Raw genomic sequence first — 144,179 nt, 5'->3', positions numbered from 1 at the left:
TATTAAAAAGGCGAGGTTTCCATTAACTTTTGATTAGAGTCGAAAATATTTTGCACAGCATAGTTTTGTTATTAAAAGAACAAAATGAAAGGGTAAGACCAGTAAAAGTAGAACATAGATTTTTATGGACCACCCTAATGTAGCTACATATAAAAGAAATACACTCATTCCTCAAAATGTAATCATGGATTACAATGAATATTGTTTCAAATTTATATGTATATTAAAATTTGACCAAGCAATTTATGTGACACCATAAATATTTATTGAAGTTGTTCTATATTTGTATAATTGCATATTTCAAAAAATTTTAAGCAAATAATTGCCCTTACTTAATGGGAATGTTGTCATGGTCTAAAACAGTAAATCTAAGCAAAATTAGGCTTCATAAATAATGGTTTATGGTTTGATTTTTATTTGCAGCTGATTTAATGAATAACATATGAAGGTAAAGTCATTACATTAAATGAGGTTGTGCTCAGCCAAAATGAGTATTTGATTTGAGTATTACCTAAACTTAAAAAACCTCCAGTTTACTAAAGTCGACCATTTTCTGAAAATGACTCAAACTCCCCAGAAATATTTGACTTGACTTGAAATCGAATGATCATCAAAACTTAAATTTTTAATATCACTCATATGGACAGTAAAAACTACAGATTCTCATTTTATATTTAAAGAAGAATTGATAATGTATTAAAAAGGTATTACATTACAAATTCTAAAAAAATCGAACTCAACCGACTTAAAAATTGCGTCAAATCAAAGAGAAAACATAAAGGATGGGTTCTGGAATCGATTTTTATAGTAAACAAAAATTGAAGTTTTTATTTTATTTGAAAAAATTGTCAAAAGACGGTTCAAAATTTAAAAAACTAGAGAAAACTAAAAAAATCAAAAGTGAAACAGTTTAATCTAGTGCGGTTTTTAGAGGAATAAACTTGCCCTAGATCATGAAATTAAATGTAAAAACTAGAGGTCATGACTGAATTTATTTTCTTTTAGAAAAACAAAATGCTAAATTTATTGTTATTTCGAATATCAAAAATCGAAACTTCTCTTTTAAAATACAAAATTCGAAATTTAATTCAAATTAAAAAAAAAAAAAGAATAGTGGCTTACACATTTATTCTTTCCGTAGGCCCTACTTAGGATAAATCCGTCCCTTGGTTCATCATTCTTTCAAATACATTCACTGTTAGGTATAAAGGTTAAAGAATGCATTTGTTTCATTTTTATATATGTAACTAATTGTCTTGAGACTCAGTCCAAGGCCCATTCAGTCTTAAATGTGTTTTTAGAACATTTTAGTTCTGTATTTTGGTCCAAACCGCAATCCCATACCGTAGACCAGAATTAAACGATTTTTTCCATCTCAATCTATGGGCCGATTTTCTCCTGATTTATGAGTTGTACAAATATGATTTATGCAACACATTTAACTATATATAATGTTATTACGGAGTTTTTTTACAATTTATAAATATGCATGAGGTAATGAGCTTTTCATCTATAGAGTTGGTCTAAACCAAATTTTAATAGAGCCTGATTTTGACCGAATTTCTTTGTAATCGGTCCACACCAAACTTCTTTAAAGGACCTATTAATTGGGTCACTAAAAATTATAACCGAAACCGAACACTAGTTACTACGAGCTATATGTAAATGTGATTAAGTGGCTGCAATAATTATGAACGTTTGCTCATTATTGCACACGTAGTCTTTGTAATTTTTGTAATAACGGATAGTGATTAAAGTTTCTTTTATATTTTATTTTTAATACCAATAATAATTACCTCAAATTACGCTAGAATTTGGTATAACCATGGTACATATATATATATATAATTATTATTTTACCTTAAATCATAAAAATAATTTTTTCTTTTCAAAAAATATAGACATGTTAAATTAAGTTTTACTCACTGCAAGTAAAGTTTTTCTAAACAGGATGAACAAATACCCTGTACCTTTGTATATAAGTATTAGTGATGGGATTTGGTCTGAAATCTTTTTCAGTTTGAACCAGTCTCAGAGAAAAACTTGGTCTTGAGCAATCCCAAAAAAAAATTAGGTCTGGGTCTGTCTAACAGAAAAAAAGTCCTTTTTTAGGATCAGAAAATTTCTCATATTATTTAAAAATGCTCTGTTTTTAATTTCCTTTATCCTATTTTTTATCATCAAGGGCGAACCGGAGAAAGTATCCCTAATGCATCCTTTAAGACAAGTTTTGATTATATCAAAAGTATGATAAATTAAGTCTAAAATGTAATTAAAGACTCATACTGAACTTGGTACTCTAGCTCAAAGACTCAAAAAAAGACTCTTGAACACCCCAGAAGTATGTACATTATGTGGTGTAAATAACTATTCTAGGTATTTTTCCTGAAAACATTTTTACCACTTGGAAATTTTGCTCCATGATATATTCACCAAGCTTTTTATGTTTTACATTATAGGTTCTAACTTTACCTCTAGTTTTTACTGTTGAAATAATATTTTTTTTCTATTTTTGGAGTTTCTTACATTTTTTCAAGCATCAACTAAGATCTTGACTATGATTCATTAAAGTACTTTTGAAATAGACTCATGATCTCACCCCTGTGACTCCTTCGTCTTTGTAAAGACTATTCCTTCCTTATTTCCTTTTCTTCTTCTAATCTATAGCTGAAATTATAGTATAAGTTGGTAATTAGAATTACCCATGTTGTAATAAAATAAGGAATTTTAAGACGAAGAAATTGCTACTTTTACCATTTGCTTCAACAAGTTGAAACTTGTACAGACACCACCACAACTTGTGCACAACATATATATACAACGAGGGATCAATAAGAAATTACATTCCTGTCCTTTTGGAAACGAAGTATGAGTATAATTAGTTATGAAAATTATGTGTACAGGTATGTTAAAAGAAATCAACATGTTAACCCTGAACATTTAAAGAATGTTTTGGAGGAGAGAAAGAATAAAATTGATCACTTTTCATTAGAACAGCTAAAATCAGCTATGAAAAGGGAAAATGGAGATAATGAAATAAACAAAGGAATTTGCTAGATTTACTCCGATGTCGATCTCCAAGTTGGACTATAAGTCCAATAAGGACTCACAATTATAACTCTGCAACAAATCCTCAGGGATCACACACGAATGTTCAATCAGGTTTTGAATATATGTAGTTGAATCTATTTAGCAAAGGATATTCACTACTCAGGAATTAAATAATAATGACAACTGCTAAGGGGAAAAAAATCATTCTTCAGATCACAAATTCCAAAAAACAGGCCAACTATAAAATTTACCAGATTTACATCCCTGACTGTAATACAACCTATTATTTTGTTTATTTATGAAAAAGAATATATTATGAAATATGAAGTGTGGAGGTTATGTTCGAAGGTATAGTATAAAAATATAAAAAGCTGTCGAAGATGTCATACGACAAAATCTTGAAGAGGCCACAAGCAAAAAATGTTGACTTTAAATGACACTCATAGGAATCATAGGAATATTGAAGTCCACAAAATATACTTATTAATGAATGAAGTAGAACTGAGGACGAAGAGCATAAGATATGCGAATACAGCATTATTTCCTAAATATCAAGTTACAATACTTTTTATTATGTATTAGTTGGGCAAATTTTTCTTTCGCATAGATACTATATATAATAATAAATAGAAAACGCTTAATCAAATAGATATCTGATATTTTTCACTAGCAAAAATTTGTAGTGGGTCAACATAAAAACAATCTTGAACCAAAAGAACACCCAATTTTTTTTAAAATTCATATATATAAACAGGTGCAAGGTAATTTTACATTAAATTCAACTTTTTCCAAGGATATTTCGCCTTAATATATAAATAAATCAGATTTATATGTCGTTTTTGTTATTTTTTGGTTGAAATTGATACTGCATTAAATGGGTGTTTTCCTTTGAACAAATGATAGAACCATGCCCCAAAATTTTAATGCATTCACCAGTTGATGTATTGTGATGATTAATTTTGGCTACGTTAAGTGCAATTTGTGACTATTTCAATGTGTGAACAAAAATAATTTGTTGATAGAAGTTGAGAATAATTTGTATACGAATACAAATGTAATCCACACTCACTTTTGAGAATAATCATTTTATCTTTCTTTTGTGTTAACGGGCCATATTTATTTCATATGCAGATTCAAATTATATGTACATATAATTACAAGAAATTAACTTTTGCAAAGTCTTTTTTATTTTTTGCCTTATCCTGTATCTGGGATTAATGAATGAACCATATATATACTGCAACAAATATTACAATGGAAATAGTTTATTGAAATAACTTTTTTTACCTATAAATAAAAGAAAATTTAATAAGTATCGATAAAATGTTCAAATGATATGATAACATCATTGAAGTATAATAAAGAAATAACTATTATATTCTATGGATTTTTCTTATTTTAAAAAATTGCTTTAATATGAACTATATGCTTTTCAAATAAAAAAAAATATTTTATAGAGTACTTCGTAATAAATATTTAATTAATTTTAAATGCGCAATTAAACAAACTAGTAAGTAGACAACACCTTGGAGATGGGCACGCTAGGAGAAATTTGATTTAAAGGTTTTGATAGCAAGGTGACTAAATATAAAGGTGAGGCAGCAAGGAAATTCTACGCTTGTGTTTTGTTTTTTTTTCATTATCAAGTGAAGAAGGACAATTTAATAACGTCTCTTTGATACACATAGCACTCTATCCTATATAATTGTAAAGTGATAATTTTAAAATCAGACTTAATCCATTGTAAGGCAACACAAATTATGTGAATAAATTATATAAATATTATTAAAATTAATTTATAGTACACAATAGTAAACTTGGGACCATGCAAAAAGTATAAAAAGCAAAAATATTTAACTTATATTGATACCTATAAAAGTAAATCCTCTCCAATACTTATTTCAATTATTATGAAGCTTGAAGATATCCTAACCTGATACTTTATAAAATAATAAAATCAATTTTCTTTCTAAAATCCGAAGTCATATGTATTTTCCCTTAGATTTAGATAAAGGTCTTTAAAAAAAATTTCCAATAAATTCCTGCAATATAAGCCATACCCTTATCTGAAAAATCATTGGAAAAATAAGATGATTATTTTGTAACTGCTGTAATTACTTTTTCGGCTTCAATAAGTCCAAATCTTTTAAAGTTTCCTATAATTTATCCTCATTATGCTCATTTTCTTGTATATTTGACGAAAGAAGTGACTCGTTATTGATTTTGTAACTATTTCGCAATCATCCTTAGAATTTAACTCCTCTTCAACACCTGGATTTCTTAAGACAAGTTCATTATTTTTTTCAAAATAAAAAAATAACTTTTTGAGGGTTCTTCTGAGGGTTTCCACTGGGGATTAGGGTTACAATAAAATCAACTTTTTTGGAAAAGTAAATGGCATAGGTTAAAAAAAGGGTTCCTAATTTTACAAAAAATGCTTAAGAAAAGTTTGAACAGTTTTGAAAAATATTTAGAGGTAGCTCAACGGCCCTAAAAAATTTTAAATTTTTAAAGAAAAAATTGTGTATTTACTTTTATACTGTCCATATTAATCAAATTAAACCTTTTTTGTAAATACGATAATTTGAGCTTATTAAATTTAAGATAAAATATACTATATAGTTTTCCAAAAAAATAGTGTATATATTTTCAAAATAACGGCAATTGAAGTTGATTGAAATTTAGCTCATTACCTTTTTTTTAAACTTCTTTAGCATATTGCAACCCAACTATCCTACTGATGAATATAAATTATTGTTATTACAAAAAGCTATAATTTGAGGTATATGGAGAGTATTCAAGCAAATACACAGTTTTTTCTTTAAAATGTAAATTTTCAAAACTTTAGGACCGTTGAGTTACCTCTAAATAATATTGAATACTGTTCTAACTTTTCTTGCATATTTTTTGTACAATTAGGAACCATTTTTTGACCTATACCATTCACTTTAAAAAAATTATTTTATTGTCACTCTACTGTGGATAGATGAGTATTGTTTCCTGTAATGGCACTAATTCGTGAGAATACATTCTCAAGACAATCTTGCTTTAAATGAGCATTTAAAATTAATTTAATTCCATCATCTTTTATACTTTGAAATAATGATTTTGTCGAACGAATTGAGATTAAAATTCCCTTTTGAAATGGAAGCTGAATATTTTTCCTCATCACTTTCATGGAGAAAACGAACCGCCTCATTGCATTGAAGGCATACATCTGTCATTCTAAATGTATACCAACCCCACAAAAAGTTTTTTTAGTATGATCTACTAGCATTCATACCAATCATTAACGATTTTGAATGATTCTCGACTGAGATTCTTTATTGTGCCCATCGATGAATAAAAATTCTTTGGTCATTGTGTTAGATAAAAGCTGCGCCACGGTTCTAACTCGTTGCCTTGCATTTCCATTACAGTCAAGATGGGACTCTTTAGTGCCTTTGAAAGTTATCTTCAGCTCACCAAAATCTTGTTCAAGAAGGTCTTGGAAGTCATCTTTAGTCAAACTTGCAGAATTACCATCCAAATCTTTGAAAATGTATCCATGATCTAATAAAATATTTCGAAATAATTTGAACAAATGAGGGCCGTCATGAAAAGCATAAATTTGGCGTTTTGTATTCGCAGGTTTTCAAATGAAAAGTTGTCGAGAAATAGTTGTAACTGGGAGATTAATGATTTGTTACCTAAATCAAAAGTAATGACTTTGATTCAAATTCTAGCTTATTCAAGCCTCTCAATAATAAAGAACAACAGTTTATGTTTCAGATGTGAGTCAAAACTTGCACTTGGTTTTGTACCGACACAATTCCCTTTTCGTCAAGGAAAGTTCTTTTTGCAATTTTTGGCATTTGCGCTCTCAAAACAACGGCCCATTTGCTCCTTCGCACTGGAATCCTTTTTTTAATTTGAAAACGTGAATTTGAGTGCTTTGCGTCTTGGTCAAAAGTTCTTCTTGGGACTCAGTGATCCCACTACAAATTTCCATGAGCCCTTCATTATCAGTCTCTGTTTCTGGATCCATACTGGTTTCCTGTATCTTACTTGCTTCCAAGGCTTGTTTTACATGTTCTGTCCTTTCGCAAGTTTCCTTACGAATATTTCCGGAGGATTTGGGTTTATCTTAACTGAGAGAAGCAATGGGAATATGGATTGAGGGGACTGCATCACTTTTTAATTTCTTCAATTCCTTTAAGTCAAGAAGGTGAACATTCCGTTCAAAACCATTGGATGTAAAATGCCTATCACAAATCTTGCCATTCTTAATATTAATTGTGTCTTTTCTACTGCATACTTAGATCCAAAAACGCTGGAGTATCAAATTTTTCTTAAGAAATGCAAAATACTGCCATCCCGTGGATTGAGAGAGCAGGCCATGGCACAAACATAGTTTGAACTTCGAGATAATTCACTTCAATTAATTTTTCTGAACTCCCGCAACAGTGACGTCACTGTGTTAGCTGAGTCAGTTAACGCCAACCAGACTGGCTTATTGCCTTGTTGCCTCACTTTTATATATAGTCACCTTGCTTGAAAGGATCTGGAAAATAGATTTTTAATAATTCAATTTTTTTGCTTATTATCTTGATGTTTTATCGCCTTGGGTTCAATACAAGGTAGTTTGTATTTCAAACATGGACCGCACTCAAACTATTGGAAAATTATATCATAGCGTGACTATATTTTGATATTGTCTACCTATTAGAGGCCTTTGGCCTCTAACATAGATTGAATTTGCTACTTCTTATAAACGAACAAGAATTCATAAAATAGAACGGAAGAAATATAATGTAGTTTCAGAAGGACCACTCAACTCTTGATTATATTCGTTTCCCATGAATTTATCTACCTGTAAATCAACAAAATATTAATATGGTTCGTTATTCCCTCTTGTTGTTTCCAACCTTTTTTTCCTTCTTAAAATGTTGGTGACATGATTGACAGAACTTCCAAAATGGAAGGGATTCCATGTGAAAAACTCCGGACATAATTGGATTGGATTTGTGTTTCTCTCTTCCTTACTCTCCCTCTCATATGTCCCCGTCAACACAAAAGCAAGCTAGAATGATTTTTCTCAAAATTGACGGGTCACATATATGAATGAATTGTATTGTAGAGTAGAAAGAAAGGATATCCTCGTGTCGATCAATTATAATGGGAAAAAATGTATTTTTTTTTATATGATATATGTATTTTTGTTAGCATGATATAAAGTCATTTCGTTTTTCATTCTATGCTATTAAGTTCTATGTATTTTGTTGGAAATAATTTGTTATTATTATTATTAGTATTTTTTTTTTTTTGCTGTATAAGTATTTGGTATATTTTTGATGAAATTATTACTCTACATACTTTTTCTTTCAAAAAATATAAAAATTGTAGAAAATTGAATCTAATTATAAATACAAAGTAAATAGCATTATTTGCAAAAAGAAACAAAGTTGTATTTCTTTTGTTAATCTTGCTCTTATCTTAATTACTTATATGCAATACATATATTAAAAAATAAATGAAGGTGGCTTGGTTATACCTACTTAATATTGTATATACCGGGAGGGTCGTTAAACACTTTTTAAATCTTAAGTTATTGCTTTATAGGAGGTTGAAAGGTTATATGTCATTAATATAAACTATTTTGATATATTTTGACTGTATTTTTTTTGTAAATAAAGTCATCTCAGAAAATAAACAGTAAAGCCATAAATTTAAAATGGCGGAACTACAAAAAAAAAGTTATTGGACTTATTTTACATGAAAATCAACTTTAGTCATTGCCAGCTACTTCTGGATCAAGAAGATGTATAAAGAGTGTGGCAGCGTGAAGGGGATTCCAATCTTGAGAAACTTCAATCTGTTTGATCTAAGGGCCCTCTTACGTCTATCAAGTCTAACATTTCGCACAACTCCCTTTTTACAATATGATAACTATAAATGTAAAGTAAAAGTAATGTAGAAAAAATGACGATACATGCAACCAAAGAGTTACAAGTGAAATATCAGCTGAATTATAGATGTTAAACAATTTAAAATTTTAAAAATATCCTACTTATATCAATATATATATATTTTTCCATTTTGAAAATTAAAAAAAATATTTTGGGGCAATAAACTTTCTCTAACAACAAGTATTTCTTGCATATGATTCATTTTCTTAACGAAGTCCAAAGGGTTCAACGACTAATAACTCACCCAGTGTATACATATTTAATAAAATTATGTGTTTGTTTATTGATCACATGTACATTGCAGCTCCAAAATTGTATTTTGTTCTTTAAATCTTTATATATTTTCACTGCAGCTATTTGGATTATTGCATTCAATCAAAGTACGCCTTGAAATAAATCTAATTAATCCCTTTCTGCAATTATATGTAACTATTGACTATATATTTGTTTTGTTATTTGAGAAAGGTATAAGGATTTTATGACAGTATATTGTATGGAATTTCAAGGTTTGGAAATATTTTTTTGTATAAAAGGGCTTCATATTTGGAATATGCAAAAAAATAAAAATCCTTAATCTTAATGAAAAAAGGTTGTTTTTTTTTTTTTTATATTAGTATAAAACCCCTTTTATAATAAAGATTAAGGAAAATTCTAAATTACTTACTACCATGTATTTAGATGGATCCATACATCCAGATAAAACACTAAGGAGGGCAACAAGGGCCACCAACTAATGTGAGGTAAATAAATTTATAGAGTTAGGAACAACTTTGGTCATTCCAAACCAATGGCAACTATATGACAATGTACAATTGAATTTCTTTTGATATTTTTTTTTAACAAAATTGGAGTTAATTTTTTAAAACTCCGAAGTCCTTTTCTCAAATTAAGAAAGGAATAAAAAAAGAAAGAGCTTTTTTGATATCTAGAAACATTTTAATTTTAATTTTTGTATTCTATTTGTTTTGTTTTTTATACGTAGAAAAAACTCAGAATGACTTTTAATTATAAATATTGGTATTTTAGTAAAAGTTGTTATTTTTTTACAGTGATATTGCCAGTGATACGTGAAACATGTCCTTCCGGTATGTCAAAATAATAGACACCAAAACCGAATGACGAATCCTGAAAAGTTGAAAAAGGCTTGGGATGAGAGCATTTTAGTTAATTTATGTACTACTATTAGCTTTTTTTTTTGCCGTTAAAAATACAAATTGCAAAGAAGTGACCCTTCCCCATGCCCCCACTTGTGACGTAAATCCTGTAGTACAAATTACTTATTGATTCATATAGTATATAAAAGTTATCCTTCACAATAAAAATACTTGATAAATAATAAATTTGATACAAAATTTAATTTTCTTGTGTGTTTAGAATATTCTTTTGTATTCGAAAATTAGGACTAAAATCAGAGCATTATAAAACAGTTTAACTATTTAAAGACCCATATTTTATTTCCTGAATTCAACTATAAATCCTAAAATCAATTAATATGAATTGAAACAGAATCTGGTGTTGATGTTTACTGTTGTGTCGTAATTATGCACCTTTACCTCTATATTTGATCATTTCACCTAAAACATGGGTTTTCTTATTTGCATTTTAAGTAAAGGAGTCTATTTTCTCCTAGATAACAAAAAAAAACATTACACTTGTAAGGATAAGATATTTGTGTATCAGTACCTTACTTTTCTTTAACCTAATCGATCTAAAACAAAATTAATTATTGTAATCTAGGTATGTAATAGGATTTTTTAGTACTAGAACATCTATTTTTTTTTTATCATTTTTGAACCATGGCATCAATTTTGTATTAAATACAAATGTCAAGGGTTATATTTTTAAAGACATTTAATGCAGTTTTTTTAATATTTGTTTTTTGAAAATTTAGGGGAAAAGGAAGTTCACTTCTCAAGAATTTAATAATAATGATAACAGCTTAGTAAGAGAAAAAATTTTCTTCATCTTCCCAACTCCAAAAAAATGGGTGAGCTAAAAAATGGAAGCAATTCGCATCACTACAAATATGACTCAATTAAAAGAGGAGAAACAATGAAGTGCTGACGGTATTAAACTTTTTCTCGTTAGTAAAATGACACTTTTTATATGGAACTTCTTATTCAATTTAATTTATATATTTAAAAATGTGACCTTTGCAGATCACAAATGCTGTTTTTGTTAGATATATTATTATAAAAGATAATATCTCTTTGTAATGCCATTCCTGGAATAGGAAAAAAATCTAATTGCAATTCGAATAAATAATGCTTAATTAATTGACAAGGTTATTATTTTCTTTTATATCTGATGATAATATAAATATGCTCCTTATCTGATGTCCCCTCACTCAAGGATCTTTTAAAACATCATGAATATTTTATAGAATATTATCTCCTTTTTGGGATCTTTATCTTTGATAATCTTATTTGTGTCTATTATAAGCAAATACGAAAATGGTTCAAAGGAAGGGAAGAAAGAGGGGAGGGGGGTTATAGCCCCATTCTATCCTTTTATGCACCATTGAGTTGAGAAAAAGGAGTGAAATTTTATTATGAAACTGGATCATTAAAGGATCTTATATTATATTATTTTGTAAAGTAAATTTACAAATTGAACTTCTGTTCCTATGTATGTTCAATATATATAAAGAGTATAATGTAGGGGAGATTGGGGAAAGTTACTACACTTTATCTCTAGAATTAAAAAAAGCTACAGTTTCAAAATTAACATCACAATTGTATAATATAATCAAAAGCATTGTAAGAACGAATGATTTTAGTTTATTTTTTTCAAGATTTAAAAAAAAAAAAAAGATTTTGAGAGGTGAAGTAAAAGTTTTGTATGTATGTTGTCAGTTTTTTATTGTTTTTACTGCAACTTATATCCTCATATCAATTTACTTGATTTTATCCAAATTTATAACTCACTCATTGAGGATAAATTTGTAATGCTTTAACACTCAGTACAAAGAGGTCAGTTGCAAAAGTTCGTATTGTTTATAATTTGTTATTATTAGCTCTGCCAACGAAGTTGAACATATTTTCCTTATGATTTTGCCTAGGTTTGTTTGTTTGTAAGCCTAACCTAGGAAAAAGTTAGAAACAAATTTGGGTAAAAGTTTTCGGGAAGATTATATAGTTTAACAGTAAGTGGCTATTTCATTTTGAGATGTCAAGATCAAAGTAACCGCTTAATACACATAATCTAGCATAACTATGGATAAAATTAAGATATATAACTCAAATTAATGTCATTTTGTAGGTATAATAAAGGCATTAAATATCTATTTGACTAAAATAAAGGTCAAGGTCACGGAAAGGTAAAAATAAAGTTGCAACAGTGTCCCGTCTCCCCTACATATTATGAACGTTTTTTTTGGGAGATTTCATTTGTATGTAAATCATTTATTTGTCAAATTACAATTTCAAAGTGAATCATCTATGTAAATGTATTTACTACGACTACTCGTAATAACACTAAAAAGAATGAAAATGTTTCCAAGGAAAAAAAACTCTTTACTGCTTTATTAGACATAACCATTTCATAGGCTTCGATATAAATAATTATGGGTCTTTGCTTTAAACATGCAAAAGGGTTTATGTGGGACATGTAAAATATAGTGTATGTATACATTTATATTTTGCAAAAGGCAAGGCTATAATTAAATAGAAAAATTAATTTTGATATCTCTACAATAAATATATGTATGAATATTCTATTCTATAATAATATTTTTATAAATATAAAAGAGGAAACAGCGATTAATACAAGCAGTTTTTGGTGCCTCTAAATATCTTCTTTCACAAAGTTCAAAATCATGTATGTAGCAATAGCATAATATATTTACTTACACAGTCTGTATTAATATGAGCATGTAACAACTAAATATACTTGCAAATAAAAACGGTCCATAGAGTGAGACCAAATAAATCGGACCACCATTTCAACACAATGAAATCCAAGGTTACCAAGGTCTCAACTAACTAAATAAGTAAGTTATCTGCTCTGGTTCTGTTGTGATTTGAGATGCAAAGTAACTCATTAGTTTCAAACCTCTCCCAGCCCCATCATTGGTCACTTTTATGACTGTACAAACTTTTGTGCTTTCTAGTAGATATCATTATCATCAAAGGTGTCAGTAGGAGTAGTGAGCTGGTAGTGATCTCCCTCTAAGAGCATCAAACTAAAAGTGAGAATCTGTTAAAACCAGGTCTGTGAGAACCGTAGCTAAATTGATGACAAGAAACACTGGCTTGGCTCTTCTGTAACTTACAGTTCGCTATATCGCTGATAGCTTGACTTCGAGTTTCTCCTTTGCAGACTTGTCCATGCTGTCATGGGAACTAAAAAAGATGAATGGCACCACTTTCTTGGTCAGATACGAGTAGTGGTTGTTCCTTTTCTTGAGAACAGAGGTTGCCAATTCATAGTCATGTTGCGTGTATTGTACTATGTTCTCTATAAGATGGAGGTCATGCATAGGTTCTTCTAAACACATATAGTGCTTCCAAGGGGTCAGTGTAAATTATGGCCAGGAACTTGTTCATCGTCTTTAGCTTGAATATAGTTTCCTTGTTGTATTTAAATTTCTTGGGGGGATGGTCAGGATCATAATGCTGTTTAAATGTTCCTTGCTATCCAATGGTCTTGTTGAATATCCCCTGGCTTGGCTAATGGATACCTTGAGTATTTTTTTCAGCAACCAGGGTCATACACAGCTCTGTTTTCTCTCTATAATATGCCTATATAATTGTTCCTTCAATGAATTTGCTTACTTTACAATTGTCATCTTCTGTTTCAAGTCTTTTTCAAATGGACCGAAAACTTTTGAGTTGTCTTTATCCAATTTTTATCACATTTCATTCAAACTGTTTAACAAGGGATTGGCAGGACTATTAACTTTCCCCAAAACAGCCTCCCATGAACCTCCACTTATTGTCTCTGATATGTGATGACGACAATTTAAGTTTCGCTGCACTTATATTGATAGTATGTTGCTCACTCTGGTATAAAGAACTACGACTACAATGTTGTCTGTGAGAGCCTATGTTTCTATCATATTGCACTGTTAGATTCTAGTAGTAGATTATAAATCAAGCCATTTATGTAACTTTAGCACCATTTATGTGGAGTATTTATTTTGTCTTGTTGTGAATTTTGATATTATAAAGTCATCAAGATCTGTCCCTCCTGTTTTCAACACAAAAGACACCATGGTTGTAGTATCTCTCATATGAGAGCGATGGACATCTTCTAATAAGACGGTCTGCCCTTTTTGGTTCTTCCACGTAAATATTGCACATTGTACTTGTATTTTTCCATTTGTTCAGATGGGACAACATTGGTACATGAACTGTGTAGGGTTGACAAGTAAGTTCCTTTTTTTTCCAAGAAGAAGTCACCCACCACCTTTTTTATGTAGCTAGGAGGCGCTCCAACGCACAAACCATTTTGACTTTCAGTATCACTCTTTGCAAGATAGTCTGCAAATTCGTTTCCTGAAATATCCGAACGGCCTTTGCACCAATAAATGTATGTTTATTTCACATTTTCGGCTGTTTAATATTTATTTGCACTTATTAACTGTATCAATTTTTGTAAACTGATTTAGAATAGCTGCAATTGCCAAATGAGAATCCGATCAAATTATTACGTTTTTTGGATGGCTTGTCTTGGTTAGGAAAGGCTACCACTGATTGTGTGATTAATTGACATGTCACCTCGAGGGATCTTGCACTTGCCTTTCTAATCTTAACACCAGATAACACCAGGATGGTCTTCAAAACCAAGTACAATACGCTTACACTTTCAACGTTCAGTTTTTACCAGTAAAGAGATTTCTTTGCACTCCAAATTAATCGTCACTTGTTACTCTCTGATACTGCACCATAACCTCCCTGTTAAATAATGGAAAATATGTGTGTCCTCCTACAAAATCTGCAAGACATCATTTACATAACAGGCACTGGTACTTAAAGATGAGGATTTCGCTTTCGTATCCTGATATATCGAACAAGAGATGTCAAAATTTCGTAAAAAAATTGGGCTAACACGATAGGGAATTCTTTGTGTGGAATTGTCGAAGCAAAAAAACTGAAGTCTCAATTTCAGATTTCGACAGACTGCATTATTTATTACAATCCCTGTGAAGATTGTGAAAAGTTTATTTTACACTACATTGTACGCGTCGGTCGAGTGCCCCTTGGTGGTGTCCTTTTGAATTGAATTTGTTTCTCTAAATATGGAAGGGAAAAACATTAATATCTTAAAGGCAACAATTTTGTTCGGCTCGCCTACAAAGTAAAGACGAAAAAGTGCAGAAAATCGGGCAATGCATTTTGCTCTTTTGAGCGCCAAAGCTCTTATTGGCAATATATTGGAATGTGGAGAACCAATTCTTAGAGAACCCCTAAGAGCAATAGTCCTCTGCAACAAGATTTGGTGTTTTTTCATGGAAAATACCAAGGATAGGTTTCCTGGAACCACACTATCTACTTTGTCAAATATAAATTATCAGAGTCAACTAGATATATAACTACTTTTTAAAAAAATTGTCCGGATGTATGAACGCTTTCATCGAGGGAGACCAATGGATTGATTTTTATGTTCTATAATATTTCTTTTGAGATTGTTTTTTTATGATCAATTGATTGTTGTATTGTTTAATTGTTTTGGCTAAAAGTACTGATTTTAAGATAAAATTATTATTATTTGTTTTAATACAACGCAATTCCTCGTAGCAATGTAATACTATATTATTGTGTGTTTTCTACATATATATGGTATGAATAAAGATGCTAAAAAAATTGGCAAATTACAAAAAGTCAAATTTGAAGAGGTGTAATGTACACTGTAGATTTCAAAGCTTTAAAACGAAGACCATTTAATCAATATTTGTACTAAGTTGCGTTTGTAGAGTCACTATTTTTGTGCACAAGGAAAAAGTGTTCAATATTACTTCATAACTAGAGTTGACATTTGTTAAGTAAGAAAAGAGCACGCGGAGAACGTGGGAGCGAGACATATGGTATTACTGAATTAGGGGTCTTGTTAAAATCAGTTGATAGGCGATGATGTTTACGTAAGAGGTAAGCGTTAACACTGCAAAGACCTCTATTAAATAATAAACAAAAAGGAAAAAGAGCTCACACAACAACCGTTTTTTCCTTTTCGAAATTCTAAACTTAGTTTTTCCAAACAAAAATGTCCATTCTACCCATAGCTAACGATGCAGTCTCAATGAATTTACTCATTTAACGGAACTGACAGGCTAAATTCTGAGATGGACAGAAAAAATGGCATACGGCATAAGGGAAAATAGATGAAAAAAAGAAAGTGACTTCATGGGTTATAATAAAAAACCACATCTTGCTAGGGAAAAAGACCATATCAAGCTAACAGGCGCGTTTCTCTACTTTAATCCAAAGCTTTAGTACATACTACAAAAATTTGCTGATAAAAAAGCTCAAATTTGATTATGATCAAATGTAAACGTTTATTTCTACATATTCGTATCTACATAGGTATACAATTAATGAAGATTCAAATATTCACAAAGAATAATATGGTAATCAACGTACATCAGGGCTTTTGTTGGATATGGAAACAGGTTTGAATAAATATAATTTTAATGATAAAAATGAATACAGAATGAATTCGATCTAGTATATTATGTACATAAAAGTAATCAGATATGAATTGAAATGATAATAATTGAATTCCAAAACGGAGGAAAGGAGACTGAATACAAAATGATTTCTTGGAAGAGTATTGCTTTGGCCGTTTCTGCTAACAAATGGGATGAGCCTTATCTATTGGTTGAGAGTTGTAAGTACATGATTATATATGTATGACTGGCGTATCTCCATGACAAAATAAAATTAACAAGTTGAAATATATTAATCCCTTTGGATACGATTAATATTCGTGTCAAAGAAATACAAACAATTAGTAACTCAAAATTATCAAAAATCAAGATATTGTTTCTTAAAAATAATTACCATACGGTGGCAATTATCTACTTGTTTTAGGCATGATTGATTGGTCCTTAATGTGGGATTTCAAATCCCTGTTATTGGTAAATGAATAAGTCCCCTTTTAAAACGCCCTGAACATGCACAATTACCTTAATTTTTTAACTTATCTAAGTACATTAGTTTACCAATTGAACTCGTTCAGTAATTTTTAGGTACTTATATTTCATACAAGATATTTGTTTAGCATTATTTTAAATTAAGACTTAAGTATTTATCATTATTAAAATCATGAAATGTTAATAATTTCAATATAGCCGAGCCAGATTGATGATGACGTCATTGGTGCATATCAATGATTACGTCGTTAGCAAAGATTGGTACATCGATTAGGGCAACACGAATTAAGATTTAGATTAAAGTACAAATTAGGACAGATGGAATGTCAAAATTATGGAACTGATACATCCCTGCTTTTTTTAGTGATAAGCTGAAGGTAATTTCCATATTTTATATTTGGATAAGTTCGCATTTAGGTTTGACAAAACCAATAAAATTAACTATTTATAATTACCGAATCCCTCAGTATTCAAATTCAAAACAGATAAATCCTTCTATTTAAAGCTATTCACATGTGTCTTGCAAACCGAGGAATTAATAAGTATATCTATTTTATTTTGTATACTGAATAGCTTAATCAAGTATTTTCTTTCTTAGAACATCCAAACTGAGTCCAATACAAGTAAAACCTCACAGTGCATTTATGTTTAATCATTTTATCTTTATCTAGACCTTGTGTATTCTAAAATAGGCTCTGACAAAGACTTGAGGGCTCGTAGAGCAATTCAAGAGTGAGGGGTCGAAAACAAGCTAAAATTGAATAATAAATTTTGATCTTGTTTTTCTACCCTCCTTCAATAACATACATATTTGCTTTGACCTAACCAATACTTTGAAGGTCGATAACAAGACAAAAATGTGAGGGGTTGAATTCAAGACTTTTATGAATCGATTTATAAAGCTAACAACATCACTAGTCTCAGTTAATTCCGTTTTTGTTGAAGTGTTAATTGTATTATTAAAACAATATGAATTGAATGAAGCCCTTACATATTAAACATATGTAGGTATGGTTCAAAACTCCTTGTTCCTACTAATAAACTTATCCCTCCTCTCTACTCCCCCCTCTCCCCCCTCCCTATCTGATTACTCGCTTTTCTTGACATGAAATGTTCTTCTTAACTTTTTCCTTCTGTTTTTTACACCCTCTCTCCCACTTTGTTCAAACAGCTACTTTATCAAAAAAAAAAAAAAACCTCTTCACCTCCAAAGTACAAAAAAATAGTTTCATGACATAATATGGCAAAACAACACGTAATTACTTACTGTAAGGGGGTAGTAACACCACCATAAATCACTCAAACACAAAAGAACAGTATAAGTATTAGCCTAATCAGTCGTAAAAGATACCATGTTCGATGATGCCCTGTCGAATATATTCACTAGTGTTGGATTACTTTCTGAAAATTCTAGACTGGTTCGAAACTAGATTTAGATGGGCCCCAAAGAAAAAATACGTCTGGATGATCCTACAAAAATGATCTAGATCGTTCTCATTTTTTTTTTTTTTTTTTTTTTTATGTTCTTTAATATGTGAGATGGAGTGGCACTGATTGTGAATAAATAAACATTGTAGAACTACATTTATTCCATCTGACTTAGGAATTGTCTTTTGAAGTTATACACATCAAGTAAGTATAGTTCCTCCTCTAAGAACGATCCAGGATCGGTCTCATTACAAATGGGGTCCACACTGATACAATAGACGAATTGCTGATAAGATTATGTGTGTTATGAAATTGTGAACATGGGCACAATAACAACATATGAAATTAAATGTGTTGCATAAATCATATTTGAACAACTCATAAATCAAGATAGGGGAAAATATCGGTTCATAGATTGAGACAGAATAATTACTCCACAAAAAAAACGATGAAATTTCAGGCTAAAATCGCGGTATCGGTCCCAATTGATCTAACAAAATCACTTAATATCGAACTTTAAAAAAAATGGTCTCGGACCAAGTCCCAACACTAATATTTACATATATATATTATGTACAAATAACTAAATACATGTTAATACATCCTATACAATATACATTTATTAGCGTTGGATGTTATAAATATAAAAAAACTAATCTCTATTGTCATCCATAAAACGATTAGGGAAAAACCAACTCATTAATATCCTTATCAACAAGAGTTTATGATTTTAATGAATTTATTGCTCTTGTGTGTAGGAGTTTCATTTGAGGATATTCATTAATTAAAAAACCAACAAATTCTTCCATTTATGTTTTTAACATGAAAGAGAAGCACGCTAAAACCACAACCAAAGACTATTCGTAAATCAACTCATAAAATTTATTAATAAAGTAAATTTTGAAAGGATTTTTATGAGTACTTCATTAGAATGTACACTTTTTCGGATTTGGGAGAGCATTTACTTGGATGGAAGGTATTTCCATTCGATTCCTTTGCCCATGAAAAAGATAATTTAGTGACTTTTTATTCTTATCAATTGTTACAAGAGAGTACCTTTACATCTTTTCTAAACCAAGAGTCCTCTTTTTTTAAAAACCTTATATTCTCAACAGAATATATAGCTGGAAACAAATTTCGACGATGGTAATCGATGCGTCCCTTGAGAATATCAATATGCATTAATAGAGAGTGAATCACTGCGTAAGGCTTATATTATAGTAACTTTCCTTTGTACTTCAAAATCATCATCACAAGTTATGACAAGATGAATGATGAATATGATAGGGGAGGGGGATGGAGAAAAAGGAAGGAAAGCCTCTTTTGGGTCTTAAATGAATGCATTGTTCAAAATGCATCATGCAATGCAATTATGAATAAGATAAAAGAGGGAGAAACATTGTATATAAACCATTTGTAGAACAATCTATACATATACTTTAGTGTTAGATTCAGTTATAACTCGAATTCGAAAAAAAACTCTACTTTAATAAAGATTACAATTTTTTTTTAACTAATAGAACTCATCCAACAAAAATTCGATTTAATTCGAACTCAAATGATCAATACTTGTATTATTTCGTGAATTTATACAAAAGTTGGTAAATCCCTAGAGTCGTATAAAATATGACCTGTAGATATGTAAAAATAAAATAAATCGAAAAATAACGTGATAATCTGTGACAATTTGAAAAATGTTTTGGAAGAGAGCAGATAATTTGTCATGACGTTTTATTAGATCAGCTGCAAGGCCGAAAGAGGAAAGAAATAAACACAAATTGCACTCTGTATATTACAAGGACATATGGGCTGGAATAACTACGATGTCGATCTTCATTTCTAACAAGGACTTATACTTATAACGCCCAAGAAAACCATCATTTTTACTCTCTGTCTTTCATGAGCACATGCATTAGTGATTACTTTATACTTAGATGCTTTCTTTTCAATAATCAAATTATAACTAGAACAGCAAAGTAAATAAAAATAAAATATTGTGCATATTAAGGTCATATTTTATACAACTCTAGTTATGAATCGAATCCAACACTAATATATTTTTTAATCATAATAAAGAACGTTCCTTTCTTCATTTTGATACTTTTTGTTTATTTGTTCGATTAATCTAGAGTGTATAAATATGGGGCTGGTTGTTTAAAGGGGGTGAGTGAGGGAAACTAGTGTTGAGACACTGTATAATACCAATTTTCCCCCGTTCAGTCTGAAAATGATTTTCTGGACCGATTTGGTCCGATAGTTCCGTCCAGACCGAAGATCAAAATTTATTCGTTTTCTAATTCTGGACAGATTTTCTGTACTATCCATATATATGTGTTGTACAAATATAATTTATGGAACAAATTGATATGACGTCTTCAAAAAGCCATCTTTAGAATCTGTCTGTACCTAATTTTAAATGAGACCGATCCAGATAAATTTTTTTGTAAGACGGATCTAGACCGACTTTTTCTTTGAGACTGAACTTTTTTGAAGGACCGAATAAGTTACTTCCATTAATAAACATAATGGTCTCAGACCGAAGCACAACACATATATATATACATATAAATCCATACGTTTAGCAAGGAATTTAATTAAAAAGTATTTCCTTTTTTTTTAAATATTTTAATTTAATTTAAAAACTAAACCTACCCACCCCCCTTCGTTGGAGGAATGTTCATTTATCAAACTCAGAAATCCTTTTTGCAATCACATGAAATTTAATGATGTGGAACAAATGTTGTATTATTTATATATATATATATATATAGAGTATAAATGTATGTATTTACAAAAACAATTAATCTTGTGTCTGTCTATTTAATTGAATGACAAGTTGAAGAAGGCTATCCGCTGATTACAATTTGATAAAGATCCATTTGTGTCGGCCCCTTTAATTTAATTTGCATATATACATAAACGAAAAAAAGTCCAGTATAAATCCCATCTTCTTTTTTCATAGAACAGATTTTTGTAATTTTTTTTTTTTTTAATAAAACTGATTTTGAGGAGTAAAAGTATTTTTCCTTGAGGAGTAATATTTTACACTAAATTATTATATCTGATGTAATTTAAATCATTTGAATTATGGATTATTTTGCTATCAGTTGAATTAATAGTATCAAAAATCAAAACTCAATCTTTGATAATAAATTTTAGATACTATAACGTTCTTCATAAATGTGGTGAGTTGCAACAGGTGCTCCAATCTTCTTCGTATTTTTTATGATTTTTAATTATTTTATAAATACTTCACACCAATATTAGTTGTTAAACAATACAGAGTTCTGAGATTGATTGTGAGCTCGAATTTTAATTGCAGGAAAAAATTACTGAATGGTAAAATTAGAGATGTGGATATTGATTAAATTGCAGTGACCGTAAATTTAAAAAAAATTATACGTAGCCTGTCAACAAAAAAACAAGCTCGAAAGATTTTTATCCAAATTGAGTATAGATTTCATTTTTATTCATTGACGTATTATCTTTAATTTATATAGCAAATTATTCTTATGAGCCATTTGGAGGGCCCACAAATTACCCTGAAAGTAACTCAAACTGATTGTCACAATAAAAGAATGAGAAATCGTCAGATTTAAATTGAAACACGATATCGATACTAATATATGCTTCTTCCATCCAACAAAGGTTTAAAACCATAGATAAAATTATTAAGTATCTTAAGTCATCCCAGAAATTTGAATGCAAAACCTATAGTTAACTCAAATTTGTCTTTTGAAATATTGGCCTGTATGCAGTTATCAAGTAAAAAAATTAATTGGGATTTCCTCCTATTTTTGTTCAAGACTGTCTTCATGTTGACACATCACATATGTAAGTAAAAGCATATACTAATTATTCCCCCCAATTATGAAAGTTCCAACGTATTAGCGAGCAAGGAGCACTATAGTTTATAGTAATCGATCGCTTTCAGTAGATATGTAGTCTCTCAAAGGTATTACTCACTTCAATTTAGACAATATTTCAGATCCTAGGAGTAAAATCCAATGTCCAAATTGCAGATATATTTTCATATGCTGTTTTAAACTTTAGTGTTTATTATTCAAACCAGCTACAGGTATTTGGTCCAATAATAATGAATTATTGTTCCAAATGTATACAGTCTCCCCTACATATACACGTGTGTGTTCTGAAAAGTTTCCGACCTTACAAAGATGCAATACATTTTTCGGATTATTTTTCTTTATTTTTAACATAATTTCTTTGTAACCCTATTTACACTTCTCCAAGACATTCTCCCATCACTGTAACCTGTCTAAATTGTACTTGGCGTTTTACTCTGCAAAATAATTATTAACGATACGCATTTTGTTTTTGGCTAAATTACTCCGAGTTAGATTGACGTAAACACGTCAAATTTTAACACAAAAAGTCTTTTTATATCAGGTATTGTTTTAATATAATTAAAAGTTACACTTTCAAAAATAAATATTTAACAGCAGCTCGATACTCAATTTTTTCCATTTTTACAAAAACACTCACATCTAATCAATCAAACCATTGTTACATAACAACTGGACGAACAAAATGGCTGAAACTTTGGTGAGTAACTGTCAAGCGATGATAGATAGATGTGACTGAACTTTTATTTATGAGTGCTGCCTTCTTAACGTTAAGGTCGGAAACTTTTCAGACCCCCTTCGTAGATATATACACTAAAGATACACAAAACTATGTACACATTAAACTATTTCAATTCGGCGTTATCTCCGAAAAACACTGAGTCCCATCCCTCATTCTATTAATGTATTTAATATGATTATATTTTCATCATTCGGCAAAGGGTTATTTATTCAGAGTGTATACATATAGTTCTAGAGATGGAGCATAATGTAGGGATTATATTCTCTAGGAAAAAGGAGTCATGGTTCAAAACACTTTGTTTCCTTTCACACTGTGTAACTTTTTTCTCTCTCTTTCTATATATATATATATTTCTCAATCCTTAGTCCTAGAAATCAAAGAGCTATTCGCCCTGCCTATGGCGTAAAGGGTTGTAACAAATGAATGAAAGATGTGTAAGTTACATCATGTATGTAATACCTGTCATTTAAATGACACAATATAAATATTTAACTACCATTAACTCAAGCCAATTAAAGCGAATAATTTTATGACACACGATAGTTTATAACCCATTGCCTTTTACATTTGTATTTTATAGTAATTACCTTAAACATAACATGGATTTCCTCCTCCATATGCCCTAAAGCTACATACCTATTCCCCCTAACTCTATTTTTACAATTTGAATTTACAGATATATTCTTTCTTTTTCCCGTTTTATTTATGACTCAGGCTCATACTCATGATGGCCTCGTAGATTGCGAATAATAAAAAATTTAATGACTGATGTGCATATTTATCTCCCCCCCTCCTTTTTTTTTTCTTTTGCTTGTTCATATGATACATTTAATATTATAACTACTAATGTTATACATTTCAGTTTTAGTAATGGGAATACATATATGTGGCTTGTCAACATAGAGGCAAACTATAATGATTTTTTTGAAATTGAATATGAACTATATTTTTGTTCATTAATTCATTATTGTCCGCTTCCATGAATCAATTATACTGATTAATCTTTTGGGACCACACAAGGTAGCCAAAACTAATTCCCAGAATGAAAAATAATTTTATTTGAAAATCCATATCCGACCCAAATTAAGTCTCATAAATCAAATGAAGGTTCTAAACTATAGTTAACATTCTTGGTTATCTAAGCTTATCTAGTAAATGTAAATACAAAGCCAATTATTGATCGAAATATGTGTATACACTATAGGGATGTATATGGAACCTCTTCACTCACGTTAGGAGTTACATCATAATTGAAAGAAATGCCATCTTCAGGGTTCATAGTTGGTATTTTCACTATATAAAATGAACAAATTTTCAATAAATCTTTATTACACACTATCAAATGGCTTTAATAATAAAAACTTAACAATACTAGACGATGACGATGATTAACACTGATATTTGAGACAAATCAAAGTAATATCTACTGAAAATCTCTATGAAATATCTTCATTTCTAATTTTTTTTAGATGGATTTGGGCGAGAAATGTAAGATAATTAGAGAAAAATATCTTATCGATGGTAATTGTTTATTTATTGTCTACATTGTGTAAATTATACTGTTTACTGATGTAATAACATATTCTTAATACATTTTAGGGTCTGATATATAATAAAACTAGGTATTGGAGGGATATATTTTTTCCTCAATCGCAATGTTTAAATGTAAAAAAATAAAAATAAACACATAAAAAGAAATTTGAGTTTGTATAAAATACATCATTTAACATTATAGTTAGTTAAAAATTAATTTCCTCCCAAAAACAAAAAATCTCAAAACAATCAAATAATCATACTAATATATACGACGTTACACTAAACATAATCAGATACTTTTGCCTAATGTACTTAACAAAAAAAAACCAGCAAAACAACGCAAACAAATGACAGAGAAAAATAGAAATCCAACTCAATCCGTATTTTCTTTTATATATTTTTCATATCGCCAAATAATCATCCTAAGAGTACATTCATACCGAAATGATATCAAGGGAAAATATCTAATTAATTCGGTGGCATAATTTCACACTGAGTCTTGCAATTCGGGAATCCTCAGTGATAAAGCAGTGTATCTAGCTGCAGCCGAAATTAAGATAGTCCTTAAAATGGAGGATATCCACAATGCGAATGTCACATGAAAAATCTCTGTACATACATATATGGTGTAAGAGAATAAATTTGGCATCTCTCATTTTCTTGATTTTTGTTCCGGATCGTTTTTGCGCTTACTTGTGCTAACAGCCTTGTAAGATCCATAATATGAGAGTCCTTGTATACATACAGTTTTTTACTATAAACACAGGTATTTTGTAATGAATTCTTTGAGTAAATGTTACAATAATAAAGATGTCATCGTGTGTACTTGAATGTATTTTTCTTTTTTTTTTCCTGAGTGTGAAAAAGTAATAAAAAGTATTAGATAATTGTGAAAATAACAAGCGATTATCCTACCTTAAAAACACGGATCAAATTTCCAACTCTTAAGAGATTATCAAAAGTCGCTTCCTTTTTAGCTTATTGTCATTGTACTATTAACATCAACATAAATGGATAAGTAATTTATTGATATGGGTATTAGATGATGCTTATGTGACATAAATTGATCTTGTGTCGTCTGCTGAATGTAAGTAGAGGTTATAATTCATGGTATGAAAAGTATATAATCATTTTATTTTTCAATACAAGTCATAATTTCGTTTACACTATTGGATTGTTAAACCATGTGATGGGAGATTCAATGCACAATTTTCATACTTGCCTATTTGTGCAAATTATAAAATTTGTATGGCAATGTCTATTAAAGGAAGGAAGGATAAACATTTACTACTCCATTGGCAGTAGTATTAATATACCACTAACTGGCAAAATTGCTGGTATACCGGTGAGCTTAATTTCTGTTATAAAGTAAATGATGGTAAGCCTGCAAAAATATTTTTAGTACTTTGTAAATATTCATCGCTACTTTAAAGAATTAAACGCCATCAGTAGAGAAGGAGCACTATTATGGAGAAGATTTATCTATATATGTAAAGCCAAGTTTGTCTGTTTGTCTTTTTATTTTGTAGTGTGCACTTAGAACTGAAAGACTACTTGACCTAAAAAATAACAATGTAGCAACGAGGGTGTGTGACGCTCAGTGCGTCTATGAGAAAATGACTAATGATAATATTAAAGAAAATATATACATATTAAAAAATAAAATCCGAAGCATATATTATACTATTTATACATTGGGTACTTGGCTGATAATAAGGAAGGTTTATATAACATATCAATGCAAGATAGAAAATTGTGTTTGCAATTTCTAATAATTTTATATTAAATATCTTTATAATTTTAATTTGTTTAAATATAGTTTTATATATACCATAGTTTAAACATGGGTAAATTATTCGTATATATATATATATAAGTGAAATTGTTTAAATTAAATATACAATGAAAGTGGCTAACAAAGGTGTTGAAAAAACTTTGTGATATAGCTTAAAAAATAACTTCAAGCAATGTAGGGAACAGTAATATGTAGTACATCATTCTTAGAGATGTGAAAATTGCTGGAGTCCGGACAAGCGTATATATATTTTTTGAATTGTATGATGGTAATCTGTAAAATATTTCTGATTTTATTATTTTTATTTCCTGTTTTGAAGGTTTATATGCCCCTAGGGAACAAAGAACACTACATATATCTATCACCAGATATTTCGTCTCTCAGAGTTAACATATTTACCTCATTCAACGCTCACCAGAATTACAAAAACTTTGGGGCTCTAGGCATTATGCTGAAATGTGTATTATGTACCTCCTAACTTGTTATCTTCAATAATTATATAACAAGGTTTGTTTGTTTATATGTATATTTATATATGTGGGGATACCGTATGACAAAAGTTGGGAATTCAGTATTGCCGGATATTTTTTTATTTTAAATTTTTTTTTTTACATTGATGATTATTTTCTTGTTTAAAGGAATAAAATGCAAACAAAAAATATCCAGCGATTTCAAATTCACAACTTTTGTCATTTCGGTAAAATCTAATATATATATATACAAATAAGTACATAATAAAGAAAATAATAGGGGAGTACATATATATTTGTTGGTAAATCTTAAGCATTTGTTAGTGTGCAAGTTTTTTTTTTTTTTTTTTTTTGTGGCAACCTGAACAATGTTTATTTTTATTTTTTCAAGCTGTTATAACTTTTATTATTGCGGAGGAAGCATTTTAGTACTGAGTAACTACGTGTGAGTGTGCACATTAAAAAATAATGAGTAAAACTGATTATTCCTTGGAGAATTATCGTTTATATTAATAAAGCAAGGTGTCTGTTTGTCTTCGCCTAATAGCTCCGGACTATGTCAGGTACTATCACTAGCTATAAGATGAGGTAAATCAAGACAAAAGCGTATTTTGTTTCAATAATTTAACATCAGGACTGGCAATAGGTTGGGGGAAGAAGGGTTATAAGTCTAATAACTTATATTAATAGCCTTCTAGATTGTCTATGTATTGAAAATTTTCAAAGAGACATTGATCAAGTTTAAACCTTGGTTGTTCTTAATATAGTATTACTCTTGTTTGTCATTTTAATAGAATCCAGCATGAAATGCAACAAAGATAAATTCATAGCACGAACAATATCAAACACTCCGTACTCAAAAAGTATATTATAGTGATAATACTGTTCAAGGCATTCTTCTTTATATATTCTTTTAAGAAAATATATTAACTAATACAATAGATCTTAAATGAGATGGAATTTATTTCCCCTTTCAAGTTCTCAGAAATTATTTATAAATAATACAAACAATTAAGAGGGATCAGCTTGACAAAATATATTTCCACGTCATTCAAACCAAGGTTAATAGAAATGCATGGTTAGATCCTCATGTAATCAATTTTACTAGAATTTTCAATTTGATGTATAGCACTGACAGTGGGACAAGACAGATTTTGAAAAAGATTTGACAAATCATGCAACCAATCATACACTATGACGTCACAACTACTAGAATTTTCAATTTGATGTATCGTACCGACTGTCGAGCAAGAAAGACAGATTTTGACAAAACATACAACCACTCATATACTATGACGTCATATTAAAAAGTGTGGTCGAAGTCAAAAATCCGTCGTACACACGTTATTTTATAATTTTCTATTAACCTTGATTCAAACAATAATCTCTTTCATTCAAATAAATTGAATTGAAAACATCCAGAGCGTACTACTTAGGAAAAATGGAAATTTTCCTGTTAAAAAAACAAAATATTTATGTACTATGGGCTTGCATCCACAAGAGCCCAAGTGTTGTTTCTTTTAAAACGATATATTTTTTTAACAGTTTCTGGAGTGAAAAAATCTGAAAAGACAGTTTACTCGTAAAATAACTTGCAGAATCTACATCTAAAAAAATACATACAACTATCCTTCTCATTATTTTGGTCAATTTTCTAAATTAATATGTTGAGGAACAACAACAATGGTGACAGAGAGAGAGGAAACGAGAGGGACTATGTTAATGATGATAATATCTTCTAAGGAAAAATAAATGGATATTGTTTAGTGCACACTAGACTGCCCCGTTTTTTTGTAATATTTTTTTTCTTTCAACCAAACCTTTTCTGATGGAGACAATAAAAAATTGAATCTGAAAAAGTTTGACGTCTTTCCAATCCATTTTTGCTCTGGTACAGATCATATTTCTTTGGATAAAATGTTATTTTTGGGTCAAAATGTCCATTTTTAGGCCTATCATACTCCCGTTCCAAATTTAATACTATGAGTAAAAAAATGTACTTTTATATTTTTAAGCATTCTGTTTATCAACTAAAACATAGACAACTCTATCTTTTTGATAAAATAAGAGGTGCTGCTCAATGTTTTGTAGTTTCTTTTTTTGTCAAACGTAACACTAGAGAAAATTCCTCTTTTTTTTTGTTGTACAGCATCACTTCCACTATGGTTAAATTTTAATATGTTATTTTATTTTTGATAAAAAAGGTAAATACAAATGATTGAGCTCATCTTAGAGGTTGTTTTTATTAATTTAAGAGTCTTTTACTGAAAAATACAATTTTTTCTAAACTAGAATGGGATGTACCAAGCCAAACCCGGCCTAAGGATCTTTAAACTTTGCCAAAGTCTGTTTTTTGATATTCCCCAGCAGAAAAGGTCTTTAGTTCAGGAGAAGGAAAGTATTCCCCGAAAAATGAATAGTTTAGAGTACTCATTGTACACAAAGTTCTTTACTAAGTGATAAAAATGCATTGAGCGCCAATGTGTATATACACCGTACAATGGTATTATGTCTCTCAGAAATAGGGAAACGTGAAGAAATGTATTTATGCTCTTTTAATCATAACAAAGAGCGAAGAACAAGAGAGAGAGAAAAAAAAATAGTTGTGTGTACAATATATAATATGTTTATGAAGGAGAAAAAATAAGTTAATGATTGTGTTTTCAGTTAGATTCTTATCAGATTGTCAAAATATATATAAAATAAATGTTCATACAACGTGACGTGAACTTGAACATTTCCTTCTCTTCCATAGAATCAAAAAGATCCTTCACTTTTATGTCAGGAATATAATTTCTTCCCATCTCTTCAAGACAGTAGCAAATCATTGATCATCACAAAAGTATGTATGTTGGATTCGAGTCAAATTTTTGAGAGTTACTACATAGAGGCTATCTACAAGGTAGGTACGCAGTTAGGAGGAACAGGGAATGTTTTGGAGAACAATGGTCCTAGGCTCCGCGCTGGATATATATATATATATATTAATTGATTTATAAAATAAGAAAGGATTTACCTTTTGCAAAAAAAGTCATACTAAAAATCAAAAAATGGTTTTTATAAATCAATGCCATAAGCTTCTTTATAAAAGTCATTCTAAAAATTTAATAAAATATTTTATAATTTTATTTTCTAAGAAAAGTTATTTCTTTATTAGAAACAAATTACAAACATGTATCCTTTTTATAAGGAGAGGTGATAAAAAAAATGTGTACAAAATGCAAAAAAAGGAGCAAGATCGTGTCTACGGGTGGCTATAGGGGGTATTACAGCTTTGAATATAATTTTGTTGCCAAATTTATGAAGAAATAAGATTATGTTGTCAAAATTCTGATAAATTTGTCACAATTTGAAAAAATATTCATATTTGTATTTTCTAAAATATGGCAATTGAATAATATGAGCATTTTGTCAAAGTTTTCAAGGTGTTGTCAAAAAATATATACAAATAAAAATTATATAATAAATTGTGAATACTATATAGCTCTTTACTTTTGTCAAGAATATAAGCAGTGCTGTGCTGAGTTTTGGTGCTAGGCCCATAACCCAAATGTGTGTAGATTGAAATTTAAATTATTCCAAAAAAATATATATAGTTTTATTGGGATTAATATAAATTATTTATATTCCTTAAAAAATCAAGACCAAGATTTTTAGAACTGATTTTAAATCATATATTGACGTCTGATACAACCGCACATCTGAGAACAAAGATTGGTTTATGAGTTTTTTTTACTTTAGAAAAATGCAATAAACCTATTAATAGTGTAAAAATACTTTCGACATTCATAGAAAAATCTTAGTAACGGTCCTGACAAGGGGATATGAGGAGAGCGTAAAAAATGTCAAAACTTGCTTACATACTTCGTACATGGCCAATATGCAATGCGGTTTCTCTTTTTTAATACATCTATTACTCTTCTTTTAATGAGAAAAAATATACAAACTGTATATAGAATTTTGCAGTCCTTTTAAATATTAATATAAATTTGGCAGAAGTGTCCCCAGGGGGTAGGCTGGAGGGGTTGTAACCTCCCCTTAAATTAAGGAATTTTCACTTTTTACTAGAAAATTTAAGGTTTAATTAAAATTTTTAAATATTTTTTCAAAAAAATTAATTTTCTGTTAATATTATGATTTTTTTCCACAAAATTTAATATTTATAATTTTTTTTCAATAAATGATATATTTGACATTTAATTTTTAAAATTTTTTTCAAAAATTTCAATTTTTTGTAAATAGCTCTTTATTTTTGAAATTTTGATAGAAAAATGTATTGTTTGTAAATTGCTGAAGATTTTTTAATTTTTGCATTTTTCGCGAAAAAAATTCCAAAAGCCAAGAAACCTCCCCAGCCCCCCAAAAATAGATATATTTATATATATATAATCCTGCAAATGCCCTTATTTGACTAAAAATCCTTGAATGTTTTAAGCTGTTTTGATTATAGTTCAAGCTTCATCAAAGTCGAATTTTCCAAAAATTACTCTTGTGAAGTCGAGGTTATCTTTCCGAGTTCAAGTATTATCCGAATCCAACACTAATATGTATGTAGCAGCTATCACAGTCTTCTATGAAGAGGGATAAAGAAGTAGAGGAGGAGATTTATATGAGACTTGTCAACGGCATGGATGGACATCTATGTATGAATGTAGTACATTTTTTATTCCCAAGAAATAAATGTATCATAAATCTTGTAAATCCTATGAATACTTATTGTTATTTACATATATATATATATGTAACTATGAGTCATGCTCATTCGCAATGCATATAAACAAAACACACGAAGGAGTCCATTATTTGTAACATACATTAATAAAAGTGTTTGGTTTCTAGACTGGTCAGAAACTGGTCTAATTTTAGAAGACCGAACTGGGCAAGTTTACTAAAGTCTACAATTGCCACTTTCTCTTTCTAATTATTCTTCCGTTTTTTCCTCTCTCTTTCTATACCAATAACTTTTTTCCCCTAGACTCAACTAGATATTAAATATACTGTAACATAGAAAAGTATAGATTAATTAATGAATTAGATACTAGAAATTTGTATTTTTCTAATTTCAATTTGAATGAGTATGAATCAATGAAGTAGCTAAGAATGAATGAATGATACTAATTTATATGTTTTCAATATTAACCTAAGATATTTTTTCACGACCACTTCCACCACCCTGATATAAATAAAATAACAATTTTTGATATATATATTAAAGTTTTATTTATGTCATAATATTTAAATTAAATTAGTAAATTAGGATAGACGTTTAAAATATATATCCATAATAACAAGGAGATTTTTTCTATAATATCCTTAAGTCAACTTCAGATAAACATACAATATACTTCACCTATTGAGATAAAAAAATATAGAATATTTGTAAACCAATAAAATAATCTATTCTTTCGTTTTAATTATCCAGTATTCAACTCCTTATTTTTTTTTGTATGATTATCAGATGTTCAGAGAAGCAATAGATACTAATTTGTGTTTTTTTTCTTCAGTCACTTCTCGTACAGGCATTTACTTATTGTGTATATAGCTCAATAATATGATCCAAAATGTGATCAAAAACTTTATCCTCTGAGAATTTCTTTCGCCGCATATACTCAAGGTGGGAAAGAAAACTCTTGAAGTGTTGAAGAAACCTAACTTACTCAATATGCCCTTGACTCGACTCCAGAAAGACGCAATACTCTGAGTATGGGCTCTAATCAAGGGGTTTCTCTTATACCCCACAGTAAAGTGTTGCATACCTAAGGAATGTACCCGCCTAAAGGACGCCCAATCGTCGCACATGACAGTAGTTCCGGGTTCGACGTACTTTGGTAACAGAGTAGCCGCTGTTCCGTCTTCAACAACCAAGAAACAATCCCCACTCTCTCTACTATCACCCCCCCCCCTGCAATAAACCCATTGCCCTACTTGGTGATGGCCTCTATGATCTCATCTTTCCGAACTTGGACTCGTCGATCTCAACAACATGCCCAGGCCATCCTAACCTTACAGGATAGTTTTCAAAATATGTTTTAAAAATTTCACGCAAAAAATTATAGCAATCTACAACTGTACGTTTAGAAAGGTTGGTTTGGTCTGCAGTAGTAGAAACCGGCGATAATTTCGACCAATGATAAATTATCATATGTGACTTCTTTTTTTTTTTAAGTGGTTTTTTAATTGAATATAAGATGCCCGAGAACAATTATTACCAGGGGATAACTGCACGCAATATTCCCTTACAATTCCTGCCGCAGGAACAAATTACGATAGATGGAAGGAGTCCTCGGGCTTGAAGCCACCCAATCGCAGCTTCTTCGGATGCAAGAGCATTGAATATATCTGCACGCATGTTTCCTCCACTAAATTCACGATTAGAATGCAACTATGGGGAATTATGAGTATAGTAATGACCGTTAGTGTACTTTGAACAATCCAGATTACTATGTTAATAATTATCATAGTGATGCTGTAGGATAAATATCTAGTTGAGTCTATGGGAAAAAAGTTCTTGGTAAAAAAGAGAGAGATAAAAAAAAGGAAAAATAATTAGAAAAAGAAAGTGGTGATAGTAAATTTTAGTAAATGTACCCACCGAACTAATTTGGTCCTTTAAAAAAGTTGGGACTGGACTTAAACATAAATTCAGTCTAGATCGTTCCTAAAGAAAATTTCGGCCTGGATCAGTTTTACAAAAAACAGGTCTCATTTATAATTCTGTTTCACGGATTCTACAAATACATTGTTAATCATATCAATTGTGTTTCAAAATTGTTAACATTGACGTACAATAACTCCATTCGAAGTTAGGTGAATTGCATAAATCATATTTGAACAATTCATAAATTAGGATAAGTGAGAAAATTAGCCTTGGACTATTTTTATAATAATACAAATACGGAGAGAGAAGTGGCAAATCGAGAGCTGATAAAATATACATAGAAGTTTTTGATGCTTGGAAGATACCATAGCAAGAATAAAGGAATGATTTTAGCTCCCCTAAAAATGATTGGTCAAAAGCTTGGGTTCCAGCATTAAGAACCTACTTTCACTTCCTTTATATTATTTTTTCTTAACTCTATGTAAAAAATATTTTACTTTCGACCCCTAATGAGTGTGATAATAGAGCATATCGTTTATAATGTATAAAGCAAATTAACAACACTTTAATATATAATTATTTTTTTAAAACTTAAATAGAAATGTTGACTGAGAGTATCAATAACATTATCAGGGAATGTAATCAGTCTTTTTATTGCACTATTAACGAAAAGAGGCGTTCTAATCCTGTATAAAATAATCTTATTCAAGATTTATAGTACTTATATTCAAAATAAATAATCTTTGTGATCTTTGAAGTAAATACATACATGCTGGATGGGGTTTCATAAGGATTGTCATATAATTCCAAAAAATGTGATCATATTATATAATATAAATATGTAAATACTCATATAATTTGTGAGCTGTGGCCATAATTCAGTTTATGTATGTACATTGTACAAGAAAAATAAATCAAGGACAGTAGCAAATTTATTGAATAGATAATATCTTAATTTGATTGTAATTTTATGATCCATGAAATCAGGAATTCAAACATGAGGATCTATGTACATCCTAGTATTACATAGTCTCAGAAGGATTATTCTATGATTATTCCACTTCCTATCTGAAATGGAACTCATATATTTTAAGGACTTACGAGTTTTGTTTCTTTTCTTTTTGTAAAAACTACAAACAATTTATTACCTTATTTGATACCTGCTATCAAAATCTCTTTGATGGTCCCAATTCATTCCAGCATGATATCTAGAGACACTCCAGGATTTAGGAATAAGATGTTTTATATTTAATAGTAGTACATATTATGTATAAATGTAATCCAGCGGTGTCCTATCATCCCCTTTCCATCTTTCAGCTCCCTATGAAACTACAAGATAGGTACATTAACAAGTTTATTGCTTCTATACGTCATTTAAAATAGTAGAAACATGCCTACAGGGTGTTGTACAAATTAACTTCTGATTTTTGAGTCAGACTAAATGAATCCACCTCATAAGTAAGGTTGCAAATCCCAAGCTGTTATTAGTGAGCGCTTATTTAAGTCTTGACAACTTAAATAGTGGTCTATTTTTATTTTCTAAATCTGTTATCATTATTATTTATTTCTTTAGGAGAGAACATATACGTATAAAGTGTAACCATGATTGTATATGTTCATGAATGACGGAGAGTAACGCTGATAAGTTACAGGAGTGCAAGTCCTTGTTAGATGTAGAGTAGATTGAAGATCGAAAACGGAGTAAGTCTAATTATTATTTTATTTTTTAGCCTATGAGTTTTGTTGTTATTGGTAATAGTAATACTAAACAGTGTTTTATTAATTTTTTTAGAGCTGTTATTATTATTGAGGAAATAAAGTCTAAGTATAAAGTGTAACCACGAGGATGTGCTCATAAATAACCGAGCGAAATAATGATGAGTTTTAATTAGTAGTCCTTGTTGGACTCAGAGTAGAATTGGGGATCAAAAACGGAGTAATTTCTGCCTATGTCCTTGCTCGATATAGAGTTTGACTACCGTTTATTTATTTTATCTCACAGCAACATGAAGTTAATTTAATGAAACTTCAAAACAGTTCAGCTGCTCTACTCTAAAACATTATTTAAATTGTAATGGTTACCAAGTCAATTTTCGGGGGTTTTTTTTTACCAAAAATACTTAGGATTTGCAGCCCTAAGTTTAAAACACTGTTAAGATTGTAACTACAAAAAGTCTTGAGCTCGTCTTATGTTATACTTTTTTATTACTCTAATCCTATTCATGGTCTTAACCAAACTTAATGATGTCCAAGATCCCATTTTTCCTAATGATATTCGGAAGTTCCTTTTTTGTTTATTATATTATATATATTATGAGCTTTTTATGCCTTGACATTCTTTTGCAGCATACTAATGATGATGTATTGTTAATCATACACATTCATATTCATTACAGTGGTATATATAATAATAATTATGATGACTCGCTTCTAATCATAGTATTAAGAAAGTGGAAGTTCATTCATATCCAATGTTCTAGGGAAAGAACATGACAAGACTTGTTTGCGTTCAAACTCTAAGTATCAATCCCGAAAAAGGCCAAAAATCAGTCGGTAAATAGCCGATTGATTTCCAAACAAACTGGAGAACCACAACTCAAATTCTTTTTAACTTTTAGAGATAAATATTTTAGTTATAATTTTGCGTTGTGCTCTACAGATTGCCCATTCCAGATACAAGTTTGTGATCAGGGCGTCAAGTACTACTAGCATTAGATATAATACTTAAAATATAAATGAAAAATACTTTTTTTTACTATGATGTGAAGATTAGTTTTATTAATAAAGAATGGGCAAACTACCAATTGATGTTAAGCTTGTTTTTTTTTTTGTAGGAAAAGTTGCGAGAGATAATTAAGATAACGTTTTGTAGTAAAAAACAGACATGAATAAACAATTCCAGGTAAAAACCATCTAACTCTTCCGGCTTATGGCATCTAAAGAATAATTTTAATGACTAAATCTGAAATTTGTGTTTTATTTAACAATATCCAGTACTTTTTGACAGAATGTACATTTTCTTTTTTTTTAAACCCGATTGGAAATACCTTTTAAAAAAAAGCAACAATCAAAATGTATTAATATTGTATTCTGAAATTTACAAATTCCAAATATCAATGTCCTCCATCCATAAAAATAGGACTGATCGGACCACATCTCCACTAATTTATAAAACAAAATAAGGCCACTAAAGTCATTATTTAGTAAAAGATATGTACTTGAACCTCTTTGACCTTTATTGGAGACTTCTTTCATTATCCCTATCCATATATATTCAAATTAATGTAACTTGAAGGATAATAATATCCTTTTAGATAAAGAAAGATCACTTTTAAATTAAAGCTAATCAATCTACACAAATGCATACATCTAATTATTATTACATTAAACTTTTTTTTTTAAATTTAACAACACCCCTCTATCATCAAATCTGAGAGGTGATTATCCTGAGATCTCTCCATTTGTCATTCAAAAAATAGTAACCTTTACTATAATTAGGGATGTAAATCCAAAGGATTTTTGGTATCTCAAACTAAAAGAAACCCAAACAATTTCAAGAAGGTTTGAAAGCAGCTGAGTTATTATGGTGTTTCATTAAATTAGCTACAAGGAGCTATGAGATGAAGGGGGGGGGGGGACAAAAGTCATAGTCTGTATCAAGCAAGGGCATAGGCAGAAATTACTCCGTTTTCGATCTTATATCTTACTCTGAGTCTAACAAGGGCTTACACTAAAACTCTACAGTATTACTCCCTGTTATTCATGAGTCCATCCTCGTGGTTACACATTATACTAAGATTTTATCTTCTCAATAGTGAAAAAAATATATAACAGCTTTAAAGTAAAAAATACTGTTCGTGTTGCTAATAATAACAAACTTCAACGAATCTATCTGGACATGTTTCATTCCCAAGTACTTTGCTGTATCCAGAAACATCATTGGGAAGGCTCTTGTTATCTTCAGCAGGACGGAGCACCTTCATATACTGCAAAGTCTGTGCAAAAACCACTTTCGATCACTTTTGCAGCAAGGACATGGGGCCCCTTCTTCCCAACTATGGGATTATTATTTATCAATTATTGGTAATTTTTCAAAGCTACCTAACAAAAGCTAACACATCACTCCATAATTATCGGGTCTAACTAAGCAAAACAATTTTTTAACTAGATATTGATCAATATGATTTCTTCCAAGAGTCGCCATAATTTTTTTAAGTCACTTTTTGGTTTCAACAATATTTTTCTTTATAAAAAAAAAATGTTCAATAAACCCCCAAAATTCCTTTATATCTATTATCATGAAAATTATAAAGCTGGGGTCAGTAAAACGCATGTAATCTCTAAACTAACAGTCAGAATGCAATGTGATCTTGAGATGTACTGTTTAAAGTTTAGTACAAATCGAAAATTACGTGAGTCTCTCAATAATGTTGTTGCATGTGTGTCAAGACCGGGAAATATTATGTTAGGTATGTTATATTTAAAACACCGAAAAGGAGTAAATTAGTAGAAAAATGACAATGTAACCAAAATACAGTTTAGATTATATGGTTTATATCGATTCAAATCCATTTTTCAAAAAAAGATCAGTCTTGGACTGAATCTCAACACTAAATTATTTTTCTTCCTATGTTATTTTTTTTTATACAAATAAACTTCTATATTATCCAGAGTTTTATATCCTACTACACTCTCAGATGATCCTATAAACCCTTTTAATTTAATGTATAAAATTATGTTTTCTCTGATTAGATTATTTTTTGACCCTTCCCTTCCTTCATATGTATACATGGAGATATAAATACATACACTGTACTTACTAGGGTTGGGTTTCGCTTTGAAATTCAAAGACCGTTATGATTTCTAGTAGACCGAACTAATCTGGTCGTCTAAAGAAAATACATTTAAAGTTTGGTCTGTAAACCATTCTATAAACGAATTCCGATGACGTCATGTATATTTCAAAATAGAGAAAATCAACCTACAATGACGTCATATAAAGTTAACTGTTTTGGATAAATTTTATTTGCACTGCTCAAAAACATGGGTATTATTGGCAAGAGAAATATTAGTGATTTGAAAACGATTATATTTAAATCTACGTTCTGAGATCGTGGTCTAGGCCGAAATATCGATCGAAATCGGTGAAGAAAAAATAACTTAGTACTGAACCGGGGGTAAAAAATTATCTCTTAGACTGAGTCTCAATACTATGCAATATAATCTTATGTACGTTGTTCAAACTTGATATGTTTAAATTTGACATTAAATCAAGTTGCAGATCAAATGACTGAAATAATACTTTGTATGTCTCTAGCAGCTACATTATATGACGTATATTGTATAATGTGAATATGAATAAAAGGCAACTTGTTTTGATATAAAATGTGTGTGTCATTTATTAAATACGTCACCGGAGTAGGAAGTATTATAAAGAAAATGAAGGGGGAGGATTGAAAATAAGATATTATGTAGTTGTTCAGAATACAAGCTTGTCTGTCAAATAAATTGACTTTTTGTATGATTTTTACCAAGGGTTAAGGAATTGTCATATAAATAATTGCCCTCCCTCTCTTCCACTAGGTATTTATTTATTTTTTCCTTCATATTTCTTTATATCATAAAAAAAGAACGATTTATGAGCCCGTAGAGATATTCAAGTACTCGTCTAATCATTTTCTTAATCAAGTATATTTTAATAGCCACCATAAAGAACAATGATTAATAATAACTTGAGGTCGACTGGTATCCATGTCAAGAGCGGGACTTCCATAGGAAAATTTGGTGTTATAATTTGTGACGTCATGTCAATTAGTAATATATGTAGCACCATTTTTAATAACAAATGAAAATAAATCACATTTTTTGTTGGTATGTCATTATAATTGTAAATTCCCAAAAACTGGAGAGGCCAAAGCCCGGGCAACGGTTCCTCGTCATAGATTGTATCATAAACTTTAACAAATCCATCTTAGAGACTCAGAGTTGATATATATTTGGCTCGTCAACAGTAAAGAAAAAAACTCAAAATTGAGTGGGAATTATATTGAATTATCATCAATTTCTATTTACAAGTTATCCTTATAAACCCTTTAAGTGCATCAATAAATTGATATATTTTATTTAAAAGGAGCCATATCAGGGCAATATAAGTATCTTAAATCAACAAAAATTATAAAATCTAATTAAGATTCTTGTGCATCTTAAGTCATTCAACTAACTAGAATACAAGGTTTATAATTGACTGAAATATTGGTCTGTAGGTATACACATGTGAAATAGAGATATTGTAAATTGGGATTATCCTCTTTTCTAGATTATTGTTCAACATTATTTCTATGTTGACTCACCACATATTTATAAAATTGACGCACTTTCAAAAAAAAATATATATATAAATAAGCTTAATCAAATGGCTTTAAAAAGTTAAAAGGACTTTTATTACATGTGTTGAATACTACTGTATGCCATATAAAAACAGTGCTACTTTATATGAAATAAAATATGTAGTATATAGGTACTGAAAAAGACAAGATTTGTATAATTAATTTTGTTTGGATCGATCGGGAAGAAGAAAGGTAAAATAATTGAAGAAAAATATATTATTTTTTCAAATTTAATCGTTGGAGTAAACAAAAAATGACTCTTAACTATCATAATACATTCAGCTAAAAATAGAATAGTTAAGGTGCTTGGTCAAAAGAAAGTTTTGTAGAAGTGAGATACACTCGAGTCTTGAACAATGATCAGGTATGGTTATTATGAAAGTTGATCTGTAAATAATTATCTGATTAATGTTTTTTTTTTTTTTTAAAAGGTTATAATTAATCTATAATTCTTGAGGAGAGAAAGTTAATTATTGAGTAATTACATGTGGTTGTGCTCATAAAAATAGACTATTCACACAGATAGTTTATTGAGTAGTAATTTTCTATATTAATACAGCAAAATTTGTTATTTTAATTTATCCAGATTAATTCCCTTGTTCATTTCATAACTATTCAACTAGTATAAAAAACGAAAAAATCACCCGTAGTTGGACAAATGAAAGGAAGGAGGGTAAAGAGTGCATGTTCTATAGACTATGTATGAAGTATTCCTTGGTTAGATCCCCAAATTGACCAATATCAAATATGCATACGTCGCATGAAAAAACTCCATAATGGGGACTTTTGACAAGTAAGTTTGTGTGGGTATTTTTCATTAAAGACTAGAATGCGAAATTTTGTGATAGAAAAGAGTAATACGAGTACTAAAGGAAGAAGAAGAGAAATAGTGGAAAACAATTGCATGTTGAGGTATAATTAATGATTTGTTTGATTTTTTTCCTTTTTTTGAGTTTGCATTATCTATGTATTGATTATTATTATTATTTGTATGTATGTACACTAACTATTAATAATATATTATTCTTTCTGTCTTCTTAGGATATATCTATTTCGATGTTTAGTCCTCTTTCTTAATGGAACTTTACCGAGAGTGAATATGACAAAATAACGTATATACTTAATTCAGTTTTGAGAAATGCTCTAATACATAATTTTGTCCGGTTTGGTCTTATGGGATTTTTCAATCCAGCTCGTGTTCTCAGACCGTAGGTCAAAAGTTAATACTTTTCAAATCATGAGCTGTTTCTTTGAGTCTCAATCAATAGACCAATTTTCCCCAATTCCTAATTTATAAGTTGTACATACAAATGTGATTTATACAATACCATTAACTTAATATAAAGTTACTGTAGATTCTTGTTCATAATTTTGATAGACAACTGGCGTAATCAACAAGTCATATATAGAATCGGTTTACACAAAATTTAAAATGAGACAAAAAAAATTAAAACAAATTCGGACCAAAATTTTCTTTAGAGCCGATCTAGACCAAATTTGTTTTTAAGATTGGAACATATTGATCTTCATTAAAGACCAAATTAGTTTGTTCCACTAAAAATTACAGCAGTGTTAGACCGGTCTAGGATTTTCAGATCAAACCCCAATACTAATTAATGTATATTACAAATAATGGACTCTTTCGAGTGTTTTGTTCATATGCATTAAGAATGAGCATAAATGGGTCATTCTATAGAAAATTTACACTTTTTCTTTATTCATACGATTTGGTATGTGAAATAACCTGTTACTGGGAAATTCAAGATATGTATCTCAATACATTTCTGAGTTATGAGCTCCTTTAGATAAAGTAGAACAATTTCATTACTTTTTTGGCTTTAATAATACCACCAATGGTTCAATTGAACCATTTTTGATTATTTATGCAATGACTTGAAAAAAAAATGGAATGAGAGCCTTTTGAAATATTAATAAACCTTTTTTTGTTTAAATGCCTTTTTAGAAATAGATAAAAATATTATTTTCTTTAAAAAAATGCTAGTAAACTAAATATTGACACAGGGTAGGAAATGGAAACCCCAAAAAAAATAAGACCTTTTCCAAAAAAAAGATTCATTCAATTAAAAATAAATCAAATAATATATTAAGGAAGACCCATAATAATTTTTGTAAAAAAATGATAGGCCCATATCTTAATCCTAATTTCCCAAAAAGAATCATCTTATATATAAGTCGACAAAAATGAGATATTAGTGGGAAAATTCTAAAAATATCCCCCCCAAGAAAATGCCAAATGGACTCTCTTTTTATTATCGAACCTTGTATTATGGAGAGTAGAAGTGGGTTGAATCATATGCTAAATATAATTATGCAACAATACATTTTTTGCCATTATATATCCATCACCATTGTAATTTGCTCTTATCGGGAATAAAACATCAGGGAAATAACAATAGGGGCAAAGAATGTTTGTTATTGAATGAGGAACCGACAATGATTGTATTCTTTGTTCTCTTCTGAATTCATCCGTCTCAGTATGTACATTTTTCCATGGATCTTCTCTCTCTAATGGAGTACCCCATGCATAAAATTGGACATGCTAATTGAAGCACTCATTATCATTAATCAATATTAATTAATATTGTCCGTCTGCATAGACTCCATAATTTCTTATTCAATTGAGTAGCAACATATACCTATACTGTAAATATACTTATTACTAGAAATTGAAAAAATTTGATCACATACTTATTGAAAAAAGTCATATTCTGGACACGGTATGTGGCCTTACACAAACCTACTGACACAAAAATATACTCTGCATTTTATTTTCTGCTGTCGATATTTCTGCTTCTTTTTTCTTAATCGGTATTCGGAACGTTAATTACTAGAATTATAATTAGTTATTCTTGAGATGCAAACAATTTTCAACATTAATTGAACAATAGTTTCATAGTTTGGAAGAATTACCAAACTACAAACTGATTTTTGAGCCTCTTTTTTTTTTTTTCTTTCGTATAAAAGGTTGCGGGATACAGGAAAGGTAATGAGGTTATTCTTTAAAAAAAAGTTCTATAAAAAATAGAACTCGAATTAACCTTCTTTGGTATTTGAGTATTTGGTCACATCAATAACGTTAACAGGTCATTATTGATGCAGATTTTATCTATAATTCATTCAGTGTCATGTTTTGTTTTTCTTTCAAAATATGGAATCTATCTTCATTTCTATCAATATTAGTAGATACTTTGGTCTCAAGTGAACGTTTCTTTTTAAAGTCAAAGTGTTAGTGCTTTTAACGTTGGTTAATTGAACTCGAATTAGCCACTGTGGCACTCCTATGTTGATAACTTTTTTGGTGACACCAATTGAGTTTACGTGTCATTTATGACCCAAATTTTATTTTTCCTCAACTTTTTATAAATTTCATTGCTTTTTTTATCATATTGAAGTTCTATATTTCTAACAATATTTGCAAATACTTTGTCTGGGGTAAACTTTTCCTTTGTAGAGCATGAGAGCTAACTAGTAATTCTCTAAAAAAGTTAATTATTTCGAAAAGAAACATAAACATTTCAATACTGAACGCTAGCATATAGCTAGCTAAAGTATGCAGAACTTTTGAAAAATAATTAATTGATATCTACCTGATAGCATTAAAACACTGAGCAAAAAGCAAATAAACTAATAAAAGGTTTCAAATGCTGAGAAGAAAACTACTTAACATATATGAAAAATTGAATTACGGAAAAAAAGGGTATAATTAAAAGTCACTAACGGCTAAATAACGCTGGCATATAGCTATGAAATCGTCGTACAATACTCTAGCTCATAGACTAGAATACGTCCCCCTACTTATATAAAGCTTGCTATATGTCAGGCAAATCATTTTCTGGGATGTTCCTCAAGACCATTAAACATTTTTTGAAGGTTTTCTATTGTATTTGTTCCCTAAATACAAGTTTACATTTTTCCACAAACTATTTTATAGTTATTATAACCATTTAGTATTTTTTATTAGAAGAGATCAGAAGATAAGGTTTTTTTTAGAGAAATAGATTTCATAAATATTTCATCCCAGTCCATCTAAATAAATTTAAGTATTACATTACATAAAAAGTTCATCTGATCCTAGTGTTGTTATGTAATTGTTTCTTTAAAATAAGATTTGAAAAAGTGCAAATTTTTAACATTTTCTCGTAACAATCATACATTAATTCGTCAAAAAAAAAAGGACACTTAAATGGATTGTAGTTGTGTTAACATCTCTGAATTATGATTTTCCGCCTACTTTGAGATAATTATTTTTTTTAAATGTATAATAAAATAATTAAAAAAAAAAGTTTGTCTGTTGGTCTATAGATGACTCATTCTGAATCTAAAAGTATAATATATCTATGTTACTAAAGCTGAGTTCATCTACGGCCCATCACTCTGATCAATGCCAGGTACTCTCGCTGGTACTTTATAACTATAAATTTACTTTTTATAATATTTTCCCAGCACTTATGTTATTTTAAATGTTGAAAGTTCTCTTCTTTACTGCAGTAATCAATTTTGAACACTAAAATTATATAACAGATAGTTGATGTTACTAAGGGTATTAATTGACTAGTACCATAAGTATCGCTCCCGCTTTTTTTCTCGCGCTCTACGAAATACTCATCCTTACCTATGTTATATACTTGTATCTCAGGTCTAACGATGATTAGACCTTGTATACTGATATTCGAAGTTATTATGAATATTAATATTTAATAATATTGGTATCATACAATAAATTATTTCTAATATTTAGACATTTTCTTGATAATATTATTTTGATTAAATTGCACCAAGTAAAGCTATATTTTGGTGAAGGGAAGCTTTTATATGTAGTAACCTTTCAGATAAGTTGTAATATTAAAAAAATCATAATTGATATATCGTTATAAGTAAGTTCGAAATTACTCATCGGCTATCAAGTAGGACTTATGATTTATGAATAAAGGTTTGTTTACGTCCAAAAGAAAACAGAAGAACCAGATAGTTGAAGTTGTATTTGCGAGCGCGCTTGCGAAAAACACGATTACCACAACCCTACCTATGTATTAATATTAAAGACTTAACATGGTTTTAATAACATCAAAAAATAAATATTTACAAAATATAAATGAAGGGTAAACTTTTGATTTTGCTGTTGTTCGTGCCTCCAAATTAACGGTAAAAACAAATAAATATATATAAATATAAAAATTGCCCATTTCTATAAGCCTGTTTTTTGAAATACTACATATAAAAAGCGCCAAAAAAGAAAGGAGTTGCAGGTGGTGATAGTGGTACTCATTATATAAAAATATTATTGTACCGGGAGCTTCTTCTCTTTGCAACATCCTCGGAGGAGAGGCATTCTTGATTATGTTTATAAAAAGAACTCTGACTTTATCAATGTGGGTTTTTTTTCTATAAGGAAGTTCTATTTAAAAAAATATTGTGGTATATATTAATTAATTATTTATCAGATGAAGGATTAATGTACATAAATTAAAAAATTATGATCCAAAAAGAAGAAATAACAAGAAGAAAAGAAGAAAAGAAGAAAAAGTAGAAAGAAAGAGAAGGGACTCCAAAGTTTAAAAGAAAAGAGAGCGCAAGTTAGGCGAGCCAAGCCACGCCCGCCCGTTATTTTACAAAATAAACCGCACGCTCCTTCTTCTCTTTTATTTTTCTTTAAAAAAAAAAACGAGTTCAGTTGATGTTGTACAGCGCCTTTTGGTTGCCACACCGAATTATGATTAAATTTATATTTATTAATACAAGAATACAATTAAAAATTTGTGAAATTATATTAACCACGACGTGAATTATTTATAGTGTATATTATATATATATATATTAATATTCCATTATTACCAAGGAAGGATGAGATTCACTATAGGTAAGGGATTATTTTAACTTGATTGTGGTGTTGTAAATTTGAGGATTTGAATGTTCACTTCTTAAACTCTGTTTTTTCTATATTATTAGTTCTACTGATAAATGTGGTGCGTCAACACAACAGCAAGCTTGGACGTTTTTTCTCAAATTTGAGTGTAAATTATGTTTCTATTCTTCAACGACGAATTATCGTCCATGTCTAGAACAAAATATTGTTATTAACCCTTTGGGTATGCTGCAAACTGTATTTGAAGGAGTCGAAATTGATATTTACACTAAAAGAATTTTAAAAAATGATGGATTTTATGTATGAAAGAACATATTAAGGTTTAATTCTCTGTTTCTTTATTAATCAAATAATTGCTTTAAACTATGGCTAACATTCTTAGGTATCTTAACTCATTCCATAATTTTGAATACAAAGCCTGGAATAATTGACTCAAATGTCCATGAAATATTGGGCTGTATGTATATATCAATGAGAAGAACAAATTGGGATTTTTTAATTTAGTGCAAGATTGTTTTTATGTTAACACACTACATATAAATATATAGCACAATAGGTTGTAGACAAATTTGAGTCAATTATAGACTTATTACTCGAATTTGTAGGATGAGTGAAGATACACAAGAATTATAGCTATAGCTTAGAACCTTATTGAAGAGATTTTGTTCATAGAAATTAAAGACATTTCGTCAAAGAATACAAATGTAATCCGCATTCAATTTTGAGAAAATCATTCCAACATGCTTTTGTCTAAATGGGCCACATATATGTGTGTTTTTAAGTGGAAGGTTTGTCTTAATTGGTGTGCTAGTATCCCTTTTCATAAATTTCCGTGTGGTTTTTCACTCTGCGTATGTGTTATATGTATTCATATAAACTTCATGGAAAAGATATGTTGGTAGAAGTAGTTCACATTCGAGGATTTCCTGTCTTTGTATGTTAATGTAACAAGTACCTAATTACTAATTCAAATAATTCGTCTTCATTTTAATCACTAATGCCGGAGTACATGGATTCTATCTCTTTATTCTTAAAAAATCTGACTTTTCTCTCTCTCTCATTGTTTTACCCTCATTTTTGTGTATGTTACAACACTATAATGTTGAGACTCAATATAAGACATACTTCTGTTCGGCATTTTATAATTTTTTCTATGCGAATTTGGACCGACATTTCGTAGAACGTAGATCGAAATTTATTCGTTATCTAATCGTTCTCCAATTTTTTTCTGTCACAATCAATGTACCGAATTTTGAATGAGGCCGATCAAGAACATTTTTTCTTTGGAATCATCTCACGGCGTTAACTCGCTGACAAAGAATATAGTTGCTTGTCGATGTATCTGATCTTATATCTTCATCGGCGTTCTAAACGTTGTTTGGTGAAATCAGAATAGTTTTTGTTCAGGTCCTGTAACAATTCCCATTATTTTTTTAATAATGATTCTGTAGAATTTACCAAGAATTGTTTGACCACCTACTGATTTTGTGCATATTTTGTTACTTTTCGGAAGAAAGGTTCCGTGATCCAATAAAGGCAATGCCGTGTATCTAGTCCAAATTTTCCTATGGAAATTATTCATACCGAACTTCTATTAAATACCAAATTAGTTTGGTCTACCAAATATCAAAACGGCCTCAAATCGTTTCAGGATTTTCAGACCGAACCACAACACTAGTTGCAACATACTTGATTACATTTTTATTATTTCAATTTCAATTCCAACGGAAATCTCATTTTTTAATGCTTTTATTATGCATATGTTATAAATGAATATATGTGTAAAATATTTCCCCCTTACTTACTCTATATCTCTGTATTTAATTACCTTATAATTATTGCACAAGAGAATATATATGTATGTGTTCCGTACCTAGAGACCACATTTTTATATGACTGAAGCTTTTTTGGTCTTGAATTTAACGACTTTTTTTTTTGAAGCCATGGCTCATTAAAAGTAATTATAATAGCTCTGTCTCAAAATTATCTTCAATTTTGGCTTACTTTGTTATTTTTTCAAAAGGGTTTTGTTATTTTGAATCCATAAGTAGACATTATAATCTGCAATATATAACTTTGAATTCCTTTTATTTTTTATAATGGCATCATTATAAAAAGTATTGTTCAACTTTGAGATATAAATAAAGTAATCATTAGTAGTTTTTTATAATATGTGTATTTTTATGCTATTTATATTTATTTATTCGCTTCAAGAGCATTTACTCTACCTATCAAAAAAATAATTTCCATCCGGACTATAAGTTGCAACAAATAGGGAATATACAAAGAGGGAATTTTTTCATCAACAAATATATTTATAATTTATATAAAGAAAGAACATTAAAATAATTAAATGTTTCAAAACCATTAAATTCTTCATCTTCAGAATAACTAAATATTAACTCCGCAAACTTAATCTGTTGCAAGCTTATTGCTTATTACAAATCTTCTTCTTGTTGGTTGATTAACATTTCGTAAGGCATACTTTATCACAATTAAGTTTGAATGCTGCAGTGTAAGCCTTTTTATTTGAATGTTGCATGGTGTAACGATTATAACTATTGCCTATTCGAAAATAGGAAACACAACAATTTGTTTTCAATTAAGAGTTGTTCGTATGTTCTAAAATGCGTTATACGGTTACCATAATTGATTAAACGGCTATAAAACCTTGTGAGAATGATGTACAGTAACCATTATAACTTCACATACAATTTAAAAATAAAAAAGCTACTTTAATTCCGGAAAAGACGATATGAGTTTTGTACAAGTTGTAACTTGTATAAACAGATTGTACAAATTACAAACAGAAAATGTAAATTTAAATGAAATAATTTTGATGATGAAAATGTGATAATTTATAATTTCATTGATAGCCAATATATTATAATGTAATTATTTTGTATGAAAATAACTTTTGATAAGAATTCTGTAGCGCATTAGATAATAACATGTAACTATATCATAAATAAGTAATTCCAATAGATCAAAATGAAAGGATAGTATCAACGGATTGTTGCTAATTAATATTTCTGATGCTCTAATTAAATTAGACAATATGGAAGTCTTAGTCAGTAAAAAATGCAAATGGTGCAAGCATATATAATATATAACTACATATATTATATTCTGCACAAGTTGTAACTTATAAAATCAGATTGTAAAAGTGACAAATCAATTACAAATATCGATTATTTTAATCACTAAATAATAATTGTTGATGCTATCGTTAAATTTTGATCAGTTAAATTTACTATGTATTTATTTTATATTTAGAAATAATATGAGTGTGGGTATTTGAACTTTATGTATAATCTACAACCAAAACTTGTCTATTAGTAATTTGCGTTCAAAAAGTATATTTTAAATCATTGATATTCTAACCATCTATAGATTATTATACAATTTGTTTAAATAAGTTAAAACTTGTACATAACATACACCTACGCTATCTGTAATGCGTCTACATAAAATCAAACTGGAATTGTTTTCGTGAAAATCCATAAGTAAGTTAAATCAGGGGTCACCAAATTTATTTTTACTGTGGGCCTGATAAATAAAAGAATGACGGGCTCGGGTCACATAATAATTATTCATTTTCAGCAAATTTTCTCGTGAATAAGTTTCTTAGAGTTTCTAAACTAAATTTCATGTACTCATAATTCTCATCGTGTAACGTTCCAGAAAACTTTTGGTAGATGTTTTGCTTCATTGTGTCGACGAAGATTGTACTTTTTCAAACCTGCTACACTTTTTCTATATATTACGCTACTAGCTTTCTAGTCCTTTGTTTCTACGTCCACTTTTCACTATTTTAGTAGCCATAATGAAGTGTGAAGGAAACGGGATCTGAAAATGAAAGAACGGTTAAGATACATAATTGGGAAATACCCAAACGGAGATGGAGAAGATGAATGAAGCTCATGTTGGTAGTACATGTGCTCCGAATATATATTTCTTGGAATGGATAGAACAAAAATGATATTCTATAGTTATTTCAAAGATAATACGCTTAAAATATACTATAACAATAGTAAATGTAAGGCGTTTAATAATGCATATTCAAGCACCGTCGGCGGGCCAGATGAACTGACGTGGAGGGGCAGATCTGTCCCGCGGGCCGTAGTTTGGTGACCCTGTGTTAAATAATACAATTTAAATTATACTTACATTTTCTTTTCGTTGGGTGGAAGCCGCGGATTTCAAATCTTTATTACATGTTACCAAAATTCAATATTCAATAAACATGGAAATTGATTCAAGGCCTACTTCTAAGGCTTAAATTTTAAATGAGAAGCATCATAAAGAAGCTCAAAGCCTTAGTTATAATAATCACATACTAACAAATAATATTTTGCTGATATAAGGCCTGTAAAAAATCATTTGATCCATTCTTATGAAGAAAAGTTCCTTGAAAAAGTACAATCCTTTGTTCTCAATTTTTCTTTTTTATGCCAGCCTGCTTTTATGTTGATGCGTCAGATTTATGTTATGAAGACTAATAATGACTAAGAAATATGTATGAGGATATATGTATATTAGCTGATTAATATGTGTATAGATTTATTTCATACTTTTATTAATGAGTGCAATATTTTTATTGTTCCTTTCATTTATAAATCAAATATGACTGATACTCTTATATATATCGGCGCTTTTCTATATATTGAGTATTTTTATTTTTTTTAAATATCATGAGCAATTAATTTCTCATGTGATTTACAAAATATGATATTAGCGGACACTTTTCATCTTAATGTATATGTATACAAACGCATGGAGAATTTGTCAATTTATCATAGTATTTACATATTATTCATGGCGAACCGTCTATTTTCCATATAAGGATCTTAGGGGAAGAAGGGGCAAAAATAGATGTATACGCTTTGCATATCATTTTCTAGTTACTACTAATACATGATATAAATATGATTATTTATTATTGTTCTTGCATAAGAGATGGCCTCCTCTTTGTGACTTTATAACCGGATTTGCAATCGATAATATTCCATGATGAATTTGTCGTCAATTTTGCATGTTATATACACATAACTATGGCCCGTCAACATGAAAACAAGATGGAATGATTTTTCTCAAATTAAGTGTAGATTACATGTATTCTTTGAGGAATTTTCATTAACTTTTATAATGTAAAATGGTTCTTATTAATCCTTTGAGTGTGTCACAAATTATACGTAAAGTAGCCAAAACTGATACTTATGTCAAAATAAAAGAATGATAAATTAATAGATTTCTTTGAAATGTCATATCGGGGTTATTATATGTCTCTTTAAACCAAATAAAGGTTCTTAACTATTGCTAAAATTCTTGGGTATCTGAACTCATCCCAGAAATTTGAATAATAAGCCTATAATTGACTCAGATATGTCTATGAAATATTCGATAGTATGCATTTATGAAGTTTAAAAAAAAAATAGGATTTTCTCCTTTTCTAGATTTTTCTTCAAGATTGTTTTTATGTTGACATATCACATATATATTAAATAGTTGCTTATATGAAAGTAGGGAAACCAATTCTATAACAATCAAATTATATATTATGTATCCAAATTCCTTTTTATTGTATGTATGTTAAATGATATTCCATTTATTGGTATGGTTGGTCTCTTGAGAAGGGAAAAAGTTGAGCTGTGCGAGTGGTAGTAGTACTACTACGAATAATAAAAATAATTTATGCTTCTCCAATAAAAATGGAATAAATAATCATATTTGTATTATTAGTGGTTGTATTTTGGGTAAATATCAAATATATATTATTATTATTGCTCTCAAAATGGTTTTTTTAAGGGATAAATACTTTTCCCCTCATAATATATATTTATATAGAAAAAAAAACCCATTGTTGAATAGGATATTTTCTTCATTTTGTTACAGAAAGGAGAGAGAAAAAAAAAAAAGATTTTGCATTTGATGGATGAGAGGATGGTTTGTTTTCTTTCTTTTTGGGAACCAACCTGCGTTGTTTTTTATGTTTTTTTTTTTTTTGCTTCTCCTGTTTAGTGTATCCGATGAAAGAAAAGTAAATAAATAATTATTATTCTCATTATGAATTGTGACTCTTGGTTGCCGTTGTTGTTGTTATTGAGTGAGTGAGTCTCCGAATCAATCTACAAGGTATAATAGGTATTTGTGAACAGATTGTCTATGTCAGTGATTCCCAACCTTTTCATCACTACGAATTGAGTATTTTTTTATTTCAAATAGGTCTTTGAAAAATGTGTCCAAACAAATGTTTTATTTATTATTTACTAGTGGGAGTAAAAGAGAGACACATTGCTCTATTAATATGGATAGGGTTGTAAATCGTAAAACAAAAATGAACATGGTAACAACGATAATTTCAAGAATGTTGGAGTGTCTTAGCTGTCATGACGTTTGATTAAAATATTACCAAGCAGCTCTGAGGTTATGGAAATAAGCACTAATTTTAATCTCTATATCAGGAAGGCAAGGTAGAAATTACTCCGTTTTGGATCCTCAATTCCACTCTGAGTCCAACAAGGACTTGCAATTATTACTCATCAGCGTTACTCTTCATCATTCAACAGTACACACACACGTAGATTTGTACTTAGAAGTTCTCCCCTCAAGAATGAAAGAAGAATGAGTTTGATAAAATATAAAAGACTGTTCAGGTTGCAAACAAGAAAATACTGTTACGCTCAAAAATGCTAAGGATTTATAACCATAAATATAGATATGTACTCCCCTTCTCTTTTCTTTTTTAATATTACGCACTGTTATTTCTTAGATCTAGTAGTTCTGCGATATTAAGTGCATACTCAAAAATGAGTACTCAACAGACATTGTGGCAAAATTTGATTTTTATATAAATATATTATCTCTCACAGGGTCCCGGTTGGGAATCATTGGTCAATGTATATATTTCAATTGCTCTTATTGTTTTTAAGTATTTTTAATATCTAATAAATAAATGAAAAGAAAATTGGCATTCTAAAAAAGAGGATGTAGGTATTTACTACTAAATGATGAGAATATTCATTTTTTTAAACTTATTCTTAAGTTTATGTATATAAGCGTATATATTTATACACGTATAAAAGAATCTCTTAATTAATTTCATTTATTTATATATATAAATGTAGAATAAGTTTTTTCATATTATACCTCTTTTTTTTGTTCCTTAACAAAATATTATTTTCTTCATCCTATTATTATTCACATTTTAATTTACAAAAATATATATATTTATGTTTATACATATTAAAGAGTAGGTACTAGGAGTATCCTTTGTTACTTAGTTAAAAAGTAGATACTTTATAACTACTGATATGGTCCGTCAAGACAAAAGCAAGCTAGAATGGCTCTAAAACTGAGTGTGGATTACATTTGTATTCTTCTACGAAAAATCGTTAATTTCTATGAGCAAATTGTTCTTATTAATCCATTGGATGTCCCCCTAAAAGTAGGCAAAATAGATTATCGCAATAAAAAAGTTATAAATTGATGCATTTTATTTGAAAGGCCATATTGGGACGAATACAAATATATTCTAATCAAATTATGGTTTTTAACTATCGCTAAAATTCTTGGTTCTTTTAACTCATCCCACAAATTTAAATAATAATCCTATAATTAACTCAAATGTATCAGAAAAATATTTTGTAAGGTGGTTATATGAGGTATTTTCTCCTTTTCTGGATTTTTGTTCGAGATTGTTTTTATGCTGACGTACCTCATATAATTTTTAACATGTAGTTAATCTAAGTATGTACGTTGAATTATTTTTATTGTATGTACTTATTTCTCATGCACTCCTCGTTGGTAGATAACATTGGATTATCAAATTAGTGGGAAATAATTATTTATTTGTCTGTAGGGTAGTGGCCCTTGTTAAAGTGGTGAACACTTTCCTGTAAACAAGTCCTCTGTTCATTATTTAAGAGGATACTACAATAACAGAAAATACATCAGAAATGATCATTATGTCTAATATACATAAATAAAATTTTATGGTTATGAACAAAAACAAAAGGTCAGATGCTGTAGTCTCGTTATTGTGTTTTCGTTTTTTCTTCCTTTCTTTTACTTACTTCATACATACATAGTTCATATTAAACAATAGCCGGCCAAATATTAGATTATATATCAGAAGCAGATGTAGATGCATCGAGGCAATTCCTAATAACCCCGTCTATGATAATCATTAGATACATTTATAGTTTGTTTAAACAGATGTCCAAATCAAAACAACAACTTCTAAATGTACATATATATATATATGTATACAATATCTTTTGCTACAGTCAGAGTGGCTATAGATGATGAAATAGAAGGGGGTGGGTGCTGCTGCTGCTGCTGTTACGACTCTCCCTCATCATGATTTAAAATAATCTTCTTGAGTTTTTTCCCCTGATGTGAAATGATGATTTTGGAGAGGGAAAGAAAAACGATAAAAATGTTATGTTGTGAAAAGCAACACTTGGAAAGGAAATAAATAGTATTACTATTATTATTGCCATACTTTTTACGGGTTATATATATATATATATATATTGAGGATGTAATAATATATATTATTCTTATTATTATAAGAATAATAAGACTAAATATTATGTCGTTGTCGTATTGGATCCAATAATATTCACTGATAAAAAATTAATCGTTTATTGAATATATATTAAATGAAACGAAGCAGGGGGATATAGATTAAGGGGGGGGGGTATCATTGTTATTAATGTAATGAAGGATATTTATTGATATAAAAATTAAGTATAAACTACTACTACTACTACTTACAACATTGAATTGAATAAGGACTGTTATTCAATTAGGAATTGGTCACTAGTCACCACCATTTCCCAATTTATCTCCTTTCATGATTATTATTATTATACTTATTATGGGTATGACGTGAATTGAGAGCCTTTGATATATTGATGGTTGATATCGGTGCATATTACATAAAGGAAATATCATGTTTTTATATATCTTTCTCTCTTTGAAAATGTTTCATCTGCTCAACCGTTTGAATGAAGAGAGGAAATAAGATATTTTGAATTAAATACATTTTTATTATATACATAGTTTATAAGTTATCATTTCTCCTTCCAATATTTATACTACATATGTGGTGGTCCGTCAACACAAGAGTATTTTCCAAAAATTGAGTCTATTTGTATTCTTGGACTAATCATTGTCAATTTCAATCAGCAAATATATTATTATTAATCATTTGGGTATGTCGCAAATTACACTTAAGGTAGTCAAAATCGATCCTCACAATTAAATGATAAATTTATATTTGAAAAGTGCCATATTGAGACCAAAATAAGTTTCTTTATTAATCAAATAACTATTGCTAAACTATAGCTAATTATTAGGATCCTTAATTCATCCCATAAAGTTGAATAATAATCCTTTATTCGTTGAAGAATACAAACGTAATAATCCACACTTAATTTTGAGAAAAATCATTCTAGTTTACTTTAGTGTTGACGTGCTACATATATTAATGAAATAATAACATTCATGGATATCTCGACCCATTCTGAGATTTGAATGGTATGTTCATAATTGATCGGAAGGTGCATAATCTCAATAAAAAATATTATATAGGGAGCAGATTTTTGTTCATATTGCTTTCATTTTGAATGCCACAGCACAATATAGAAGGAGTTTGTGTATGTAACTCTTCAAAAACCACATGTTTGAAATGGATGGTTATAAATATATATTCCACATTTACCTGTAGAAGTACTTATAATAATTCATATTAGAACTACGTTCTTGTATCTCAATACGAACTCCTCTAACAATATATAAATAGTTTTTGTTCTTTCAAAAAAGAAAAATAATGTGCTCTTTTTCCCGTAGGGTTTTCCTAAAATATCCTGGTCCGAAGGAAAGACGTCTTTTAAATAATAATAATAATTAGATCAGATAAAGAATATGGACCATAGAAAAACCTGCACCTGTTTTCATGTTAGGTGTATATGTATTAATATATTTTTATGTAAAATAAATAAAACTAAAAACACTCATTGGAATGAATAAATAAATATAAAATAAAGAAATAACCCGATACTTGTTGGTCTTATCACTATGTAGCAACAAAATTTCATTCATCCAAGTCTAATATTTATTAAGACAATACAGCTCTATATAATTTGTGCGCTAACACAAAAACAATCTAAAAAATCAAAATCCAGAAAATGAGCACCATTCTATATTGCGGTCAATTATGGACTTGACATTTACATTTCTGGGATGAGTTGAATGTTAGCTTTGTATTTAAAAGTCTTATATTTGATTTTTGAGACTTAATTTGGCTCTGACATGGCCTTTAATATATATGGAATCTAAAATAATCTATTCATTTACTTTTTCTTTAATTGTACCTGAAATTTTGTGCAACTTTTACGAGCTATTTGCGGCGCCTTCGAAGGATTAATCAGAATTATTTATAAAACATATATGTAAGGTAATTAGTTTGATAAAAAATATAAATATATTTAATCCAAAGTTGAGACAAATCATCTTTGTATAAGCCATTTTTTCAAGTTGCAACCCTAGAATAAGATGAATAATCTTAAATATAGAATTGACAATACTTGAGTTAAGATTATTGCAATAATTGAATATTCCTTGGATGGTCGCTTTATGATTTTTTTATTGACAATTACTAATTGAAAAGTAATTAGTTCAAAAAGTTCAAATTGTCACATTTATATTGCTCGTAAATACGTAATAAATAAATAGTTTTAATAGATCAATGTTAAATAATAGCATCAAGTACTATATGATGATGAAAATGGTTGGTATTTAATTAAATAAAACCTTTTAATACGAAGAAATTGCGATTTATAAAATGATATGCATGCATAAATTATGACTTGTTCTTTCATATGAGGTCTGTCAACACTTAAGAAAGCTAGAATTTTTTTTCTTAAAATTGAGTATGGATTACATTTGTATTCTGGCACGAATCATCGCCAATTTCAATAAACAAATTATTCTAATTAACCCTTCGGGCGTACCGCAAATTGTAATGAAAGTAGCCAATATTGATCGTCATAATAAAAGAATGAGAAATTGACGGATTTTATTTGAAAGGTCATATTGGGACAAATATAAGTTTCTTTATTAATCAAATAACAAAAGCTATATTTCTTGGGTATCTTAACTCATCCCTGAAACTTGAATATATAGTATATTATTGTCCCAAATATGTTAGGAAATAAAGTGTTTTATGTATAAGTATATGAATTTAATTATAAATAAGGATTTCTCATTCCTTGATTTTTGTTAAAGATTGTTTTTATGTTCACATACCATATATGTATGATATAGAAGGCAAAATATCAATTTATTATGCAAGTATAACCAACTTTCTTTCCACACTATCATCATTTATTTACTTTTATTTGTTATCTCACTCTGGAGTTGACATTTAAAAAAAATAATAATATGTTTTTCCACCTATTTAATGAATTATTATTATTTATGGAAAATATAAATGGTTTTATATATTATGTTAAATATTTAATATTTTAATCAGATTTATTTTTTCCCCTCCTGTCTCTTCTTATTGTTGAAAGAACGATGATAGTATTTAAATTTATACAAATGTATTTATTTCATACAATGATGGTTAATGGTTTCTTGTCTTTTCTTTTCTTGAAGGAAGTAACAAAAGAGGTGTTATGTATGTATGTGATTTTCTTCATCAAATTTATTTTTTGTGTATCAAATTATAGTTCCAAAATTTCACCACAATAGTAGGGTTGTACGTATGTATGTATGTATTTATTCATAGATCTACTTAATAACATTTGTACATACTACAACCATTTGTAATCACATCCCTCTACTTTCTAAAGTGTTTATAGAACCAGAGACCGTTCTATGTATTATGCATACAATGTACATTCAAATTCCTTTTGTGTCCTACTACTACATACATTGGGGAATAGTTGAAAAAAATAATACAAAAGTGGAAGGTGATGTTGACTCTTCTGAATTGCTGCTGGATCTTTGCATGTTGTTGATATTTTTTCCTTTTGATGCAAGTTTTGTTGATGGTGTAAATGACGTTTCATTGTTAGATATATGTTGGTTGTATCTCAAAGAAAAAAAGAGAAGAGAAAGAGAGTTTCATCTATTTATTCTGACCAAATCAAGTTTTCCTCTTTCTTTCTTTCTTTCTTTCCATCATTATATATACAATGTATGTACTATATACATTGAATTATAAGGAGACACAAATGAAGGAGTGAGGAAGATAAGTTTGTTTGTTTTTCACCCTTTTTCTGTTTCCTCTCCCTTATGTGAATATTAGGGTTGTATCGGTCCTTAATATGGCAATTGCAAGCAGTCATGTCCATTGTATCGGTGTTTTTTTCGTTGATGATAACTAAATAATAAATCCGCCCTTAATATGTAATTAACAGCTGACAATAAGAAAAATACAGAAAACTATCCACCAAATGTTTTTTTTCTTCAAAAACTTCCTTTCCTTTTTATCAGTCGAGGTTGCTAATGGACAAAAAGCTAAACGTGTATCTTATTTTAACATTGGAATTAATCTTGCTATTATTCTGTATTTGGGCCTAATTAAAGTCCAAATAAGACTTTTAAAAATGATAGATTATTTTCTGATGACCTTATTGGTAGATATACAGGGCCATAAATACGGATCTGAGGATGAAGTCATACTCCCTCTACAAAAGACATATCCTTAAATACAAAATGAAGGCCACCCGGGTGACCACGGAAGAAAATTGCTAAACGATCATCCTTCATTCGGATGGGAAACAATGGACTGTCGAAAGCTACCACAACCTCCAGAACGATAGATGATTGACCACAGTGAGACCTAATCTCCCTCAAGTCTTTAAAATCAAGTTTCATGCCAGCATCATTACCCTTGGGGTCATTGGGAGCAACGGCATTGTCATACTCCTCATCTTCCTTTGAGCCGAAGGAGAAGGTAGGTGCCAACAGTTACAGTGAACTCCTTTCTGACCAAGTGATACTTTGGTTGAAATTTGAGGCTAATGGTGTCGGGTTCCTGTTTCAATAAGACTATGCCCCCTCTCACAAGGCTCGCAAGACCTAAAACTTATTTCAATGCGAGGAGGTGTCATTTTGACAACCCCATTACCTGGCTCTCTAACTCTCCCTATATGAATACCATGGATTACTTTTTTATGAGTTTGAGAGGGAAGGTTCTACCAATTCACACAATAGCATCCTTAAAATTTAGGGTAGACTGTATGGGACGTCAAAATTTTTGGAACCGATATATCCCAAGTGAATATACTATTCGAATCCAGTCAATATATAGTATATATTTGACATAGACATATTTGGTTGTAAGAAACCCCAAAAAATTAAGTGCCATCAGGTCCGGTCCTAAATCGTGAAGATACGTTGGAGTCCGACGCAAAAAATTTCACTTTGAATAATCTCCATAAATGACATCATAACATAATATATGCACCCGTGACGTCATCATCAATTTACCTTATTAAAATCCAACGCTTATAACTTAGAATGATAATTACTTAAATTAATTATATTTGAATAGTCCATAAATTATTGTACATGATAATTCATTTTTGGTGCGTCAACGTAAAAACGATTTTGAACAAAAATCAAGAAAAGTAGAAAATCCTTTTTTTTTTTTACTTCATATATACATAAAACCAAATATCCCACTTACAAATTTGAATCAATTATTAGTCTTGTATTCTATTTTGTTGAATGATCTTTTTTCTTCAATTGAGAAACTGATACAAGCACTCATTTTGAAATATGGGATGAGGTTTTTTAAGGATCAAGAGACGGTACACATTTAAAGTATCATATTCTGGGCTGATTCAACCCTAGCGTTAGCCATGAAGAGGATAATCCAAATGCATCATTATCTTTATTCTGTAGAAGCACTAAAAGAAAAATATAGATATATATGTACAGTGTACATAGGTCAGGGTGAAAAGTGCTCTTCAGCATTATAAGTACATATTTTAATCCCTTCAGGTCAAGTTTTTTCGTAAATATTTTGATAATTGTATAGATTGAGAAAAAAAAAGACCTCTACTGCATATGTATATGTATGTATGTACTCGTATATTTAAAATAAAGAAAAAGGGAGAGAGTGGAATATCTCTAAAGACTTTTAGTTTATCTACATACATATATATGTATTTTATACATTTACAAATAACCTAGAAATCTCCAGGGAATCATCACTTTTTTTCGCACTGAATAAAATTTTTTTACTCTACTGATATTTTTTCTTATTTTGTCTTTTATTTTCTTTCTATATCATATAATATTGTCTACCTTTTTTAGAAATGTAAAGACAAGAGTGTTAAGTAGGAATGAATAATATACATATTATGTATTTGTAGATAATTTACTTTCCAATATTTATGAACCCATTCCTGATTATATTATACGTAGTAAATATACTAGTGTTAGGACTCGATCTTAAAATTCTAGACTGGTCAGAGACTGTTATAATTCAGTCCTTTAAAAAAGTTCGGACTCAATATACATCGCAGTTACTTTGCTAACACAAACAATTACACCATATTTTTTTTTGTCAACTCTCGATGTTTCTGCTTCTTTTTTGCTTATCAGTATTTGGAACGTTGATTAGTTGAATTCGAATGAGCCTTTTTTTAAGCTGTAACAGTTGCCAACAATTATTGAATAACACTTGTATAGTTGGGAAGAGTTGGCTTATTATTACGAATTGATTTTTGTCCTTTTTTTGGGCTTTATTGATGAATTGTTGATTACGTTATGTGTTTTTCCAAATTGTAAACATCGCTAAAATTATATCATAAATTTATTTCAAGTATTTCATGAATGGAGGAAAAAATTGGTCCTTAAGATTGTACACCAAAATAATTGGTCCACAATTTAAAAATAAATTTATTTCTGTGCACGTCTCGTCCAAAATATCAGTTTGATACACTACTAATACGTATTTACATAAAAAAAGTCGTCCGTAAAATAATTCCTATCGGTAGAATATAAACAGTAAACATAAACACCTATCTATGTATATTATTGTATATTCTTATTAATCTCCTGCTTTTCAAAAGTATGGCCCCGTGAAGAATGAAAAAAGGAAGATACGAATATTATCAAAAGTGACGAGAGGGAACCCCCCCTTCCCTAATTACATTGCTACAAGGTCCATGAGGCTACAGACTAGGTTTGTAGATATCTGATTTTATATGTTCATAATATTTAAGAAAAAGAATATACCTATGTATGTATTTATTTATATCCTTACAGATACTATGTGCATTAAAGTGATACGCTTCAACTAAAGTGTGATGGAAATATTTATGAGTCTTTCTAAAAAAATTATAGAAAATAATATTTAAAAAAAAAAAAAAATGCCAACTGTTGTTAAATAGAAAGCCTTGTTATTTTATGCGTACATACCCTAGTACTATTGTTGGGGTTTGGTCTGAAGATCTTAGACCAGTTTTAGGCAGTTACGATTTTTAGTGGACCCAACTAATTCGGTTCTTTAAAGAATTTTTGCCGGTTTCGGTCTCATTTAAAATTCGACCTACACCGACTCTTTAGATGAATTGTTGATTATGTCAGAAGTGTCTTAAAATTGTTAAATTTATTAATATGCCGTCATATGAAGTTAAATGTGTTGGATAAATCATATTTATACAACTCATAAATCATTATGGGGACCAAATCGTTTCAAGATTGCGACCCAAAATATCAGTCTATATCACATCGTTTCCTTTACTGTATTACACAACCTTTCCTTCAATAATAAACCAAAAAAAGGCCTAAAATGAGTATGTAGTTAGGCAATTCTTCCCAACTACTTTTGGTAATTTTTCAAAGCTTAAACGGGGCTAATTCTAATTCAAGCCATGAGAAAACTGAATATGAGAATCTCTGGAGATCGATGATCAAATTAGAAGTACCTTGCTTCGATTCCCAGAAAGGAAGCAGATACATCGACAGCTCACAAAAAAAGACATTATATATTTTTGTGTTAGTGAGGTAAACTTTCGATCGTGGATTGATTCTCAACACTAATACATACCTATAATGACGTCATATGAATAAATATTATGCATACATAGATATTATGTACATAAATTGTACTTACCTGTACAATATACATATAACCTTCATCTTTTTTTCTTCGTAATTTTTTTAAAACTCATTAAATCCTTAAAGATATTTTAGCACTTGTTATATCTATGCTTGTATAAGAGAAAGAGAGTTAAAGTATGTATTGTGTAAGCAGTAATGTTCCTCATAAATATAAGTAAGTGGCGTTCTTGTTACTTGGTGTTATATGCTCCTAGTACGAGTATGTAAGTATTATTCTCCTTACTTAACATGCTTTTTATATGTATACATGTTTATAAATGTTAATACAATTTAAGGATTATATATTATGTTGTATGTATGTATATTATACATACAACTTATAAATATATATATTTTTAGTATAAAGATAATAATAAAATTATTATTAGGATTATTATGTGTGAAAATGGGTAGAAATATGTTGTGTGTATATTTCTAGCCTAATTTGTAGTGTGTATTATGCATGTACTAATCAAGTACCTACTTTTATATTTATTTATTTATTGTTTCTTTTTTTATCACTTATAGGTAAGCTTCCTTCTTTCTAGACTACATATTATTGTAGTCCACCTATGTAAAGAGATTCTCAAGAAAGAGGGGACAAGACGCTTGAAATAATTATGAAACAAAAACACGAGTATCCAAAAAATATGTTCACTCAGTCACACCAAAACTATTAACCAAAGTGGCAAAATGAAGACCACGTTGATAAATATTTGTATAATGTAGTGGTCGTAACCACACTAGTTTTTGTCCGCTAGGAGCGTTGAATATTACTCCATAGACAATAACTAACTACACAGCCTTCATGAATTCAGGTTTTTTACTGAATTAGCAAGGTTAATTCTGAGAAGGGGAAAAAAACAAAAAAATGATAAAGTAACGTCATCTGTATGGGTATAATAAAAAGCAACATCTTCCTTTGGAAAAATATATCAATACGACTAGGGATGTACAAAATCTCAAAATCCTCTTGAGTATACATTAAAAAAAAGTATTTGTTTTAAAGCCTAGATCAAAAAAATGACTGGAGATGGACCTTTAGCTGTGAGGATATTATAACTGTAATATTTTCCTACAAAAATCCCATTCTTCATAATATTCATTAATATTATTGTCACCTCTTTCCTTAGAGTCTCTAAAAAATACGTTTCTACTTGCAAAAATAAAACTTTGGGAATGGTTACTTAAGATACATAGATGAAATAATCCCCCCATTGTTTCTTATTTTTATCTGATTTTTTTCTCATATATAATAATTATCTCTCAATCATGGTCTAAAACTATAGAATATGTAACAAAGAAGAGTACCTTCTCATCAGGGAGTACTACTACGTACATGTTGTATTAGGTAATGAACCACTCTACTTATGCTGCTACCATCAGGTACATACATAATATATCAAGAAATACTAATAAGATGTGTATGTACGTACTCCTTATGTATTTCTTATATCTTTTATTTTCTCTCCTCTCATATCTGTTCATTCGATCCTCTCACTCACTTCTAGCAACAAACAAGATAAAGGAAATCAGGAATTTCCTTAGGAGTACAATGTGTGTAGTGTATATACTTTGTATTATATGCGGTCCGTCAACACAAAAACAAGTTGGGATTACTTTTCTCAAATGTGAGCCTGGAATACATTTGTATTTTGAATATAATTACCTTAATAATACATTATTTTGATAAACCATTCAAAAACGTCACAAATTGTACTTAACGATTATACAAATTTTAGATCAGTTATAGAAAAAAGATCAAATCGATTCTATTTGAAAGGAAATGTCGGAAGTAAAACATATCAAATGAAGGTTTTAGACTATAGTAAATCCTCCTGGGTCTCTTATCCCATCCCACAAATTATAGTGTGAAGCGCATAAGTAGCGAACAAAATCAATTTAATAACAGGTCATTTAAGTTTATGAAGTAAGTTAATCAACTAGGAATTTCTCACATATTTACAAACAATACAGAATCATCAATTAAAGAACTACAGAAAAGACAAAGATGGACTAATTTGTCTTTGAGATTCTTTTAATCCAATCTGAATTACTTTTCTTCTTATTCAGTTTGTTTGAATTTGCATAGTGTTCACATGATCATACTCTATGTAAATATATGCTAGATATACATACATATGTAAAGGACTTTGTTTTTAAAACAAAGATGATAACATCATAAAAATAAAAAATGCGATGGATACAATATACACATATGAATAAAACTTTTCCAATTATTTTTTTCTCCCCTCTTTTAAATGCTAGAGATACTATGCATACTAGCGCAAACATACATTCTATGCAACAATTTGTAGGAGAGGCATACAAAACAACATTTCATAAGAATTATATTTTTATCTCATTATGTTCCAAATTATAGCTACGAGTATATTGCCTATATGTTGTGTACAGCTTATAATTTGTATAAATTACAAATTTACAAGATTCAGACAAAAAATGAAATGAAGCATTTTAAGTAGATAATTTACAATACTGCTGATGAAGATAATGCAATAATAGTGTTTAAATGCTCATTATATTAATGGTTTAGTATTTAACTTTTTAAATAAGAATTAATAATTGATAAGTAATATACATTGTACAGTTCAAATACACGTTTTTTCCGACTGACATCCCATTTTTTCCGGCTCTAACCTAAGATGACCTTTTTTAGAAAATAAAATAGGAGCCTTTTAATTTTTCCTGAAAGAATTGAAGGACCCTTCTTAAATTATTTTTTTATCGAATTGCGTAAGAAATTAGTTTCATTTTTTGAAAGGGGCCCTCAAAATTTGTATGAAAGTTTTTTAAGTTAGTCATAGCATATCCTGAAATATCACATTTTTGGATACTCCGATGTTCCATAAGCAGAGGATGGGAGGGGGGTTGTGGCACCGTAGTAATATGTTACACGTAATAAATAAGTAATTTTAATAGATAGAAATGAAATGATAGCATGAAATAATATTTGGTAATTAAAATAACTGATGTTGTAATTAAATATGGTGTTATATCACTTACATATTACAACTCGTACAGTTTGATTGTACAATTTACAACTCGAACAATTTGATAGTACAATTTACAACTTGTACAGGTCAGAGAGAATAGGAGAAACACATTGGAAGCTCTTGTAGGTGCACAATGGATTAATTACTCCTGCTGTGCACAATTTATAATTAACCCAAATATATGTACATTGTACTCGTATTTAATATTGTATGTATGTTCAATTAATGTCCAATCCAAAAAATAATCATTGGATACACTTTTTCAAAGAAAGACGCGAATCATTTGTCGTTTTTTAAAACATTTCTCTAATATGCTTCTATTAGCATCCCACTTGAGGCTAAGTGAAAAGTCTTTAGAGTATTTGAAAAGCAATTACATAATCTATATGTTAAGTTTAAGTATTTGAATTATTTTGCTTTATAAAGTATGGACATAAAATCCAAATAACACATTTTAGTCTGTCCTGCATAACCAATCTGTATTAACGTCTTCCTATACCTCATTTATGTATATCTATCAAAAAATGTTTAATTTATGATTATCAGCATAGTATGAGTTATTGTATATGTTTGAGAGAGCTTCTTCTTCTATTGTGATAATTTATAGGAGTTTTCATAATTGGATTTTACAAAATGTAAATACTTATAATATATATTATATGTATTTCATTTCTAATTCTAAATGTACCTATGTTTTATCATCATGTCAGTGTTAGCCTTAGAAGGGAGTGTTTTACTGACATATCATACATACATAATAGGGTGGCTCTTGCAGTGTACTTAAAAAATCTATGTAGTTATTTTCACTCTTTTACACTCTCAATCGGTTTATAGTTCAAAGTAAATTCATGTGCCGCAAGTTGTAACACTATAGCGACCTTCAGAAGTGGCCCGTGGCTCTTTTACTTTTGACTAAAATGGTAAATTTCCCAACATTTGCGTATGCTTTTATTTTTCAACACAATTGAAACGTATAATAAATTGAAATTTATCCACTACCGAGAGGAGAATAGTACATTAAATAATGGTTTGTTTTGTAGATAAAGTAATTTGATAGAAAATAAATAATCTAATTAATCTGTAAATAAGGATTGAATATTGAAACTACCAAAGCAGTTAAGGTATTGTAATTAAACTTATTTATGATTACAGATAAAGTTTGTCTTGTACATAACTTTGTTATTACAAAAATTGGAGATATTCAATTATTTTCCGGCTAACTTTTCAATATAGGAAAAATATTAATAATTGAGGCCATGATGCAGTGTTATTTAAGGTCAAAAATATTTTGCGCAATGAAGTTTTATTATTAAGGGAACAACATGGAAGGGTGAGATAAGTAAAAGTCAATCATTGATTTTTAAGGGTCACTCTAATACATATGTATATAAATCTGTAGGAACAAACACATTTATAATTAATTTTATTAGATGGAATAGGTTTGTATTTTTTTACTCCTCCTATTCCATCATAAGCATAACTGTTTGTAATGTACTTGACCTTTCCTTCGTTGGATGATATTTTAGCTGATATAAGCCATCACGCCCTATGTGTAAATACAATTCTCTCCTGTTAACATATCTCTATGTACAGTTAAAAATGTTAAAAATTATAAAATTAATTAAAATATTAATATATTTCTAATAATAGGAAAAATTATCTTAAATTATTTATAATTTTATTTCATGTACTAAATTCGACAAAAAAGTGTTTTGACATTAATTTTATCTCGCTTTGTTGTTCTTAAAAGAAAGAGAAAAAAGCCGAAACCCAGTTAGTAGTTAACCAACTGGTCCCAACTACAGATTGATTACCTAAAAAAGGTATAATTGTTACCAATGTAACAAAAATTAATTTGATTTGAGCCAATCAACTTTTAAAACACTGATAAGGGAGAAGAAGTATATAAATCGACAGCTGACAACAAAACACAGCGTGGATTTTAAAAGTGATATAACTATGAAATGGTCAAGTAAACAAAAAAGTTATTTTTCCGATTTGTTTAAAATGATATATCAAATACATTCAATGTTAATACTTTATGTTTTTGTTATTTAATTTTGTAAAAGGATGATTTGCTACAATATTCTCAAAATTCTTCTGAAATAAACAACTATAGTTTTTTATACATCAAAATGTACATATTATGTTCATGAGGTACGATTACTTCTCAAACTACCCCCCCCACATAATATGTCTTTCTCAATTATTTCTTTATATATGCACGAGGCACGTCTATCATTAAAACTCAATCCAAAACCATATCCATCATGCCCAATCAAAGGAAGACAATAAGATTATTATAATTACATACTAGCTATCAAAGAAACAAATATACAAAGTGTATGTTTATATTATGTATATACATGACACTGGTTCTTAAAATCTTTTTTCTTTCAAAATATTAGAGGAACATAGTCCAACAAGGAACTTTTTTGTAAAAAAATGACAAAATATAAAGTTTGAACCATATACATCAATGTTTGAACTTGTGCACAGTATTTGACGTTGTACATTTGACAACTTTATGAAATAAATATAACTCTTACCTGAAAAATAGGGAGTCTACACCAAAATAAAGAATTTTATGATAAACAACTTTATTAGATGGATAAATAATCTTCCAAAAGTGTAATTATAGTTTTATCTTAAAATCATTATTTGTTGTAAAACAAGGATGAATAAGATATCGATGTACCGCATATTTTTCGTCATTTATGTAAATTATAAGACCTAATTTTTTTTACATCGTTTTTCAAGTGGATCATAAAGTTATTGACGACATCTCTTATGAAATCTCCCTAGCATAGTACATACTAACCATATTGACACTTTTGAAAGAATATGTATTCATCCAATGGAATTATATAAATAAATTGTTCCTATTTTTACATAAGTTGATTATATTTTAGGAAATAATTCTGCTATATATATAATTGTAAAATTTACAGCTTCAAAGGCTATGTGGAAGTTTTAAACATTCATGAATATGGCTCAAACTTTATATTTCGTCATTTTTTTACCAAAATAAAACTTTCGACTATGTCCCTCGAATATTTTGAAAGAATAAAAACATTCTAAGAACCAGTATAATATACATAAGTATCGGTATACTTTTTGATACAAGGAGAATATATTGATATACCAACCTATACAAAATACATTTTATTATCAGGGTAGAAGCAGTTCAAGGTAACAATATGTACTTACAGTATAATAATATGTAATATCAGTACTAATATGAACTAAATAATATTGATAATAGTATTCTTATACATACATAAAAGTTTTTTACTTTAAAAAAAAAAAAAAAAACTTATTGTATAATCATACAAAAAAAAATGTTATGACGTTGACAGAAATATTACTAGTAACAATTGGTTAGTTTGTTAGATAAACATCATATCGAAAAAGTTCCTTCTTCTCTCTTTTCTTTTTAATCTTGAAAGTTTCTTGAACTATTTTCTTTAAATATTTTTTTCTCTCCCTTATGATAGTCTGTTTCATTCATTGAGTAGGATTTTACAAAAAAATAATTCCCTTTTTTGATATACATATATGTAATATGTATGTACATTTATGTTTAAGGATTATACGTAGGATAGATTAGATTAGCATGCAAAGTTTTTGCTTTTCGTGATGTCTTAAAAATTAAAGGGATTTTCCAATGTATGTATATAATATATATTAGACTGTCTTGTTTTCGAGTTAATATTTGTCCCCTCTCCACAAAGACCTTGTAATGCTAGGTACAATCAAAAGACTGACTTTGGCAAACTTACAGGCATCTCAAAGCCTTTTAGTTTGGAAAAAGTATATTTTTTGTTCTATTTTACCCTGTTCCAAAAATAATGCTATTAGTAAAAAATTATACTTGATATATTTTTTTGGTTTATCAGCTAAAAATATTGTGTACCTTGTTTTTTATCACTTAAGGGGTCTACTAAGATACGGTCAATGATTTGGTTTTTCCCTGTTTTATCATATATAACTTAGCAAAAAAGGTAGTTAAAATGATGGTTGTCGAACAAAAATGAAGAACATTATCTTGTGTTATGTTGGATAAAACAGGGAAACTACAAATCGTTGAACAGCTCGTCTTAGGCCCCTTAAATTATTAAAATACAAGGTGCAAAATATTTTCAACTGATAAAACGAATATAAAAAGTACAATGGTTTACGCATATCATCATGTTTGGAACGATGGTATGTATAAGAGCCCTAAAAATATCCACTTTTGACACAGAAAATAGCACTTTATCCAAAAATAAGGCTTGGACCACCCCAATAATGGCATAAGAGGACTTTAACTTTGCCAAAGTCAGTTATTTTATGGTCCCCAGCAGAAAAGGTGTTCACCTAACTCTTGTTCCCTGGCTGTTCACACGAAAACATTCTTCACATCGGTCCTCTAGAGTATCTTTGGAGTATATGCTACTACCACCAATATCTGCACCAGAGGCGGCTCCAGTCAAATGTACCCTTCGAATCTTTCGCACCAACTCTACAATCTTCTTACTCGTTGAAACATAATCGAAAAAAATCACTGTTCTATCGGATGGCTAAGAGGGAAACGTTTTAGTGCCATCCATTTTCAAGGCTAGTTGTTTATGCAGGTGAGTTGGCATACACTTCTTAACGGATTCTGACTTCCATGGCCACCGTCCTGCTGTCATTAGCAGCCAACAATTTTTATAGTATTTTGCAAGGGAAGAAAAATATCAACCCGAAAACGGGACAGTCTAATATACACGAAGACAAGGAGTAAGCACATCTGCTTGATTTTTCTTTTTTTCTCTCTTTTGTTGTGTTTATATAAAAAGATGTTCAATAATAACCATTATATTGATCAGATTTTTTATACTCATTTAAAATATGTTTATATCAACTTATATACGTTATATTTATATGTAGTACTTATATTCGCCCTCATCTCCACTAAAAATAACAACATTTTGAAGCTCATCCCCACTTTCTTCTGCTTTTTTTTTACTATTTTTGAGGTGAACATATTATATGTACATAGTTTTGAGCATAAATTATATTTATTTATGTAGAAATTGACTAAGACAGGGAGCAGGAGTTTTACTACTTCGTATTATTTAACGAGAAGAGGGAAAAAATGTAATTTTTTCTTTCTTTATGCCTTTCATATTTTGTTTTTTTAAAGCATAACTTTCGTTAATTTATGGCTGTCTTGAAATAATAATCATAATGTTACATAGGTATATATGTTGTGTGCAAGTTGTAGTTTGTACAAGTTGCAATATTAAAAAATAATATGAAACGCTTTCAAGGAAAAATTGAAGAACTTATAAGAAATAAGAAAAGAAAAGAAAAAATTAAAATCCATTTGATGTTTTGTTGGTATATTTTTTTTATACATGTACATATAATGTATAAATATATATGCAGAAGATCGAATCAAATAAGAACTTTTTATATATGAAACTCTGATTATCCAACAGTGTTTCTCATCCAGTTTTCCCCCATGTTTTATACCACCCTAAAATTTATTAAAAATTCAATAATTATTTCAGCAAATGAATGAATACGTGTCTCTTTCTTTATATAAATAGAACTGTCAGGGTTTGGTCTGAAAATCTACCTTTCCATTCACTGAATATCATAAAACAGAGAATTACATTTTATAAAAATTTGTCAGTAGAGGAAGATAAATACTATAAATCACAAATAAGTATTTTTTGTATATATCTTTAAAAAATAAAAAGTAAGTAATTAAAATTATTTTATGTCTTTGAAACGGTCTGTTTTTTTTTTTTTTTACTTACATCTTTTGAGTTATGACTAAGGAAAAAACAGAGCTTAAGACAAAATATGTGTCTACAAGGCTGTGTCCGCTTGTTACAAAGTCTATATATTATTCAAATTAATAAGCTTTTTGACATTTTTTACTTCATAAGTTAAAAAAATTTTATTGATAATTTGGCAAAGTAACCTATATTTTACAACTTTTCTATTTGATATGACCTCTCCCTGCTGTGATAACTGCCTCAATGCGAGGATGGAAATTACTGAAGGCTCTCTTGATACTTCCTCAGGAACCTTATCACAAGGACGAATAACGTCTTCTTTGAGAAAATCCAATTTAGGTGAAAAGTAGAATTCGACTCCCTCTCAGCGATGCTCTACCAGAAATAGTCAAACACGTTGAGATCAGGGGATAAGAACAGCAAAAATGTCAGCCCTCTTTCATTCATTTTCTTGCCCACTAATACTGTTATAAGGTGTCAAAGACTTTAACAAAGCTCTTGATGCCAATGTGACAACCTTCCCAATTGTCCTCTCACTGAATTTGAAGCAGTGCAGTGCACTGAGATTGTTGGGTGAGATTTTATTTTACTCTTTAAACTGGCACTCTTTCTGGATTTTCTATCAAAAAAACGGTTTATAGATGGACGTCTACAATCTTGGCAATAACTATTTTTACCATTCCCCGTAAAGGAGTTCTGAGATTATTCTTCGTTTAGCTTCCTCCTCTGTAATTATTCACAAGATAAATTAATGTATTTCAATAAATGAAAAGAAAACAATTCCTGCTTTACATTGAAGTACATTTTCGTTCATTATTACCAATAAAATTTAAAGAAAAAACCTCTTTAATATTTTGTAACGAGCGCTTACACACCCTGTATGTAAATGCAGAGTAGATGATCGTTTTTGGATCTTTTCTCGTGTCAAAGGTAGAGGGGAGGGGGTAGGTTTTTGAACAAAACAAAAATGACTGCTTCTGTAATTATCGTTTATGAACGCATGAGTTATTCTGAATTAAAATGTATACATATATATATATGTATTATGATATAGCAGTAGTAGCAGCCTTGTTATTATATATATTTATAGCATTAAATATAGCTACAAAGATGAAGAAAGAAAAATATAGATTTTTATATTTCTTCTTTCTTCTGTTTAAAAAAAGCGTTCTTCATAACAACACACAAAAGATTTTCTCCGCCGCTTAGCACACTGTTTTACGCTTTGATAAACCTTTGTTGAAAGAACTAAATACATAAATATATATGTAGCCCCTCCTGAAAAAAAATAAGACTTCCAGGGATTGATTCTACTTTGTACCTATTTATATTTAATATATATGTAGGGAAGACCGAGGACAGATGCAGCAAGTACTTGTTCAGAAACATAAAAAAAGCTACAATCACACAAAGGACATTGCAAAATATATAATATAAATGCAGATTATTGTGAAAAAAAATCAATAATTTTGATCTTCTTATCTTCGATATATTGGATTAAAACTGATTTCGAAAGGTGAAATTAATTTTTGGAGAAGCAAAATTTTTTGATAATGTAGTTTTTCATTGTGTTTGCTACTACATATTGATTATGTTTATGCCACTGAAGAAAAATTTGGAGTTATTGTAATACACAATACAATAGATCAGTTGCAATAAATGTTGCAATTGGACTTGTATTCTTCTATATCATTTATAATTTACAGCGAATATGTTCGTTAGGCAGGGCAGGGGCATGAAGAGGTTTGTGCTAGGAATTTCTCCAATCTATAATATTGATCAGTGATTTATCTATTTTTTATCTTATTATCTGTTACCTAAAATACATTGAATGTTAATAATTTAATATCTTGAAAAGTCTGGATAATTATTCCTAAAAAGTATTTAAATTATTTAGTCTAATTTTTTTAATTTATTATTCAAACTCTATTTGTTAACTGTAGCAATTGTCTTTAGGTATGCCATTTTGTCGCATACATTTTTGCCTCTAGTAATTTGGCATTTTGGAAATTTTGCCGCATAACATGTTCGCTACCTTTTTATGTTTTTTTTTAAATTATAAGTTCTAACTTTATCTTTATTCTTTACTGTTGAAAAATCAATTTCTTTCTATCGATAGAGTTTTTACATTTCTTCAAGTCTCAACAGAGATCATGACTATGAGTAGGGTGCCACTAGTCAATTAGTCCATTCCAAATATACCTATGATCCCAAATTCGTGACTTCTCTCTCCATCGTTCTTTTAAACACTATTTCTTCATTGTTTCCTAACCATTTTCCTTTTTTCTTCTGATCCATAGCTGAGTAACAACAGTAACAGTAAACACCAAAAGTAAAGTTCCAACCTATATTATAAAAAACATAAACAGGCTGCGAATGAGTCATGTGGTAACATCTTTACAAGGCGAATTTTGCGGCTGTTAAAATGTTCGTGGCGAAATTACCGGTCATGAGTTGCAACATTTGACGAGGATTGTATTGTGGCAAAACTACAACCAATTTTTTGCATGTTTTATGTAACTCAATTTCGTATAATTGATCCATAAACAAAGCGTTGTAACTATTCCTGGTCTCCCCTAAATAGGGAAGGAGACGTTCACTTCTTCTACTTTTAGTAATTGTGGTTAAATAATAAGAATAAGAATAGTAATATCATTATTATTGTTATATATATATATATATATAAAGAATTTTGGCTCTTATCCTCTATCCTTTGGGAACTATTAATCCACATAAGGGTCATCTAGATAAGGGATTTACGGGCATTAATGTTGTCTATCTGTGTATGTTTTGTTTCTTTCTTCTCCTCCTTCTTCGTTAAGAAAAGATATTGTTATTGCATTGGATAAATGCCTTTAAAATCCATTGTCTAGTAATATAATTCATTTTTAGTAACACTTATTTTTTTCCTATTTACGTGCCAACTACTTTTGTATATATGTGACGTATCAACATAAAACTAAGCTATGTAGCAATGATTTATTTTAAGAAGAACATACGATATTTGACTCAAACAAAGTCCATATTGTACTAATATGAAGAAATATCAAGGAATTGGATGTATTTTTTTAATGTAAAAAAATAAATTAGGATTTTTTCCTTTTTTGATTTTTGTTCAAGATCATTTTTATGTTGAGGTACCACATATAGTGAAAGTTCAAAAGCACTTTGATCTTACCAGAAAAGCAAATAAATGAATTATATTTCTGCTGTCTAAAAAAATCCTCTCTTTCATATTATACAAACTGTATATCATATCTTTTTTATTTCTTGTTGATTTTTTTTTTTTTTTTTTTTTTTTTTGAAGTGTGTTTTTTTTTCTCAAGGAAGAAGTTCTTTGATACCCTGGCTAATTTTATATATTTTTACAACTATAAAACGGGGTCACATAAAGTACCTTGATATTTATGTATTTCTTTATATAGTTACAATATGGACTTTCTTTGAGTCAAAGATCACATGTTCTCTAATTCATTATTACTCCCCATTTCTCTCTCTATATATATCTCTTGATATTTTATCTGTATATTAATAAAAACCATGTATATAAGTATCACAGTTTTGTTCTCCGGTGTAAACTAGGAAACGAGAAAACCAATCCGCCTGAAATATGGCATGACTGTGTCCTTAGTAACAAAGTCAGTTAAAATCGGCCATTGATTTTTACTAAATTACCATTATTGACTATGCTATGAAATTGGTACGAAAAGTGACATATTGTTTTGAGCTGTAGAAAGAAAAATATCACTCTTATATACAAGCTCATTAATATACCAAAAATTTAATTTTATATCAACTTTCCTCTTACATAGAGGATATTTTTAGACACCGTATATATTGAAAAAGGGAGAAAACCCCTTATTTGATAAATAATTCCTATCCATAAAGATAAGTTTTTTATGACTCAAAAACTTTTCCTTGTTATTTTTCATTAGTTAATTACATTTCATCAGGTTGTGCGTGCTATGTATATGTCATTGTTTAAGTATTGTAACAGAGGACATATCAAGGCTTAGTTTTTTTTATAAATGTCAATAAAACTTTAGAAAAGTCACAAAAAACATTTTTCAAGAAGAAAGATTTAACCGGATGACTATTTTATTTAGAAAAGAAGGATAAAAAAATATGGCAGTTACAAATTCTCGCAAAACTTTTCAATTTGAAGAAATACTTCTCTGAATATTTGACAATATAATTTGGAATAAATTAAGTTAGAAATTTTGAATTTTAAAATTGTGAAAAATAAGGTACTTTTTCTTTTTGACAAATTTGAGAACAACCTTATAATCAGGGGGAGGGGTGCCCCCTGTCACGGTCTGATTATTTATTTGTTTTTAGAAGATTCCCACCCATAGAAGGATATACTAAGGACATTTCCTTTCTTCATCATCATCAATTAAGGGTATAAAGCCACCTGTGTGAGTAGGAGGAAATGTTATATAATATGTAGTATATATTATATATTCTTTTTAACATCATCTACTATTTATGTATAAAAATAGAAGAGAAGGAGGGGGGAAGGATGGAGGAGGATAAATTTGCATAAATTCATTTCCTTTTTCTTTATATATTTATACATACGACAGAACAGATTGTTCTCTCTCGGAGTCTATTTATTTAAAATACTAAAATGTATGTACCTACATATCAAATACGTTTAGTCATACATAAATATGTTCATTAGACTGGTTTACGAAACACATCCTTGTAATAAAACTATGAGAAGAGGATAATAATTAGGCGTCAAATAGGTACTTTTTCTTTTATAGCTTTTTATTTTTATCAACATTTTATTCTTAAGTAATCCATTGGAGTCGCTGCAAATTTACCTTAAAGTAGCCAACATTGATCATCGCATCAAAAAATTAGAAATTCATATATTTTATTTGAAAGGGTCCCATCCGGGACTAATAAGTATCTTAAACAAATAAAGGTTCTAAACTATATCTAAAATCCTTTTTTATCTTCAATCATCTCATAAATTTGAATAAAAGCCTATAATTGGCTCAAATATGTCCTTGAAATATTGGGATGTATGTATATATAAACTAAAACAGTATATTAGGATTTTCTCCTTTTCTTGATTTTTGTTCACGATTGTTTTTATGTTGACGCACCATATATGTATTAGGTTTGTAATATGGGACTTAAAATCATCCTCGCCACTTTTATCGGTCGTTGAAAAATACGCCGTATTTTAAAACATTGCATCAGTATGACAAATGTAGTAAAGTTGTACCTAGGTCAATTTACCAATTGAATTCTTTGAGTAAAACATCATTGTGAATGACTCCAAGATAACCGAGATTTATTGAATTAAAACTACTTTGACGTCACTTAGCAAAGACTTTTTCATGGGACGCCTTGTGTTTAAGACGGGACGTCAAATTATTTTAAGGAAAGATGCAGCCCTAATTATGAGCAAAGGTCCAGTTGGACTAGCTCCAATGTATACATATGCTAGAACATTTTATGATATGAAGATGCAATGACTTAAGGTACAACTATAAAACTCAGAAGACAGTATTCGGACTGCAAGCCCCCAGTTGAATAGTCTTGTTCTACTTTATTGTTAATATATGAACGTTTCATTAAAATAAATAAATTAATGAGAAAATATCAACTAATCAATCAATAAGCCCATGAACGTATAAGACGGAATGAATCGCAGCCCACTAATTACTAACATGAATATATATTTATAAAGAAAATAATTAATACTCTAAAAATAATAATAACAATAATAACCCTGCTGTGATTTTCCAAAAAATAATAATCATCTCTCACTCATGGGATAGATAAACGGTTGCTCTCACTCACTCATTCTACAGATTCATACATATTTTTCTTATTATTTCCTTTATTTAGGGGGGGGGGGCACCCTGCTGTTCCCCACTCACATTAGCAGCAGCAAGAGAATGACTTTAAAAAATATGGGAAACTCATCAAGCACCAGGGTACATCATATAACAGAAGCAATCATAACAAACAAATGATAGAACAATAAGTAATAATGGCAAAGGCGTCTTTCTCCAACTTTTAACTCTTCACACATAGCAATCTTTATTGTATCTTTCAACCTTCCATTCTCCAAAGAGATCAATAAAAAATATCAGAAATGAACTTGTAGTTAGATAATGACTTCTTATTTGCTCCAACTGTTGGATTCTTGTCTACCTAATCAATCATAGGCACTAATAGCGATAAATAAAAATGGGATAACATTTGAGTGCACCTAAAAAAACATTCAGGATAATATAGGGGAGTTTCCACATCTATCGGACGTGTACGTACACGAATCGACATGTTTTGGAATAAAAAACTTGTTTCTAAGAACTCTACAGATATATTATATCTTCCAATCTCTACTAATTCTTCTTTTAAAAATGAAGAATTATGTGATTTAAAACGTTTCTTGTTTTTCAAGGAGAAAATGCCGCAAAACATTAAATTTGGTAACATGCACTATTGTGCAGCCAAAATTTAATTTATCATTGAGTTTTCACTCTTACAAAAAAGAAACGTTTTTAAATCACATTACTTGTTCATTTTGAAATGGATAGTTGTTTGAAAGATTTGAAGACTATAATATCCTAAGTTCTTAGATATATATTGAGCATTCGTCTGTTCCAAAATTTTACAAGTTGTTTATGTGTAGACGTCAGAAAAAAAATTAGAAAATCACCTTGAAGTATGAGATAAAGTCTATAAATTAACAGCCGATCTAAAAATATATAGAAATTGTTAATGCTGTGGGGATATTCTTGTGATATGTAGCTAGGTATAAATGGCAGAAATAAATCATTCATTAATACAAAATATTTCATGTATTGTATATGATCATTTTCATATAATGATGATATGAAGAATTATTCAATATTTGCTTTAATTTGTATTCTTATTTGTACTGTTGTTGATCATTCTTTTTTCTTTACCGCCACAAAAAAAATATAATCAATATTAAAATAAATAATAAAAACATATTTGCTGACTAATAATAATTACTTTAGGTAAAGATACCGAAAAAAGGTGTACGTATTCATAAATATATTAATGTCTATCTATTGCACTATACACTTTCATAAATGAGAATTGAAATCCGCACAAAACTAGCACTTTGCAACAACATAAATAGTAGTGATGAAACACGTTCCTAGACACATTTTTCCTCGGTTAGGTCCTACTTGAATTTTTCCAGAGTGATGGTTTGGTTCTCAAATCGTAGATTGACATTGAATCGTTTTAAAATCGTGGGACAATTTTTGTGGTTTCACACTTTGGATCTATTTCTCCCTTATCCAATTATACGAGTACTACACTTATGAAATACATCATATGACGGCATTAAAATAAATCTAGACTGCTTCATTTTTTTGTGGCTGACTTGTTCATATTAGTATTGGGTTTCAGTCAGGAAATCCTATACCGAATACAGAAATTGGGAAGGAGTGGGGTAAGGCAAAAATTATGCACGCAAGTCTTACAATTTTTGCCTTATCCTACTCCTTCCCAATTTCTGTATTCTGTACAAATAATGCACCTAATTCATTATAGCTTTTGTTCCCAATTTCAAAAACCCTCCTACCTGCGTACGTATTTCCCACATAGTTCTCTTTTAAGAAAGTTCGGCTTGGATGGATCAAAAAGAAAAAATCGGACTATACGTACACATTATATAAATATATATTTATGAATGACAGAAGGGTTATCAAACTAATTGATTTTTTCAAATAATAATTTAAAAAAAAGATTTTTTAATAGCTTTTAAACACGTGCTTTCATTTCAACATCATTTAGTATAGACACTTTATCATCTAAATATCACTTTAAATATAAAAGAAATTGCATTGCATTAGATATTTACTCATCTGAAAGAGAATTAAATATATAAATGATTATTTTACAGCAAATATTGAAGCAATGAATTATTGAGGCTTCATATATAATTGTAGGTACTGAAAGACGAAATAATAATAATATGTCAATAATATGTAGTGGTGTATTCGAGTCAATATTTTCGAGTTCAGTCGAGTTTGAATTTTCAAAGATTTACTCATATGAATGTATGGTTTCTCCTTTGTAATACATCAACTCTTCTTTTAATAAGTATGTTGTAGTTTTTTACCGTCCTTACATTGAGTGGTACATTAAATTTTGACTAATCCTTACTCAAATTTTAAAGAAGATGTACTTGACTCAACCAACACAATAAAAAATTGATGTTTAGAGGATTAGTAACATTTAATCGATTTCGTCTCGTCTCCATTGGCGACCTCTTCAGAAATAATAATATAACAATATTTTAAATTCTTAAGTTTTTATGAAAAAATATAAACATTAAAATTTAAAACTAGAAATATATAGAATAGTATATCAATAATATTAACTAGTACATTAATAATAACATATCATAATATTTTCTGTTTACTTTACCTTACAAAAATTCAAGATTATATTTTAAAAACTGTGATTTAAAATAAAAATAATCGAAACTGTTTTATAGTAAATTTAATGAACGTCCAATACAATGTCTATTCATTCCAGTGTTGTTGTTTTTTTGACTGAAATTAATTGATTCAACATTTTTCTCGAACCAAAAGCAACTGTATCATATCAACATTGGATTTTATAGACCAAACTTGTACTTTCATATTAAATTTTTTATGTCCTCTCGAATTGAAGTGTTTTCCTGTGGCTGCCAAAAGTTTATCAACATATCTCATATGCTCACTTATCCGATCTTTTGATCTTCTTTTGGCTTGGCCGACATATTGCTTTGAGCATTTCGTACACCCGATCAAATAAAACAAATGTGTAGAATTGCATGTAATCACATGAGACAGTTTCTGTGTTACACCCGATGCTGATGATTTGATAACCGAACCTATTTGAACATATGAATAGGTTCTACATCCGTTTTCTAAGCACTTCTTCAAACATACTTCATTGAAAATTACGTGATGACCTACTTGGAGTCTCTGGAAAAACTTTAGCACGATAAACTAGATCCTTGAGATGTTCTTTCCTTTTTACTTATAGGCAATCATAGGTGTCTTTGGAAACATTCTTTCCATTCTTGGATCCAGCGTTAATGTTCTCCAATAATGGTGAAGTGCAGTTGAAATTTGCCTGAGCTGCAGATAATAAGTTATGACAAACACATGGCGATCATTACATTTGGATTCAATTTTCTTGAGTGCTTCATTCCTCCCCATTTCCTTCTTAATTAAAGCATCTTGGTAGATAATCACGTGGCATCAATATTTCTTGAGTTGCTGCAAATTCTCATTTTTTTTTTAAATTGACAGTAGAGAATATACGTGGGATGGATGTGATGAAGAGAGGAGAAGATACTGAATTTGATTTTTTTTTTCTTTACAAATCTTTCCCATCTCTTATGTTAGCCGTGGTGTCCAAAAACTGGGTAGATTTTGTCGCTAGGTTGTATGATGCCGTAAGCTTTATTGTAGGATGAACTGAATTCAGTTGTAACATGAAATTTTCGAGTTCTTCTTCTGTTCCAGTCCAAATTGCAAACAAATCATCGATGAATCTACGTAGAAAATAAAGAAGATTAAAAATATTTTGATTTAAAGATTGTGCTGCCATCGGTTTGATAGCTTCATCTATTTTGCTCATGAAAATATGGGCCAGCGTGGTTGCCACTTTGGTTCCCATTGTGGTGCTCCACAACTGAATGAAGAGCTTCGAATCAAATTCAAATATGTGCAGACAGAGAACAAGTTTAAACAATGATCTCAGAAAAGAAGTTAGAATTGATTTGTTGGTTCGAGTTTCAAGCCTTACTCAAAAATGTTTCGAGTTTTGATGATTATTTGAGTTCAAATAAAGTATAAATTTTTAAAAAATAAGAGAAGAAGTTATTTTGAGGGAGTCTGCGTCATTTTTCAGAAAATTGTGGACTTTAATAAAGTCGAAGGTTTTGTCTGAGTTTGAGTAATAGGGAATTCAACACTATATTTTACGTAATTTTGTGTTCTTCTCTTCAAATTCTCCACCTATTAATTTATAATATAAATTGAAAAATAAAAGAGAAAGGACTTTATAAATTATAATAAAGAAATACATTTATAAGATCATATCATGTACAGTTGTAATCCCAAATGAGTTTGACATATTTTGTGACTTCTTTCAAATAATATTGTAAAGTACTTGACTAAAAAATGGAAAATAAATGAACATAATACCTACTACCTATCCATGTATGATGGGGGGGGCGCTTATCAGGAAAGTAAAAGAAAGATGGGTAGGGGGAAAAAGATTATTATTACAATTTGTCAAGAGAAACTTTCAAAATACATATATGATGCGGTGTAGTTCTTTTTCAAATATTGTATTTAAAAACAACAACCCTCCACCTCCCCCACTTGGGATTCCTTCCTTCCTTTTTCCTCTCCTGTCATTTTAATTCCTCCTTTCTAATTCTTACACACACTTGACTGACTCCTGCTTCTTTTTCTTTCTTTCATAAGGAAATCATAATTTTCATTAGAGGATGCTACTATGTATGTATATAGTAGATACCCGGGCCAATTATAACAGTCCCATATGCTAGAATATCAAAAACCTATTGTTGCAAAATTTATATTACAATAACTTTGTGGGTAAAAGTAATTTTTTGGAGAATCAAATTTTTAGTAATAACATTTTTCATTGTTTTTGCTCTAACTTATATAATTGATTATTTTACGACCAGTTGATCTAACTTAATACAAATTCCAAAGTCTCATTGATAATAAATTTGAGGTATTGTAACGCCCAGTACAATAGTTATTTTTTTTCTTTTCTACACAGCAGGCATAGTCCTTATACGGGTTGTGAGGTTGAGTTTATTCGGTATATAACAATGGTTTCAATCAATCTTAACCTGCTATAAAGTATTTAGCAGAACGTTAGTCCCTTCGACAAATCCAGAACGCGCTGCCGATCTTACTGAGTTACTAATTTTGTGAGCGTGCTCCCGCTCAATGAAAAATGAGCGGCGCTTATTTTTTTGCTCGTATATGAAATTCGAGTAAATGAATACCACGCTCTCCATACAATTAATGATAGTCATTGAAAAAAAAGGAGAGCTTAAAAATTAAGACAAAGTACTTTCATATTGCGCAGTAATAAAAATTGAAGTTGCTAATGTCGGATTAAAATTGATGTACGTCGCATAACCAGATTTTTTTGAAAACTTTACCGAATACTAGAAAAATAAATCTTTTAAAGTACATTTTAATTTTTATTTGATCCATCACACTTTATTTGTATTTTTGAAATCTATCTTGAAATGACTTAATGATTTATAAAAACCATATATCATTTGCAATACCTTATAATAATCAAAATGATAGGTTTAATTAAAATAGGTGTATCAAGAAATGTATATGTCTTTTAGTGTACATTGGGCACAAAAAGTTCGGTACCCACTGTCTTAGGGGATATGTAATTACGAGGTATCGTGTAATTTCCTGATAATTAGTTTGAGGTTAAACAAAGGGGTCTCAAATTTTTTTACATAGGTTTGTTTGAGATTTTGAGATCTTATGTCAATTTACAACATAAAAATATCAGAAAATCGTATTTATCTTCCAACATCATTCCCTCACACGAAGGGGATGGCAGTGTCTCTGAGGGAACTGATGTCTGAGTCTTCATAGAGTGACATGCTCCATGAGAGGCAAACTCGTCAACCGAAGACAGCAGAGAGCCATAAATACAGCGTTAACAAATATTCTAGCTTTTCTTGAGGCATAACTTTAACTGTCTTTTCTTGTAGTCTTTAAAATTATTCTTTAACTCTAAAATTTTTCAATGTTATCTCATAAGATGCAGAAAACTGAAAAAGTAATGCAAATTTATTTAAATGAGCGAAAATTCGAGCGATTTTTTCTTTCTTCTAAAATGGCAAGTGCACTCCCGTTGTTGCTCGTTATTCAAAACAATGAGCGCGCTTTCGCTCAATAATTTTGAGCGACGCTCTAAAGAGTGGCGCTAACTAATTATTTCTTAATTTCTAACGGGATTTGTGTTAGCAGTTCTGGGTAATTGAATAAAAAACAAAGACTACCCCCAGTTTCCTCTAGTATAGTTTATGTTTATCCATATGCACATTATATTGGCAAATCTACAAGAAATGATATGATGAAAAAAAAGTCATATTTAATAAAATATCATTTTGGTAAAAGTTATTTTACAGGGGGCATGAGGAGAGTGGAGGTGCAAAAACAATGAGTTATGAATGATGCTACCTTTCACTCCTATAAATACTTTAATGACAAATGAATACGATAACGACGTCTCTCCGCATTCCTTCATTTGCCCTATTTATATATGTATATTGTACATAGATATGTTAAAAAATTAAGAAGAAAAAAATTCAATCTTCAACTCAAATTCAAAAGGAAAATTTATTAATATAAATAATACAGAAGTAAATGTTGTCACTTCTAAGGATAAGAAAATGACCCCTTTTTTTCTACTTCCTTTTTCTTCATTTAATTTAGTGTAAATGAGATCCAAGTTAAAATGTAAGAAGGGAATCATCCCCTTTCCTCCAAAGTACTCCCCATTTGGAGATCATCCAAATAAGAGCCTATTTATTCTTTGATCTTTCCTTTCTTTTTTTCGTGATATGTAATGTCTATAAAGAACGACTCAGCCTTTTTTTAAATACTAATATTGTTAGTATTCCTCTGCATAAGCTACCACCAACTTATATAGAGAATATGAGCGAAAAATAATTGAATATATTGTATATATTACATAGCTATTTTTAATTTCAGAAATTTCAAATCACTACTTTTTCTGAATAGAAATTGCTCATTTTTCTCAAATGACCTTTCTTAAAAGTTGATTGGTTGTATTATAATTATCTTTTTTGAAGTTGTAAACAGTTCCCAAAAATTATTGAATAATAGTTCCATAGTTGGGAAGTATTAGATTGATATTTACTGATTTTGGGCTTTTTCTCTCTTTCTTTTCGAAGGAAAGGTTGCATGTTGCATTAAAGCTAACCACGTGTTTTATAGGAAAAATGAAGTTTAGAACAATTGACATGCACTAACAGAGGTGTTTGCATGATTATCGTTTGGGTAAGAAGGTTTTATTTAAAAATTTGATGACTCAACAAATTTCATTCCTTTTTTTATAATGGATAATTAATATAGTACTTCAAATCGTTTCTTAAAAAATGTATTATATTTTTAAACACCCTCAAAATACAAGGCATCATTATCACAAATATTAAATTAAAGCTGTACCTACGTCAGTTTACCAATTGAATGAATTTTGTAAAATCAGAAGTAGGTATCCTTCATTCACAATAATAGTTTACCACTATTTTTGATTATATACAAATTTAAGTATTTATCATTCTTATTGGGTTTAAATAACTCCAAAATAGCCGAGATATATTGATGAAAACGTGACTGGCTTATATACAGGGCCGGTTTTAGCGTGAGTCGGGCCTAGAGAAAATATAGATGTCAAGGGCCTTTTTTTACTATTTTTTCAAAATTGAGTATAATTTCGAACTTTCAAAGAAATATAATGTGGTTTTTTTTTTTTGAAAATCAGATTTGGACCTTTTTATTTTTTTTTAAAGATCAAGTAGTTTATGGTTCCCTTTTTTTAGATTGTGTAGATTTTTAGTTTATGGACATCTTTTTTAAGTAATAATTTTATCTATTTCAAATAAAGTCAAAAAGCCTTTTTTTTTTTTACTGTCACTTTTCAAATAGTCCAAAATTTCCGACTGATATACAATTTTCCTCAACTCTTCTACTACTTTTTAAATATTGTCAGTACCCCGGTATACCAAAAAATACTTATAGATGTAGGAAAAAGGAATTGGAAGTATAAACAAAATTGACAAGTATTATGTATACATTTAAAACAAGAGAAAAAGCAAAAAAAATAAAAAAATTGCGCAACTTTAAAGAAAGAAATCAAGAAGACAAATACTTCAATACAAAATACAAGAAAGGGTCTCTCTCTTCAAAACACATATTTTTATATATTATGTATAAGAAAAATAAAGCAGCACACACACAAAAAAAAACCTATAGAAAAGATCCGTGAGAAAAATAACAAGAAGAAGACTAAAAAATATTGAAGCTTTCTTGTGTGTACACCTCTTTTTCTTTTGACGAATTTTCATGTCAATTAAAAGAAAAATTCCTTCATGTTTTACATTGTTAACTATAGGCTCAGGAAATAACAACAAATACATGTATATATTATATATATACAACAAACATTTTATTTTATTTTTAAATAACAAGGAGAAAATGTATTATAGGAAATATGATTATTATTATTGTTATGACAAAGCAACGAATAGAAAGCAGTTGCAAAGACTCTTTTTTATGTACTTGTTATGTATGTATATACCTTTGAACATAATTCCTTAAAGTTCTTAAATACGTTTGCTCATCCATAAATATATTATTTCACGAAATACATAATTAAAATAACATTATAAGAGGAAGACACCATTTTAGATTGATTCAAATAAAAAAGTCTACATTTGTGGTGCGTCAATATAAAAACAATCTTGAATAAAAATAAAGCAAAGGAGAAAATCTCAATTTATTTTTTTACTTCATATGTAAATACAGCCCAATACTTTATTGCCATATTTGAACTAATAATATGTGTTGTATTCAAATTTCTTGGAAGAGTTAAGATACCAAAGAATTTCATCTTTAGTTTGCAACCTTTATTTGTTTTAAGAGATTTGTATTGATCCCTTTTAAATAAAATTGATCAATTTCTCATTTTTATTATTGTGACGATCAATTTTGGCTACTTTAAGACTGGAATTTTCGACACACCCATTGTAGTTAATAACGATAACTTGTTCATAGAAATTGATGGTAGTTTGTGGAAGAATACAAATGTAATCTACACTCAATATTGAGAAAAATCATTCTAGTTTGCTTTTGTGTTGATGGTCACATATGTAGGACTAAATCATAAAACAGTTCCCTGGATTACATTTTTACAAGTGTACAATTGTCAAAAAGTGAAGGGAAAAAAAATAACATAGTTCAATATAATATGTCATTATTATTATTATTTTTCAACTAATTATAAAATAAATAAATATGAAGAAAAATGTGAAACTTAGCATTGATATTCATGGACCAAACAAATAATAGACATCAAATGTATTAATAACGAAATCTTTAATTTTTTTTATAAAAATGAAATCAAAAATTAATTCAGTTGTTAAAAAAACAGTTACACTGTGGTAAATGAAATTTTAAAAACTCAATTTTAATATTTTAGATCAAGAATATTATAGGTGCATCCTTCTATTTTTCTTCTATTTTCCGCAGGTCAGTTTTTGTTGCAGATACAAAAGAACAATATATTTATAAAAAAGGGGAATTTCTTGATTATAGTTATTTGATTTCTTAAAAAAGGCCCCTATTAATGAGATGGCTACAACTTAGGGTATGTAGATAAAAGAACTAACGAGTATAATCAAACGAACAAAAGATTTCAAATATTTGAAAAAATATTGTTTTTTGTCACACCTGTTTTTAATTAAAAGGTATTTTAATTTGAGATTATAATGAACGGGATGTCCACCATATATTTGGCAAGAAATATGTACAAAACTATTGTTAATCTCATTTTGTCATTCTAACCTTTTTTGTAGGTTGTGTTTATTAGTTTTGAGTTTTGGCCTGAAAATCATAGACCGATTTGAGACCATTAGGATTTTTAGTGTAACGAAATAATTCAGTATATACTTATTCTATATATGAATTGTTGATGGCGTCAGTTGGGTTTCAAAATTGTGAACATCGGCGCAATATCATCATACGTAGTTAAATAGGTTGCATAAATCATTTTTGTGGAATTCATAAATCAGGCGGAATGGGGAGAAGATTGGTCCATATACCGATATATATATAATCGACGATTTGAAAACGGTTAAATTTCGGTTTTTGGTCTGAGATCGCAGTCTCATCCGAAATATCGGTTCAAATGGGTCTTTTAAAAAAACAGTTATACGAAAACATCGTAATGCAATATGTGTTTTCTCAATGACTTATTATTTTTTTCGTTTCTAATAATCCACCTTTTTGAAACACATATGACGTAATCAACAAAGCATCTAAAGAATCGGTCTAGATCGAATTTTAAATTAGACCTAACCATAGAGAACTCCTTTAAAGATCCAAATTAGTTCGATTCACTAAAATTCAGCAAGGTTTACGTCAGAAACCCAACACAAAATATACCAAACTATTATTAGCCTCATTTGGTTATCCTAGCCTTTTTTTAATGATATATATTGGATCTTATATCTATGTAGTAGAGAGGGTATCAATGTTACTGAAAAACAAAATGAAAGAGAAGGAAAATTTTAAGAAGCTTCATGTTTACGACACCTGCCCATTGTAATTGATGAATAGGGTGGGAGGTGACATTTTTTATTTTTTAAATACGCATAGTCATATGTATACACACAATTATATATATAAATATATAGGTATATATTTAAGTATCAGATGTCATATTATACAGAAAGCGCATAAATCAAAAAAATAAGAAAAAAAGCCGTACATACATATAATATGTGTACGTAGGAATAAAATTGATTGATCCATGAAATATAATACATAAGAGTGAATCTTTTTTTGTTGCTTCCTTCATTTTCCCTCTCTATAAAAATCCTTGTTCTATGTATAATGTGCTGGTTTCGTCATTTCAGTTCCAATAATAATACTTTAGATATTGGCAGAAATAAATTTGCCTTATTTAAAATCCATATTTATTAATTTTGTATATAACCGACCATAAATGTAATTTTTGAGAATTTTATCAATAAAAATATTTTTCTTCGATGTTACAAGGGATGTGGAAATTGTCAAAATCCTCGTGAACATACATTCAAAAAATGTATATGTTGGTAACTAAACTAAATTTTAGCTTTCATAGTATATTAGCAGTTGAATTCGACACACTAGATAGTTTTGGCAGATTCTGTACAATACAAAATAATAGATATAAAGCTAGGAAATCCGATAAACATACCTATACATGGTACGGTCAATGTGTGGTGGAAATTTAAAAAAGACTAATTTATTCAATTTTTGACCAATTTCAAAATTTGTTTAAACAAAAATGTTGTTGTTGTTTGTTGTACAGAGGCTCTGTTTGTTTTGTTTATACATACATTTATCCAAAAATTGATGACCCCCCCCCCCTTTATTTAAAAAAAAAAGCCATTGGAGACGTCTTGAAGATGTGATGGGTGCTTTTTTGCTAATAGTTTTGTGATTATTGTAACTTCTGAACATTTTAAAAGAAAATCATGCTACCTCAACTGAAGTGGGAAAATTCAAATAAAATTCCACCCCACATTTGTCACACCCAGTTATACATGATTTTTTGTGTGTGTGTTTAATAGAGTCAATCATGTACAATAATTTATTGTGAGGTCAAGGCAGCATTGAATAATCTTTTCACTTCCTATAGATATATATATATATGACACTTGTGGAGAACATGTCAAATCTATTTCAATTGCTCCCCTCTTTTAGAGAATAACAAGTGATATGTGTTATAATAATGATAATAAATAGGTACGTGTAACTAATATTTGGTTTCTTCATCATGATCCAACTCGATAAAAGTGCTATGATTTATTATTCCATAACTAATAGGGGTATATAGGTAGATGATATATATACGTAATACCTATAAAGGAACATTTCTCTCCACTTGAGCCTTTTTCTACATACTATAGGCAGGTACCAGGGTGGTCCACCTAAATAACAAAAATGACTTTTGAGCGATGAAGATTTATCATCATCATATGTACACCTTGTCTATATTATACATACATATCTTGGAACGAATTCCTCATAGAGTAAGTATTTCTTTATGAAGAAATAACTTATATACAGAGATAGGCAGTAGTGTTGAGACTCGGTCCAAGACCACATTTAGTAGACCGAAATTTAATCCTTTTCAAATATGTAGTAACCCGATTTTTATATACCCTTTCAAACCGAAGTTTTTGAAGCTCACTAAAAAAATCATAACGGTCTCAGACCGGCCTATGCTTTTCAGACCGAAACTCAACACTAATAGCTAAGTACGAAAAAAGCTTTTTGGTAGAGGGGATCATAGTATAATAATGAAGAAAAATGCCAATAGAGCAGGGCTTTCAATTTGATCCATGACAAATTGGTAATAATCAGTTCATATATATCTTATGTATATTGTTGTATCTATATACATCATCTCTCATTTCTATCTACCTTAATAACAGGTATATCCATAAATATATTATAAATTTTTAAATATATATATATGTTATATATCATAGCTATATTCATATCAGATAAGGGAATGAATATGAAATATAGTTATAAGTATATACATACATATATTAGATCAAAAGTTGCATTAGAAAAACCAATGGAGGATGAAATAAGAGCGAAATAGAGGGTGAAAAATCAGTTTCCCCCTCTCCTCTATCTCTTTCTTTCTCCTCTTCGGTAAATAAATTTTATTCAATTGATAATTCTTTTTATCTTTTTTCTTTCCTTATACATTGCTACATATATATATAGGTATATCTACCAAAGATATTACAATTGAATATTTCTTACCTATCTATTTGTGTTGAAGCTCGGTCTAAGACCTATTTTTTCCCTGTAAGTTATTTTTTTCGCAGACTGAAATTTAATAGTTTTTAAATCATGGACCGATTTTTTTTTCTTAGTCTATGGATCGATTTTCTCCCCATTCCTAATACATGAGTCTTACAAATATGATTTATGCAATACATTTAACTTCATTTGTCGTCATTTTAGGTCGATATTCACAATTTTGAAACACGACTGACGCCATCAACAATTCATCTAGACCGATTTAAAGGGAATTTTTCTTTGAAACCGATACAAATTGAACTTTTTTAGTAGATCAAACTAATTTTATCCCTCCAAACCATAACAGTTTTAGATCGGTCTAGGATTTTCAGACCAATATTCAACACTAATACTAAGTAAGTGATTTAATCATTTTTATCTGTGAAAGCTATTACAATTGAATATTTCTTAACCTATTATCTATCTACGTATGCACTACTTTTTACGGATATCACTCCCTCCCCTTTGCCTTAGGAAAACATATCTCCTAGTACAAAGTGTGATGGGATCCGTTAAAAATCCTTTAGGTTATAATAATAATATCTCAAGCACACATAAGGAGGAGAGATCCCCTATTCCTGATAAGAACACAGGTTAACCTTATTATAATAGTCCATGTACTTTAAACGAAAATAGTTTTGAACAATAAAAATAATAGATTATGTTAAAAAAAGAAGTTGAATATTCATAAGGGAGAAAGATTGAACTACGGATTCTTCTTCTTCTTATCTTTTCAAGAGAAGAATAAATAAATATAAAATTGGCAGTGCTTTTCTTGACTTTTTTTTTTTTTTTTTTTTAGATATCCATCACTGACTAATGAAATATATATGTATATATAAATATATTTGTATCTATATAGGTACAAATATACATTGACTCACTGAAGGAATCAAACATTGTTTTCTTATTCATAATTGTATTCTTTCATTTTCCCAGAAATACATTTACATTAATATCTTTTGTTACATATATTTATGTTATGTAGACTGAGATAAAAGGGAAATATCCCTGTGATTAATGATATTTTGATAAGAAGAGCATATCAATGGTGAGTGAGAGAAAGAAAGAACCAAAATAAAAATAAAATAAAAAAAACAAAATGGCAACAATGACACGCACAAATTAACATCCTGAATGAAAAAGAAAGAAAAGAACGGAAATACATATTCAATCATTCATTCATACGATCCCCCAGTATATATATATATATATTAATAACTGGTTCTGGAAAGAGATGTGTTATGTTAACATAAAAACAATCTTGAACAAAAATCAAGAAAATTAGAAAATCTCAATTTATTATTTTACTTCATATGTATATACATACAGCCAATATTTCATAGACATATTTTAAGTATGGCTTATTATTCAAATTTGTGAGATCAGTTAAGATACCCAAGAATTTTAGTTGTAGTCAAAGATCCTTATTTGATTTAACATACTTATATTGGTCCCGATATGGCCCTTTTCAAATATAATCGCTCAATTTTGCAATCTTTTTGCCTATTTTAAGAGAGCTATTTGCAACATACCCAAAGAATTAATAAGAATAATTCGTTGATAGAAATTGAATCTAATTCGCCTCACTCCATTTTAAGAAAAATTAATCTACCCTGCTTTTGTGTTGACGGCTACAGATGTGTGTTTGTTTTTTTCAGCTTCATATTTCAGTCTACTTTAGTATAGAGGTTACTACTTTGTTGAAATGACAGAACGGAATATTATGAATGTTTTTCAAACAACATATTGTTAAAGAATTACATGTGTTGTACCTTCAAACATAATCAGTATGTATCTATTTCAGTTAACCATCTGCTGCAATTTAATTAACTTTTGACTCAATCGTAATCTTTGTACATATATATATATTCGTAATCTATATGGTGCATACAAGCTGTAACTTGTACTAGCAGATTGTACAACTTGCAATTTCTTCATCTTAAAATGTGTTTTTTTTTTTGTTTTTTTCAACATTCTTTATTTGGTTTATATATTATATGGAACATACACGTATAAATAAACCGGAGCAATTGCGTAAAAAGTACATAAATAAACATTATAGTTTATACTTAACGATCCGGTGCAGAATTTCAATTAGTATTCTAAATATCAATCTTTAAAAAAAAAAGAAAACAGTAAACATGCAAATTAACAATTATGATAAATATTTGTTAAAATTTCTTAAACCCCTTCAATGATTACGTGAAGTTGATGGAAGGTACCGGTTTTCTTCCACTGCAAAATTCCATGACTCACACCCTGATTTAGGAATTTTCATTGTGAGAGAGACATAGCGGGCTGTAGCTGCCAAGATGATACCTCTCAACTCATCCCTTAAAATGTTTTATTTAATTATAACATCAACTATTTTAATCATCAATTATTAGTTGATGCTATTTATCTATTCAAATTACTTATTTATTTTGTATTTACGAATAATATAACTGTGGGATTTGAACTTAATAATATAATGTCCTACCGAATATTTAACAACTAGGCCCTTTTTAGGGACTCAAGTCCCCCCCCCCCTATCATATATAAATATAAACTAACCTATTTTTACTAGAATAGTCAAAAATTAAACCATTTATATATATGCTATCTAAAAAATATTCAATATTGCATTATCCTCTTCACAATTAATAAACAAATCTTAATTTAAAATGCTGCATTGTATTTTTTTTTTTTTTTTTTTTTTTTTTTTGTTGCATTTTGCACAATCTCCTTATACAAATTACAACTTTTACACGAGATATTGTAGATACAGTTCAACTATGTAACTGTTCTCATTACTCCTTTCATTCATTAGATGAATTGTTTTACTTATTTTGAATAAGGTAGGTAGGTACTCTGCCAATCCTCTCAAATTCTCTATTCTTAAACTAAAGCTTTCTAAAGAAAGAAAAGAAAAATGATTTTGTCAAAATGAGAGGGAGAGAAAAGTTAAGACAAATTTATCAGAGTCAAGAATCAACACGTACCTACAATATAAATATATACGTACGAGTAGTAGAGGAGAATCCATATAATTTATGATAATAACTCGTAGAGGAAATTGTCTCTACAGAGTCACAGTATGTACTATGTAATATGTAGATACGCATGAATACTTTATTATAGCTATAGATATATATTATATATACCTATTTATAAAGACTTGATTGTATCCATAAATGGAAATCCTACTTTTTTTTTTTTTTCATCCTTTATAAAGAAAATAAGTTGCTCTTATATATATATATTCGTGTTGGGGTTCGGTCTGAAAATTCTAGACCGGTCTGAGATGGTTATTATTTTTTTTAAAGTTTGGTCTGAACCCAAACAAAATGGACAAATAAACTCAAAATATAATGCAAACGGTCTGAGATTGCAGTCTTGACCGAAATATCGGTCAAAATAGGTCTAGGACCGATCCTTAAAAAAATCTGCCTTAGACTGAATCTCAACACTAATACGTATTTAGTTGAAATCTATTTTTAACTTCAAATATCTACAACCTATGGATATACATACATGAAATCAAATAAGGAGCTGGAGTGGGGGGGGGGATGCAGTAATGCCATTCAATTCTATATTTTACTTTATATATCACTATTTCTTCTAAAAACCACGAATATATCTTTACTTTCCTTTTTTTGTGTTCCTGATGGGTAGTAAGATATTATTCCTACTACCTACCCATGTACAAGAATTGAAAATGCATGACAAATTGGAACTTAATGTTAAAAACTACCATTTTACATATATATGTGTAATACTGTAACAGGGTCGTGAAATTGAGTTCTTTATTCACTGCTCACTCACTCACTCCCCTCCTTCTATAACTTAAAAGAAATGCGCCATGAAATTGAAGTTTGAATCTATGTAAAGATGTGAATCATCTGTAGTTGTGTTCATGAAGAAAAATCCCTTTTCATTATTACTTTTTTCTTCTTCTTCAAAGAAATGATGATGTTTACCACATCTATCATGCGTGTACACTCATTTAATTTCTAAACACTTTGTACTCTTGCACCTTTAAACCTCAACAATTCTCCCTTTCAAAACGAAGAAGTCATTTGATTTAAAATGTTTCTTGTCCGGGGGAAAGAAAATGCCACGACATTAAATTTCCAGAGCTTTCAAAATTTAATCTAATTTAATTTATCATGGCATTTTCACTCCTACAAACAATGCATATTTTAAATCACAAAGCCTTTTCGCTTTAAAAGGAAGAGTTGTTCAGGTTTGAAGATTATCATGTGCTAAGTTCTTAGAAATAAATTACCTATACATGTATACATTTACTCACATATAGATGTGGTAACCCCCTTTACAAATATAGGATGTACCAAGAGTATTAAAAATCTTGTCGTTATACCAAATAGAGTATAACAATCTTCAAAAGTGAATTACACACGCATAAAAATTGTACACCAATAAATTAAACGTTTTATAAAAATTTTGTTAATCCTGAAAATGATCTCATTTGGTTGCAATAACTGCTTCCAGCTGAGTTCAAAAGATAGCACATGACCTTTTAATGAAGTTAGTGGCTATTTCTTCCCGCTCTTGGTCTTATACAGGATTCATAGCTTTCGCATAGTCTTCTACAGAACCTGTTTTCAAATGTAATTTACTACCACACAATGAAGAGTTGAGATTTGAAGACTGTGGAGGTAAGACATTTCTGTCCCAGAATAAAGTGTTGCTGTTCCTGGAGAATTTTGACCACATGTCCTATCCTACTGGAACACAAATCTGTACTATTCCATAGTTTAAGAGATGCTTCAATATTTGTAGATCTCCAGGTTGTTGGACATAGCAATGAGAAAGAGGGTTTCAACTTTCTATCGCTTACATTCTTGAGGCATGATAAATAAATATTTCAATTATAATAAACATATCATCAGTATGAGGAGTTTTTGTGCATGTAAAGACGTAGCTCAGTGGACAACACGCTCAAGATTATTATCTTGAACTCAATGTTCGTAAGTTCAATTCACGATTGCTCCTAGAAAAAAAAATATACGTAAGGTAAAAAGACTTCAAAGACAATTCCTAGGTCAGATGGAGTAATTGAAATGTAATAACGTCTACATATATTCAATCAGTGCTACTCCATCTGACTAATTAAAAGAACATTTTAAAAATTAAGTTTTGAGTGACATTTAAGTAATAGAAGAAAAGTTATAAGCATTTTTATAGTTAAACGACAAACATTTTGCAACTCTCGGTATGTTCCATATACATATATGTGGGTAATAAAAATTATTAATATTCACCCTTAGAAAAATTAAATTACTCTTTTTAATTTATAGGGGGAAATGTATTTGTAGATATACAATACATATATGTGTATATTGTGTAGTAGAAAGAATCCCTTTGAATATGTATTATTGACTCTCTTGGATAATATGTGATATTTCTTTTCTTATCCATGTTTCTTTCTCTATATACAATATACATATATATAAATAAATAAATATAGATCAAAGCGAATGGAGCTTTTTTCTTTATTTCTTCCTTTAACAGAGTTATGTTCGTATATATATATATATTATATATTCATGGAGAAATAAAGAAACTGAGCCACATTTTAATCAATTTATATTATTATGTACGTATATAGTTATATAGAATCACATCTATTTGTACCTACCTCCCTACCTCCTTCTTATCTTTATGTACCCCTACAACTACGTAGCTATTTATGAAATGAAGATACATTAAAGGGGAATATATGAATGTATGTATAAATCAATTCGTACATAATTAGATTGTAGTGTTGAGACTCGGTCAAGCACACACAAAAAAAATGTGGTTCGGTCTCAAGAGATTTTTTAAAGAGCGATATTTCGGTCCAGACCGAAAAATAATGGTTTCAAATCATAGACCTAGTTTTTTGGTCTTATTTTCTCCCCATTCGGATTTATGATTTGTTGTTTAAGAATGATTATTGCATCACATTTAACTTAATATGGTGGCATCAACCATTAATTTATAGAATCTGTCTAGACCGAATTTCCAATGATATCCATTCAAATTCGTTCTTTTCTTTGTTACTGAACTATACCAAATTTTTATTTGAGACCGTTTGAGCTCGAACTTCTTTAAAGGACTAAAGAAGTTTAATCTACTAAAAATCATAACGGTTCCAAACCGGTCTAGGATTTTCAGACAAAACCCCAACACCAATATGTAGGTATCGGTTTGAAAATCAGTTTAGACTAAACCGGGGAAAAAATCGATGTCGAACCGATTCTCAATACTAGTAGGTATATGATGTTACCTCTTATTGGTTTCTTTTCCTTCTGCATTTTTTAATCTCTTCAAATGACGATAACAATAAAATGGTGAAAAAAAAGTAGGGGTTCTATAGAAAGAGAGAGAAATATCCCTGCAGAAAAAATTTCCTCCTCATATAAATTAGCACTAGTATTAATAGAGAGACCTCCCTTAGGGCCAGATTAAATGTTGGGGGTTTATGTAATATTACTTGTTCTCGGTTCCTTATTATATTGTACATATAAAATATGTAAAGAAATAAAGACTTGCATAGTTAAGTGTTCAGATGTACTTTTTATTTGACAAATTCTTCAATTTTGTACATTTTGCTTTAAAAAAAAAAGGATTCGTATATAGTATTTACTCTTGGGTATGTATGGGTGAAATAATCGTAAGGGAGACCAGGGGCAGTTGCAACTGGCCCTTTGTCTGGGGTGTCCAAAAAGATAGTACCACAAAATTGACATAACAATTGTTATATATAATGCAGATTATTGTGGGGAAAAATTAGTAATTTTAATAAGCTTTTGGTTTGAGATAAAATTAGATAAAAATTTTGATTTTGAGGGGTGATCTTTTTTTTTGTGTAATATCAAAGTCTGTTTTCTATTTTTTTTTTTTTTGCTAGAACTCTAGGCGAGTTAACACATCTATCACGCGTATAGGTATATAAACAATTTACTTTTAAAAAACGTTGCATATTATAATCTTCAAACTTCAAAACCTTCCCTATGAAAATGAAGATGATTTGTGATTTAAAATATGTTTTGTTTGGAGATAAAAAATTCCCGTGATAAATTAAAGTTTATAAGTACGAAAATTAATGTTGCAGACACGTTTTAAATCACATAGTCTCTTTTTTTGGCAGATATAGTTTTTTGGGGGTTTGAAGATTATAAAATGATTAGTTCTTAGAAATGCATTGCAATGTAACTGCATGATAGATGCGGTGACCCGTTTTTACACAATTTGAATTTTTGATTATTTTGATATCAGTTGATATAAAAATTGAAAACTCACTCATTTATGATAAATTTGAGATATGGTAACGCTCTGTAGAAAGGGATTTATTATTTAATCTATTTTTTCTTTCACAGGCTAGCATTGCTATAAGCGAGGAAATGGCTTTAAAAGGATTATAAGAGTGAATTTTTCAAATATAAAACAATGGACATTGATCTATAATATAAATCTTACACATAATAACTTCTAAGTTAATAGCTCAATACTTTGAAGTCTAGTTACTTATTCCTCACAAATATTATTTAGTTAATTTTCGATATATTTTAAACTCTTGCAACCGTCCTAGGCTATGGAGCTGTTGCAACATTTTGACGAGTTGCATCGCAATGCAATCTGTGGAAGAACTTTGACTGTTATAATCTTTAAATTACATATAGATGTTAGTATGTATGTATTTTGGTGTGTCTTAAACAATACAACTCTTTTTTAATTGAACCAAAAACAAAAAGTGTGGTAACGGTCCCTGGTCTCCCTTATATATATATATAAATTAAGCTGTATAAATACTTTTTATGACATGGAAATTTATTCTGATTGTATATATATATACGTATATATTTATGCATTGAATATTTTGCTGTGTGAATGAGGTGGAAAAATAAAGAAAGAGAAAAAAAAGTACCATCTTCATGCATTTTTACTTTCTTTCTTTTTTCGTCATTGTAATCAAAAGAAATTGGGAGTTTCTTATTATTCTCCTTATTCTTTTTTTGTTATTGTTAGGTTGATTACTAAGTAGTATGTCGTTTTATATTACTTTTTTACTTCCATAAACCTCAAATTAATGGTTTTATTCCTTATATCAACCAATCAGGCTGAGGGAGGAAGTACTTATACCTAGATATATTTTAGGGTGGCTCTTATTGTGCACTTATAAAATCAATCTTTTTCACACTATCAGTTAGTTTTAATAAGGAAAATATATTATTTTGCCAAAAATTGTAACACTTGAGCAACATTCAGAGTTCATACATTCATGCCTCATAAACTTTTGACTAAAATTGTTAATTTATCAACATCGGAACACAAATGAAGCGTAGAATAAATGCAAATTTATGAATTACAGCGAAGAGTGCTCCAAATACTGGTTTGTTTTGTAGATAATGTATTTTTTAATCTTACATTAATAAAGCAAAGTTAATCTGTTGGTGTGTATGTTTGAATTCCGTTGTCATTTTGGGGCAATTTTGTGTACTGAATAATCAAACTGATGTTTAAAAAAATTGAATATGGATCAACAAAATCTACTTAATCATTAAAGGTATTGTTGTTAGCATAAAAAAATTTATACTCACAGACAAAGTTGGTATTGGGCATTACTTGTTATTAGAAAAAATTCGAAGTATCAATTATTTTTTGTGGGCTAATTTTTCATGGTAAGGCAAAACATTAAGAAGTGAGAATCACGATTGAATATTAATTAAATTAAAAAATATTTTGCCCAGCGAAGTTTTATTATGAAGGGAACAAAACGTAATGGTGATACAAAAAAAGGAAAATATTGATTTTCAAGGGACATCCTAATATACAATCTACATTCCACAATTAACTTGACCGCATTGTTACATACTATTACTATTTTGTGCAAGGAAGGGATCCTTAATTAAAGGTTTTTTTTTTCTTGTTTTTTTTAAATCGAGGAGAAATTTACTGTTATTTTTTATGGTATAAAGAATTCAAAACTAATTTGCCTATTTTTTTTTCTTTACAGATAAATGAAGCCTCTACTCATCCAAAGTGATCCTTCTACAAAAATGCTTATTTAAAGAACATTTTATACATATACAAATTTGAAAAAGAAGTGATACATTGTACTCTCCTCATTACTTAAAAAAAAGGATATAATTTTTTTTGGTTCTTTTTTTTTATTTTAAATAAGGATCAAAGTTTAATCCTCATCCCTTCACTGTAACCATATTCACTTACTTTGTGCTGGCTAGTTTGTGTTGTGGTAGAGGAAGAAAAAGGGAGGAGGAAACTTCGACTCCCTTTTTGTCAACTTCAAAATAGAGCTATTAATAATGGAGAGCGAGTATAATAATCCCTATGATTCACGTGGGGGTGGGCCTGAGCCAGAAAACATGAACCACTATGAGGCACCCTCATGTCTAGTCAGGAATCCTTCTGGATCACTTTATATTCCCTCTTCTAATAATGGTAAGATTTTTTATATAAAAGTATGCAAGTAGTCAGGGCTAGTGTCACGAGGGAGGGGTCCTTAGTCCGAATTTTTGTATTATTTACGCAGTGAATTTTTAAAAAATTCGAAAATCCCTTGTGAAAAAAAACTTTATAAAAAAAAGTTATTAAACAAAATATGTTGGAAAAGGCACCAAAATAAGTCATTTATTAAACAATAATTAGATCAAAAATTAACCATATTATTTCTGAGGATAGACATTTCATTGTTTTTAGGGAAAAATAAGCAGTCCTTATCATAGTTTCAAAATCTAAAAACCATTCAACGTGAAATTTTATTTATAGGTATTATTTATTTATCATATCTCTCCAGCCCATTGACCAGTTATTTTGATTTTATCTTGTTCTGATAAAAGTTTTATCAAAGTTAGAAGATATAAAGTTTGAGATGTTTAAAGTGTGTAAAAGTATATGGTCAAGGTCAATTATACTATTTTTTATAACATAATTTAAAAAAATTGTTTAAATCAATAGATATCAAATTATGCATTATATGAATCCATCAGATGAGTGATTTACGAATTACAATTCAAAACCCCAGGGTATTGAAGACGATTTTTGATCAAATTCATCTTGAAAAAGAGTCAAGAACTCAGAGCTGGATTGAGGCATAAATCTGAAATTTTGATTTTGATTTTCCCAATAGTAGGAATTTGACATAACAAATTTTATTCAAATCGTTTTTAAAAAAATTCTAAATTTAGTATGGAATGGCATATATACATATTAATACAGCAAAGTGTATATGTTTGCCCACATCTAATAACTTTGGGAAATCCCGGACAATAATTATCGATCAAGGTTACACTCCTGGCTATTTATAATAACCTCAACTCTAACTTCCTTCAATCTAAAAGGTTAATTACATTAATGAAACTAGACCATTTGATTATGTCACAATTTGACTTGATAATTGTTGTAAAAAAGTTTTTTAAATGTATTATTGATTCAATCTTGAGAAGAGAAAATTTAATTATTGTGTGAGTAACTACGTGTGATTGTGCTCATAAAAACGGAGGGTAACTCCAAGGATTAGCTGGGGTGTTATCTTCTATATTATTAAAACAAAATTTATATATTCATTGGTGTCTAATAACTCTGCCAATGCAGGCTACTATCACTAGTATATGATGTATGCATGTGAATGAATAATCATCTACATCATTATTAATAATAAATGATTATTATAAATGATGTTTTGATAAAGTGTCAGTTGATAGAGACGTTCGGGGAATGGCTCTTTCGTTAATACACTTAGGTAGTATGTTATATTTTTATATGTATGAATATGTATTTCAAAAGAGTACTGATATATGTACAATGTACAATATCTGGAGGCAGCAGTAGTCTTTGAAATATCTGTGCACATATCATACAGATATTGTTATTATCATTATTATGAGGATACAACAGACATTTATTTTCATTGCTACTGAAGCAAAGTCAGGCATAGTAAAGGGAACATGTAATCATAAATTATTATTTTATTGTAATCATTTTAGTTCGTTCATTCTTTCTTTCTATCCATATTTTTTCCACTCCGTTTGAGGAGAAGGGAGGGGGATAGATTCTTCATTCATTTGTAGCCTTTCTACTTATTTGCTTCCTTCTACTATCTAAAGAATTAATTTAAAAAAAAATAGATATGTTGAACTCTGCCAAATTATTATGTTTCTTTTTCTTCATGCTATTATCATCATGTAATCTGATTGGATTCAATTATCGTAAAATTTGCTGAACATTAGTATTTTGTACTAAGAGGTTTTGTGATAGTATATCTTATAATTGTTCCGATATTAAAAAGTATGCCGGAGAAACCTCAAAGCAAACTGTACATTTCAGTACGAAAACGTCTTTTTATAAACAAAATATAAAGTTGCTTATAAAGTTTTAATTGCACTCAATGTGTAGATTTTTATGTATTTTGTTTCTCTGCAAGTCTAAGGGAGATATTTCACTTGCTACTAAATATTTCGTAAGTGATATCTAGAACTATAAATTAGACCACATCTTTATTTATTAAATGTCTGTTTATAAGACTGTTGAAGGCACACATTGTTTAATTTAAGCAATTACATACACTAATGAAAGTTAGTGAATTTATTGCGTGTTTGTAGTTAAAGATAAGTTTGAAAGATATACATCTGAAGAATCAATATGAGGGATGTCGATAATTTCGAATAGCTAGGCATGAGAAGAAAATCGACTAATACACTCTTGACTTTCAATCAATGATAGCTGATCTTTCTTCTTGTTAGAGTCTATTCCAAGATATTTATTGAAAGCTGAAAATCTCCCGTCAAAAAAAAAAAGTATTATTTATCTATATAATAATATACAAGTAAAGAGGGAATTGTAATTTACATTAACTAGATTTTTCTATTGAGCAAAACAATATAGTGAAAAGATAACTACAAATTAATTTCCAATTTTATGCATTTGCACATTGATTTTATTTCCCGTATCTTCACAATAAGTTCTATTGGTTGTACATTTTATATTTTGGTAATAAAATCCAAAAAATTTGTTTTACTACTTACTTCATTTTGGTTCAGGCGCCACGATATAATAGTATAAAGTGCTAACGGGGATTCAATGTATTCATTGAAAAGTTTAATAGATCGTTCGCATAATAAAAAATTCTTATCCTAATATTTTGAAAAAGTAAAGGAGAAAAAAACAAGGAAAAAAAAAACTTGAGACTTGTTATTTTATCCTTTACGACTTAAAAAAAAAATATCTACTTTTTAAAGGATTAAAGTTTATATATATTGTTTGATATACTTAAATCAAGATAAATGTATCGTATAGAGAAGAATTTTACTCAAGCAATTCGTAAGATTTTAATTCTTTTTCTCATACATACAAAATTACATAAAAACATTATTATCATGTCTGCATATAATCTCTTAAGTAAATTATGTAATCTTTGCCAACTTCAAGTAGTTGTTCCCTGGCTATTACACCTATAAATACAAGCATAGAACAGAAGTCACTTCTCTTGCTTAAAATGAATTTTCATTGAGTGAAAAAATGTATTCAATCAGTGTATGTATTGCAAACTAGGGTGTCCAAAATTAGTAATTTTTTTAACAATGGATACCCCCCTCGTGCCTATTTTTTATTTATTGATCTTTGCTACATAAATAGTGGAAAATAATGTCTTCTTTTATATATAATTACTGTAACTCCATCTGATCTATAGGAATATTTGTATATAATGGGGGGGATCCATAATGTAACCCACAAATTTGATTTAACGGCCACTTTTTTTAAGCATGTCACTACATTAAGCGGCCACATTCAGCTATCAAATTTAGAATTGTTACAAAATGGGAAACCTGGTGTTCTATTGTTAAGAAGTCACTTGCACTAAGCGGTCATATGTTCTTTTTTCCTCGCCTGACCGCTTAATGCTAGTTTGATTTTGTGTTCTGGGGCATCTGCAGGTCAGACTTGATAGTTTAAATATATAAATATTTTTTTTCTGAAATTGTATTAATATGAAACGGCATTTCAGTAAATAGTAATGGTGATTATTACTGACTGGGAACTTTGTCGAACTCTCAACTTTTCAACGGACTCGAGCTTCTTTGCTTTTTGTTTTAGAATCAGTCTCTATCAGCCATTACTAGTGTTGTTTCTGTTCTTATTCGTTAGGACAGGCCATATCGGTCTTTGGGACTGGTTCTTAAGACCGTCGTCCTTCAGATCAGTCCTTAACTGTCGGTCCTTTGAATTTTTCATATTGTTTATTATGTTAAATAAGATATATGATATATCTTTTTATAGTTAGAGAGCAAATATATTGCAAAAAATATTCAGATTTCAATATTATGCAAAATAAAACGAACATAGCTTATGTCCACTTAGTATATAATTTATTCTGTAATATAGCAGAATAAAAGAAATAAAAAAATAGCCTCAATGACGTCACAAGGAATCGATTTTACCTTTTTTAAGGACTAACAAGTGTAACTGGACCGGACTGCGGCCCTCAGTCCTAAATAAGAACCAAGACAACAGTAGCCAATACTGATGTCATATCATCATTGATTAAAAAAAAGTTAGAACTTTTAAAAAATCTATAGTTTGAAAAATGGAAAATTAACAAATACTTTTATATTAGGGGGGCTTTTTTACACAACTGGTTGGTAATGTTCAGAGAAAAAGACCTTAAAGCAGTATATAGGTTATACACTTCAGTTTAGAGGCACTTGAATCAGACGGGAAGTAGACATGGCCTTAAGTCAAAATATTATCTGATTCAATATTTTACAAATAATTTTATGTACCCTTATTCGCCTAGAGCATTTGGTTTGCCGACAGATTCATATCCTAAGGATACAATATTCAAAAAAATAACACCTAATCATTTATTAGTAGTTTTTCAGTGGCACGAATTTTATAAGGGTCTAGAGTCCGATTGGTATTAATGAGTTGTAATGTTTTAAGGACATGTGCTCATTCCTCTTATTTTAGCACTTGTTGGTTAATGATTTACTTGATTGAAAAGGCTGACTCGTGAGAAAAAAATTTATTTGAATAAAAATTTTTGAGCTACTTGAATGTACTGAATTCCCGGTTCAGTTATGTTAGTGAGATAACCATTTTTAAAAAAAAGAAAGCAATTTTAATATGGAGGACAAACTTAACAAGCCTAATTAATTAATAATGATTATCTCGGATTTTTTACCTAATGAAACTAGGGAGGCCAAACCTTTGTCCTGCACTTTTTTTTATGAAGTACATTAGGCATAACAGATGCATTCATCTATGTGTGAGTACTCTTTATTTTAATTATTGCTTAGCTAGGCTTATTTGCCTTGGGACACCCCAATGTACAACACACACACGAAATGTGAACAAATATAATTATTCTTAATTAGTGTAATGAGAATGAATTATTCGGCTTCAAGCAAAGAATAAATAAATAAACATTAATTTGTATTCGTCGTATTCCAACTGCAATTAAATGCAATTGCATTTTTATGATGCGAAAGTCATGTTTAACAAAAATTACATTTAAATTAATACCCCAAAAAATAATAATTGGATAATCATTTTTTAATAGTAAAAAGGCAATATATTATACACTTGAAATAACATCTGGGGTGCATAAAACGAAAGCAAAAATCAAAAACATTATGAACTGTCAATATTTATATTTTTGTGCCATAAATATTTCTAAAAATAGCCCGAACATTTCATAGAAGTATATGTTAGGATGAGTTAACATATCTATCATGTGTGTACACACTATTTATTTCTAAGAACTCTGCCTATTACTTTTCAAAAAAAAATTAATGCTATCTCAGCATCTAATTAAGTATTTGAACATGTCCAATAATTTAAATGCCCCTCTATGTAAAGATTCGAGAGTAAGGGTGTTCAGTATTGTACATAGTACACTAACATGTATTAAATTAACTGTTTATTTGCATATAATATGTACAATTTGGGGTGGCCCTAAAAAATCAATGCTTTAATTTTACTTGTCTTACCCTTCCATTTTGTCCCTCTCATTATAAAACTTCGCTGTGCCAAATATTTTCAACTTCAATTGATATTTAAGGTGGGTCTCGTTTCTGAATTTTTGTATAAAAAATTAAGAGCTTATAACTTTTGATCCATGAATATATTTTCACTATGAGAACCGATCGAGAGGGTGATAGAATGAAAATATAAACATTGATTTTTTTAAATAAACAGTAAGAGCCGCCCTAGATTGTACATTCATCAGAGATGAATCCCTGTAAAGACCATTAGAAGAGTTAGTTTGAGTATAATGTACGTATTTTTTTTGTATCGCATTACTTCATATATCACTTTTGAATAAACACTACTAAATATTCTACTTTTTTTTAAAGATAATGTCTATGAACATATAATATGTACATCAGGATAATTTATGTATGTATATTTTAAGGAAATGGTTCTGGTTCTTTGATTATAATAAATACCATGGAGAAGAAGTACATAGTTATTTTTACCTTTTTTATTTATTTGTTTGTTCCTTTCTTTTGGGGGGGTACTTGACAGGAAGCAGCGGAATAACAAGTTTTGGTAAAAGTGGTGTAGGAATTGTAAAGTAACATAATTAGATCAAACTCCTTCGTCTTTTATTATTATTATTTCCTTTTATTGTAAATCAAGGAAAAGAGAAAGAGAGTAATAGTAATAGAACTGAAAGGGAGTCATCCATCTTTGTAAGAGCTTTTTCCTTTTTTTTTTTTTTTATAATTTTTATTTTAAGAAAAGAAGATTTATCTATTTAAGCAAAGAAAGAAATGAAAATAGTTATTCTTTGAATGAAAAATCGGAATGTTTTTTATATATATTTTATATTTAGCATCAGATGTATTATTACATACAAGCTATATACATAATATGTCATTGATGAATGATCATATGACTATACACTATACAACAACATATGTGGCCTGTCAGTACAAAAGCGAGCAAGAATATTTTTTCTAAAAATTGAGCCTGGATTAAATTTGTATTCTTGGACGAATTGCCTTTAATTTCGATCAAAAAACCACTCATATTAACCGTTTGGGTGTGTCGCAAATTGGCCTTAAAGTAACCAAACTTGACATGAGCAATAGACAAATACTATTTGTAAGTCTCTAAAATCAAATAAAGGTTCTAAACTATAGTTAAAACTCTTGGGTATCTTAACTTATATCACAAATTTGAATTATAAGCCTATAATTGACTCAAATATTCCTATGAAAGTATGTACATATATATATATTGTATATGAAGTAAAAAAATTAATTGGTATTTTCTCCAATTATTGATTTTTGTTGAGGATTATTTTTTTGTTGATGCGCAATATATATATATTGTATTCTTATTATAGATCAAATGGGGAATCACACAACGTTGGATAGTCGACTCCACTACGACTCCAACTTCAGCCCTCACCACGCACTTACTCTAACAGCTACGGGGCATCGACTCCAAAGTACTTCCTCCCCTTGTCGATCTCCTGATGAAAAGCAAGGGCATATCGATAGGTAAGACCTTTTAAATAGTAAATTGCATTTGTTATAATTCAAACTAACATTTTTAATCCATTTTAAAATAGGTCAACACTCTCTGGTTATAATTCACAAGCCTTGATCTCAAATACCCGATTAGGAACGGGTACTGCCACGGCCACAGGACTCCGTCGGTCAAGTCCAAATTCTTCCAGTCAATATAGTCAATCACATTGGAGAATCAAGAAGGATCTTGGATCCAGATGTAGTTGGAAATTTGTTGCCATTTTCTTTATGCTTCTCTCTGGGATCCTCATTTCGGCTCTTGTCTATACAACAGGTAAGTTATGGTAAAGGATAGCCCCTTACCCCCTATTATTATCACCCTAATGAGTCTAAAAGAAAGAAAATTATACATAAATATAGATACAGAGAGGGTTTTTTTTATATTCTTCGTGTTTCTTTATACTTATAGACAACTACTATAAAACATATTCCTCTTTAAGAAGAATAGCAGGGGGAAACAAATATCTAGAATAATAATAAAACACGCAATTCGCTTTCCTAATCAATTTTTTTAGTATTCTTTTTGTTCCATAATATTTGAGGAAATTGGAAAGTTAGATGTATACAATACATGTATATCCCTTATTTGGTCATTAAAATCCATGACCTAGAGGCAGGCTCTCTAATAAATAATAATAGAATATGTAGTATATCTGAATAATTAAGAAGGAAGAGAAAGAGAAAAAAGAAAGCCTTTCTTCATTACAATATTTCTTCTTTTTGAGTATTCTTTATTTGTTTTGAAATGTTTGTGAAATAAGTACAGAGAGAGAAAAATAAGGGAATGTTTTTTTCCTTCTTTCTACAAGATATGATCAAGATCCCTTTTTAAAAAAGTCTATTTAGTATATTGCTCACTGTTTTTTTAATAGTATGCATATACAGTATACATATTAGTGTTGATATTCGGGCGAATCCCTATTTTTTTTTTTTTTTTCGGTTCGGTTCGGTCTTAAGTCATTTATTTTAGACGGATTTGGACTCATATTTTGGTCCAGAACGTTGACCCAAATTGGATCTTTTTCAAATTGTAGACCAATTTTCTATCTTATCATGATTGATGAATTGTACAAATATGATTTATGTAAACACATTTAATTTCATATAACGTTATTTTTGATTTTGAAACACACAAGACGGGTTATCAACCTTTCATCATGGAATCGATATAGATCGAATTTTACTTTGAGACCTATTTAGAGCGAATTAGTTCATTCCACTAAAAGTTATAACGGTTTCAGACAGAAATTCAACGCTAATACATTTGTATATTTTAGTATAGCAGTAGAATTCATGAGGAAATGAAAAAGTTTTTAATTTTTTCTTTGTAAATACGTTTAGTTAGTTAGTTGATGTAAAAAAAAAAAATCTTGTAAAAAGTAATACAATTATTTTCTCTCCGTTCGACGAAAAAATGGTATAGGGATGGAAAAAAAAGCAGAAAGGAATTGCTGACACAGCTCATAAATTTTGAGAAGAAGTTATACATGTGTAAAACATTTATAAATCTCATGTAATTTTCTCATATTACATCAACATACCGTTGTTGTTGGTAGTAGTGATGAGATATTGTTGTTTCTATATATATATATATATAGCAGATACAAATTCTGATCAAAGGAACCTTTGTATTATAACAACAATCATAAAAAATTAATTTATGAATAACTGACCCGTGTTATTACTGTTGGGTTTCAGTCTAGAAATCCGACAAGGGTTTGAGACCATTTTAATTTTTATTTATTCGGTCTGGACCGATCTTGAAGTAAAATTCGACCCATAAAGTCTTTTTTTAGAAAAACAGTTAGAAGAAAAAAATGATATTTGTGAGAGAAGAGAGAGGGAAAATAAATTAATTATAACCTTTTTTTATACATAAAATTTTTTTACACGGATTAAATATCAGATCCAGATCAGTCTGGAAAAAATCAGTTATGATCGAGTGGGAAAAATAATTCGGTCCCGGAACGAGTCCCGATATTAGTTACTACATAGAAAGCTCTTCAATTGTGGTTCCCAATTCATTGGGCTCAATCCATATTAAGGCAAATTAGAAATATCAGATATGTTAAAAAGAGTTGCACATATCTTGCAAAAATTTATTACTATTGTTATTTCATTATAACGTCAAATGATAAAAACATATTATACTTTTTAGAAAACTAAAATTCGGTCCAGGGCCTTAAAAATATAATTTAAGAAAGAATATAAGAAAAATCAGTTTCAGACCCTCTATGAACACTAATTATTATTATACACTGACACATTTTTTACAGGTTGAGAGATAAAATAAAGGTAACTACGTGATAGAAGACTCTTCAATAAGGTTTTTATTATTTGACGATGACAAATGTTAAATGTTGCTTGTCTCTCTCTTCTATCATTTTTTGTTAATTATTATTAATATGGTTCTATGTAGAAGAGTTCATGACGACCTTCATTAAGTAAGAGGGAGCCCTTTCTATCTAATGAAAAAAGTAGGTTTTTTTTTTTTGGGGGAGAAAAAAAGCGAAAAACTTTATCTATATCTTGTTCCCCTTCTCCTCGATAAGCTTCTTGTTTATCTTGTATAATATTTAATACAATTTTTCAAGCTTTTGTCCATTTATAGATATATGTATTTCAAAAGGAACATACACATAAAATATAAAAATAAACAAATAAATAATTTTCCCTCCCAATGGTTTGCGTGTCTTTAAACGTTTAACCTACAAATCCTCGAAGCTCTCTCTCCTTTCTATCATTATCGAAAGAGTCCTAAAAAAATTCCATTCCTTTATATATATATATTTATATATTTTATTTTTTGAGCTTCTTTTTCAACATAAGAACAATATTGAACAAAAATCAAGTAAAGTAAATAAATCCTTATTAATTTAATATATACAATATACATACAGTCCAATATTTCATAGAGATATTTGATTTAATTATTACAGGCTTTGTAATCAAATTTCTGGGATGAGTTAAGATACCCAGGAATTTTTCTAGGAAAATTGCCATTAAGAATATTTCCCGTCATTTCATAACAAATGATAAAACCTCTCCTCAAAACTTGTTTTATAAATGGCAAGGCAATCAAGCTGATAAAAAAAAACACTTTATGCTCCTTGCAAATACTTCAAAATGAACCCCGGGCACATGGGTTGATAAAGACTACGGCAAAGGCAAAATATGGTAAAAATACACAAAGGATATAGGCCCTTCCAAATGCTCCAAAATAAACCTGATTAAGTCTAGAGTAGGTCCACCAAGCAGGTTAAGAACCACTATTACCACTTCGAAAAGCATTTATGCTCTGTCCCCCCCCCAACCCCCCTGAATACTACAAAATGTTCACCGAGCCCTTAGGTTCAAAAAGTCAACAGATTGATTGAACTAAAAAAGAAAAAATATATTTTAGATAGTACTGTATTTTTAACTGGGACAGTCATGCTAAAACCGGGACTTCTGGTCAACTTTATATTAACCGTATCAAAATTAACATGTTTACAATTTACCGAGACCTTGAATTTATTTAGCAGTATTTTAGATGGGACCTACATACTTTGTGAATTGTTGGCAGTATTTTTTAACCTGCTTGATGGTCCTACCATTAAACAAAACAAGCTTTGGGTCGAGGTATTCTGATTTTCTTAGTAAATGACGAGAATTTTTCCCAATGAAAATTTTCTGTGCACGCCAAGAATGTTTGCTATATTTTAAAAACATTATTTGATTAATAAAGAAACTTATATTGGCTTCAATCTGATCTTTCATCCATAAAATCCATGTTTTTTTTTATTCTTTTAATATGAATATCAATTTTGGATACTTTAAGAGTGCAATTTGCGGCACACTGAAAGGGTTAATCAGAATAATTTGTTGATAGAAATAGACAATAATTCGTCAAAGAGTACAAATGTTATCCACAATCAATTTTGTGAAAAATAATTCTAGCTTTCTTTTGTGTTGACGAGTCACAAATACAGATATATATTATTGATATTTGTTTTGCTTCAGTTTCTTACTTTTCTTCTCCACTCTCCCCCCTTTTTTTTTTTTTTTTTTTTTTTTTTTTTGTTTTTTTAATATAACTACCTACCTTGGGAAAAAAACACATTGAGTTAAAAGGATTCTCTCTTCCCTCTTCCTCCCACTTCATTTGATGTCTTTTGAATATCCTTAAAAGTGAAAGGCAAAACACATCAATAATATAGTCAAAAAGTTAGAAGAATTCATTGTTACATTTTATATATATATATATTTATATTCTGGGAAAAGCTATTATAATAGCTTATATTGATTGTTTTTTTATTATATATTAGAGACCATCTAGAAGCAAATACTCTCATGTAAGTTAACCCCGTATTATTTGCGCTTCAAATGAACTCCTTTGGCATAAAACAATTTAAAGCAGAGGCATTATTATTTTTTTTTTTTAAACCATTAGATATAGTGGTTTACACGAAAATTATCAAAAACTAATATCCGATTTGTGATCAACTTCTCAATTACTACAAGGGTTAAATAGAAAATTTAAAAGATTTTAAGACAAGTAATTTTTTTACTTATGTTATAGACTATTGTTATATGTTTACTATCTTCGTTGAGTCGATGCTAGGCTTTAAAAATGAAGCAACCTGATCCCTTTGAGACACTGCTCTTCAATAAAACTTTGACAATTGACTGTTTCAACTGAGAACTTGAAATACAAATATAAAAAAGTCTTGGCTATACTTCCTGTTTCTCTATTTTTGTTCCTCCTTCATATAAAAAAATACAAAATATTAGGAAAATTGATATTATTGATTTATTCCGAAGGAATAAAAATTAAATATTTTAGAGCATTATTTTTAATTTACTATTACTATAAAAAGTCAATACATATTTAAAAAGTCATAATCATAATTTATGGCATATATAAAAACATAATACTCGTATAATCATTTTATTAAAGGAAGTCAACTACTTTTTTTATAATGTTATTTTACAAATAGTTGAGTAAAGAGGAGAGGGAAGTTTGGCAATGATTTTTGAACATTTTGTGCTTATAAGGAATTGAAAAAAATCCATTTACAAATATTTATTTAGCCTCTCTTTTTCTCTCCTGCTTTCTTCTTCATATTTATGTAAAACTTAGGAATGTAAATCGTAAGCATTTTCGGTATGTAGAAAAGAAAAGAAACCTAAGATCAACATGGTAACCCTCATAATTTAAGGAATGTTTTAGGGTAGAGCAACTAAGCTGTCATACCATTTCATCAATTTAGCTATAAACAGCTATAAGATGGGAAAAAAAGAACAATTTCCGCCCCGTATACAGGAAGGGTATATGCAGAAATCCTCAATTCTACTCTGAGTCTAATGGATACCGACACTTATAATTCTTGAACCAATCCTCAGTGTCACTCTCCATTAATCATTAGCACACGCACTTTATACTTAGATTTTCCCTCCTCAAGAATATAAGAATAATGATATCATCTGTAGAAGACCCGAAAGGTTCAGGTTGTTAAAAACAAAAGTACTCATACGCTAAAAAATGTTTAGGATTTATATCCTTATATAAATCACTCTAATACATTAATACTTTATTCTTGAAATAATGGAAAGGATAATAATAATAATAAAAAAATAGGAGTATATTGTACATGTCATAAATTTCCAAATAATTATTTTTTAAACTGTCAATTTCTGGCATATTTATATTTGTTACATAGAGAGAAACAGAAAAAACAAGCGCATAAAAGAACTATGTGTATGTTGTTTTAACAAACTGCTTTTATTAGTATGTAAGCTGTATATAATATAATAATGGGTATTAGCACTTGACTTTTAGAAAAATAAAATAATTGCTTTGTTTGAAATCCAAGCATGTTATTTATGATGAGCTATTTTCTACATATTTGTGCATTTCTGAATAAAAAGCAAACTAATTGTAATCGTGTATGGAAATTATTGACATCTATGTAAGGATACATTCACAAATCATGCGGCCACAAATTGGGAAGGAAAGTAAGACCTACAACCACGTCAATCTTTTTTTGAAGGGGTCAACTTAAAACCACGTGGACTTGAATAATATACCAAGATTGCATATTTGACGTCATAGGGAACATGGTACAAAAATTTGAAAAAAAAATAGAAAAATATCGCCTTTTTTTATTATTGAAAAACAGTGATACTTAAAAAAATAAATAAGAAAACGTCATGGGATGGAATTATTTCACAAGGGAGTTTAGCTTTAGTCCACTGGAAAGGGGGGGGGGGAGAAAAAATTATGTGAAAACAGAACCACAGAATTTATGAATGACCCCTCATTAGAAATAGATTAGAAGTCTAATTTAAAAAAGTATCTAATAAACTGTTATTTACTGATGATAGTTGAAGTAATGGGCCAATTAACACAAAAACAAGCTAGGATTATTTCTCTCAAAAATGTATTATACAGCTCATGTATTATCTTCCATTTCTATTCATAAATGATTCATATTCATCCTTTGGAGATAGAGCAATTTGTATCTAAATATAGCAAAAAGGATAAATTTTTGTTGAAGAGGTTATATTATAGCCAAACAAGTTAATAAAATCAAACAAAGCCTCTCTAAACTGCAGAGGTGACTATTTCAAGACAATAAATACATATGGAAAGACGTAGCTCACTGTATAACGCGCTCGGAAGAAATTTAAAGACAATTCCTAGGTAAGATGGAGTAATTGTAATACAATAATGTTTACTTATACATAAACATTGCGCAACTCCATTCTTTTTAATTTAAGGAACATTAAAAAAGTAACATATGTATAATACTTATTTCTATGAAATGTTTGTGACTATTTATACAAATATTTATGAAGTACAAAAAATTATAAGTTGAAGATTCATGAACTTATTCATTTTATTATCATTATTTTTCCTTAAATTGATAAGATAGAGTTGCATTGATTTAAGTATAATTAAACATTATAGTATTACATTTACTCTATCTGACCTAAAATCTTTTATGAAGTAAATATACATAAAGTACAAAATAGACAATCATGGATATGCCCTCATTTTATTTTTTCCAATTTCAATAGTTATGGTCCTAAGAAATCTGAAAGTATTAGTACAATAAATATTGACTTACTGACTTTCTTAATAAGTAGAGTCTTACATTTTATTTATTCTGCAGATAATATTATGCAGTAGTACATGTAAGTATAAAGTTCTTCGATCAATTCTTTTATATTATTTATATAGGTAAATATGTATAATGCACGTACATATTTTCTCCTTATAAGAAATATTTACATATTTGTAAAAATATGGAACCTTCTTATATAAGAATTCTGCAATATACCTACCTTTTTCCTAAACATTGCATGGAGACATTGTAAATCGTCTTCCTTGAGGTCTCAGTCTGCTCCCCAATTACCTTCTGTGACAATCCCGCGCGGAGGAGCGCTGCTATTTCAATCTTGTTCTTGTACTGTGACTATTACAACGTTTTTCTTAGCAATCGACAGTTAATTATATATTCTACAACATTACTCATAGGAAAATTAAAAAAAAACCTCTTTACCTCTTAAAATTTGCATATTAGAGATGAATAAATAATTGCGGTTAGTCCGGTATATTAGTGTTGTGACTAAGTTTCAAAAGAGTTTTTTTTTTTCCTTTCTATTTGGCTTTTAAATGTTTTTCTAGACCAAATTAGAGCAATATTGCTGTCAAGACCTCGGAATCAAAATTTCATCTTTCCCAAATCGTGGCTCAATTTTTTTGGTCTCATTCTATGGAGTCTAAGAACATATAGAATATCTTCAAAATATATAAAAAAATACTCCTACAATCAATCATATCAATTGAGTAATACGTCACAACTCAATAAAATAATGTTTTGTACCTGCTCGTTTATGGAGTAATAAATTATATTCATACTTTAGGTACTAAAACGGCCCGCCCCATTTCCTCAATATGGAGTTTGTAGCAATTTCTTCCTAGTCTACAATTATGTGTTAAACAAAACATAGAAACTACTTTAATGATGTCATTTTACCTATGTTCACAATTTTGAAACTGTATTGATTTGGTAGTTTAGAAACCAAAGATGTCTTTTAACACATCCGAGGTCGTTCCAGTGTTAAAGGACATAATTAGTTTGGTCCAACAAAAAACTGAACTGTGTCGGATCGGTCTAAGAATTTTCAGACCGAAACCAACACTAATATATATGTAAATAAGTATAAAGACTTAAGAAATTGAGTTTATGTATATAGTATATAATATGTACATATTTTTATATGAGAAAGTCTGCTTCTACATATTCTTCCAATAATAATATTAATAATATATGCTACAACAAGGTACTTATTAAAATAAAATTCTAAATATTTAAAAAAAAAAGTTTTACATGTTCAAAAGTTTTACTTACATGAATTTACTAGGTATAGTAGTTATTTTACATGAACTCCTCTTCTTAGAGTATATGTAAATAAAATGTGTCCTCCTTTTCATAGTACATTGGTATTTGTTAGTACTGAGACTCCGTCAAAGAAATATTCTTATTTTTGGTTCCGTCTTAAGTGATTTTCTTCTAGACATTTGAACCAATATTTCATTTCAATCAACGACCTTAGCCCTTAGACCAAAATATAATCGTTATCAGACCGTGGACCTTTTTTTTCGGTGTCAATATATATATACCGATTTTCTCCCCCTATCCTCATTTATGAATTGTATAAATATGATTTATACGGGACCTTTAAATTCTTATGACGTTATTGTGCCGAAGTTTACAATTTAGAAACACACATGACGTCATCTAAACTTTATCTATATAATCGGCCTAGACAAAAATTTTAATGAAAAAGATTTTTTATTGTTGGATCGCTCCATATATATATATATTATAAACGACGAGGGATCAACAAGAAATTGTATACCTGTTCTTTTGGAAACGGAGCATATGTATAGAAAACTTATAACTTTTTGTATTTATCAAACAGAAAATATTATGAAATAGCCATGACGTATCAAGGTAGAAGAGGGAATCGACAGCTGACAACAAAATACATAGGGTATTTTTGTGTTAGTGAGGTAAAACCATGATATGTTTATAAATTTTTCCTTTCCCTTTTGACAGTCGAGGTTGAGAACTTGGATAAAGAAGCTCGACGTGCTCAGACCAGTCTATGATTTTCAGACCGAAACCCCATCACCACACAGCATTTTTCCTTTTGTTATTATTTTTTACTATGAAATCCAGGACTGAATTAAAGAAAAAGCTATGCTGCTATTGTGTTAGGTGCAAAGCTTTTTTTTGAACCCTTTTCCTTCATGTATTTTTTTCCTTCCTAACTCTCTCAAATTATATATAATATAAATCTCTCAGGAATTTCTTCCTTTCTTTTTTTTTTTTTTATGTAAAACGATTAATTTTAAAGAAATATATTTATATACCTATACATACATTCATATAAAATGAAAGTTTTGTTGTAGTATAAGGGAAAAAAGGTATGTTGTTTGTATGTATGAAAAGCAATCAAAAGAACCTTACATACAACAACACTACAATAATATATATACAACATTCTTATGCTCCATTATTTAAGGAAATGTATATATATATATATATATCATTTGCATACATAAAAATATTAGGACTGGGACGGTACGAACCTCGGTTTGACACTGACGGTTCATATTCATTATTTATTGTCTTAATAAATAAAGAAACTCTTAATAATATATTAATATATCCCATGTTCCATATTTAGAGTAAAATAGTTAAATAAGTGGAAGCAGTTGAAGTTGTTATTGATGGGGCTGAGTGATAAGGGCGTACCTTGAGGTTTGTTTTCAATAAAAAAACATGCCCAAAATAGATGCGAAAAGTCAACTAGAGTTCAGTCTCCCATTGCGTCCCTCTAGCATCTAGATATATCAGATCTTAATATGTATTACAAATATGTTACATCAATAAACATATATTCCTTTTCACATAATGTAGCCAATAAATTAATCAAAAACAAAATTTATCCATTTATTAGGGATTTTCAGTAATAGATATTTGCTTATATTCAAATATTATTGTTATTCTTTGGCATAAAGTAATTCAAATTCAATACAAATATGAAATATTTTATTTTTGAAGCTATGTGATTAAGTTTCTTCTAGACTTTTGGGAAATTTGACCATTTTATTGAATAAAAATATTAACTATGTACCTCTAATATGGTGTCGTCTTGAATTATGATGTTAATTGAGACATCAGTGAAAATACTCTATTCTGCTTATAAAATAATTTAAAAATATCATATATCTACAAAAAAAAACAAAAAAAAAAAACACTTTTTTTTTTTAATTGAAGATATGAGACAAGCAAATATATGTACTTAAGAGTGGCTCTTATTGTGAATTTAAAAATTTAGTGTTTTAATTTTCCTTTTCTCACTCTGAATTGGTTCTAATAGTGAAATAATGTTTTGACAAGTTTATGGTGAAAATATATTCCTGAACCAAAATATTGCAACATTTGAGCAAAATTCAAAGTTTGTCTGGGCTTTTAAACTCCTGATTCAAATTTTTAATTTCTCAACACATTTAAACACAAATGAATCTTAACCACTCCCCAGAAGAGAAGGGTCCACCAAATAATGATTCAGTTTTTAAATAATAATTTGTAATATAATTGATATTAAAAAGGATTGAATATTGAAAATATAAAAATTACTAAACCAGTAAAGATATTTGTTAAATGCTTAACAACAAGGTTTGTATTGTACATAAATTTATGCAATTTGAAAAAATTGGGGATATCGAATTTCTTCCTACTAATTTTTCAATACAAGGCGAACTATTAGGAAGCGAGGACCACCATTAAATATTAATAAAAGTGAAGTTTTATTATGAAGGGAACAAAATTGATGGGGAGACAATTAAAAGTCAGACATTGATTTTTAAGGGTCACTCTAATGTACCTACTTTCATTTTCTATTTATAAAAAAAATACTATATACAAATGATAACCATTCAGAACTTACTAATTTTAGAAAGAATATAGTTCTGTTGCAAATCATGCAGTATCATCGGTACTGTATATTCCCATCCATAATAGATATAATAAAAAACTCTCTACCACCAATTCTAATGAAATTATCTTTCTTTCCAGCTTCAAATTTCTTAAAATATACCTATGAATCAGCAAAGGCATGTGCCGTTGTGGAGTCTAACATTGGAGATAATCTTATTATGAATGAAATAAATGATGTCGTTGAGGATAGTTTAAGTCAACGCAACAACGAACAAGTATCCTCTGTACCTTCAGAAAATAGGCAAAATGTTTACGAATCATCGAAGAGATATACTAACTCATTAGGTTAGTAAATTACTTAGTCATCTTATTCAAATATATTTCACTCCTTTTCTTGTAGTGAAATCCCTTTCTCTACCTCCAGACGGAACGACTTTCTCTCATTTGATACTTGGCCAAAAGAACATTCGAAATATACCCCCTTATAGTTATTGGAATTTTCAAGTAAGCAGCCTCCCCTTCCCTTTCTGGAATATCCCTTTTATGAATTTATTACATATTTTTCAATCAAATTATAGTTCCATCAAAAAATTAGCTCATATGTTGAATTGGATTTTCAAATCCCTCGTGGATCATCCATTGGGATCTACGCTCGTAAAAATGCTATACCTACTCTCACTATCAACGACCTTAGAGATGTTCTCACTGGCTATCGGCGTACCCGTGAGAGTCGAACAGCCTCTCTCTCCATTGTAAGATTATATATTTTTTCTTCAACATAATATTTATCTATACATCATTCAATTCCTATCTCATGTTTCTCTCTCTCTCTCACTAGCCAACCCTGAATCGTAAAGTTAGTTATTATATGGAATCAGGGCATTGGTTCATTTCCCTCTATAATGATGATGGAGATCCACAAGAAATTGAGTTTACGTCAAGAGTAGCTGAAGAGCTCACTAGAAACTGTCCAAAGGGGTGTAGTAATCATGGGGAATGTGTACTGGGACAGTGTCAATGTGCTTCTGGATATGAAGGACCAGATTGCTCAGAGAGTAAGTTGGATGAAATATATATTTATTTTTTAATTACTCAAATTTATGAGATGAAGGTATAATCATCCTTGACAATAAAATTATCTTTTTCCAATTTTTTCATCCTTCAGACACGGTTTTGATTAAATTCTGAGGAAATGCTTTAAAATTAGAAATATTGTGTACAGATCAACCAATATTTAATTTACAAATGAAGTCATAAAGCGAATATTTTATAATTCAATGTGTACATACAATAGTATGGTCCGGGAAATTACTAGAGTTGTATGAAATATCACCTGCCAGTAAGTTAAAAAAAACTGAAAATTCACGTGAGGGAGAGTTGAGGAGTTATAAGTGTAAGGTCTTGTTGAAGGGGCATAGAGCATAATTCGGAAACATCATTGTAGTTATTTCTACTTATATCCTTGCTAGTTACAAAGTGGGATTTGTGTGTATTTCCTTCATCTCACGGTGCATTGCAGCTAATCTTAAAAAACTTCATGACAATTACAAAAGCTGCTCTCCTCCCACAAATTCAAATTTCAAGCTGGCTACGTCAATTTTCGTTTTTTTTAATAAACCAGGTTATATTTTTTTACAAGGATATACATAAAAAATGCAATGTTCCTATATACTCGTTGTAAGGGCTTTTTGATGAATGGCATGCAACATATACTCAGTGTGTCTTCATTATTCATTAAGAATCCTTTATTCTATTTTATTTCTTTCTTTCAAAAGAAGGCTCCTCTAATTTGGTGTGTACCCAATTTCTTGTAGAGTAAATGATGATGAGAAGAAAGAAGAAGAAGGGTCAAAGTAGCCTTTCTTTTATTAATAAATCAGCTTTCTAAATAAATATGTATATATGTACATTATTATTTGAAAAGAAGAAGGGTAAAAAAACTGGACAACTAACTATTCCTCAAATGAAATTATTATTATTATTATTGGTGAAGAGCGAAATTAGATGAGTTTAAATTGTAGCAAAAGCTTTTGAAAACTTAAATAAGTATGTATGTATATATACCGCAGTGCGCCATGATTCCCCCCCCCCCTCTCCTTTTCCTTACTTACTACTTATTTATTTGAAATTGTTATGTTATCTATACATTTATATATACACTCATATAAATACGTATATTAGTGTTGAGACTCGGTCCAAGGACGATTTTTTTTCTCAGTTCAGTCTTAAGTGATTTTTTGATCCGTTTGACCAATATTTCAATTCAGACCCCGATTTCAGACCATAAATTGAAATTTAATATTTTTCAAATCATGGACTGAATTTTTAGCTCTCAATATATAGACCGATTTCTTCCCATATCCTAATTTATCAGCTGTACGTATAAATATGATTTATCCAAAACATTAAACTTCAGCTCGATGTTCAACATTTTGAATCAAACATGAGGTCATAAACCATTCATCTACAGAATCGGTCTAATCCGAATTTTAAATGAGACCGATCCTCGCCGACATTTTCTATGGCACCGATCAATACCGAATTAGATCTTTTTGGCCGTTTCCTAATCGATTTTCTTTAAAGGGCCGAATAAGTTCAGCCCACTAAAAACCATGTTGATCTCAGACCGGTCTAAGCTTCCAGACCGTACCCCAACACTAACATATTATTTATTCATATTTTTGTATGTACGCGTAGACTTTTGAAAAAGTTAATTATATAATAGTGTTTTGAACAGAAAAGAAAAACCTTTTTTAATTAAACTATTGGATTTCCTCACATATCTTATAATTAAAAAAAAATTAATGAAACATAAAACCATTATTGTAGAGAGAGACACACACACCAAATCTGAGAATGGTTTTTATATTTGCTTTTTGAAAGAAAATGTGACCTCATATCTATATTTAACTGTACAAACAACAACAAAAACACTAAATATTATATATTTCTTACCCTTAATGGATATGGTGTGTTCAACCATAAGAAAATTGATATTGATGATATTATTATATATATTTCCCCTTATGTGCTTTTGATTCTTCTTTTTCTTATAATATGGAATTAATCTCCATTTAGAAGAAAAGGGAGCAAGATATCATTCAACTTTGAGGAGAAAAAAGGTGGATGGACAAAAAGGTTAATTAAATTAATAATACAAATTCAAGTTTGACTTATTGTCTTGTGTATTTGAATAGAGGGTTAACTATATCCCTATTTTTCGGACTATTTACACGCATATATACAATTTACCGAATGTGGAGGATTGCCCGCAGGAAATTTACCAGCGGCAAAAAAATGCGCACAATTGTACTAAATTTATAGTGATTTATTTACCGATCTGAAGATTTAATTATAGTTTTCCCATCTGCATATGTGTGACAATAAAATAACACGCAATTTATTTCTAAGAACTTTCCATAACATAATCTTCAAACATCAACAACTCTCCTGTCAAAATAAAGAGGTTTTGGGATTTATAATGCTTATGGTTTGGGGGAAAGAAAATAACGACGTTCGTAATTTTCGTGTTCCAAAATTTAATATATCATGGCATTTTAACTCCTATAAAAAAGATACATTCTATATCACAAAACCTCTTCATCTTTTGTTCATAATTGTTAGTTTGAAGATTATAATATGCAAACTTCTTACAAACATTTTTTTTTGTGATAACCCCCCTTAATGGTCATCTTGGCAGACCAGGTAGTTTGAAAAATGGCTAAATAAATTTAAAGAGTAAGAATCCGTTGGGCACTCCATTTGAAGGGAAAAAATTATAAATTATTTTACGTTTTTTCCGCACATATTTGTAAAAAAATATACTAATATCCATACATAGATTGTTAGAAGCTTAACACATGCGAGATTTTTTAAGTTAGCAATATGAGTAGAGAGATTGTTATTTTCTAAGGATTTTGCCATTATTCTTTCATTATTGAAGAAAACACATAGAAGTATAAATTATTCATGAGTAAGTGAGTTCATGAAAGACGACGAGTAATACGGTCAACATGAGAGTATTTCCTGCATATATCCTTGATAGCACGATATGAAATTCGTGTTTATTCATCTTGCTTTCATATCTGCTCGCAGCTAAGATAATAAAAATTTATAACAGGAATGCTGCTCTTCTCTGAATTATTTTTCCAATTGTCGGTCTTACCATGTCATTTTTCGGTTTCTTTCATTTTTACATAGCGGCAGCTCATATTTTGTACAGCATTATCCATACACAATCCCATCCTTGATAACTAACAATTTAATATAATGATTAGGCTGTGTAATGCTTATGTTATTTATCTAACAAGATCATGTCCAATAATGCATTTATTTGATAACTCTTTTTTTTTTTTTTTTGACAAATTACTTCTCAAATAAAAAACCTTGTATTAAAAAAAGTCTTAATTTAAAGGTAAAAGGGCCTTTTATTATTAGTTTTTTTCTGTTTTTTGAGAAATAATCAAAGTTTACTCATTTAGTTGCTCAAGTTGGAGTATTTTTTTTTTTTTATAAGTATAATCTGTGTACAAATTTTTTAATGTTTTTGTTTCGTGTTTATGGAAAAAGTTTTTCTGTATGTGTTTCACATCTTTATACATACTGTATAAATTTCAAACCTAGCGAACTAAATAAATTTATCATCAATAATGAAGTTTTGTTAAATTATTTTTATTGCCTTAAACTAAACTCTATTATGAAATTTTAAAAAAAAATATAACCTCAAAGAGTAAAATTATATTCTGAATCTTAACAAAACATTAACATACTAAACATTTTTTGATCAAATATATGACCCGTTGACTCAAAAGCAAGCTAGAATGATTTTTCTCAAAATGGACTATGGGTTTTATTTGTATTCTTGGAAAAATTGTTTTGAATTTCTGTTAACAAATTATTTTTATTTACCCTTTGGGTGTGTCGCAAATTGTCTTAAGTATCCGGCATTGATAAATTGATCCTCATAAGAAAGAATGAGATTTTGTTTTTGACAGGGCATGTTGGGGCCAATATATCTCTCTTTATTAATCATATAACTATAGCTACAATTCTTTGGTATCTTAAGTCATCCAACAAATTTGAATAATAAGACTATATTGGACTCAAATATTCACATGAAATAATGAAAAAAATATATTAGGACTTTCTCCTTTTTTTAATTTTGTACAATATTGTTTTTTATTGACGGGACACAAACGTGGAAAGACTGTGGAAAGAAACAAAAGAATATTATACATAAAATATGTAGAACAATTCCGTATGAATATATATTATACACACATGCATATTTATGTTTGTAATCATTGCCTTAAGAATAATGCTATTAAAACTTTTATATGTTAAGCTGATTGACGGTTTTAAGATGTATTTATTTTATATCTTTTTATAAATGTATTGGAATGTGTCACAATGGAAGATAGAAAAGAAAAAACTTTTTAGTTAAAGTAAAAAATGGCTTTCTCTTTTTTCCTCTTAACACTTATCCGGTTTTTTTTTGGTTTTTTTGTTATTTTTTGAAAAAAAAAAGTTTTTATATCATAGAAAGAAGGAAATCTAACATCGTTTGTCAAACCAGTGTGTTGTTGTTTATATATACATAAATATGTCTTGTATCTTTCTTCCTTCTCTTTATCTCTCATATGTATAAGTACTCTTGAATCTTTTCTTAAGTGTATCCATTTCATCTCTGTATATTAGGGTGGTCCTTAAATATCAATGTTTGACCTCTACTTGTCTTACCCTTCCATTTTGCTACCTACATGATGAAACTTCGATGGGCAAAATATTTCACTTTAGTTAATATTAAAGGGTAACCCTCATTGAAAAACGAGTGGAAAAAACTCTTATCTTGGATTTCAATAAAAGTAACTATACCAACATTATCTGTCAGCATAAATAAATATTATGCTAATACCAATACCTTTACTGGTTTATTAGATTGATATTCAATCCTTATTTAAGGATCAAAAAGATTAATTGATATTTATTGTATTACAAAGTACTTTATATAACGAACCATTATTTTGTGCACTCTTCTCTTTTCGATAGTGGTAAAATTTGAATTTGTTCTACGTTTTGTTTGTGTTTCAGAATAAAAACGTTAGCATATGTTGATAAATTTACCATTTTAGTCAAAAGTTTATAAACTCAGGGCCACCTCTGAATGTCGTTCAAATGTTACCATTTTTGACACATGTATATATTTTTATATTTAGAACTCCGATTGAGAGAGTGAGAGAATGAGAATAAAACACAATAAGAGACGTAGATGTAATTTGTGAAATATCTTTTCTCTAACGGGAAAACAAATTTTGTGATGTTTGACTCCTACGTATACTCCCTTTCTTTTCATAAACTTACTGTATTCAATCATTGATAGTACTAGTAGAGTATCTTTTCCTCCTACCACTCACATTATTAAATTAGTGGTCGTTTTACAAGAAAGAAAAAAAAAAGAGTCTCCACAGATAGTAAAAATAATAAATGATGATACATTAGGTGCTTATGCGTACTTAGAACAATAAATATGTATGTATGTAATACCACATATGTTAAGCATTCTGAGTAAATTCAATTAACAAAACCATCAACATTGAACACACAAAGTTTTAATTAGTTATATTCTTTCTTTAGGTAGTTAAATAACAAACAGACTCGGAATATATCCATACACATTAGTCTTGAAACGCGGTCCGAAACCATTTTCCCGGTTCTGTCTTAATGATTTTTTATAAACCGATATCTTGGTAGAAGCCAAAATTGAAATGTTTTCAAATTAGATCGGACAAACACTTCACTATTATATAATTTTTTAACCCTTATCCAGCTCGATTAAGTTCAATACAGTTTTGTTTCCATAAAAATTTATTAAACATCCTTAATCATTAATATAATCTCCATTTGCCTCAATAATGACCTCCAAATGAGGCTGGAATGTGATATAAACTGTCCATTTTACCTATCCTTTCCTGACATATGACTTTATTGTACCGGCTTAAAGCGCCAAATCCCTAGCAGTTTGATGATATTAAGATTACTCCTGTTGGAGTGAATCAAAGTAGCAAATTATTACTTATCTACCTTAAACTTTTTTAATGTGAGCTTCAAATATATTTAAGGCCTTGCTTGGTAGCTTCATACATTGTTTGTTTTTTATTTAAGCAGCAATGTCATTCAATATCTTTAAATCCTTCAAAATGTAATTTAGAATGTGTTAAATTACTTTTTAAACAACCATTATTTAAAAATTTATGAATTTATACAAATATACTTTTCATCATCAAATTTATATCCTACAGCATTTTTTTATGCATAATCTATGTGTGTGGAGTAAAAATTATATTTGATGCTATAGATTATAAAATGGTCCCCATTTCCTCAATATGTAATTGGTGACAACCTGCTCTGTTCCCTTGTGGTATAAATTGTACAGAATAGATTATACATTTTTAACTTCTTATGACGTAATTGTACATATGTTCACAAACACATATGATACTATCAACAATTCATTCATAAAATCGGTCTAAAACGAATTTAAATGAGAGTGAGAGAGACCGATATTTTTTTTGATACATATATCTGGACCTAATTTTTTTCAGACCGGTCTAGGATTTATAGACCAAAACCCAACAGTAAACATACATACGTATAAATGATTAGAACCTACAATATGGAACAAAGTTCATTTCCAAATAGTATGTATGTAACGTTTCTGATATATTATTTGTATGTATTTATCTCGAGGGACTTATCTAATGGAGGGAGGGAGAAAAATAAATAAGATTTGTGGGTCTGCATGATTTATTTAAATTGATATTTGTATTTCCCTTACATTTACAAAAACTACCATACTATACCTGTATATTAAAACAAAATTTCATTCAAGAAACGCTTACCCTCCCCTCCCCCTTCTCCACTTCTTATCTTTTTCCTATCATGAAGATATTATGTATAGGGATGTGAACATTGGGTTAATTGCAGTGAGCGTAAATTAAAAAAAAAGAATACATATTGGCAAGAGCAAAATATGAAGTTCCTTATTAATCATACAACCCTATTTTGCATTTTATAACAAATCAGTAAACAAGGATCACTATACTTTATAGTGATCCTTGTCAGCGGTGTCAGAAAAAGTGGTAGAGGGAAAAAAAGGAAAGGTGACATAAGGAAAAAATTGTACGATTCTTTTAAAGTGATATAATATTATCACAAATATAATAACACGACAGCGGTTCGAATGGAAGAAATACCAATCACTTAATTATCTGTGCTTGCTGGTCAATCCATGAGTCTTCTTCAATATGAACAATCCATCATCTCTAATGATATTATAATTGATAACAGAGAATTAACTGATTATCTAAAAATGCTTAGGATTTACAACCCTAATTATAATATATATTAACTGAGTTTTTAAATAAATAATAATCGATTATGATTTTTATAGGTATTTGTCCGATTTTATGCTCTGGAAATGGTGACTATGAAGATGGAATCTGCCGTTGCTATCCAGGATGGAAGGGTTCAGAATGTCATTTACGACATGATGAGTGTGAAGTACCGGAATGTGGTGGTCGCGGAAAGTGTGTTGAAGGAACGTGTCTCTGTTCCAGGGGATTCAATGGCGCCTCCTGTGAAAAATGTAAGGCAATTTTTATCTAATTATATACCGTGTACAAGTTGTAACTAAAAAAGGATGTAAATAATTATAAATGAAAAATTTACATGTGAAGTTTTGATAATTAAAATGACCGATTTTGCTATGGAATAAGGTGTTGTGCGACCTAGAATTTATAACCTTCCATTATATTTATACAAGTTTCAACTTCCGGTCTGAGATCGTTATAATTTTAGCTAATTCGGTCTGTAGTAAATTTTGATGGACAAAAAAGTCCGTCTTGATCTGTTACTAGGTCAGTTTTTGTAGAAATCTGGACCTAAATATTGATCCATATATATGAAGAAAAAATCACTTTGACTAAACCGAAAAAAAGTTTATCTTCGACCGAGTCTCAACACTAATATATGTATGTATTCATTTATTAACTTTTGATAATTTTCCCCAATTAGCGGACTGTGAGGATCCTTCCTGCTCTGGCCATGGTTTCTGTGTTGATGGTTCATGCATTTGTCGTAAGGGTTGGAGAGGTGTTAAATGTGATGTGATTGATAATGAGGCACGCCAATGTCTCCCTGATTGCTCAGGCCATGGTGTATTTGATTTAGAATCGCAGAAATGTATTTGTCATGGAGAATGGACGGGAAGAGATTGCTCGAAGGGTAAGGAGCATACATTCTTTTAATATTAACATAAATATTGAATATGTATTAGTACTGAAGGGCGTGCAGTCGCCATCCTTCCATAAAGGTGCCTGGTTGGCAATAAGAAAAGTTGTAGGCCCCTCGTCTATTGTGATATTTTACATATGCATATGGGCTATGGGCTGTGGCTATAGTAAATCTGATAAATATCCCTCCAAAATTATATAACAGGCAGATAATTTAATAAGTAAATAGTACCTATGACCTTACCTGCCAAACATAAAAATTTAAAATTTATTTTGTTGTCAGCTATCGATGTTTCTGTTTTTCCCCTATCAGTGTTATGAAAGCTGATTTGTTGAATTAGAATTAGCTCTTTTTAATTTGTGAACAGTTGCAAATAAGTATTGAATAATAATTATATAGTAGGAAATAATTGACTAATTACTACCAACAAATTATGAGCCTTTTTTTCTGTTTCTTTTCGGAGGAATGTTTGTGAGATTGATTTAGTCGGCTCTAAGGTGCATAACTATAGCCGCCTAGACGACTACTATTTTTCATGCCAATTTTCAGCACTAATGTGTACATAATTGTTTGCTCATTTGGCGACTTGATATGAAGTACAAAAAAGAGGAGTCATATACATATATAACTAAAATGTAAAGAATTACTTTTTTCAAGAAAATATAGGAGAATATGACGAATTATACTTTAATGTATATGTATTTATTTATATTTCGTGTCACTGATACTATAAAAAAGAAAAATATTTCTTCCATGTATGTACATACAATTTATAACGTCATGTTTGTATAAAGAATATTAACTAATTCTTTTTTTATCATATGAGATAATCATTCTTTATTCCTTCACGAATTTTTATTTTTAAATTTATGACACTATTATAATATACATACATTATAATATGAACAATATATTATTTACTTTTTCTTCGTATGATTATTTCATATATAAATAGACAAGCAGATAATATAATTATGGTGTGTCAACCTATAAACAATCTTGAGCAACTTTTTATTTTATTTTATTCGACTTATATTGGCCCCTATATAGTTATTTAAATTATATCTGAATGTATTTTATATTTTTATTGTGAATATCGATTTTAGCTACTTTAATTACTTTAATATACTATACTAATTTACTTTAATACAATTTGTGGCACACACAAAGGGGCTATAAGAATAATTTGTTGATAGAAATTGACGATAATTTGTATAAGAATACAAATTAATCTACACTCAATTTTGAGAAAAATCATCCTACCTTGCGTTTATGTTGACGCGTCACATATTCTGATTTCTATCTTATAATCTTAATTCAACCCTCTAGAACGATGTAATCTGGACTGTGGTCCTCATGGAGACTGTGAATCTGGCCATTGTGTCTGCCAAGAGGGATGGTTTGGCTCTCACTGCTCTTCTCGACACTGCGATCCCCGATGCTCTGCTCATGGCGTCTGCTCGAATGGAACATGTCTTTGCACAAATGGATGGAATGGAAAGCATTGTACTCTGGAAGGATGTCCTAATAATTGCAATGGACATGGACAGTGCAAAACGAATCACAACATGGACTGGGAGTGTCTATGCAACTCCAATTGGTTTGGAAAAGGCTGTGACATTTCCATGGAACAGGATTGCTCGGACAAAAGGGATAACGATGGAGGTAAAACGAAGAGCCATCAGGTCCCTTCACTAAATGTTTATTGTCAAATTTGTAGAAAATAAAATGGTTTTTGTCAATATTTTTTGTTTTCAAAACTTTGAAATTAACTATTTTCTCTATTCAAAATTCTGGATTTTTTTTACGTTATCGTCTTGGTAAAAAAGTTTTAACCGTCAAAATTTCATAATTTTTTTTCTCTTAAAAAGGTCTTAATTTGGCATTTACGAAAAATAAATTTTTGTCAACGATCCCCCCTTCTAAAAATATCATATTCATGGCTCTGAGAACCATATTTGCATATGGACAATTGTATTATCATTCTTTCTAGATGGTCTCACGGACTGTGCTGATCCCGAGTGCTGTGAAGACGACGTGTGTGCATCTTCTCTTCTTTGCCACACTGTGAGTAAACCTATTGACATACTCCTTCGAAAGCAACCACCAGCTATTTATGCATCATTCTTTGAACGCATGAAATTCATTATTGAGGATAAGGGACTTCAAAGCTATGTTGTGGACAAGGCCTTTAACGAGAGGTGAGAGCTTTTCCATACTTTTTAACCATTGATTATTATTATCGGATAAAATGTAACATTCAATCAATATTCAAACATGTTTCCTTCTGAAGAAGAGGATCCAAACAAACTGTACTTTTATTATAATAATTGATTTACATATTATTTTTGTATCATCAGTTCTTTATGTTTTCATTTTCTTTTTGTTTAAAAAAAATATTATTATTACTCATTCGTTCATATGACCCGGATTGCTATTGCTTTTCGAGTCCGGAGGGAAGGTTTTTTCTTCAAAAATGATTATTTATTTTTTATTTGACTGTTTTTCTTCCAAACAGAACTTTGTCCTATCATAGAACTCTGTATTCTGACAAAAAAAATATCATTTAAATCAGCACCTCGTTCTCTCTATTTCTCTCTCTTATGATTTAATTGCTTTATTTATTTTGGTTTCATTTGCAAAGTGGGAAATTTTTTTGTTTACTTGGTTATTCATAAATATTATTAGTTTTCATACCGTACAATTACAGGATGTATTTGCTATATTCTAATATTGTTTTTAAAAAAGTGTTAAGTTGCATCTTTTTTCATTTCTAAAATTTGTGGTATCAATGTGCTATTATGTTCCTATGCTGCGTACATACTGGGGTTGTATTGGTCTGTAATTTGGGAATTGAAAGAAGTCTTGTCCCTTTTATCAGTCTTTGAAAAACATCTCAAATTTTGATTCGCCCTATACATGGCATCATCTTCACTAATATTATAATAAAGTAACCATTTGAATTAGTTAGAATTATACATTATGTATATGGACTTGAAAGACAATTTCAAGCTCAGATAGTCATTATAGTGATATAATGTTTGTTTATACTTAATCAAAGCAATTCCTGCTGACCAATTAAAGGAACATAATAAAAAAAAATAAAAAAATAGGACAGGACATCAAAATTTTGTGACCTATACAGTCCTTGTATTTTTCATGAAGAAAGAAAAAGTTAAATTAACATAATAATATGTTGCCTGTGCATTCTTGAATATAATTCTAACGTAGCAAAACAAAATCAGATCTCTCAAAACCCCTGAGAGATCGGTTGTTGAAATGTGAGATGTTTTATATTATACATAAAATATATTGTTTTACAAAATACATCATTGTAATAAAATCATGAGAGGACGACGACGCCATTTTCTAGTTTATTATGCTTAAATAGAAACTTTAACTTTTCATAATTTTGCATTTGGTTGTATTTCCAGAAAGCGATTTATTAAAACATTTTATATACATAGTAAATGTAAAGGGTAGTTTTGGGCTTCAGTCATACAAAATTTTGCATAACATAATGTCTAAAATTGTCAATGTTTTTTTTTTGTTTTTTCTATTATGGTGGTACTTGGAGATCTTAATATTTTTGTAGGTTGTACGCAGTATAAAAAGTTTGAGAACAAATTCTCGGACTTTTACTTTATTAAAAGTTTTGGTTTAATGTTTTTATGGAAATACGACTATAGTAAAAATCTCTAGCATAGTACAAGTACTTATTTTAATCTTAATTAATATAAAAAGGGTGAATTCCTCTCATCATTTTATTACAATGATGTATGCTGTGACATAGTCTAATATATGTAAATCCATACAAACATGCATTTAAGTAGATTGTTCCGACATTTCTTTCTTTATCATGATTTTATTTGTAACCTTTTTTTTATTTTTATTTGTGGATTGCTGTTTATTTTATTTGTTTAAGTGTACTCCATGTTTCTGATTCATCATTCATATCTTTTAAAGAAAAAAACAAATAATGATTTTGAAAGCCGTTTCTTCTTCTTTTTATTACAACGTCTTATGATTCTTTCATAATTATTATTTATAAATAAAAAAAACTGCTTTCAAAAGAATTCATTTTGGAATTATTTTTTTGAAGAAGAATTTTTTTATTATTTTTTATTTACAAAAATGACTTTTTTCAATCATCATTTTATTTATTTGGTTAGTCATTTCTTATTCTTTTTTATCGTTGTTGTTGCTATGATTCATAATATGTGGTACGTCAACATAAAAACAATCTTGAACAAAAGTTAAGTAAAGTAGAAAATCCCAATTTTTTTATTACCTCATACAAACACACCCAATATTACATTGGCATATTTTAGTTAATTATAGACTTTATATTAAAATTTGGGGGCAAGTTAAAATACTTAATAATTTCCAACTATAGTTTAGACCCTTTATTAGGTTTTCAGAGACTTATATTGGTCCCAAAATGGTCTTTTAAATAGAATATGTCAATATTTCATTCTTTTATTGTGAATATCAATTTTGTTTACTTCAAGTACAATTTGCGGCACACCAAAATGGTTAATAAGATTTATTTGTGGGTAGAAATACAAGATAATTCGTCCGAGAATACAAATGTAATCCATACTAAATTTTGAGAAAAGTTATTCTACCTTACTTGTGTGTTGACGGGCCACATGTACATTATTCAAACGAGATGCTGATTTTTTTTTTAAAGAGAACAATGATCCCCAACAAAAAAAACATCAAATACATAGAAAAAAGTCAATTTTACGAAAACTAAAAAAAAAAATATCTTATTTTTCAATAGAAAGAAAATGATTTCTTCAGAAAAGAATTGCTTTTGATGTGTTTCATATATATATATATATATATTTCTTTGTTTTATTTCTCTCGATGTTAACTGTTTGCCGTTTTCTTTCTTTTTCTCTCTCATTTTTTTTCTCTTCCAAAAAAAAAAAAAAAATACTTAAATGTTATAATTTATAATTTTGAATAAAACCACACTCATACTACATACAAAAATTAGCGTTTTCTGGAGTCAATTCAGTGACCGGTAAGTGACACATTTTCAAAAAAAAAAAAAAAACGAAGTGACCATGTTTATTAAGTTATATTTTAAGGGGAAAAAAAGACATCAACCAAATATTTCTACAAGACACGTTTTTTTTTTCTTATTACCTCTTATACTTTTTTATATTCTTTTAGAAGTAGTAGTAGAGGGAGTCGTCTTTGGAGAGATCATTGCTTTTTTTTCTGTACATCTCTTGATTTGTATTGATCAAGAGGTCACAACCACTTCTCATCATTATCAGCACGATCTCTTCCTCCTTCTCTGTGCTTTAAAAGACCAAAAAAAAATTTAAAACAATGCTAATCACACCTTTTCTTTTCCTTTGTGACATGAAGAGGGGAAGTAGTGATATCAGATACTAAATAATTTTATATGTATTTGCATGAGCTTGAAAGTTACGCATCGAAATCAAGGAATACTCTATACATAGAATGAGCAGGTACTAATGTGGGGTTTCGGCCTTTTAATAAGTTTGGTCCGGACCGGTCTCAAAGAAAAATTCGATATTTACTGATTCTATGGATGAAATGTTAATGACGTCATGTAAATTTCAAAATTATGAAAATTTACCTAAAATGACGTTATATTCAGTTAAAATTGTTTCATAAAGTATATTTGTACAACTCATACGCCAGGAGGGTAAGGGGGAAAATCGATTCACGATTTGAAAACAATTACATTTTGGTCTACGTTCTGACCAAAATATCAGTCCAAATGAATATATAAAAAATCGCTTAAGACCAAACTGCAAAAACTCAATGTCCATAGAAACGATTCACAGTTACTTCTAGAGAAGTTCGTATACATTATGTAAATGGAATTCAAAAACGAGTCAAAGGTCAGATAGAGTCATGCTAATATTATAGTGTTTACTTATATTTAATCAGTACAAATCCATCGGATTAAAGGAACACAAAAAAGAAAATCAAGCTATAAGACAAAGTGACGCAGCTTTTAGTTTGAAAATAAGCTAGTTGGTTTGTTAGTTGGCTACGAAATAACTCCCACACCCCTCCCACTAGATGTTGCTTTTGATGATAACAGGATATTTTTAATTTCTCTCTACGTCATTATCTTTATTTTATCATGCAACTTTTCCTCTTAAAAGAAAAAGAAAATTAGTTAATAGTTAGGCAATTCTTCCCAATTATTGAAGTATTGTTCAATGATTGTTGGGATGCGTTCGTTGCTTAACAATATATCATTATAATTCAACCAATCAACTTTCAGAACACTGAATAGGATAAAAGAAGCGGAAACATTGTCAGCTGACAACAAAATACACTGCTTATTTTTGTGTTAGCGAGGTTACGTCGTGCCTCATGACCAATGCAACTTCTTCTTCCCATGGCGAAATCCACTTTCTTAGTTGAATTAACAAAATGCATTCATGGCGGCTGCGTAGTTTGTTACAGTGTAATTCACAGTACCCATAGCAGACAAATAAAAAAGTATTTTCGTAATCAATTAAATTTGATCATGTTATCATTTTTTCGCAACCTGGTGTTTATGGCTGAAGAAAAATAGCCTTACTAGGGGGAAAAAGTGTGTGCGCTTTCCATCTGTAGAGTATTCCTTGTCTAAATGTACCTACTTCTATTTCAAGTTCATGGGTCTACATGAAGAGAAAAAAAAACTTCAATGCATGCATATAACTCTCATAAAATAAAGTAATGCTTCACCATCATCCAGACCTACATTTCGTAACTTGAGATGATTAGCATATATATGGTACGTCAACATAAAAGCAATCTTGAACAAAAGTCAACAGAACAAGAAAATCGCAATTTATTTTTTTACTTCATATGTAGGACAATATTTTTTAAAGTTAATTATAGGGTTATTATTCAAATTTCTGGAATCAGTGAAGATACCCAAGAATTTTAGCTCAGTCAAAAACCTTTATTTAATTTAGGAGACTTAAATTAGCCTCGATAAAGCCTTTCAAATAAAATTATCATTTTCTCATTATTTTAGTGTATCCATCAATTTTGGTTACTTTCAGTTCAATTTGCAGCACACCTAAATGGTTAATAAGATTAATTTGTTGGTAGTAATTTTTGAGGCAAATATATATTCCTTGCTTATGTGTCGACGGGGCCTATATATTTATAATTTTTGTAGTTTATTTTATATGTATATTTACAAATATATTTGTTTTGCATGGACTTACTCATCTCACATATTAGGGTAGTTAGCTATTTAGTTGTTTTTTGTTTTTTTTGTTTTTTTTTTGGGGGGGATGTAATTCTTAGTTGCATTTTACACTAAATAAATATATATATATATGTACATATATTTATCAAATCGCATAACCTCTCCTCTTTTGCACCTTCAAAAAATATATTATATTTTTTGTAAAAGGTTAATGTTATTCCTTTATGCATTTATTTAAAAATTATTCCTTTTGGTTTAATTAGTCTTTTTTTTTTTGTTTTTACTTTTGGAATTGTTTCTTCTTCTTTTTACTATTCTTTATTTCCATTTTTTCATTATTATTTTTTTTTTTTTTTCAAAAAAGGATACCCCCGCGTGAAAGTTCATTTTAAAAGCCAACAAAAACATCTCTTACGACTCGAAAATAGATTATATTTATCTCACACTATTTTAAAAAGGATTACACTATTTGAGTTTCTCCACCATAGTTATTACATATCTCATTATCTATCATCCCTTTTTAATATACATACCTCTTTTTTTATGTTTATTTTATTGAAGTCAAAGCTATGATTATATTTATCATCCTGCAAAATATCGAATATTTCAGATTAAGACATGAATGATCATTCTTTGTTTTCCTTTTGTTTTATAATATCTATTCAATTTGTTTTCTTAAAAGAAACTGTAATGATTATAAAGATGTAAGAAATGAAGTTTAAAGAAGCAAATTATATTATTCTGTATTTTTATTCCTTGTCTTTACAGTCGTGCGGCTGTGGTGCGTGGTCAAGTTGTTACTCCCTCTGGCATGGGACTCATTGGCGTTAGAGTCTCTACAACGCTTCCTAATGAAGGCTTTACTCTAACACGTGATGATGGTTGGTTTGATCTCATGGTCAACGGAGGAGGACCCGTCATGCTCCGTTTTGGAAGGAATCCCTTTCCTTCATTAAAGTAAGTAAATCTTTGTATCCTATTTTTAAAAGAAAACTTTTCAATAACCCATTTTATTTTTAGATTAATTGTCTATGTTCCTTGGAACGAAGTTGTGGTTTTAGATCCTGTCAAACTCAGTTCTAGCAACACTGCTTTTGCTGTACCCGATATTTTCAAGAACACACGACCCTGTCCCTCTCATGATGTTAACAAAATAAGACCTGTTGTTCTTGCTACTTGGAAACATGGATTTCAAGGGGATATTCCATCCCAATCTGCGGTTTTAGTTGAGCCTCAGGCTCTTCAAGAATCAATTTCCCTTCCTGATTCTGACGTATTCTTAGTACACCACTCAGCACGAACCCCTGGTTATCGATCCACAATTCAACTTCAGCTCACTCCTGATGAAATCCCTGACACGCTCATTAAAGTGTATGTCAAAATTACTATTGAAGGTGTTGTTCATGAAAAAGTATTTGAAGCAGATCCAAGCATTCGTTACACATACGCCTGGGATCGTCTTAATGAATATAGGCAAAGAGTTTATGGTGTCACAACCGCCACAGTGAAAGTGGGTTATGAGTATAAAGAATGTGATTTGATGTGGAATATTCAAACAACAAAATTGAGTGGACATGACATGGTTGGTAAGGACATGGGAGGTTGGAATTTTCATGTTCAACATCGTTACAACTATCACAGTGGTATTCTTCAAAGAGGAGATGGAAATAATGTTTACTTGAAATATAAACCCAGAGTGGTCACTACTCTCATTGGAGATGGAAATACTAGGTCTCTTGAATGTAAGCCAAATGAATGTAATGGTAAAATATCGGATGGAAATAAAAAACTGCTGGGTCCGAAAGCACTTACATCAGCTCCTGATGGCTCCATTTATCTTGCTGACCATAATTTAATTCGGAAAATATCTCCTGATCGAACGATTACAACCTTGCTCAAATTAAAGTAATTGATGATTTAAAATTTTATTTCTGTTTGTACTATGATTGTATTTTTATTATTTTTATTTTCTAGTTCGAGTCGAGTATCCTATAGATTTCACATGAGCCACTGTACTTATTCTGAAGAATTGGAACAAAGAGAAACCATTTATATTTCACAACCTGAATCCCATCAAATCATTCGTATTAAGAATGTATTGAGAAACAATCATCAAGGTGGGATTTTAGATGAAATGGAAGCAAAAAACTTAAACGTAGAAAATAACTGGGAAATAGTTATTGGATCTGGTGAACGATGTTTGCCTGGGGACATCAATAATTGTGGAGATGGGGGCTATGCTAAAAATGCAAGATTAGCTTATCCTAAAGGTACATTTCCCCCTCACTCATAAACATTTTTATGATTTTTATTTCTCCTTGTAATTTTTATTTTCTTCTTACTATGTTATATTACCAATGTATGTGTTTTACTCAATATTTTATAGAAATTCATTCAATCTATTTATTTTATTATACTAGGAGTTGCTATTGGTCCTGGTGGTAGGATTTACATAGCTGACGGCAACAATATAAGAGTTGTTAATGAAAAAGGTATTATAACAACTCTGGTTGGACATCAATTCCATCGTTCGACATGGAAACCAGTCCCTTGTGAGGGCTCTCTTCCTCTCTCTGAGGTTCAACTTCTTTGGCCAACAGAATTAGCTATATCTCCACTTGATGGATCTTTGCATTTTATTGACGATAATTTAGTTTTGAAATTGACAAACGATGGACGAGTAGCAGTTGTTGCTGGAAGGCCTCTCCACTGTCCTCCTCCTTCAGAAAACAATGAAGAAAATGGATCTCTTGCTACCTCTGTCTCACTTATTGAGCCTCAATCGCTTAGTTTTGCTCCCAATGGGGATTTGTTTTTGGCTGAAAGTAATTCTCAAAGAATTAATCGTATTCGTAGAATTGGGACAGATGGTAAAATTTCCTTTTATGCTGGAAAAGACTCAAAATGTAATTGTCTGGATGCTCTTTGTAAATGTTTTGATGAGGATCAGTATTTAGCGTCAAATGCAAAATTTAGTTGGATCAGCTCCATTACTGTTGCTCCTGATGGCATTATTTACATTGCTGATCAAGGAAATTATCGTGTTCGTATGGTTCATTCCTCTGTACCATCTGAAAAAAGAGACATTGATGGTGAAATATTTGAAGTTCCCGACTCTGATTTACAAGAAATCTATGTTTTTAATAAATTTGGACAACATATATTGACCAAGGATATTATGACTGATGTTCCCAAGTATAAGATGTCTTATACACAGGCTACGTCGAATGGTCATCTCAGTTCCATCATGGATGCATCTGGGAGAAAATTAATTGTTATGAGAGATTATAAAGGAAATGTGAAAGCCTTACAAACATCAAACGGCCTCAAATACACTCTTCAATTATCCCCTCAACGAACTAATTTAGAGTTATTCCAAGCACCCTCTGGCTACAAGGTCACTTTTAAATATCATGAATCCAGCGGTTTAATTAAAAGCAGATTGGACAGTCAAGAAATGGCATATTCTTACACCTATGATGACTATGGACGACTTATTAGAGTAATTTCTCCCACAGGGGAAACCATTGGGCTTGGATTTAATTTAACTTCATTTGGGGCGTCTGTAGATGTTAGAAAAGATGGCGTTCTTTTTAAGACATTAAAACTTGGAGGTGAATCAAATGTTGTATTCATGAATGATGGGTCAACATCCCGTTCTTCCATATCAATTGGTACTGATAAAAGCCTTACTGTTGTTGAACCATGGGGAAGAACCACTTCCATTGGAACATTACCGCACCCTATGATTGCTAAAGAAGACCCAATAATGGGTGACTCGTTTCCTATGCCTGGACAGCAAATGATCAAATTAGGCATGAATCTCATCTCAAAAATGGAATGGGTCTATAGTGTAGAGTCATCTGGTCAAATTCAGAAGACACTTCGTGTGAATGGAGAAAATATCCTCGGTGTCCTTTATGACAAAATTCAAAGAAGAGAAGTCCTATTTGCTGGAAGCAAAACTGAATTAATTGAAATTGCATATGACTCCCTTAGCCGACCTCTTTCTTGGAAGCCTCTTTCTAACTCCTTCCATAGAATGACTCAGACCTATGATCGCTTTGGAAGATTAGAAAGCTGGAATTGGGGAGACCTTGCTGAGAATTACTTCTATGATTCTTCTGGCAGATTAGAGAGAATATTCCGGGGAAATAGTACAATACTGAAGTATTTTTACCCTGATGCCATTAGTATTCATTCAGTAAAAGTTGAAACTGGGTCTGGGTCAATCTACCTTTTAGACTACGAGGAAAGTGGCGGTTTGACACGTTTACAAACACCTAGAGGGCATATGCATTCTTTTGCCGTTAAGCCAATGGTTGGGAGTCTTCGATGGACTTATAGAGCACCCTGGTGTGTGACTGGTCCCTATGAACTACATTATAGTTCAAGTGGATTTATTGAGTCAAAGAAACTTCCTGATGGAGATGAAAGCGTTACTTATGTGTATGATAATTTTGATAGATTATATGGGATCATTAATGGAGGAACTGAAGTAGAATTTGAATACGACTCTGAAACTGGATCCATGACGATGGTTTTAGTTAAAAAACTTGGATTGGAGATGAAATTGCGGAACAAATACCATATGGGCTTATTAAAAGAACAAAAAATACGTTTTTCTAATAGATTTTTTGATAATGCTGTGTTTAGGCACCAATATGATGGAAATGGTCGCCCAACAACCATGATGAGTATCATTGGCTCTGATCAAGAACAACAGTCCTGGTCTACTGTCTATAATTCAAATACTGGTCAAGTAGAAGGAATTTCTAATCTAAGGGTGAATCGACTCAATCACAATAAAACAGTTATTCAAGATATCAATAACAATTACTTTAAAAGTGTAGAACTGGATGGCAATGGAAGAATAGCTTCAATTATAATAGGTCTCCGAAGAAAAGAAATGTTATCTCTTAGATTTGAATACGATGAACACAATCGCATTATTAAACGAATGACGACGAACTTTGAGGGTCGTCCAAGCGAGGATAACTTTGCTTATACTCCAGATGGTCATTTATTAAAAGCTTGGGGCCCCATTAACTTTGACTATAAATATGACGCTAATGGAAACTTGATTGGACAAGGGCAAGGTTCTCGTCAAGTAAGCTTACAGTATGACTCTGGGGATCGAGTTGAAAAAATTGCATCCAAACGTATCAATTATGACTCAAACGGGTGCGTTTCCACGATTGGACAACGAAAGTTTTGGTTTGATGCTAGTGGAAAGTTGTCAGAGTTTATTTCTGAAGATGAGACCAGAGTTTCCTATTACTATGATCATTTAGACAGACTTATCGCCTGGGAAGACTCTAGAGGACGAATTAATCAGTATTTCTATGCAAATCCACTTAATGAAAATGAGTTAACTCATGTTCATAATCCAAAGTCTGGATCAACAAAAATACTTTTATATGACCACAAAGGGCATTTAGTTGCAATTGAAACAGATGATCAGAGAATTCTTGTTGCAACAGATCAAGTTGGCAGTCCGATTTTAGTATTTAGGCAGGATGGCTCAGTATTGAAGGAAATACGATATACTCCGTTTGGCCAAGTTTACTCGGATTCAAATCCATCAATGAAGATCCCTCTCGGATTTAGATCAGGCATTTCTTCTATTCACTCCTCTTTTCTTCATATGATAAATGAAAAAGGTGTTTTTGATACAATCATTGTTCAATGGTTATCTCCAAATTGGGAGAAATTAAGTCACTCATTGACAAGCCCATTGGATCTATTCATTTACAGGTTCCGTAATAATGATCCTATTAATTCAGACTTTTCCTTCCACTATGCAGATTCTTATGAAGAGTGGACTAAGTTATTTGAGCTTGATCAAGCATTGTCTTTCTCGGAGCCCATTCGAAGAGATATCATTGAACCTCCTAGAGTACCCAAATCTTTGTATTCAAGTTTGGAACTGATATCAAGTCTCTCCTCCTCCGTAGAGACAGCCAAGAGGAATCTTTTTGATCTTAGTTTTGTAAAGAGCTCTCCCTATACAAAAAGGAGACAATTGAATCAACATTTTGCATCCCTTGTCCCTTCTTTTGGAGAAGGATTTTTGCTCTCAGTCATCAAGGGGAATAGTGTTGTGACTGTTTTAGAGGGTATTCCTAAGGGAGGTGTAGTACAAAACATCCTGGAATCATTGCTCAATGGATCAGAATATTTGGACATATCCTACTCCAAAAATGACAAATCTATATACTTTTTTGCCAAATCATCGACGTCTTCCTTCTCAACGGATACAGACAATGTCAAACGATTAGCGGGGGAGTTTTCCGTGTCTTCCGAAGATCTGAGTAAATCCGCTGGCGGTGGAAAGGATCTCAAAATATCTAACGCCCACATGGAGATTCACATATTTTATGGGAGTGACCCCAATAAGCAAAAAGACTTTATTCTAGAACAAAATTCCTATCGAGCTTCAGGCCTTGCTTGGAGCCGCGAAAAGGCATTAGTTTCAGCTGGATTTTCGGGACATGGGAACTGGACTCTGAGTCAAAGAAATGAGCTATCATTAAGTGGACATGATCGAGTTCGTGGATATGAAGCCATTCCCTTTCAATCACCAAAACTTTTTCCAGAGCTTTTAAGGGATCGAACAAACTATAATTTCATGGTGACAGGGGACTTGAAAATTCGACGAAGAAAAAATCGTCATGGAAAACGAAAAAATCATTAGGAAAACAGACTAGAGAGTTTTATTAACATTACTATTATTAGTTTATTTTTGTTGTATCAACCATTACTATTATTCTTTATGGATATGAAAAGTCATATGTGTTCTTTGTTCCTTTGTATCTTCCTTCAAAACGCAATGAAGGATTTTTTTTTTAGTTCTTTAGAAAAAAAAATGCGAAAAATTAAGAAAAAAAAATAATGCTCCTCTTGGGATCGACGAATGTGGTTTTGAGCATTTTCATTTATGTAAAACTATATGTAATAATAATAGACTTGTCGCACTTATGTATGTAATTTTTTTTTTTTTCGTCAGAATTTCTATAATCTCTTATTTCTATATTACGATTAATATTCTTTTTATTATTAATGTGTCCTTCCTTTCTTTTTCTATTAAAATAATATTCACCCAGTTTTATACAAAAAGAAAATAATTTAGTAATTATTATTGTACTACGAAAAAACACCCCTCCTCCCCCACACCCCTCAAAGTTATCTACTATCTATCCATGAATAAAAAATATGCAACTTTCTATTATAATTTTTTTAGTCAGCAGCTCAAAGATTTGAGGGGCGGGGGAGAGACGAACAAACCCCTCTTTTTTGCAATAAACATTAGTTTTCCCCCTTTCCCCCCTATAAATTGAGTAAAAATTGATTCATTGAACCCCTAATTTTTTCTTTTCCTTAAAAAAAAAATATTAAACGTGTTAAATTATATTTCTTTGTAGAAGGAATCAAAAATTAATTATTTAAATGTGAAATTATCCGGGTTTTTTTCTCTTCTCTAATTTTTTTTCTTTTTTTGAAAACTTAAAAAAAAAAAAAAGACAAAAACAACAACTAACATTTAAAAAAGGTTTAGATGTTAGGAATATATTTATATATATACATATATATATTATTAAATTTTATTATATATATTTTTACACGGCTGTGATTTGGTACTGTATTTGTTCGTAGTGTCTAATTAATTAATGATGTGAAAAAACTACAATAAAAGAGTAGAAATAACTACAAGTATTATTTATTTATTCGTTTTTTCAAAGCATGGTGGATTAATTTTAGCCGCTTATGGGTTTATAGGTTCAGAAGGGATCTGTGTAAAGAAAAAACTACACTTCTCAATTAAAAAATGCAAAACAGTTTTATTTTATTTTATTTTTTGTTCATTCTTTAGCAGTTCGTCGTGTTGTTAACTTCTCCCTGTAAAGTAAGCCTTATTGCCAATCTTTGGTGGAAATGGATTTAATAATGCATAATAAAATCTATATAATTATATTATTTTGCCAGCACTAATGCCATATGACAGGTGCCATCTTTAATAAATAGTCGTAGAGGAAAGACCTCTCTCTGAATAATGAATTCCCGTCCACTTTTGATGTATTTTTTTAATGCTTCAGAAAAAAAATTATATATATTTAGTTAAAATATAATAGATAAAAAGGTTGCGAATAAGTCATGAAGTAACATCTCTTAGAGCCGAAAATGGTGCATTACCCTCAACTTAATTTAATAATATTGGTTACGACAATTTTAAATAAGCACTATGGGTAATAATGGACGAAAATATTATGTAATTTTTTAAATACCATAGTTTTTAAATGTCTTAAATGAAGTTAAATGTACAATCAATGAGTAAAATAAATCAATTTGATAAAATTATCTCAGAAAATTATTATCCTTTCTAATTGTACTCTTATAAAAAATGTTAGATAAAAGTAGAACAAAAAAGTACTAAATAAATCATTCATGAAATCATCAGAAGTAATAGTCATTTTGTAGAGTGCAAGGAGAAGGCGAGAGCAAGGGCTGGGCATGGTACTTATGAATTAATAAATATTAATTATTGTACTTCTTAAAATTTGCATTCTGTTATATAGGTGAGAAAATGTTCAGATATATCAAAGCGTTACCTCGCTAACACAAAAATATACATGTACTTTGTTGTCAGCTGTTGATGTTAATTTTCTCTTCTACTAATCGATGCCCTGGACGTTGATTGGTTGAATTAAAATTAGCTCTTGTTCAGCTGTGATCAATTACCAATCACTATTGAATAATAACTCTTTATTTGGGAAGAATGGGCATGATCATTGTTTACTCATAATAGTTTGTAAATAAAGTTACAGAGAGTTGCAGAAAAATAATACAAATACCTTAAGGATAATATTATTGAATAAAAAATATGGGTATGGTTATAACATAGAAAATTAATTTAATTGATAATTATTGAGGAGAAATAACCTTGTAAAATCTATTTATTTTGCATTCCCAAGCTAAAGACTGTGGCACGACCTTGGGGATAATATTTTTTTTTTTTTAGTCTGCACATGCCCTATTGACTAACTACAAACTGATTAAGCCCTTTATTCTGCTCCTTTTCAGAGAAAAGACAATGTGATACAATGAAGGTAACGGCCCATCTTTAAGGTTCTATAAAATTTATAATTTTTAAATTTTATAATCGTCCGTAAGGTACATTTATCTAAGGTAGTCTTTCAGTACTATGAACAAATCAATTTTACTTGTTGACACTTTTTACAATCTCGAACAAGGGTACAAAGGTAAAATACTTATAACCTCTCACATGACTCTCATAAATAAACTAATCATATTATATGGCTGAAACGGTAAATATATGTTGTTAACGAGTGTACTAACATAAAAAAATTAAAAAAAACGACCATATCAAATGTACGCTGCTCCCAAATTTGAAAAGTTGGCTTACTTTATGAACAAACTTTGTATTTATTCTTTGTATTATATACGTTTAATCAATGCCCATGGGATTTTAGACACATGGAATAATAAAGCTTAGCTTGTTTTTCTTGTTTTGTTTTTTTCATGAAGGATGGAGTAAAAAATGAGGTAGACTCTGATTTTTCCTTTTTTAACCAATCACTCCTTTTATATAATATTTATATTGTAAAACTACGAAGGTTGCCTGTTGAAACTTACACTTACAGTACAAACTTATTCATATTTAATTTATTTGTTGACAGAAGGTTTAAGCCTGTCGACACTGAAACGTTTTAAAAGCGATACTGTATTTCCTTTATTTGGATTCAAAAAGTTTTGCATCCACACGATTTGATGGTTACTGCATGTTTCATGTTGTTTTTGTGATTAAATACAATCGCACATATTTTCATACATATACAGTCAAACCTTCATTAAGCAGTCAGGTAAGAGAAACTGAAAAAGTGACCCCTGGGTGCAGGTGAAATCAGGTCTATTATTTTTGAACAGTTCAAAGAATACAAAATTGGATGAAATTTATGTTTGGGCAGTAAATGACATTCATTCTGAGAAAGAGTGAGAAATAAAGACCGAAATGTGGGAAAAACATTTATTTATGTGCAAGCACACATATTTTATTTATTAACACGTTAATAGAAGGTCTAAAAATCTTGGTTTTGTGCCCGACTGTCAATGTAACTTTAAAAAGGTAACTGTTAAATTAATGTATTAATAGTACATTCAAAAGAGTAAGTATACTAAGTTACATAAAAGAAGAATCACTTTGTTTTGTTGGCCACCCCTGGGCGAATAACTGTAAGTAATGCATATATAATTGATTTATTAATTTGTTAAGAGGAGGTCTAAAAGTCTATAGCTAACTTTTTTTTTGTACCCAACAGTCAATCTAAAAAGGAGACTTTTCAAAACCTATATAGTAGCTAGAATTATTTGTTAAAACCAATACAGGTTCATCCATATGGTTGCTTAGTTCGGTTACACACTTAAATCAGGCAATTGTTGGAACAGGTTTGACTTTCCCTACATATATTTGGTTCTTGTTCATGTTTTAGATACTCCATTATCTTTTTTAAACTAATTTTGAAGGAAAAATAATCGTTAGAACTGTTTCAAAATTCACATTTATTACATATTTATTTTTTTATCTTACTTCACCCATATGCTAATTAATTTTTTTACTCTGTTAAAAGACTTTTTTGGACATATTGTTTTTTTTTTGACAAAAAAAAGAGTTGAATTTCACGACTTAATTATTTTTTTCTACGGAAATTGTATAC

The 144,179-nt window shown here is 29.7% G+C and overlaps 1 protein-coding gene across 5 annotated transcripts; it reads left to right on the top strand.

The window, feature by feature from the left end:
- The first annotated feature begins 45,598 nt into the window (after nucleotides 1-45,598).
- On the top strand, nucleotides 45,599-140,630 carry LOC121117249 (teneurin-m). Of its 5 annotated transcripts, XM_071888351.1 has the most exons (18): nucleotides 45,600-45,787; nucleotides 98,406-98,505; nucleotides 98,574-98,851; nucleotides 105,762-105,918; nucleotides 105,990-106,222; nucleotides 117,087-117,293; nucleotides 117,349-117,452; nucleotides 117,527-117,700; nucleotides 117,787-118,003; nucleotides 125,398-125,592; nucleotides 126,021-126,230; nucleotides 127,569-127,904; nucleotides 128,233-128,440; nucleotides 131,245-131,271; nucleotides 134,215-134,403; nucleotides 134,467-135,351; nucleotides 135,421-135,716; nucleotides 135,867-140,630. In XM_071888351.1, the coding sequence occupies exons 3-18, from the start codon at nucleotides 98,716-98,718 to the stop codon at nucleotides 140,141-140,143; spliced, it is 7,851 nt and encodes a 2,616-aa protein (XP_071744452.1). In that variant the 5' UTR covers nucleotides 45,600-45,787; nucleotides 98,406-98,505; nucleotides 98,574-98,715; the 3' UTR covers nucleotides 140,144-140,630. The 5 variants fall into 5 exon arrangements, with proteins under 5 accessions (XP_040567553.1, XP_071744452.1, XP_071744455.1 ...); XM_071888354.1 differs by lacking the exon at nucleotides 131,245-131,271 and having other exon boundaries at nucleotides 98,406-98,495; XM_071888353.1 differs by having other exon boundaries at nucleotides 98,406-98,851; nucleotides 117,373-117,452.
- The last annotated feature ends 3,549 nt before the right edge of the window (nucleotides 140,631-144,179 follow it).

The sequence above is a fragment of the Lepeophtheirus salmonis genome, chromosome 5, assembly GCF_016086655.4.
Source record: "Lepeophtheirus salmonis chromosome 5, UVic_Lsal_1.4, whole genome shotgun sequence".
Lineage (NCBI taxonomy): Eukaryota > Metazoa > Arthropoda > Copepoda > Siphonostomatoida > Caligidae > Lepeophtheirus > Lepeophtheirus salmonis.
Note: the sequence above shows the minus strand (reverse complement) of the source record. Positions and strands in the feature narration are given on the sequence as shown.

Excerpts from the sequence above, each read along its gene's own strand:
- LOC121117249 (XM_071888351.1), top strand. The coding sequence starts at position 98,716 with ATGGAGAGCGAGTATAATAATCCCTATGATTCACGTGGGGGTGGGCCT. Across the intron at positions 117,294-117,348 it reads GAGATATACTAACTCATTAG|TGAAATCCCTTTCTCTACCT; the intron begins GTTAGTAAATTA and ends CTTTTCTTGTAG. Across the intron at positions 131,272-134,214 it reads TGGAGTCAATTCAGTGACCG|TCGTGCGGCTGTGGTGCGTG; the intron begins GTAAGTGACACA and ends TTGTCTTTACAG.